General features: G+C 28.0%; 3 protein-coding genes across 8 annotated transcripts; 2 read left to right on the top strand and 1 right to left on the bottom strand.

Annotated features, from left to right (window-relative positions):
* The first annotated feature begins 7,556 nt into the window (after window positions 1–7,556).
* On the top strand, window positions 7,557–27,521 carry LOC107436166 (bestrophin-4). Of its 4 annotated transcripts, none has more exons than XM_043040315.3 (11): window positions 7,557–7,779; window positions 8,517–8,652; window positions 13,436–13,570; window positions 15,711–15,877; window positions 17,245–17,402; window positions 21,715–21,792; window positions 21,877–22,026; window positions 22,758–22,838; window positions 22,979–23,130; window positions 24,366–24,641; window positions 26,454–27,521. In XM_043040315.3, exons 1-11 carry the CDS (start codon window positions 7,752–7,754, stop codon window positions 27,139–27,141), a joined length of 2,049 nt encoding a protein of 682 aa, XP_042896249.2. In that variant the 5' UTR covers window positions 7,557–7,751; the 3' UTR covers window positions 27,142–27,521. The 4 variants fall into 4 exon arrangements, with proteins under 4 accessions (XP_042896249.2, XP_071037370.2, XP_021002080.2 ...); XM_071181269.2 differs by having other exon boundaries at window positions 7,656–7,792; XM_021146421.4 differs by lacking the exon at window positions 7,557–7,779 and having other exon boundaries at window positions 8,345–8,652.
* Window positions 27,522–34,697: 7,176 nt separating this feature from the next.
* Window positions 34,698–62,413, bottom strand: LOC107436165 (integrin beta-PS). Of its 2 annotated transcripts, none has more exons than XM_087169003.1 (22): window positions 62,092–62,413; window positions 61,585–61,638; window positions 60,657–60,748; window positions 58,318–58,425; window positions 57,164–57,248; window positions 56,935–57,066; window positions 54,215–54,311; window positions 54,013–54,103; window positions 52,591–52,677; window positions 52,280–52,363; window positions 50,036–50,113; window positions 49,770–49,955; window positions 48,505–48,581; window positions 46,990–47,041; window positions 45,917–46,072; window positions 44,882–45,021; window positions 43,323–43,395; window positions 40,962–41,267; window positions 39,714–39,846; window positions 37,557–37,673; window positions 36,748–36,914; window positions 34,698–35,210 (listed from the first exon to the last, which is right to left on the bottom strand). In XM_087169003.1, the coding sequence occupies exons 2-22, from the start codon at window positions 61,622–61,624 to the stop codon at window positions 35,139–35,141; spliced, it is 2,373 nt and encodes a 790-aa protein (XP_087025129.1). In that variant the 5' UTR covers window positions 61,625–61,638; window positions 62,092–62,413; the 3' UTR covers window positions 34,698–35,138. The 2 variants fall into 2 exon arrangements, with proteins under 2 accessions (XP_087025129.1, XP_087025130.1); XM_087169004.1 differs by lacking the exon at window positions 62,092–62,413 and adding an exon at window positions 61,722–62,017.
* LOC107436164 (uncharacterized) lies at window positions 62,379–96,626 on the top strand. Of its 2 annotated transcripts, none has more exons than XM_016047756.4 (7): window positions 62,379–62,572; window positions 69,608–70,914; window positions 71,901–71,961; window positions 73,702–73,764; window positions 75,120–75,277; window positions 88,338–90,144; window positions 92,021–96,626. In XM_016047756.4, the coding sequence occupies exons 2-7, from the start codon at window positions 69,640–69,642 to the stop codon at window positions 94,234–94,236; spliced, it is 5,580 nt and encodes a 1,859-aa protein (XP_015903242.3). In that variant the 5' UTR covers window positions 62,379–62,572; window positions 69,608–69,639; the 3' UTR covers window positions 94,237–96,626. The 2 variants fall into 2 exon arrangements, with proteins under 2 accessions (XP_015903242.3, XP_015903243.3); XM_016047757.4 differs by lacking the exon at window positions 62,379–62,572 and adding an exon at window positions 62,677–62,787.
* The last annotated feature ends 18,403 nt before the right edge of the window (window positions 96,627–115,029 follow it).

Here is a 115,029-nt window from a genome sequence, read left to right as displayed (position 1 = left end):
TTAAGTATTAGCATTACTATTTTTAACGGGAAAATTACTATCAATTCTGAGTCATTTTATTTTTGCTTACTGAATTTGAGGGTTTCTCTAATGTTGAAGCACAATAAATCTTATTATTCACATTTTCTATAGGCCTTACAATTATTATTTTCTAACATGAAAATTTCTATTAATTCTAAATCATTCTGCGCACTTGATTATATTTTTGCTTACTAATATGAGGTTTAAGGCTGTTTTCCCTTACGTTAAAATATAAATAATCTTAAAATTTGCATTTACTATAAGTATTAGGGCTGTCATCTTCTAATGTTATAATATATATATATATATATATATATATATATATATATATATATATATATATATATATATATATATATATATATATATATATATACCGAAGAGCTATTACATTATGACCACCCTGCTAATAGCATGTAGTTTAACCTTCAGCCCTCAAAACAGCTAGCACCCGCCGTGGCATTGATTCCACAAGGTGCTGATAGGTAGTCTGCGGTATCTGGTACCAAGCGCTCACCAACTGGTCCTGCAATTCCCTCACATTGCGAGGGGGTAGCGTGGCAGCACGAATTTGGTTTTCCAAGTAGGACCACAAATGCTCTATTGGATTAAGGTCAGATGAATTTGGGGGCCAAGACATGACTTGAAAGTCACTGGAATGTTCCTCGAACCAATCCATGACGATTCGAACCTTATGACATGGTGCATTATCCTGTTGGTAAACACCATCCCCCGCTGGAAAAACTGTTGCCATGAATGAGCGAACTATGTTCAAGTAGCTTACAGACGTCAGGGATTGTTCTATGAGGATTATGGGTCCTAATGTGCCCCATGAAAACATTGTTCCTGGGCGAGAAACCATGAAAACCTGGGCGAGCCCTTGTTATAGATGGAGGGTGGTCATAATGTAATGGCTCTTTGGTGTCTTTGGTGTTCTTATATATATATATATATATATATATATATATATATATATATATATATATATATATATACATATATATATATATATATATATATATATATATATATATATATATATATATATATATATATATATATATATATATATATATATATATATATATATATATATATATATATATATATATATATATATATATATATATATATATATATATATATATTTATATAGATAGTAAATTGGTCTTTATATGTTTCTGATTTCGTAAAAAACTTATGAATAAATTGAATAATTTCTTACGAAAATTTGTTTTAATTCATTTCATTATGATAATGGTATTTTAAAAAAACAATTTCCATTAATTCTAAAACTATTAAGGCTGTATTACCAAAATGTCAAAGCATAAGCAAGTTAAGCATTGATATAAATTTCAAGGCTGCTTTTCCCCCAAATATATTAAAAAATGAAGAATAAGCTCCGTATTCCCGTTTTCTACAAGAAACATATGAAATTAGTCTTTAAATATTCCACGTCACGTAAAAAGAAATCATTATTGTGATGGGTGACCTACATCTGGAATAACAACTATTTTCTCAGTAATTTCTGCGGAAGTTATATTATACATTTGTTGAAAAAATTATATTGACATACAGTTCGTATTTTATTTGTAGCTTCATCTAGCCTATAAGCTGATAAATTTAATTTACCTTTCAAGCATGCTGAAATTCTAGTTAAAAGTGTGCAGGCTAGCTTCAATTATGAATGCCGCTCTTAAATTTCGAAATATAGGAAAATTATGCATTCACTTTTCTATGAAAAAGATGTATAAACTAGACGGATATATATATATATATATATATATATATATATATATATATATATATATATATATATATATATATATATATATATATATATATATATATATATATATATATATATATAAATATAATATTTATATGCGGCAATATGTCGAAACAAAATAAAAGTTTTTATTAAGTAATCTTTGTATGGAGAGTAAGAAAACAAATAGTCCAAAATCGACATGTTTCTCTCTCAAAAGCAAGAAAAGATCTTTCAAACAAGTTCCGATGAATTTTCAGGTCGCGTGCAAAACAGGGAAATGTTAGAAATTACAAATGGTTCATAAAATTGATCAAGGGTATAATATGATTCTCACAGTGTATAAAAGGGAAAAAATTAAAATGTTTATCCACTTTAAAAAGAATAAACATATTTTCTAGCCAAATTAACATTGTATGTTATAAAACAACTTTTTGTCTTAAGAGGTTAAAATAATTACTAATGTAAAGTAGAAAATAAACGAAAAATAACAAATTATAAAAAAAAAAGAAGACATCGACTAACGCTTTATCTTTCAAAAGTTTGAAAAAGATGTTTTTGATTGTTCGCTGGAAGCGGAGGCTTTCCTATTTCTACTGTAACATTTTTATTTAATCAAATCGTTTCTGAACCTATCATATTCATTTTGTGCTAAACCACTCTGAAAATATGTATGCCAACTTTCCCAAACCAAACAATTTTGATAAATCTGCCCTCTAATTCTTTTTATGAAGTATTCTTACATTTGAAATATTCTCACATTTTAAATATTCTTACATTTGAAGAATTCTTACATTATTCCATTGAATATTCTTACATTTTCTTACAAACCCGTCAACCCACCACAACGCCTAGACATTTTTCTTGGTTTTCCTGCCCAATAGATGTATAGGCCAACTTTCTATAACCGTGCATTTTTGACAATATTCAACTTTTTTTACAAAGTGTTTTTACGCTTAAATTCACTCCTTAATAACTAGTTTTCTTTAACGCCTCGACACCATTCTAGGTTTTCTCAGAACAACAAAATCTCTAGGTAAACAAAAGAAAAAATATCTGGCAGGAAATCAGGAAGCTAGCTATTTCTTCCCTGAGAAATCACATCACATTAAAACTACAATAGCTGGAGCAAAATCCTCAAGTGGTACGATCGTAATGCTTTCAGTGGCAACAGTGGCTCAAGGTTTATTGTGGTAAAGAAAAAAAAATGAAGTCAAATGCCAACTTGTTCCTTTTGCCCCGCCTTTTCCTACCACTGATTTTCTAATTAATGTAGTTCCACTCATATTTGAGAATTTATTTTTAGTTCCTTTCTTAATTTTCGACAGTGCTTACTTAAACTTTCAATTCTGCAAAATTGTTCTATCCGATCAGTAAAGAAGTACTTCAAGCAGACGACTAATTGTCAATATTAGCAGATGTTCATCGATAAGCTTTTGTAATCCCTATTTTTCTGCAAGTTTTTCTTGTGAATAATTTGCAGTAGATGCGTTTGTTTGTTTTACATATTTAAATATATTAAATGGTCTGTTACTTTATCAATAAAATTATTGTTGCTCGTTCTCGATGTTGGTATGATCGTTATAGATCCCTTGACCAGGCACCAATAAAGCAATGTTTCACAGTTCTTCGAATTAAGTTTGCGTTTTTTCTCATTCTATTTATTTTTTCATTTAGGTTGAAAACTTAAACTATGCTTTATTAGATAAAAATCTCGATTTCTCCCACTTTTGAAAAAAAGCAATCGTAAGGGTGAGGCAAACGAGGCATTTGCATAGAGCTCTTTTTTTGAAAGAAAAAAGTTTCAAAGAGTTTTTTAACTAAATACATTTTTTATATTAATATTTGAAAGAATTGTTTTCTATTTTAATTGTATAAATAGATGCAATAACCTAAGTATATCTTCAGATAAATATCTTAGAATTAAAATGTGAGATATGTTTAAAAATTTCACACCATTATTAGGCTAGGCTTCAAAGTCTAAAACTCTTTTTTTAAAACTTCCGCTTTTTGAAATCGAACGATAATTCATATTAAATAATATGGATGCATTATATATGAAAAGAAGATTAATAATAACAATAATAATAGTACGAAAATGTTTAAGCTGTTCATTCTTAAGCAAGAATTTCGAATAAAAAATCATCTTATCGATTTAGATTATGCAAAGATCTAACGCAAAGGTTCCCAACCATTTTTGAATCACCACTCACTTTACAAATTAAAAAAAACTTTCAGTGTCCTAATTAACGGGACCATAATTGATCAATTTTCCTAAAAGATAGAGCAAATTGTTTTGTTTAGTGCGTCACAAACTCTAGAGCAAAAACAATTTTGACATCGATTTTGAAATCATAAATCTCATTCTTTGTATTTAAGACTTACAAAACATTTTTTGTGTTGAAAATTGTCTGCGAAATTGAACTTCTCATAGAAATCATTTAATTTCTTAGGAGAAGTTAACTTTGGACTTACATAAATGATTTTATCTTTTTTTTAAATTTGATTTCCTCTTTAAATAGTATGATTATATATATAGAAGATTCAGTTAGAAAAAAGCTAAATTACCGATTTTGAAATAATCGCCCTTTTTTCGTAGAAAAGTGAAAGACTATACGAATAGCACTCAATTTTTCTTTAAAGCTATATTTTTCATATTTCAAATGCTAAGCCTAAAGATTTTTAAATTGTTAACTGAATGATAAAAAAATTGAAAGCAAGCGATATTTTTTATTACAAATTTGTTTGAAGAAATAATGTGTTTCATGTCTTGTTTTTAATATACTGCCCATTGTCTATATGCGAATATAGAATTTCGTGATTTAACAGTATAAAATAAACAGCTTTCGCTTCGCCAAGTCTTACATTTATTTAAGCTGCTTTTTTCATGTCATATAATTCAGTTGACGTTTGGCTTAAAATTCTGGCAAGAGATGACCCTATTTAATCAAAGTGACTACTATAGTAATAATTATTTTTTTTAACTCTTCCTTGCATGTTCCCATTTTAACAAAGCTTTCCATTTATTAAAATAGCTATTTGCTGTCATATTATACACTTAACTACGGAAAAGTCTCAAAACGTTTCTATTCTTATGCTAGAACATATAAAAAAAATAATGATTTTTTTCAAAGCGAAGGAAGTGGCAACGTTTTCACTTACTGCGTAGTACATTTAACTATAATTTCGAAGATGGATTTAAGTTTGTGTTTAATAATTCCATCCGAGATTATTTATAATTGTCTGATAATATATTTACGTTACTTATTTACTTACTTATATTACATAAAATGCTTGGATGCTTTTTTTCTTTGCGTTAAGGAAGTCAAGATATTATGAAAACAAAGTAAATTTTTCTTAGCACCTAAAGCAATAATTACACCTTGTTCAAATATTTTAACTTCTCTCAATAATTTCTTATTTTTAAAATTTATTTCTGAAACAAATATAATACATATTTATATGCTTTACATTGATCTCTAATTTTTTGAAATTAATTGAGAAGAAATGAATGAGTTTTTTTAGTTATTGTTGTTACATAAGTGTTTTCAGATAAATAATCGGTATAGACTTTTCCCTTCTTTATTTAATATAGATATTGTCACGTAACCCAACTATATGACATTAAGTAAACTGAAATAAATAAAAATGAAACGAGAATTCAAAATTGTAGCTTGATAACTCGGAAAACGGTTTCTTTTAAAAAAAATTATCTATTCCTTTTATGGCACTGGCAAAGTTCTTTTAAATTATTCTAATTGCAAAATAATCATTAAAAATATAAAAATCTTATTCTGCTAATATATCTAACCAACCACTATATATCAAACAAGTTTAATCTTACCCTTTTTAATTTTTATTAGTACTATTTCTTTCATTTTATTACTATATTTTAGCGACAGCCTATAATGAAATAAATAATATGTTTCATTTTTAAAAAAATAATATTTTAAGTTGAGAAATATAGCGTTTTGAAAAATCTTTTTTTATGCCTATATATTTTATTTACATTTTCGGTAATATATTATAAAAGCACAAGGCATTCGAAAACAATTAGTTTTCAGTTGAAATCTAATTGGTACGTAATTTCAACTTTTGTAATGTTAGATTCAAGCCTAACTGGATATCAAGCTTATAAAAAATGTCTAAATTACTAATCATTTTTCTGAAATTTTAAATAATATTCTATGTGCTAAAAGTAACTAACTCTACAAAAGAATTATTTTTTATTTAAATATGATTTGCTGCAGCGTTATTTCAACTTTGTGACTAATGACACAAAATTGCCTGGAATTTAAATTTTTGTTTTACGTTAGTTCTAGTTATTAAAATTTATGCTCTAGATTTTTTGCTTTGTTTCGCAATTTCTAAGCATTTTTTTCTCATTTACAAAGAAATTCCAAAACACTATTCCTCTCAAATTTTTTCAATATTAACTGTTCGATATCAATTTTAATAAAACTAATATTAATCAAATGCTGATGAAACATATACTTGCAAATTTGTTCGATTCTACGTTTTCATTCATTTTTTGTGTTGATTCTAAATTCTCCCGAGCTTTTATTCAATTTTCATATTTTAACTCCAGATATTTTCTGGTTTGATTTAGTTTTATTATTTCGTGAATTAATTATTTTAAATATTATTAAGATTATTTAAATATTATTATGATTTAAAATTAAAAATAAAATATCGTTTTTCTTTTCAAAAATTAAAAACTTTTAAGAGAGAGCAAAAATTCCAGTTTTTTGACTAATTATTCTAACAGTACGAATAAATAACAATGTTAGTTAAAAATTTATCACTTTAAACAACGATTTTTAAGCATAATAAATATGAAAAAATAAAATAAATTCTTAACAATTATTTAAGTGTCATAAATTATTTATTAATTCTAGTTCATATATAATAATGAAAAAAAATTCATAACTATTTTGCAATTTCTGCTTAAAAACTTTATACTCTTTTGAACATTGTGATATTAAACCCGATATTTAATCCAATACATTTTGAGCAAATACAAAATGAATTTTAGTACAAATCTCTCAAGAATAATCTTTTTTCAATTTTATTTTTAATTGTTTTTTAAACAAATTTTTAAAAAAACGCAGCTCAGAAAGTGTGAAAAATTAATCTTTAAATGAATTTTCGATTTATTTGTTAATCGATCTTTCCAATTTACATAAATTAATTTTTAGTAAAAGTAAAGATCTTTTCTGTCACAAGTTTCCCTGGCGAATACTTCTGCCGTTATTCTTTTAATATTTTCAGTTTGCCATTTGTTGCAAAATATTGTTGATTATCAACTGCTACAAAATTAGATTAAATATCTGTAAATATTAGAAATAATTTAGATTAATAAGTCATTGGATGTTACCAGTAAAAAAATCGAATATCGAATGAAAATAAAATTTTTATTAAGAACTTTACGGATGAAAACGCTTTAAAAAAAAATATTTAAAAAAAATAAAAAATTTACAAAAAATTCTTAAACTATCGTGGTAAAACAAATCATTCCCTTCTTCTCTTCACCCCATCTTCCTTCATTTATTGCACAATCATTCTGCAATAAATACTCGCCAATCTCAACATACATTTCAGAAATCTATTTCTCATTGTCTTGCATCGACATCAACTCTTACCGATAAACACTGCCTGGAAAACAATCTATTGTCTACACTCATACCATGACATTCTATTTCACCGCCACGATCCTCCCTTATTGCCAGGACATATTTAGACTACCTCTTCCGCATCTTCTTCATCTACAGCATTCACGAACCTGCATCTTCCAACATCTAAAAATCCCTCTTCGTCTTAAATACGCAGCTCTTGAAGGAAGGGGGAGGTCCGACAAGTGAACAATGACGTATGACAACACTTCACTCAGTGGTTATGAAGAAAAAAATACTCTTTTTCTAAGAAATTCTTTTGGATGCCTTACCAAGCTCGGTCCTAACTAATGACGAAGCAAAAAAAAGTTTTGGAAAGTAAGCTTTATCAGTAAGTTAATATTCTGTAGATGTAGAAAATTATTTTAAGATTTTTTTTGGGGTGTTTAGATATTACATTTGTTCAGAAAAGTTTAAACGTTCGCGCACGCCGATTTGGAAACGCCAAACGATTTTGATGAGCACAATGCTGTAGAGAAAAAGCTAATTGAAGTAAATATAATTAGTAATTTTGAGTTCTGGATTGTTCTAAATACTATATGGGATTAGCAAAATGGAACTTATTATTACTAGATTTAAGAGGTATCTATATGGATTCAATAAGAACAAGTGCTTCATTTGTGACTTTTTAGAAAAATAGCAATACTGCAAAGTTTACTTTATATATTATATAATTGTTTTAGCTGCAAACTTACTTCAAAAATTATAAAAAGGATGATATTGATTTAGCAGCAAAATTACTTTTTCAAATTATAAAGGATGATAAGGATTTAGCCGCAAGTATGCTTCATTAATTGAACGAAAGATTATAAAAAAGAAAAACTATGCTGTAAAAACTAATTTCATCGACATCTTCAGCTCTTAATTTATGACTAAGTTTTTAAAAAAAAATCTAATTTGGTCTTTAGCCAAAGCAGCTGAGAGAATAGCGTTTATTGCTAAGAATGACTATCGTCTGAATGTGACTATTTAATTTTGTGACTATTGTACTGACTAATGATCAATTGCAATAATGACTGTGAGTTATCAGTATGACGTTGCATCATCTACCTCAGGTGGTTTCATCAGGTTGTTGTTTCGATGGAGGGGGAGTATTTGGAAACTGGTCTATCTTGAAATGTTCTTCTTCACTGCAGCTTATTTTACTTTAACCATGATGTACAGATTCTTGTTCAACGAATGGCAAAGAGGGTAAGTGACATTTCACAATGCGCATTATAATTAAATTCTGAATATAATTTATAGTTAGACAATTATTTGTTTAATTTAGGCTATATTGTATTATCACTTATCAATAGAATCTAATTTCATGTAGCAAACAAAATCAATGGACGTTTTCCAAAAATAACCAATTAGAGCTTCAAAATTTTAAGTTGCATTTTTTTATTTAATTTTAAGTTAATATTAGTTGCTCTTGAATAATGATTACGTTTTACAGAGATCCTTTTTTCTAGCTAGTACTGTTTCTTATTGATACTGTCTTGACATAAGTATTTTTGTTTCAGAATTTATTATTTAAAAAATATATCTATTTTGTTTTTAATTTACACAATTGAAATTTTAAATGATTATTTCGGACCTTTTTCTTTGCATTTTTGTATGATCATAACTTATAGGCATGCTATAAAACAATAAATGATTCTGACAGTGCTATTCAAATGCATCATTGCGCATTATGTAAAGCAAGCTAAATAGAAAAAGGTCCAATTTTGAAGAATGTAGTTTTTAAATGGCAAAATACAAAATGCAAGCGGAATTAGTCAAGTAGTTCCAGCAAAATAGAATTTTTTTTAAAAAAAATATAGTTTTTTAAAAAATTAATATCTCAGGAATCATTCGAATGATTTTAGCTCAAATTTTCTGTTCTGTTATGTAAAATTGTATTATTTAAAATAATGTGAAAAATTATCTGCCTTACAATTAAAATTTTGTTTGACTATTATTAAATAAAACAATGAAAAATAATAATATAACTACTGAAAGTTTCTTTTTACTTAGAATTATCTTTTGATAAACAAATTTTATAATTGTGCAAAAAAATTTAATTTGTTTAATAAGTTCTCGTTCCATATATCTGAGATGACGGCCACCGTATATTTTTGGTATCAGAAATCCGAATCCGTCGAAAAAGAGGTACATTTATTCAGAGAAAGTACGGTTTTGTGTCTGATTTCATAACTTAAAATATCATTTGCGCTAATTAATTAGCGTATTTGAAGTCATTCTTTCGTACCATTAAGTTAGAGACCCACACCATGAACATCTGATCATTAAATAAAAAGTTATTCACGGCTGACCGTTTTCTTTCACACTGTACATAAATTAAAACAATAAAGTGTAAAATGAAAAGTAGGTGCGTAAAATTAAAATTATTTAATTTTACTATGCATGCCTTTAATATTACTATGAGTAAAATTAAAAGTATCTTTAAAACTTTTAATTTTTCATAAGTAATTTTTCATAGTTAATTTTTTCATAAATAATTATATCAGTATGAGCAAAATGCGTGGAGCCGTGGCACGCAGAAGAAAGGACTGGTGCACTCTTTTTGAGAAAGCCAGGGTCCACCGAGGACTGCCGAGCTACTGATGATGATGATGAGCAAAATATTTTTCTTCTAATTGAAGTTTCTACATCTTCTAATTCAATGGCACGCGAGCACAGGTTGGGCCATGGCCTGCCCCAGAATGAAGTTTCCAACTGCCCTCTTCTTGGAGAGACTCTTCCAGTTCATAACTCTGATAGCTTTTAATTCTGTTTCGAGCTGTCGATCCACCGGGTCCTTTTTTCGGGCCCCAGATGTTTTTAAGTCGGAGATTTTTTGGTGGTTCGGTCATTATTCATTCTAATCAGGTGGCCTGCCCATTTTAGTATTTGAACTGATATAAATTTTATTATGTCTGACTCCTTACAGTCCTTACACTTTACACCTCTCAAAATACTTCGCAGTATTTTCTTTCAAAAATCGCTAAAACTTCCTTATCACTTTCAGTTATTGCACACTTTTCAGCAGCGCATGAAACTAGGGGCTTGATCAAAGCTTTTTAGAGCAGTAATTTTGTTTTCCTGCTGATGAAACTAGATTTTAAATATTTGTGTGTTCAGTAAAAACATCTGTTTCCAATTGCTATTTTTTTACGTACTTCTGGCGTTTATCTGATTTTAATTTTATTTTTTATCTAACATTAACGTTCAATTTTTTTAGCAAATCAAGGAAAGGACTGCGTATAAAAATAAAATTTTAATGGTCTTATGATTCTTCTGAGCTCTTGATGGTCTTCTTTTAAATACTTATATGATAAAGGTTTAAGAAATTGTCGATTGTGACAATACTTCATTTCATAAGTTTAACGATCAAATATTACATGTTCTGTTATCACCACATTTAATGCATATTTTTTGAAGAAAAAAAAGAAGTCAGAATTATATACAAATTATTAAGGATTTAAAATTAATTTTTCAGAGAGAGAGATAAAAATAAAAACAGTATTAAAATCTGAGGAATTACTTATTAAAAAAGCTAAAAAGCTAAATTAAGTAAAATAAAAATCTGATTCTGGAGTTTTTTTTCTCAAAATAATCTTAACTTTATTCTTAATTTCCTTTGGTTCCTCCGCTGTCTTAATTTCCAATCAACAAACAAGTTTAAAAGAAAGGAGCTCAAAACCCGTGAAATAAAAGGAGTAACATACAATGGTCTAAGGGGCAGCATTGTACCTTGGATCGATTTTCCTCACTCAAAAATAATTCTTAAGGAAGTATATAGTAGAATTCCTTAAAAAATTATATTACGAGACAATCGTTAAGAAACATTTCCCAAATAATCTCTAATTTTTTTAACTATTACTTTCTGCATACAAAATTAAAAAAGTTAAACTAAGTCCAATGTACAACACTCTTCCCGTCAGTACAATTTATTAACCAATAAAAAATTCCCCATTTTTAATTAGATCACGTGTTTTCGATCAATATTGCTTTTTATTGAAATTCGGTATACCCTTTACTTGCATAAGAAATCTCTTAGAGTCTAAATTTCTTCAGAAAAACTCACATTAAAAATTTTATCGTTATAATTTTAAAATGCCCACTACTATTTATTTTGTTTTAGATAAAGAACTTTCGTGTTAGATGTAATATCTCTTACTCCTGTGGTAGTTCAGTAAAGTTTTCATCATACTGTTAAAGTAGAAAAATCCCTACGTTTATCCTGATTATTTTCTCATAAAAATATTAGTTGTATTTATGTTTAATAATATTCTACAATAATATGAGTAGGGTTTGAATATATGGTCCCAACATTAAGCTTAGCACATGTGGTTGTTTCAATTAGTTGTTTGTTTAGGTACCCTTATAACTAATAACGTACTGTAATCTTTGATCCGACATAGGAAAAAAAGGCTGTTAATATTTGTAGAGAACAAACAAAACGCATCGGATTTTTGTGCGTAAAAAATAGTTTATACCTTATTTGAGGGTATTTTAATAGCTTTGGAAATTTAAAAAAAAAAAGCCATTTGAAACGCTGGAGTTTTTGCAAATCTTTGCTGAAATCAGTAAATTGTTTATTGCCAAACTTTCCACTGAGGGCGAATAATCTAATAATACTTGATAAGAAAAATAAGCTAAGTGTCTTATTATTATTTTGAGTAACCTGCTATCTATGGGTGGTAATTGTTTCTCACAGATTTTGCGTAAGCATAGTTTCAAGCTAATTTTCGGGGCTACTTTGTATAAGACCTAGTTTGTGACTAAATAGCCTATCAATTTGCAAATACTATTATTGCCATCGCATCTTTAAAAAAAATAATTATTGCTAAAAAATTTTTGCTGAGCAATTTTTATATGTTACAGTCATAAAATATTTTTCTCGTTGTTTTTGTACCCGAACTACTAGCACAGGATAAAGAATCTCTCAAACGCAGATTGAAAGAAGGTGTTTTTGTCACTGTCATGTTTGAAGGAAAGCACAATCCGAGTTTGATAACAAAACTGTGCAATGGAGAAGAGTTAGGCCTTGCAGTAGAATGCATAAGAAAGACCAAAAAGTCCTGAAAGTGGTCCGATAAATGGGATATTCTTATTTATGAGTGGACTGACATCAAGAAAAAAATGAACATTCCCATGCTAATGATACGAGAACATTTCAATGTTCCTGATATGGCTAATTACAAGTTATAATAAAAAACTTAGCATTCAAAGTCACGCAAACAAAAATTATCTAATTTATAGTGTAATCTCTCATTAGCAGATATTTGTGCAGTGTGTTGCACACTATTCTAATAAATTTGAATTGTATTCCATATCGATAAAAATAAATGAATCGTCCAAAGAAGCCACGCGCAGGGTTTACTTTGGACCAAACTTATAAAAATACTTATAAAAATACTTAAAAATATATGTAGAAAAAGGGGAAATTTATTTAAACGTATTGTACAGTTAAGCTCTTTATATTTTGTTAATTCATTAAAAATGAATTTGGATGTTGTAAGTTGGTTTATTATATTTGTTTTTAAGGAACTTGAAAGCAAAACCACGAAAAAATGGCTCAAATTACAATTGACGATATTTTACCTGAAAATTAAATTTGATTTATCTATAAATACAATCAAGTACACTGTGAAAATCCATTTTTAACGGGAAATTTTACGAAACAAAAAAATTTGATATACCGTGCTTTTTACTATAAAATCACATAATTAAATAAATATTATTATAAAAAACTTCGGTGCAAATTCGGTGAGTTGAAAATGCATTTTAGGGTAAAATGGATTTTACGAATGATGAATGATGATTTCACCGTAATTTGATCCGGATTCTTTTACAGTGTAACATCAATCAGAAGTCTAATAACTTAAAATAGCATTACGACTCTAATTCCAGATTTTCTCACTGTTAATTACAACTCGTATACAACAGCAATTTGACCATTTCTTTGACTCTAATGTATGAATTCAAATTATTTTATTGATTGTAGCATCTTCGAGAAAATGGTATTCCTATGCTCAACATTCATGGATCTCATTCCCTTAAGTTTTGTCCTTGGGTTTTATGTGTCCTTCATTGCTACAAGGTGGTGGAATCAATATATCGCCATTCCTTGGCCAGATAAGTATGACTAATTTTTTTTTAATAATAATACACCGAAGAGCCATTACATTATGACCACCCTTCTAATAACATGCAGGACTACCTTTAGCCCTCAAAACTGCTAGCACCCGCAGTGGCATTGATTCCACAAGGTGCTGATAGCATGGTTGCACGAATTTGGTTTTCCAAGTAGGACCACAAATGCTCTATTGGATTAAGGTCAGGAGAATTTGGGGTCCAAGACATGACTTGAAAGTTACTGGAATGCTCCTCGAACGAATCCATGACGATTCGACCCTTATGACATGGTGCATTATCCTGTTGTTAAACACCATCCCCCGTAAGAAAAACTGTTGCCTTGAATGAGTGAACCTGGTCTGTAACTATGTTCAAGTAGCTTACAGACGTCAGGGATTGTTCTATGAGGATTATGGGTCCTAATTTGCCCAGGTTTTCATACCTGGGCGAGCCCATTGTTATAGATGGAGGGTGGTCATAATGTAATGGCTCTTCGGTGTATGTTAGACCATTCTAGAAACATAAAGAATAAACATCTTTTGGGATTTTTTTTCTGGGGAAGAATGAAATAAATCAAAGTTCTGAAAAAATCCCTTATCATAGATTCTAGTAAAATGTAAAAATTACTTTTTTCAAGGCAGTACAAAAAAAAGAAGAAGAAGAAAATTAAAAAAAGACCACTGTACAGTTTTCTTTTGATTAAGAATTTATTTCTAAAAGAATAATGGTTGAACCAACAGCATATGTCAGGATGAATAACGAAATTAGTTTTCTTATTATGTATGATGTTATGTTATTATTACGCTTGAAAATAACTACACAATCAACTTAGCATTTTCGAATTGTACCTATTCTTGCAAGAATGGAAAGTTGATTAAATTCAAAATTCTCTGACAAAAATTGTATATAACGATAAAACTATGAATTAAAATGAAATAGTACTGTGTAATTCTGTAAAAAATTAGCAATGTGAAAAATTAGCAATTAGTAAAAACTATGTAATTCTGTAAAGATTTCAAATTTATTCGTTCCTCATGTTCGTACAATTTTTGCAATATGATACCACATAAGAAACATTTTGCAATGAATTTACGAAAATACTGAAACTAGAACTATACATAAAATTTCCATCCCGTACTTTTTCCTAAAATGAAAGAATATAATGTTGTCATGAATGTTAAAATGAAAGAATATAATGTTTCCTAAAATGAAGGAATATAAGTTAGCATATTGCCACAATAGAAAAAAGTATAATCTTAAAATAATTATATAACAAAACTTTTAAGATTTTTAGTAGCTAAAGTTTGATCTTTTTTTCGAAAACAATAAGAATCTAATTCAATATACGTACTTAAAATTCATTTGTTTAAGCATATATTTCGATATAATTCAAATGGTTGTATGAAGAACAGTTAAAATATTTTTTAAAAATAAAATCAGTTATAAAAAGGTATGTTCATTTAGAAGAGAGCAATTTTAGAACCATAAATATGTGTTTACTACAAAGTAATTGAAAGCATACTATTGTTCAAATAAGAATTTTATCGCAAACAGATTCATTATAAAGTCTGAAATCAGAACATTGGATCAAAAAAGAATTATTAATTGTAATCGAGATTTTTTTTTTTAGCTGTGCATATATGCTACTAAGAAAAGAGGTAAATTTTTATACAAAAAAGTGGCAAGAGGCCTTTTGGAAACTGAAATGTAAAAAAAAAATCTTTACATTTTCCACATTTAAGAAAATCTTTACATTTTCCACTTTTTTACATTCCATGGAACTCATAAAGTCAACATGATCGCAATTTGACTCGAAATGTAATCAGCAACTTCCTGGCGTTGCTGATTACATTTAGCATTTGCCTGGTTTTAAATTAAGTAATCAAAGAAATTACTCATATAAGAACCTTTTTTTGAAGTTAATTTGCGAATTAACAAAAGCAAATCATGAGATCAAACGGATCTTCTGTTTGTCTTTTTCCTAAAAGCCTAACTTTTTGATACTCAATTGTTTACACAAATTCTACTGTTCCGTCCGTAAATCGAATTTACGTTCGATCATGAAATATATACTTTCCAGTTAATGATTTAAACTTTTACGCATAATCGGTTCGTGGTGCTCATGAATTTGTTGTTCTTTTTAGGTTGATGAACAGTATCGCATTGTATGTTCCAGGAGCTGATGAAACAAGTCGGGTACTGAGGAGGACGCTTATGAGATACTTGAATGTCGCTCTAATTCTGGTGCTCCGTTCCATCAGCATGGCCGTCAAGAGAAGGTTTCCCACAAGAGACCATTTAGTAGAGGCAGGTTTGTGCTTCACTTTAAAAACAAAGCAAAATGAATTGAAAATGAAACGCATAGTAAATTCCAAAATGTTAATAAATATTTATTTTTTTAAGAATGTAATTGTTTGATCCAGTGAAAAAACAATGCAGTGCCGAAATTTCAATTGAACTAAACTTTTAAAATTGCTTAAGTGGTTTAAAAATTTAGTTTTAGAAAACTTAATTTTTTAAACGTTTATTGTCATAGTTAATACCTAAATTTTTATGAATTAAATTTGTGTGTGATTACATCGACTTCGTAAAGTTTTATTTTTATTGCTTGTTCCCTATAAGTTTCGCCAAAGCTCCCATTTCGGGGCCGACAACAGGGAGGTCGTTATTAACTACTTGTAATAAATTTTTTGATTCAGCTTTTGATAGCTATTAAAGATGAATTACTTCTAAAGTTTTTCTACAATTATAGTAAAAATTACTTATTTTTACTGTGAAATTTTCCGAACTTATTTAATATTTTTTATTCTTATAAAAATTTGTATAAGATTATCATAGTTTGTACTTAACGATATATTAATAGAATTTAAATTAATCTACGAAAGGGAAGCAGGAAAAGGAAGGAATAGTTCTACTTAATTGCGAGAGTTATTGAGCCTTATTAGCTTACTTTTTCATTATTTCGCCATACTACTGGAGCTACCTAAACAAATAAAGCACTTTTTGAATAAAATTGTGAAACATATTTGTTCTCTGACTTTTGTTTATGAATTTTGATTTTTGAGTCTCAAATTTATGTCCCGTTTGTTTAATCAAAAAGAGATTGAAAGTTTGAGTCCCTACAATTTCATTTTACTCCTTGTTTATTTTGTCAGATCTCGGGATTCTTTTAGCAAATCAAAATTTTTTAACCTCACAGCAACAACAAAATTCGTCGAACACAACTGGTAGTTCCATGTAAAGAACAGTTTTTAATAATTTCTCACTACTTCTTATTATTTTTGTCAATAATGCTAAAAACATTTATTTTAATCGTAAATTAAGCAATTTTTTGTACTTTTTTTAAAATATGTAATACGAATTATAAGGACAGAAAAATTTTGATTGAGTAGTTCATGAGAAAATTTTTATAGTATGGCTTTTTTGAAATTTTATTCCAAAAAATATTAGAATACTCTTTTCGTAATAAATTCTCAATAAATCATTATTTTAAAGTTTTATTTCTAATGAACTGTTGGGCCGATTTTTTTTCTGGTTGTATGATTCGTATTACATACATTAAAAAGTAAAAAAATTGAGTATCATTCGATTAATTTTTTTACTGCAAATAATCGTATGTTTTAATACTCCATGCTTAATGTATTAAGATCTTCTCTTGATCAAATTTTTGAAATTTAGGTTTCCTGACTAAATTAGAACTAGAAATGTTGAACTCCGTTCCATCACATGAATTTAACACGTTTTGGATTCCTTGCACTTGGTTCATTAATTTGCTGCGAGAATCAAAACAAGAATGCAGAATTACAGATTCAAATGGTCTGAAGTTAATCATGGAGGTAATTATCATTCTTAAAATTATGCGTAACATACCAAACCAACTCATAAAATCGAAATTATTTTGTCTAAAATACTTATTTCCTTGGAAAATGCTAGTATAATTACATTTTCTTAAGCAATAACTATATACAGTACAACACAAAAAATTCCTGACCAAATTACGGAAAAAAATAGCAGCACTCAGAATGGCAGTACATTTTGCCGCAAAATCCATTTTTGCGGTAAAATTTTAAGAAACAAAATATCTGATACACCGAAATTTTTACAGTAATACTTACTGTAAATTTACTGAATCACTTCAATTAAATAAATATTACTGTAAAAATTATGGTATAAAATTTTACTGTAAAATGGATTTTACGGATTATGCACCCAGGGTGCCAGTAATTTGATGCAGAACTTCTGACATTGTATATCCCAAATAAAGCCCAACCCAGAAAAACGAAACATGGACAACTGAAAAATGGAATGTTTATTGAATATGAATTACAAGAAATTTTGAAAATGACGTCCATTAACGTTTTTACAGGCATTGGCAGACTTAAAAAGATTTTATTTTATTTTATAGCCGTCATTGAATAGCCAAACCAAATTTTGAGTTTACAACTACCAATGTTCCACTCCGTATCCTTGTATTTTTGAGTCCAAGTCAGAAGACAAGGAAACTCCTGGATCAATACCTCAGGAGGGATTGATTTGTTTTGGAAACTTGGAGGACTTTGCGAACCTGATGGTTTTAACGTGCACCAGTCACCATTTATTACACGGGGATTCTTCGGCTGACTGGAATCGAACTCCCGCTGTCACGAACAGAAGTCCAACGCTCTACTAACCAGGATATCCCGGCCTCCCTTAACAAGAGCATCAAAAACCAATATTTGAGGGAAAACTTTGTAGATCTCTTGTTCAATTTCAAATTTTATAAGAAGTTTGAAGTTCACGGCTCAATTTTTTTTTCTTTCATTAGGATAAAAAAATTTCTAAAAAAAAACTACTTTAGCTTTATTTTATAATGTTAGTACTTTACAGATTTGAATATGTTGCAATGCTCATTAAACATGCAAAAAAATTAATAAATAAATACATCCATGAATTTTTTTTCGGAAAAATCTCATTTATTTTATAAAAACATTAAACAAAATATTAGTTTTATTTCTTTATTATTATTTTTAAAAAATTTCTATTCATGGTAAGTTTTATTTTCTTCTGTAGTTGTTTTTATTAAGATTTTCTTTGGTATTCTTCATTTGAAAGTGACTTAAAATGAGTTTAATTATTAGTTTCTGCACCGCCTTGATTCGGGACTTGTTATTTTAAAATTAAAAAGCAAAATAAATATCAAACACATTCATGACTAAAATTTGTGAGACAAAAAAACTGATGTAGACAAATGAGAAAATATATTTAGAATTTAGAACATTGACATGAAATTAGAAAAAGGAAAGAACAAAAATCTTGGAGATGTTTTTGTCATGTGACTTTAACAAGGTAGGGGAGGGTCTGTTAATAAAACAATCATTAATATTATCTTTTCTATGGATATATGCCAGCTTTGTTCTAATTGTAATTTCTCCCTTGAGTTGAAGTAGTAGTTTTTTTTTCTCATTCAATTTCGTTACACGAAATGAAGAGGGAAGCTTAATTTCTTTTCTTGTGAAACTGATCCAACATAGATAACTTCCACAACAAATTGGTTGCGTTGTACAAAATTCTGGCTCTAATAATTCAGTGACTTTGTCTTACACTTGAAAGAACATTAGGCACTTCTTTGTCTCGAGTATTTGTTGTTAGCACACAATAAGTTTTTATTTTTATTAATGTTTTACCCTCAAGTAATTTACTGATTTTAAACACACAAAAAACTTTTTTTTTTACGTGAGTTCCCCTTCCAATGACGTGAACGCCAGCAATTGCAAATTGGTAGAATTCCACATCCGGCTCACACCGACCACAGTGCCGACATAAAATATCCGCAGTGGTGGACGTATCATGGGTTAGAGTCCCCTTGCCGTCAGGCTAACCGTGGGAGGTCTTCGCGGTTTTCCTCTCCATGTAACGCAAATGCGGATTAGTTCCAGTAAAAAGTCCTCCACAAAGGCAAATTTCTCCCAATACTTGATCCACGATGTCCCTTGTCTTCTGGATTGGGTTCAAAGTTACACGGCTACGGAGCTGAACTTTAGCAGTCGTAAACCCTAAATTAGGTCAGCTGTTAAACGATGGTTATTTATTCGTAAAATGCCTGTTAACAAAGTTTAAATATGATGGCAAACTATTCATGAAAATAAAAATAATAAAAAAAATCATGCAATTATAAAATAAAAAGCTATACCACTTTTGCTTTCCAATTGAAACAAAGAACATTTCTTTTATGTATGCAAAAACACTAAAAACTTCGAAATATTTTCAAATAAACAAAAAAAATATTATGTTTTCAGAAACACCTTAAGTAATAAGTTTTACACCTTAGTAATGAAACAAATTAATATTGTTAATGAGAATAATAATAATAATAATAGCCATAATATTGCATATTTTGGGTAGGGTAAACTAACCAGTGAAGGAACACTTAAGCTTCGCTTGCCTATTAAAAAATCACATTAATTTCAAAATTCGTAATTTTACTTAAATGACAGTGTCAGTATATTTGTTACTAATTGCAAATTATGTAAAAAAATTGTAGAGAACTTACATAATATTGTATTAAAGTTTTGGAGGTTCAAATAACAAGTAGTAAGAAGACCAAGTGAAGGAACAGCTCTTACCAGTGAATGAACACCCAGTAAAGGAACACTTAATTTTGGTTATTTTTTAATGCTCTTTATGAATTTATAAGCCACACAAATATTTACAAACAAGCCTATTCTTGAAATTATAACACATAAATACTTGGAAAATGTTAACTTTTTTTTGTAATCATGAATTGAAAATTAAAGTGTCAACATATTAACACATACTGTTCATTCACTGGGAAATCTATGCCCAGTAAAGAAACATGCCTGTTTCCTCACTGGTTAGAAGTTGTTTTTCGTATTTTTAACATACTTTTGATGCGGAACATCACTAAAGGTTCAAGAAAATTAAAGTTTATCTTTTATTTTCATTAACTTAGAAAAAAAAACAGTAAAGTAACACTTGTTCCTTCACTGGTTTTTCATCGTTTGGTGATCCAGTGAATAAACACCCCCTTATCTCAGTACTTTATTATGCTATGATGCTTAAAAAAAATAAAACGTAACTTCAATAACTATATTTTGAATTCTCCTTTTCACAGTGAGAAAAATAAAACTATTACATGCAATTAATTTCACTTCAAACATATAAATACAAACACCCACCTTATAATTTTTTGAAAGAAACAAGGTGTTGCAGAGATAATAACAAATTCAAACTTCTTTCCAGAGAAGTCTATTTGACCAGGTAATCCAAAACATTGCTAGATGACTTCCTATTGTTTGGCAGTAAGCTATTGTTACCAATCAATCTAAAGAAAAACTTTCAAATTCTTATTTTTAATCAATATATATGAAATGTTCCTTCACTGGGTAGTGTTCCTTTACTGGTTGGTTTACCCTATCAACTTAATTTTTTTTTCCATTGCAGAAAAACATGCTCCTGAATTATTAGAATCGAACTTTTACTAAGCGCAACGATTTTTTTATTTTTTAGTTGGATCGGTTTTATGAATAAAAAATCAGAAGTACAGTTTCATATAGTTTAGCCCTTTTTTATATAAATAAGGCAAAAATAGCGAAAACTTTTCATTTTCTTCATTCACTTGACAATTTCAAGACGAAGCAAAATTCATTGATATATTTTTGTTTTATGTGCCTGACAACTTCAATGTGTCATCATTAGTTTTTTTATGTTCTACATGGTTTCGCGCCTGCTTTTGTGTTAAATAAGAAATATGTAGAGAAAAAATTGAAATCTTTGTGAAATATTATTTAATGCGTCACTTAAGAGAATTGATACTTGACGGGCTTGGCTTACCCGAAATAGAATGGAAAGAATAGCTAACATAAACAAATGCCACGTTTCAACAACCAATCAAAATTGAGATACTCACATTAAGTCACTTGCAGCCCATTGCCACTGTAAGTGAGAAATGAAAAATGCAAAACTGTTTTTTAAATTTTCAACATCAATTTTTTGGTGTAAATGATAAATAATAATCTTTAACAAATATTTTAGAGTCTGTATGATTCAAATCATTTACCAAACAATGTCGACAGCACCAATTTTGATCTTTTAAGGTAAAATATATTTTGAAGAAATTGTTAATCTTGGAAATATATCAATTTGTTCTAGGAATTCAATGAATTTCGTTCGAAATGTGGACTCTTATGGAGTTATGATTGGATTAGTATTCCCTTGGTGTATACGCAAGTAAAAACCATTTATCCAACTTAATTTTAATTCATATCAGTTTCATTTCTATCATCAGTAATATTTCGAATTTTTTTTTTTTAGGTTGTCACCTTGGCAACTTATGCTTTTTTTGGAGCATGCATATTTGGTAGACAGTATGTAGAAGTGCCTGATAAGCCTGATCACAATTTCGAATTTTACATTCCAATTTTTACAATTTTTCAACTATTTTTTTATATGGGTCTTCTTAAAGTAAGCATAAATAATTCATGCTTTTTTTCTTGTACAATACATAAATATTTTAGTAATCTATTTTAAAACTATATTTGTTATAATACTAAATATTGCTTAGAATCGATCCTTTTTGTATGTAAATAAATATAAATTAATTTTTCAAAAGAAAAGGAGCTTATTTTTTTCAGATAATAATAGATAAACTATGTGTTAAATAAAAATCTTTGTTATTTGTTAACTAAGGAAAAAGTTTAATTGCCTAATGTTAAGGCAATATACAGATTTTAATAAAAGTTGAAAATGATATTTTCATGATACGTATTTCATACGAATTATTATTTTAATTTTCTAAAAAGAAATATTTTAAAATCTAGCGCGACGCAATGGAGACCAAATTTTTTTTTTGAAAATGGATCATGCGAAACTTTTTGAAAATCCTAACTATCAAATGCTGCTAATAAACTAATATGCTGTTAATTATAAGCTGATATAATACAGGATATGTTTATTATCGTTTCCTATTTATGTATACTTTTTTTTACGCTCGCAAATTTGGTTGTCAGCATGCATATTTGGTAGGCAGTAACTAAATTGGGAAACCAAGTTGATCGCCGTAAGCAGCTAATGTGGAATAATTTAAAGAACTTTATTATTCTGTATCTTACATCTCTGAAATTACAACTCCGAATAATTACATAGAGCATCATAGTGTATGAAAGTAATTTCAAAACCACTACCTTTTCTTTTAGGTTGCAGAACAGTTAATAAACCCTTTTGGTGACGATGATGAGGATTTTGAACTCAACTGGATAATTGACAGACACATGAAAGCAAGTTAACATTCAAGTACTTTTTTCTTAAGAAGCTTTTTTTTACAAAAAAATTTTTTGTAATATACAAATTTTTTTGTCAATGCTTTTGTCGAAAAAAACTTATTTAATTATAGATATTATTTTTTTTTCGCATATAGGTCTCATACTTGGGAGTCGATTTACTAAATACAAATCCTCCGCCTCTGATCAGAGATAATTATTTCTACCAGCAGGATATGAAACTGCCTTACACGGAGGCATCTCTAGGATACAAGAAGAAAACTTATAGAGGCTCTGTCGCAACAATGAAGTATTTCAAAAAATTTGCATTAATATTTTCTTTAAAATTGTAATTATAAAAAACATTCACAAATAGATTTCAAACAGTTAATATCAAAATAAACAACTTCATTAGTCAAATTTAAGATTTTTGTACTTTTTAAAACTGGTAGTTTTTATTTTATGGTGTCATCAACGAAAGCTATTATTTTATTTTATAACTGTCGTTAAATAGCCGACCCAATATTGGCTTCACGCAACTAATGTTCAACTCCATAGCTATGTAATTTTGAACCAATCCAGAAGACAAGGAAACTCCTGGATCAGTACTCCCAGAGGTATTGATTTGTTATGGGAACATGGAGGACTTTGAGACTCGACAGATTTAACGTGCATCAGTCACCAAACGAAAGCTATTAATAAATTTAGAAGTGGGCTGAGGCAGGGATAGCCTGGTTGGTAGGGCGCTGAGCCCATGTCCGAGAGTTCGTGGGTTCAAACCCCGCCGGCTGAAGACTCCCCGAGTAGTAAAGTGACTGATGCACGTTAAATCTGTCGAGTCGCAAAAGTCCTCCATGTTCCCATAACAAATCAATACTTCTGGGGGTACTGGATTGGAGATCGATCGTTCTCTGATTCAGGTCAAAATTATATCCACGATCTGTGGATGAATGAATGGGTCCGCCCTATAAACGGGTGCGACGTAGGGTGAGCAAAAGTCAAATTCTTGGCCATAGATGGCGCCACTGGAAAACAAGAATAATCGCACCCTTTCTACCTAAACAGGCATACGTCAATAACAAGAGGTGGGCAGATTGTGTCATTGTGACTAAATGGTGTGAAAATAATTTGACATTGACAGCTGCCATTGATGCTTGAATTCGGCGATCTACTGGGAACCGTGTCTGAACACTTATATGTACACTTATAAATGCATTTAATATTTTTCTTATATTTATTTAAAAATTAATTGTACTGAAAGATGGTGTTATAAAACCATAATTAATTGATATTAAAGTTAAAATAATATTTGTAAATATGGCATAAATTATGAAATAACTCCAGTTTCTTAAAACATGTTTTACATGCCGCTCGCGCACTGTTTCAATTATGATGGAACAGCAAACAGGCTTGTATGCATGCTCGAAAATCTTCGCAGTTAATGTGAATCTACGTCTTCTTCTAAAATTTTTAACTTTAATTGTTAAATTTTATTTATCCTCCAAATGTATAAACAATCTTTTTTTTCTTCTCAAATCTAACTAGAATACCACAAGAGAAACAGAACCTCTTAGTTCCAGAATTTGATGAAGATGACGACGAGGATAAAATAGCTGCTACCTATGGCATGGGCAATCGAGGAGCCTCTCTGTGGACATTGGTCGGTGGAAAACTAAACACTAGATTCAGTGTCTCCAACCAGAACCTAGACACAGTGACATTGGAAAGCGGTAGCAATAACTGGAAGGTTTCGAACCCATCACTGTTCGCTCCTTTGGATGGACTTATTTCAGAAAATAAACAGACAGGATCAATGCTAGAGTAAATATTTTTTCTTATTAGAACTGAATTAATATCCTTTATAATATGTGGTTGTTGCAAAGGAAAAAAATGGTAGAAATAGTATTTTATTTACGTCTCAGTAGAACTGTTAAAGAACTATTGGCGACGGTCAAGGAAACATAACTGATTATGATTATCGAAGACACGCGATCACAATTTTGATCTTCTGCAGAGGGGATAGCTTCCCTATTTTGGTATCCCGACGACTTGTGTGCAGAGTCAAGCCTTTTACGTTAAAATAATTTAACGAAAACCGATACCAAAAATTTCCTGTTCCTTCAAAGACTAATCAAAGTAGTCACCCAAGCGTTCATAGATCGCAAAGAGTGATGCTAACTTCGGTGATCTACTGAGAACCATGTCTTACGATTTGTGAAACGCAATAGGAAACAAAATAGGTAAATTGGGAAATTTATATTTACACATTTCAGCTCTGTTAAACCAGCTGAGGAGAGGTCAGTGGCTTGAGTGATTGAGATTGCTATAACCCCCGCCCCAAAATTTCTACGCAACTAATGGCCGATTGTTGTAGTTGTAGTTCATTTACGTCGTACTAGAGCTGCACAATGGGCTATTGGCGACGGTCTGGGAAACATCCCTGAGGATGATCCGAAGACACGCCATCACAATTTAAATCCTCTGCGGAGGGGATGGCACCCCCGCTTCAGTAGCCCGACGATCTGCACGCGAAGTCGAGCACTTTACGGTAGAACAGTTTAACGAGGACCAATACCGCACACCCTCGGTCCCTACGCAGACTAATACAAGTGGTCACCCACCCGCACACTGACCGCAGTTAGTGATGCTTGACCTCGGTGATCTGCTGGGAACCGTGTCTTAACGATCAATCCACTGCTGGACCAACTAATGGCCGAATAAAGTGAAAAAGCAAGAAAGTCATTACTCCAATGATTTCTTACAAACATAATTAGAGTCGCCTATGCTTTATATTTATGATTTAGATTTGATTTCAGTTGATAAGCAGACTTCTTGCCTTGTGGAAAATGAAGCCACATTTTACATTTGTTTAGAGAAGATTCTTTTTAACACTTTCTTTTTAATGTATGCCACCATTATTTTTACTTACATTAAATAGAAAAGCATAATAGTTTCTCCAGTTTCCTCTCTTTTTGACATGCAAAATGCCTATTTCAAAAACGCAAAATCCAAATCAGATAACAGTAAGAAGAGCAAAATATCTTGGAATTTTCAGTTATCAAGTTTTAAATTCAAAGGAAGGCCAGTCACACCCATATGACCAAAAAGAGTGAAGCAGTCTAAAAATGACTGAGGAATCAGTTCCTAGGGTTGGTGAGTGATAGAGAACAGGGTTGTAGCCCCTAATGTGTTTTAAAGGAAGAAGTATAAATGTGGGAATATTGAAGAACACTTAGACCGAAATGAACTCAGATCTCGAAGCAAACTCATAAGAACTGTGTAAGCAATTGAGGAGGTTGGCGAGTTTTAGCGATCAGTCCAACTCCATTTTCGACAAGAAATGAAGTTAAATGCGTAGATATAAATACCTTTCACGCAATAGTTAAAAGTAATGCCATGCAATAAATGTAGTCATTTGGCAATAATGTAAAACCAGTAGTCATTTGTAAAATGCACAAGCATTCCAAAAAGTAGGAAAACATCTATGCTTTACTTTAGTTATCTATTTAAAGAAAACGAATGCATGCATGCACAATACAGTCCTATGCATTTAAGATTTTTGTAAGAAATAAAATTAGCGTATAAAAAAAAATATTAATTTATTCAAAATTTTCTTCTCTTTTTTTTTTGCAGAAACCAGCTTTTGCAAATACCGGAAGACACCGTTCCTGAAGAAGAACAAATACAACCAGGACAGTCACAGCCAAATTTGGCCAAATTAAATCAGCGACGATCATCTGATATACCAAAAAGAGCCCTCAAAAATGTTGTGAAAAAAGTAGTCCCAAAAATGGGCCACAAACCTCAACTGCGCCGAAGAGCCTATGGTGCACACAACAGATGGGTATCCTTCCATTCCCCCAAAGGAAAAGAGGAGGGCAATGAAGTGCTTTCCCTATATCGTGGTGCAGGGGAACCGGAACCCCCTGAGCATTTACGAACTACTTCAGATATTAGACGATTGTCATTTGGTGACCTAAATGCATCAGAATTCGACAACACTTCAAGCCGATTTCAAAGCTTACCAGATGTGAAACAGTATGCAGTTGAAAGAGGGGTTGCTATTGATGATGATTTAGAGAATGATTATCTACCAGAAGATCAAGATAATCTGAGCACAGCGAATTTGCTTGTGCTACCCGATGGAGATTACGATGGCGAAAGTGATTTGGTAATAAGACCAAGATTGACTTTCACAAGAGCATCGATCTCAAGACAATCCAGTTTAGACTCCCTTACTGACCAAGTAGAAAGGAAATTAAGCACTCAGTCTGTATTTGAACAAGATGAAACAGAAGATAAAAGCAAAACAGAAAGATAGAATCTAATATAACCAACTAATTAAACTCATATTTGATCATCAGTCTAAACAAGGGAATTCGTTTCATGAAAATTTATTTTCATACAATTCCGTGGCTTGGCAACAATGGAGAAAATCATAGTATTTTACCAAACTTTTCTCAGTTGCCTAGAAACTTAGAAGAAAGTGATGAAATTTTCCCTGAATGTGATGTGTCTCCTCTGAATATCGCAGAAAGAGTTCCTTTGTAAGATGATCATGTTACATTTGTACAAAAACCATTAGCAATTCATATCCAGATTAAATGAAAGATCTGTTATGACTGAGACTATAATTAGTAATAAGTATGACTAAACTTTATATTGTATAAGAGTATTAAAGATAATATTTAAAAATAGTTATCTCAGGAATTTAATTTATCCAACAAACAAGCATTAAAACGAATTTGGAAAAATGTATGGTTCACCTCTTTTTTAGTCTAGCAGTGGGGAGAAGAAAAAATCAGGACAGTTTTGGAAGGAAAAAAATTCAGAAAAAAAATTAGAGCATTTTTGGTACAGTACACATAAACCAGATTACTTTTTAAAAGGGCGGATGACCAAACAGGAAAAAAATTTAATTTTCTAGAAAAAAAACAGGGCAACATTTTAAAAAAAATCACATTATTTGGTACAGTATAGATTCATAACTTTGCCTTGACAAAAATTTTAACAGTATCCAGAGCAATGAAGTACTGAACAACACATAGAAATTTGATATCATATAAAAAATTATTACAGTACTGATGAAAAAAAGAATAACCAATATCAGTTGATATTCCCTCATACCAATATTAAATTTAAATTTGTAATTGAATTCAAGATTTAAATAAAAAATTTGAACGTGGGGTTTCAATTAATTTCAAAATGAAAATACATTGAACATGCCACTAAACAATTGTAAACAAAAATATCTTAATAGATGATCCCTCAATTCGCCCTTTGAAAATTTCATGATTACTGTATTCATGATTATTGCGTTCAATTATAAAAATAAAATCAGATGAAAGATTCGAATCAATTATTGTCGAACTGCAAAACTTTAGCTTGAAAGATTTGGTACCGTGTTTGCTAAAAATAACAAGCACATGACCCCTAAATTCATCACCATAAAAATTTCACAAGTGAAATTGTAAAATGAGTTTTCTTTTTCAAATGATAATTTTAAAAAAAAAAAATATTTTTCAAAATTATTCTTAAAAAATTTGAAACAATAAATCTTGTGAATAGCACAGTGTCTGAACCATGTATATAATTTGTGGATGGTCCCTAGGTTCAAAGTATTAAATTTTACAAACATTATAAATTCAAATAAGATTCGTATACCAAATTCTTTCATAGATTACATCACAAGTTGAAAACCCAGAGTCCTTAGATTCTTTAAATCAGTTATTTTGAAATTCGCATTTGTATTCTGATCAAACACAAAAGCATCAGAACAAAAAGCTAATTTATTCTTCGATTTGCTTATTCACTCATTATTAATCAGAACAAAATATATTTTGTTAGAAAAATCAAGAATATGAAGAAAACTTCAACCCTGTCTTTTTAATAAGGAACAAAACAATGATGCTTTCAAACTAGTGCTTTACATAATGATTTGGATTTTACATAATTTGACAGTATGCAATATTTGAGAACTTAGTCCTAAAAGTTGAAACTCATATATAAAGATTTTTGCATGGATGACAAGGGTTTCTGCATGGATGCACTTTAGAATGAAATTAGCTTGCTTTTATCAAAATAATGTTTCTTATCTTTACACTCTAAATGTCTCCCATTTTTGACCCATTTGAATAAATGTTTAAATTAGATTATTTGGGATTAATTGTAGTTAATATAAAACACACTAAGTGTGTAAATACTGAAGCTAATCTGAAATATATGGAATAAACAGTTAATATATATAGTAATAAATTGAAGTGGGTACCTAATTTATAAAAAAATAATCATACCCTACCACATACATACACACACAATACAGACATGTTTAAAATATAAATTAAAAAGACATACATTAACTAAACAGCCGAATTCCGCTTTAAAAAAAGTTCCGTAACAAGGTAACTACATTCATCCCTTATCACGTGTTCTTACTACATTGATCAAGAAAAAACTGAATTAAAATTTTTTTCCAATTCTTTACAGTACTTTTAGTAAAAATACACTTCACATATAAGAGTAATTATTGCAAATTAAAATGATTTCCAGCAATAGAAATAAATTAATAAGTAAATCGAAATATAAATTGGCGTAATTTATTAATAATCATTAATTAATAAATCAATTAATTTCCAAACCAACAAATCACTGAATAAGCAAACAAACAAATGTGAAAATAAACGAATCTATAAATAGCACAGCAAGTCAACCAACAAAACAATAAACAAATTAATCAATAAAGTTAAGCATAGCCCTTTTGGCCTTAAAATAGCCCTTTTGGCATAGGGTTCAGAAGGGAAAAAGCTTCCCAATTAAGTGACCCACACCATGATTATATAGTGAAGCCTTTATTTTCCAGACAAGCTGGTACTCAGTGATTTGAAGCTGGGTAAATTATAAACCACCACTGAATATCAATTGCCTACTTTTCACAATGACAAATCGGCTTTTGACAACTAAGCCATTAAAGCTTTGGATCAAATAATAAATCAGGAAATCAGCAAGTTAATGTGTGAAAAAAATTTATAAATCGGCATATCAAGAAATCAATACATAAAAGAGTCAATGAATTAGCAAATGAATCAGTAAGCTAAAATATGATCTAATAAGCAAATTAAAAATCATCTAATTAATGTATAAACCGATTAAAAGGTCCACAAAATTAAATTAATAATGAAAAAACAAATTAATGAATCAGCAAAACATTGAGAAAATGAATGAACAAATCAAGGAATCGGCAGTTCAAGGAATCACAGATTTATTACAGTGATTCACTGTTCAATTGATTCATCAACCCGCTGATTTGCTGATTCTTCCATTTACTCATTCATAGGTTTGCCAACCTGTTAGTCTATTCCCTTTTAATAAATTCTCTTAATTATCTAATTTTCCACTTAGTGATTCACTCTTAGATATATTTGTGAAATTTTCTAACTTTCTGTTACGTACGTAGTAAGATCGAAAATTAACTGAAGGGTGGAGTAAATAGCAGAAAATATATTTTTTCAACTGTAATATTTATTTAAGCACACTTAGTCAAAATAGCAAATCAAAAACATTACATTTTTCTGAAATAAATTTGAGGATTAAAGCAAGATTAAAATATTTTTCCAACAGTTAATATTTTGGAATCGAAGAATGCATCAGCATTTGGTAACAACATATTTGGGAGAAGTTTGGTGAAAGTACTCATACCCCTAAGCCTACAACAGGCTATAGTGGAAAGGCTTTACTTTTAGTACTCCTTTTAAGCAAGTAAATGCAGCCAGAGTGTATTATAAAAAATAAAATCATAAAAAAATAAAATTAATCATAATGTATGTGTAGAATTATCACTATAAAGTAACAACTGATTTGATAAATATGCATTATATTTTATGTATAAAATACATTAAAAATAGTATGAATTTCAATTGGTACAATATTTTCGAAATTTTGTAAATAAAAGAGCTTCACAATCAACCAACAATATATCAAAGCAACTATACAAAGAATCATACTAAAAGCAAATAAAAAAAATACATATAACAAGTTTAACAAAACACTAGAACACAAAATGAACACGAAAATTCAGGAAAATGTAATATTCTGGATGGCATAATTGATTATATCACAATGGGCAAATATCATTAGGAACATTGCAGATATTTATTTAGTATTGAAAATTGCCATCATAGAAAATCATTCAATAGAACAATGACTTACATTTCAGAATGAAAACACACAGGGGAAATATTTTTTTTAAAAATAAAAAATATTTAATTTCATTATTAATAAAATTGAGAATATTTATTTGATTTGCTACATTTTTCCAACGAGAAAAATCACATTTTTTGCTGCCATGTTTTCATTAACTTTTGATTTAAAAAATATTTAGATATTTTTAAAACTCACAGAAAGTTAGTATTTAAAATAACACTGTAGTTACATCTTTGTGTCGTCTTTATAGCAAATTTGCTGATATTACAAAAAATAAGAGATTGTTTCAATTCAGCAAGGAAAGAAAACACTGTTATTCTTTGAATTCTAAGCAAGGATAATTTTGCAAGTAACTTGGTATCTCAGTAGTTTCTTGGAAGTTGTTCCCCTCAACCCAAGATCTTATTGTGTTTTTTGCTGATGAGGAACAATGTCCTAAAAATAGCTTTAATAAATATTGGAATGGCCCCTTATCTCAAATGTAATATCATTCTAATAGAAAAAATAGGGTTGGTTCATTTAATAATTTAAAAGTTATAAGTACATTTAACTTTGAACTTTGTTTCAAAATCAATATTTTTTTTAAATATTTTATATAATTTACACACAAATCATTATGCATTTTGCAGATGAAAATATGAATTGATGACATATTATTCAATAAATGACATATGTTATGACATATATTATCCAATAATTAGAAAAAATAAAAATTAAAAAAAGAAACAATAACATGGAACATATAGGCATATAGTATAGTAGATAAAATAATATACAAACCCTTAACCTAATTGTATAAGAGTATATAGACATTTTTTTACGAATTAATACTAAATAGTAAAACAGAGCAAAGTTTATTTAAATTTGTTTACTTACAAATTCAACAAATAATCAAATTTTTAAAAAAAGAAAATTTTCTGAGCAGATTTATAAACTGATTTAGCTTAATGAAATCAAAATAAGTAATGTTCTTAATTATAAAACTAACTCATTTTTCAAACAATCAAACTCAAAATTTAATGAGTTGAAGGAATAAACAATATAAAAATAGTAAAAAAATTTTAAATAAAAATTATAATTTCATTTATATTCACATATGACAATCCTCATAATATATAAGTTGAGTATTTGAAATCCTTCTTGAGTAATGTTTATAAATATTCAAATAAACTAAGAGAGTAGAAAAAAAATAACTACAAACACATAGACTTAAGTTCATCAAAAATATATTATTTTATTTAAAAAAGTAGCAATTAAAAAAATTAATCAATTTTCATATAAAATGCCAAGTTTGCATGTAAAATGCCAAGTTAAAATGCTAAGTTTGAAATGCAAATGGAGTTTGAGTGCTTAAAATACATAATAATGCCCCAAAACAAAGGCATTTAAATAAAATGCAATACCAGTTTTATGCTTTTTACTAAAAATTTTTCTTATTGTAATATATATTTCCAATCTAACTCAAACATTTGAATAAATTATTTCAGTAAGCTATTAAATCACTATTTTTTGGAGATTAACATTTTTTCAGTGAATTTTAAGAAGTATTTGTGCAACATGAGGCAGAAAACAGTTAAGTAGATTAATGAGCACTATCTAAATTAAATGCCAAAAACTTCCCTTCACCTGTATATATTTTTTATTTACTTTTTTTAACTCGGGAAAACAATCTTTGATTTTTAAACATGGAATTTCTCACGACTTACCACAGTTTATAAAATGGCCAATTAATTAAATTTCACTTTTAGAAGATATTTTTTTATTCCCATTTAAACAAAAAGAGGAATAACTCATAATCGGGAAAAATTAAGATTTTTTTATTTTTTATTAATAGATGCCTTTAATATAAATACTTATTACAGATAAATAAATACATTAAATAGTAACTAACTGGATAAACCCAAAATACCAATTACCAGCAAAATATTTAAAAACTAATTAACACAATAATAAAATATCTTAAATCCATGGATAAATTTTGAATACTAATAACCACAGTAATGAAATATTTTAAATCAATGACCAAAGTTAATCTAACATTTAAAACAGGTTAACAAATGTTAATACAGCTTTAAGATAATATAATTCAGTAATATTACTTTATTAAAATCAGTTCCATTGTATCGGGTAATTATTTTAAGTAAGCTTAAACTGTTAATGTATACCATTGATAACTTATGTATACCATTCTGTTGTATTTACAAAAAATAGCATATATAGAAGAAAAAAAGGTGGAGAAAGGAAATACTTGGTACAAAACCAACATACAAATCATGAAGTACTTTTAATGTATAAAAAATATGGAAGGAACAAAAACATTTGGAATGAATTCAAGAAATTCTAGAATTATAATTAAATAAATCCTCTCATTAATAATTAATAAATCGTCTCATAAATCCTCTCATTAGAAATTAAATAAATCCTCTCATTAACAGAAATTCAGAGATTTATATATGTTAAAGATAGGTATAATTTTAAACAAAAACTACAGAATTTTAATTTTATACTGTATATTTTTATCTTGGTATAAAATTAGAAAATGAAAGACAAATATAAAAACTAGTGGCAAGTTAGCTTATGACCATGAGTGAAAACTAACGGTCTAATTATTAGTTTGGCATAAAAACACTTTCCTTTTAATCTCAATAGTAACAAAGAGTAAATAATAAACATATAATCTCAGTTAAAAATTAATATACACTAAATCAGTTGAATATTTGAACATAATTATAAAATAAAAAGAGAGGTATTGGTAAGAATTTCAGATAAAACAACTTCAGACAAAGCAGTTGTGCTGACCCAAAAAAGTGATTTAAAAATAATTTTAATAATTAAATACAAAGGCTTTAATCAACTACTATTCTCTAAAAGAACAATGTAAATCAATTTCTTTGATTATAAAAACAAGTAAATAGTTGGGGCAAAAAACAATGAAACACAAATTTGATGAAACATAAACATTCTGTTATATGATGCAATTTTGATTCAAGAAAATTGAATATATCAATGATAAACTTTAAAATGCTAACAAGAATTACAATATAAGTTGCATTCTCTTTTAAATGTATTATGAATTATATGTTATAAATTGTTGCATTATCTTCCTTTGGATAAAATCAAAAAGCTTCTCATAAATTTAAGTTCAGATAAGAAAGAAAGACAAATTGATTATAGTATGATTGATTACAGTATTAGATTAAGGTTGTTCTTCAAAGGTTCTTTTATTAAACAGAATAACATATTTTTCACATAATATGCAATCTTTATAACTATTTTTTATCACTGATAGATCCAGTGTTTTCAATCTCTAGACAAGGTCCTTTATGCTGATTATAAAAATTGTGCAATATGTAATTAAGTAGAAAAGTCACAATTCTGTGAAAATGAAAAGTGTGATCTAATTTTTTTTTTAAACATTTGAAAAGTTACATTAATGCATAACTGTTTGAGTAAATCAAATTATGAAAGAAATTGAGAATTATTCAATAATTTTAATAATTATCATTCAACTAGGAAAATCTCACCAATGTAGGAGTTCTTTTTATTTATTTTTTTTAAAAATGGACCTTTCAAAATGTTGAAAACATTTTCCAATTTTAAAGTTCAAACAAGGCAGTATATATAGTTTTGAACAAAAGCTTAGCAATCTTAAGGTACAAATTTTTTTCTCCTCTTTCATTTTTCTAAGCAAAAGAGTTTAGACGAACACCCTTAAACAAATGAAAGGAATGCAACAAAGTTTTCAATGCATTGATATTTTTTAAACATAATTTGATTTAAAATCCATCACTAAATTTTAAGCAGATATTTCAAAAACTGATACGAAAGAAAAATATAATGAATCGAAAATATAACTTATTTTAATCTAATACACTTCAAAAGAAATATGAAAAATCACAAAAGAAATCACGAAAAATTTCTTGATTTCCATTAAATACTTAGATTAAATTTCTCCACAGCTGCCAATCAAGCATTTTACTCGTAATTTGCTAATTAGAATACAAAACATTTAAGCAAAAAAAATTTACTGATTAAAAAAAAAATTTTCCTTTTGTTTTGTATATGCAATTTTAAAAACTATAAGACTAGATAGAGTATTCACAGAATGAATGTTTCCGTTTAGTGACTCTGCTGCCCATAAATTGGATTAGGATATTCAGAAACAGCTTCTTTGTAGATGGGATTTGTATGCTAAATAATGAAAAAAAGAAAAGATATAATCACATATTTGAAAGAAAAAATGGAACAAAAATGATATTTTTAACATTATCTGACAACCACAACATAATCATAAATATGCTGTTATTTTGAATATTATAGAATATACTGTGAATATTACAAAAATATTAAAAACTAAATTATTAAAAAATAACAAAAAAAGTGAACTAAAAATATTCTTTTTTGATAAACAGTTTAAAAAGATTTTTTTCATAATTTATACTGTAAATGATTAGAAAATAAACATTTAAAAATGCTTCTTTTTTTTAAAAGAAAAAAGAAAAAGAAAAGGTATTTATTTAAAAAATTATTTTAAAATTTAAAATCACTTAAATATATTAATATACCCCCTTGAAAAAAGGGAAACTTTAAAAAATTTAACCAGTTGAGAAGAATCCTAACAAAGTAAATATTTGTAATAGTAATAGTCATCAGAATTAAACCCATAAACACAGATAATTTTCGTGTAATTATTTTAATAAATTTTTCTTAAAAAATGGGTCAGAATAAAAAGACACTGCTTTTAAGAGATGGCAGCTTTTCTTTTTCACAGAAAAGGGCATATTTATAGAGATCAAAGGGCAGGCAGGGCGGGCTACCCTTCAAAAAACACTTAGGAAGAACACAGCTACCCTGTCAAGTAAAATGATTAATTCTATGTATTAATGTAGCACAAATAGTTTTTTTATTTTAGAGCACCGTATTTAGCTGACTTAAAGCAGCATATCATTATAACTTAAAAAAAGAAAATAATAAATAAAAATTGCACATGCGCATACTTGCAGGACTTTGGATATTACAAGAGATATTGATACAAAAGAAATTTGAATAATTGGGGTACAACTGCACTACATTTGTATTTAATTTATATGTTTATTACAGAATACTTGACATAAAAATTAATTAGACTTAACTTCTTTTTTTAACCTAATATGGTTTTATTCAATAATAAGTAACTTCCTTTCCTAAATATTATGAGTCATTTGTTACAAATAATTAAGTTAAATTAATTTCATTATTTAAATTTATGCCAAATTAAATAATAAAATGCTAGATAAATTCAAGGATGAAAACATGTAAAAGCAATATGAATAATTTTTCAATAGTTTTAAATTCAAATCTATTGTAAAATTATTTTCAGAAACTTAAAATCAAAATTAGTACTAAATAAAAGCTGCTAAATATTATCAATAAAGATATTAAAATAGCTTCTTATGAACGTAGCAAAATTATGTTTATTGTCAAAATATATCAACATAAGAAATAAAACTACTTTAAAGCTCAAATTCAAGTAAAGGAATTCAAGTAAAGGTAAAGGAAACATTCAGTGCTCAATGGTAAGACTCCTAAAACTTGATAAGACAGTTTCTCAGCTTTGACTCAGAGAAAGATATATTATTCTACGGGTTGAACTATTTTTATTTGTGCTTTTATAAGACAGTAATTTATTCCATCTGATTTTGGTAATTTTGTAACAAAGTTTGAATTTTAAAAAAAAATGAATACTCACATTGCCCCACTGAGTTTTATCTACTTCTTCAACGAATCTTTCAAAATCTCTTTTGTCTTTAAGATAAATAAGAAATCTTCCAATTAACAGAGCTATCAGGCCTATTAAAAATACACCAGCTGTTACACCAAGAGCAATCCATAATACTGGTTCTTTCGAAGGACAATCTGCAAAATAAATTACAAGTTTATTACCATTAAGACAAGTAAATGACTATAAATATAGGATGTCCAAAAAATGACATACTATTTCAAAACATCAATGAAAGAGCAACAATCTGAGGTTAAAAAGTAGATTTTTCTGAATTCTGCCTTGACAGTCGTTTTCAAAAAGTTTCAAAATTCTACACAAAGTTATATTTACTCAAATAATTTTAATAAAATTTTACAATATATTGATGTAATAAATTACTTCGTAAGGCCAGAACAAGACTAAACATTACTAAAAATTGGTGTTGCGAATTGCCTTAATGGTATATAAAGTTATTAAAAAAATGAATTTAATAATTATGGTTCAGATGTAAGTTTAAAAATATGAATTCACAGCCAAATTATGCCAACATTAGTGAAGGAAAATTAATTTCAAGACTAAATATAGCTCCTTCGTGATTAGTGCTATTTTGTCATTTGTGGAGATTCCCATGATGTGTGCTTCATTACACAGGGAACCCCTCTATTATGTTATTAGTCTATAAATAATTCTGTTTTGTTGTGAATAGTAAAATAACCTTTTTTCTTATGCAGAAAACATTCTAGAAATGCACATACCATAAAAAATTAAAAAAACAATGACACTTAACATTTATTTACCTTTGGTATCTAAGACTCTAATCATAGGTTTATTATTATCATCATAACTATAAACAAATGAGAATGAACAGTCTTCTTCATCCTTAAAAATACATTTTCTCTCATTTTGAAGAATTTCTGAAAAATAAAGTACTTTTTTAAAAAAATGTTTAATTAAAAAGACAGTCATTTTCAATCATACATTCTAAAGACCCATAGCTTAGTATATGCTTCAAGTTTTAGTGGTCAATTTTTATTTTTTTAGTCTCATAATAAAAAACTAATTAAAATTCATTTGTAAAATATGATTTAGTTTGGACTTAGTCATATCAGAATATAATTATTATAGGCAAAAATAAATTTCAAAAATAGCAATATAATATTAGCTATTTTTTAATCTTTTTAATTAAATTTCTAACAAATTCGTTTTAATCACAGATTTTGACATTAAAACAATATAGGAATTTAAAAAAGCACACATTTTAATGGATTTTTTTGGACTTAGAGGATAGTAATTTCAATTTGTACTAATATTAGTTTCTGCAATAGTAGAAAAATTTAATTCAGCACTGCTATTTAACTTTCCCTTTATTTTTGTCAAAAATAGCTTAATCTTCATAATCACAAATATGAATGATTCAGAACATGTGGATTCAGTACAAAAAAAAAAACATGAAATTTTCACATTCAAGCTGCATCTAAGTATGCACAAACTTTAATAAATTTTTAGCTGTTAATTTTTAATTTTTTTAATGGCAAAATTACAATATTTAACTAAAATTACCCCAGCGCCAATACAATTTTTGATCTTATTGCTGTAATAAATAAATAAGAGCCAATAAAAGATAGACAATTCAGTACCTTTTCTGTATTAATAAAGTGTGTGCCAATTTCCATAATAAAACTTTTTACAATAACCTCCTATTTATCTGATTTAGAGCTTAAATTAAAACTCTTTTGAAGAGATGATGAGAAAAATTAAAATACAGTTTAATTTATGTTCCTCTTGATTGCATTAAAATTGAGTTATTAGTTATATTCATATTTTAATTTAAGCTACAGAAATGTAATGAAAAGAAACCATTAATTTTAAGCATGTTTAATTTTTTTAAGAGATATATATTATAACACTGCACATGCATTTTAACAAAGTTCAATTTTAATAAAGTTCAAGTTCATCTAAGTTCTTGTCGAAATACTGGTATTCAATTATCGATTATATGCTTACTTCTTCTTAATAAAAGTTTTTCGAACGATCTTTTTTAATACATTTTCAGTCGAGCCTTGATAATTTACACATGCATTTAATTAAAGTTATATTTCATTTAGGTTCTTGTTAAAATACTTGTATTCAATTATTGATAATAGGCTTAATTCTTTTTATGAAAAGTTTTAAGAAAGATCCTTTTGAAAACATTTACAGTCAAACCTTGATGGTTTAAAAATGTATAATTCATTTATTTATTAAATATTTTAAAAACTTGATGGAAAAAAAAATTCTTTTAAAACTTTCTACACTGCTCATGTTAAAAAAAATTGTTGATGAAATGTGTTATATTTTTTATACTTAGTTATTTTTTTGCTCTTCCCTTATTAACTTGAATTTGTTTCCCCAAACACAATTAAAATAAATCTTTTTAAAAAAAAACATACTTAAAAACAAAAATTTTTTAAAAATAGAAAAGCTTTTTAAAAATATGGTAGGAAAACTCAACTTTAACTTTAAATTATAGGGATGTAATGACAACAGACATAGAAATGAATATTAAACTTCTATTGACTCTTCTAGAAGAGAGATTAAAACTTTTATTATACAATGTTCATCCATCCTTCCTGTCTTTTTATTCTCAAAGGTTCGAGATGGGGTGATATGGCTTTAACAAAATAACAAATTAGCTGCAAAAGTATTCGTTTCCGACTATAAACTTCACCATTTGAGGTGGCTAATTTCTGTGATTTTTCTTGAACTTTACCTATTATTATTTCTCCCGTGTCACTCTATAGATCTTGACAACCAACTAAGAGCAGGACACAATACAGATTTTAGTTTAGTACTCTGGGTAATCAAAAAGTATCAATATATCCCATTAGAAACACCCATTTGTGACATAAAAGTTAATGAGTTCATAACATTTATTATTGTATGAATGAATTTAATGTCAATAAAGTTTATTTAACCTCCAAGATCTTCCACTGGTGTAGACAAAAATGTACAGTTAAAGCATTCCTCATCTGACAACAGTCCAGTTCCAAATGTTTGACACTGTACACAGTCACGAAATTCAGTGCATCTACCCTCACATGTCTGGAACTGAAATTTTACACATCATAAGCATGTTGTATAAAATTCAAGCAAAATACACAGCAGCATCGGAATGTGCTCAGAAAATATATACAGTTGAAAAGAGTAAAAATTAAATAACAAATATAGCATTTTTTTAAACAAAAAAAGCCAACTACATAGCTATCAACACAGAAAAAAATATACAGCAGATATTGCAAAGTAATAGAAATTTTATGCTGACTATTGTGTACATAAAATATTTCACAAAGAGAATTTTAGGGATTTTCTTAATAACGACCATGTATAACAATAAAAGGTAGTAAAATGCAAATACTCTATTATACTAATTTCTATAACTTTAAATTGAAAACATTATTTTTTGTTTCTGATAGACCACTAAACTCAATGAAAGGTGAATACTGTGTAGGGAGAAAATCTGAGATACAGTTTCCTACAGTTTGGTAACAAGGTAATACAGTTTTGAAAAGCTGTTTAATCGTGATTCACATCAAACGTGTTTATTGAAAAAATTACTAGCCTACAAAAATATATTTTTTAGTATTTTATTTAAAAAAATTATTTTTTTTTTACTTTGAAAAAATTATAAAATGTAGGCGTATTCCATAATTTTTTCATAATGTAGGAATATAGGCACACATTTCTAGAATTTTAAATTGGATGCAATTCACTCTGTTTTCGATAGACCATAGAACTCAATGAAAAGTGAAATGCTGTGTAGAGAGAAAATGTGAAATACAGTTTCCCATAGTTTGATGACAAGGTAATATAGTTTTGTAAAGCTGTTTAATCTTAACTAACATGAAACAGATGTGTTTCATGCCTTCAAACGTATGCACGCCAAATTAGGGGTAGACTGGTTCAGAATAGATGTGAATAAAACATGTACATATAAACATTCTATTTTAGTTATATAGATAATTACAATGCAAAGATATTTCGATAATTTTTTCTTCCATAAATGAAATAATTTCATTAAACGTATTAAAAAATTTCTACTTAAAAAAAAAGAGATTTATAGCCCTTTAAAATATATATTTTATACAAACAATATTAACCAAAACAACATTTTTACATTAAATTTATTTTCATAGCAAAAAAATGAAACTATATGAATAACTCACACTGCAGTCACCACAGAATGGTCCTCCAAAATGTCCTCTTTCATCATCTCTGTAACACTGACATTCACCACAAACGCAATCTCCTCTTCCACTACAAAATCTACCAGTTTCTATGTCAGCAGGTGCTATGCATGTATCATTTCTGGCTTTGCACTCACAGGCAGGACCGGTCCAGCCTTGATTACAAATGCACTCGCCACAACATCTTCCACGATCTTCTCCACCACACACAAGTCCATTGGAATCTCTTTCACACGAAAAAGTGTCACATTCACAAAATGCGCCATAGATTTTTGACTCACTACTCTGAAATAAAAACGAAAAATATTTATAACAAGTAATATTAAAAAAAAAAAGTTTAAAGTAAATAGATCAACAAAGAAAATTTTATTTTTGCTACTTTTTATTAAATAATTGAAAAAAATTTCTCCCACATAAAACTAAAATTAATGAATTTAATTTAATTAATTAAATTTAATGAATTTAATTTAATGAATTTAATTTAATGAATTTAATTTAATGAATTTAATTTAATTAATTTAATTTAATTAATAAATTTAATTTAATTAATGAATTAATATTTGAAAAAACTGTATTAATATCATCTATTACAAGTTTAAAAAAATGTATTTGAACTAGAATAAATGAATAAAAAATATTTTATTAATGATTGAAAATTTGAAAAGATATATAAATATATATTGTAAAAGTGTGAACTAATAGTAGGAATAGAAAAGTATCGGACAACTATAAAAGTATAAATCTGGTGACGTGGACCACACATGCTACCACATAATGTTCTTTATTGAATTTATCTAACAAATATAAAATAACTAAATATTTAAATGTGCGCAATAAACTATTTTTTTTTTGTTCAAACAGAGCTATAAGTTAGAAATTGTCACTGATGTTATCTTTAAAATACGTGAAAAACTTAATCACTTATAGTAAAATTTAAAACAATGAGTAATGCTTAACCAGTCAGACTATTCCATTTTGTTTTTCGCTCATCCCTATTTAATTAATGAATTAATATTTAAAAGAACTGTATTAACATCAAGTGTCATCCACTGCAATATTAAAAAAAAATATATTTGAACTTGAGTGGATAAATAAAAAGCAATTTATCAACAATTGAAAATTTGAACAAGATATAGGGAGAGTGCGAACTAGTAGGAATTGAATAGATAGATATACACAGCAGTACCAATTTTTAAAATACAAAAATTGAAAACAAAAATTAAAAACAAAAGTTGGAATAACATCAGAATTAATAGATAATTTAGACTAAACAATAGAATAAAAGAACAAGGATAAAAGTGAAAGGAGTAAAATAAAAATAAGGATATATTATGATACTTGAGATTTGAGACAAAACTAAATGCGGACTGAGATAGTTTTTGTGTAACAAAAATAAGACAAGTTGAGGCCCTTATTCGTAACAAGAAAAATAGAACTGCCTGGAACACTTTATGTAACAAGCAAATATACAGCAACTAATTTGTAATAAAATTAAAAGTCATACATTTTAGAGATTTTTTTTCCATTTTAAGATTAAGAGAAAAATTAATGAATTAATTACTTCATTAATCACTAGTGGAAGTTTATGGTCTGTAAATCTACTATACCTGTTTGGAGCAATACATGGAAGTAATAGCATATTGTGCACATGCTTATTTTATTTTCTTCATAGATTCAAACGAGAAATTCTATTCTGGTCAACAATAAAGTTCTTTTTACAGAGTGGTCATAAATACTTTTAAAAATTTCCAGACTAATTTTATAAAAATTCCATGTTTTTTTTTTTTTTTAATCAATGACATAAATTTTTCAGTTATACCTTCATCTTATAAAATATATTGTACTTAACTATTTATACTTGCTATTAGAATTTTATTTATTTAAAAAAAAATATTAGAAGACCAATTTTTAAGTACCACAGGCTAGTTTATTTTTTAATGTAGCTTGAATTTAATTTAATTCATTTTCCCAGATTTTTTGGTTATTCCAATTAAATTTCCTGATTTTCCAGATTAATAAAATTCCTTGACATTTTCTTGATTTTTACAGATTAGTAAAATTCTTTGATCTATCCATATTTTCCCTGTTCTGTGGGCACCCTGTTTTTTCGCGAGAAAAATGTTTGATTTGAAAATTTTTTGTGCTGTTAATCAGCACTTAAGAACAACAAGGAATTTTAACAGACGGTATAAAATATTTTAGTTCAACTTTCTTTTAGTCTCATCAGTAGAGTATTTCACAATCGATTACGCTAATGATTGGGAATTATTTTAGATAGCATTTATTAATATATTTTATTTACTTTTTCCATTTTTAATTATCAATTCGTAAAGTACTTACAGGCCCAGCATAGCAGTCACATACACCACAAACACAATCACCTCTTCCAGAACATACAAGACTTTCATCATTCCTACAATAGATATAAAAAAAACAGAATTTATTACTTTTCTCGACAACATTAACAGTAGTTTTACGAAAACAGAAAGTAGAGCGAAAATAAGAAATGACTAAGTAAATAAAAAATAGCAAATAGCAGAAAAATGGCTTTTAATATACATTATATCAGTTTACTTTAATACGCATTACAAGTCAAAACTTTTAAATGCATATTTCTTACAAATAAACCAGTATTGTTAAAAACTTTAATTGAACACACTAAGAAAATTAAATCTAGCACAGAAAAGCAGGCATGAAACATCAGATCCATTTGAAGTGTTTACAGTTTTTAACTCATCTTTAAAAAAAGAATAAATAAAAAATTAAATAGAAAACGAGAGAGAGAAGAGCTATGCTAAAGTTATATTGATTTCACAAGCTCTAATAACATTTTATTCATCAATTTTAAATATATAATTTCCTTTATATAATTCAATATTATTGAATTAAGTAACAAAACATAGTTTTACAATAGAACCCCTGTTCAAACCTTAATGATTCCTCCGTAATAATTGCTTCCTTGGCATTATACAGTTTTTTCAGCAAAAGTTGAAATTATTCTGTTAAAATTTATGTAATACACAGAATTTCAGTTGCTCACTCTTGTGCCCTCATCCCACGTCGAAAGATTTCCTTTATGATTCTTTACAACCTATTAAATTGCTTAATAATTTTGCTAAGCGATCGTTTTTTAAAATAACATTTAAAATTAAAGGTACATTGTTATAACAAAATTTAAAAAATGTTATTTTTGCTTACATTAAATATGATTTGCATGTATCCCATTGTGCATGAAACTGATCCTTAAGTTCTCAATCATATAATGAATCTCTTGAATTGTAATTTAATAATAATAAATAAATGAAATTTGCACCAAAAAACAATAATTGTAAAACGGTTAATAAGTTTTGATACTGATTTAAATAAGTTTATTTAAAAAAGTAGCATAAAAATTAAATTTTAATAAAGAAACAATTTCAGTTTCAAACTCTTAATTTAGAAGCACTAAAGATCAAAAACATAATTTCATGCTAATGACAACCAAAAGATATAAAAGTTGATGTCAGAAAACTTGATTTTGAGATGAAAATGCATCGACGACAATGGAAAATTATGTTAGACCATTATGTTTCGATGTTATAGAGAAAACAATTATAATATGTAGTGACCATAACTAAAAAATTTGAATTGAACATGTTTGTGGCAAAAAAGAAACCTTTTCACTCTAAGTGGTACTAATTGCTTAGTTGCAATTACATAAAAAGAGATGTTTGAAAATATGCATTAATTAACAACATTTGTATTCAAAGTTTAATGCTCAGAAAATAAGGCTAAGAGATGCTAGTTTACAATAAAATGGAGGGAAAAAAGTAAGTATGAAACAACTTGCTTATTCTATATTTATTTATCTATTTATATTAAAAAATGCGAGTTATTAATAAATGTAACAAAATACATACATCTTGCAAGATGAAAGTTTAGATTCCTTGTCTGCTTCATCACCTTGACATTCGCATTTGCGACCAAAAAAGTTGGTATCACAGTTACATATCCCACACTCATAAGTGCCGGAGAAGCTGCACTCAGGACTTATTTCTTGCTGTGTTAAAAAAATTTTTTTTTAATAAAATCAAAATTAATACTTACTAACCAATAGTTTATATTAAAAAAACTTAATATGAACTAAAGGGAACAATGGCTTCCTGTAATATTGGGACTAAATAAAGTGCCACTTGTTATTGTCCAATGAAACATATTTGGCCCAGGCAGGTTTGAGCAACTTTTTGAAGAAAAAAATTCAAAGTAAATCTCTTTGAATTTCATTCAATATGTACTTTAATTTAATAATATGAAAAGCTCAATAATATGTTAGAGCAACAATGAATCTTATATGATAGGAATCACTTTCCCCCTGTTTTGTACTATTATTAAATTTTGTTACATTTGCCCATTACAGGTTTGAATATCCTATTTTTATCCAGAAATAATCCAGATTAAATTTATATATCAACCTTGAGATAATGCAGTAAAAGATATAATATACTTAAAAATTGCACTAAGTTTACAAGCTGCAAAGGAGTTCCTTTATTGTGGAAAGTATTTTCAATAATTATAAACAAAAACAATCAAGTGTAATAGCACTTGCAAACACAGCAGTTAATCATAGTAACATAAGATCACAAAATAAAGGTATTTCCAAATAAGACCTTCTTAAAAAATATAGGCTATTCCATATAATTTAGGTTAAATGTGGGAAATTATGAGGAAAAAAATAAGGAGCCCACAAAAGTAAAAATCGTCACACATATATTTTACAATAGATAAATTATGAAATGTGATAAAAATTCAAATATAACAATCATAAAAAAGTTTAACAAAATAGCATTCATTATAACGACTTGCTGATTGAAACTAGTTGAATTCCAATTTTATGATTAGACCAGTTATAGGAAATAAAAGGCAGTTAATAAAAAATAAAAAGTCAATTGTCAAACCTCATTTTCAGGCTTTTCACAGTCACATTCACACTTCAAATCTACATCTAGCTGCACATATTCACTTAAACCAACTGGTGATATTTGAATTTTGTTAGTCCATAAACTTGAATTCTTTGGGCATTTTAAGAGCTCTACTTCAACATTGAATTCAACCTTTAAAATAAAAGCATTAAATTAGTGAAAACATTATTTCAATGTTCAATCAAGAAAAACATTTGTTTGTTAACTTATTAGACTAGAGAAATTTAACACAATAGGGTTTATAAAGCTGTATGCTGCATGCTAGTTAGTTAATTCAAACAAAGAAAATTAATAAAAGATGGAATAAAATTTTTAATATTTTTTTCTCTTAAACTTTCAAAAAAAAAATAATAATAGTAATGTAAAGTATGTAAAAAATTTAACCCTAACCCACTCCTAAGGTAACTGATAACCAGGTGAAACATATCAAAAATATTTTAATTTAAAAAAGAACAAAATAAAATTTTAAAACTACAAAAGTAAAATCTTAAGTTTAGCATGCCAATAAAGAAAGCTGAAAGAGACTACTCCCACAAACTAGTAAAAGAGACACTAATGGGAAAATTCTAGCAAAAATTATCTATAAAGATGGGAAAACAATGGGCAACGTTTTGTAATAACCAGCACAAGATATTCTTATAACACAATCAGCATCTGAACTAATTTTTTTCTTTATACTTTAAAGAGTTAATGATCATATCTTTTAAGTTTTTCTTTTTTGTCAAAAATGCTTTAAATAACTGACAACTTTCAGAAATGGGCTAACTTGGGTAAATACTTTTTCTTCATTACACTACTTTGCAATCAAAATAATAAGAATAAATGGTTTCCTATGCAGACCATATATTAAATGCAACTTTTTATGCTTTAGACCATAAAAGGTTTAAAATGTAGCATTTTTTAAAGTCTTTCTTGAAACAAAACTGGAATTTTCTCCTTAATTTTAAGATTTACTCAGACAGTTAACTCCTTTTCACTCAGGAATGAGAGAGCAATAAAATACACAATATATTTATTTATAAAAATTGAAAAAAAACTAAGAAACTTACAGTAGTTCCAACACGCAAGCCTTCACACAAGTTAGTATCTTTAACTTCATCACTAAAAGAGGAAGAAAAAAAAGTTATAAAATTATTTACCTAATTACAAAGAATAAATTTTAAAAAAGAAAATTTGGATAAACAGTACTAATGTATAAATATTTGTTCTAAACACTGAAAATTTTATAATTAAATTTAAAAATAAAAGCATGACTTAAAATTTTAAAACTATATTAGTAACATGTAAGTTTATTTTCTGAGACTCTTGAAACATTTTCATTTAATAAAGCTAATTATTTCATCACTATAATTATTTATAATATTAACCTTATTATAAATTAAGTAACCTATATTTTAATCCTTTATGTAACAATGAGAGCTTTAAGCCCCGCTAATATTATTTTCATATAGTATTAAAATAGAACAAAATATTGCAAATTTGGTTGGTAAGTAGGAATTTTATTTATGTCGCACTAGAGTTGCACAGCAGGCTATTGGCGATGGTCTGGGAAACATCCCAGTAGATGATCCGAAGGAATGCCATCACAATTTAGATCCTCTGTAAAGGGGAAGGGTCCTTCACTTGGGTAGCCTAACGATCTGCGTGTGAAGTCAAGCACTTAATGAGGACCAATACCGCGCACCCTCGGTCAATACGTATGCTTGACTTTGGTGTTCTACTGTTAACCGTTTCTTTACGATCAGTCCAATGCAAATTATGAACTTGGAACCAAATTAGAAATTGAATATCATCTAGAGAACTTTTCAATTTTTGATATTTTGTTTGACAACACCTTTTGTGATTCCAAAATTCTCCGTTTTTTATCTCGATGCAAGTAAGTCTTCCATATTTTTTTTTATTGATTCATTAACATTTTCAACCAGCTATAAAACAAAGTATTAAATATTTAATTAAAAAATTTTAATGTGTTTAGTCACTAACTTCAAAATTTTATGAAAAATTAAAGAATATATTTAATATTAAAAAAAAATATTTATCAGTATATATATCTATATATTTATCAGTATATAAAAATATTTATCAAATATAAAATCGAAAGACAAAAAAGTTCCTCGCATTTTTGATAATTTTTTAATTATTTGGTAAACAAAGAGATAGTAGAAAATGACCAAAAAAAATTTTTTTGATAAAAACTTAAGTAATACAATTTATGTATAATTTAAATTTTTTTAAAAAACTCAAAACCTTAAACAGAGAGCAAAACACATTAGACATATTACAATAAATTTAATAAAATCAAAATAAAATAAGACTTTTTATACTTTCAAATTTCAGTGCAATACAGAAAACTATTATCTGTTAGTTATCCCTAAAGCATACACAAAATAATTCTCACAATAATGAAGCAAATTATATTTATGTAAATAAAAATAAAAACAAAATTAAAGTTGGCATTGTTATACAATAACAATGCAAAAAGTCAATTTCATCACTAAAAAAATAAATCTGGTGTTGTAAATTTTACTTATTAATTTAAATTAACTATTTTTTATTTAGCTTACCCAAGACAGTTTGATGAGTAAGTTATCTTCAAATAATCAGGAGCATTATCTTTCAATTCAATTTTAGATTGAATTTTCTGCAAAAATAAATTAAACAAAATATAAATATTAAAAAAATTAATTCCAAGGACAAAAAAAATAATAAAATCTTACTATAAAAAAATTATTGAGGTAATAACATTTTCAATCATTCTTATTAGACTTGGTAATTTCAGTCATTAGCATCAAATTGATAAAAGTTAAAATTCCTCTAACTTTTTCCTATTCAGATTTATAATTTTTAACAGCTGTTATATTTATTACTTTTTGCAATTTTTAATTATTTAATTAATAGAAATCTATTAATAAATAAGATTAACAGATTATGAATTATGATTATGAAAATATTTATTGTATTTTTATATTTTTAAGTATTTAAGTAATATAAGTAATATTCAAAAATAAAAAATTTTGTAACATGACATTTCATATTAAACATTTTCAGAACACAAAAGTTTTAAAATGCAATACAACTGCAAAAGTTTAGCATGCTTCTTTTTACTTATCAATAAAACTATATATGACTTTTAATACATTTTGTTCTGAAAAAGAATGAATTTCATAACAATATATATAAAATTAGCTGTTAAGATAGGAAAAAACTGAAGCAAAAATCATAAAACAAATTTTCAGAAAAATAAAAAAAAATGATCAAATTATTAACAAACAGTACCATATTATAAAAACTGCATTTCACATTTTGACAAAATTATTAAGCAAAATGAACAGCATTGTTTTCATAATTCATAATTAACAGTCGTTTGTGTTCACAATGCATTTTAATTAAAAACAATTATTAGAATCAGAACATAAATCCTTAAGATTGGTGAGTTCATAATTGAAAGAATGAATATTTTTTTTACATATATACATCTTAAATAAATAATTTCAACCTTTGAAAAAATAGAGATGATTAAAAATTATTCTAAAGAGTGAACAAGACATCTGTTCCCTATAACATAAACAATAATAAAAAAAGAAAGAAAAAGAAACATCAACGTCATTTTAAGTTCCACTTACAAAATTCTACATACATACAGAATTATTTAATAACTCGAAAAACTTTCAAAAACACCATAATTGACTTGGAATAGCATAGCAACTAATAAAAGAAATGAGCTATGAACAAAAATTATGTGAAAAAAAAATACAATTAATTTTATAAACTAAGTGATAATATATTAATAACACAAGCCCCAACGAAAAGCAATTATAAAGATACTTACATCATACTGTTTGTGTATTAAATTAACTATATTGGAAGCATCACTTTCTAGTTTCTCTGCATAAGTACCTTCAACAACATTACACAAACGCTGATACAAGGGTAATTTTGTATCAGGAACAGCAAATATAATCAAAACCTTGTTCTCAATTATTTTGGTATTTATTTGACTTAGAGATGGGTAATCCTGAAAAAGAAAATCATAAATAAAGGAATCGATAACTACTCTAAAATGAATATTAATATGAGAATAATATTATTTATTACTTGATAAATGCTCTCAGTATAGTACCCATCTTCATCTAAATGGCAATGCCCATCATTTGGTTTTACAATTCCACCAAGCTGAAATACAATATAATATTGAAATTTATTTTTTTCTATACAATTTATTTAAATTTTAAAAAAAAACACTGAATATTAAATCAAACTCACACGCTGAAATTAACAGTTGCTAAACTGTCACATTACGAAAATTTAAGATCAAAATGCAAATTTAAAGAAACAAAAACAGTTGAAGCGATAAAATTAAATATAGAAAATTAAAGTCTTAATTTCAAAGATTAAAAATATCTAAACCTTACTATTAACACTATTAAGAAGGAGAAGAAAAATGATCTATCTATCTATCTGGATTACTCCAAAATAAATGTGAGCAAGGTAATAATATTTCACTGGATAATTTAAAGTTTGTAATTAATAAGGATGATATTTAATTATAAAATTTTAATGATTTTAGAAAATTACTAGCATTTATTTTAAGAAAAAAAATAAAAACATTTTGCTGGTTTGAACATGGTAAAAATATAAATTTAGTTAACAAAGAACTTTATATATATATATATATATATATATATATATATATATATATATATATATATATATATATATATATATATATAAAATGAAAGAAAGGAGAGAGATAAAGAAAATATAATAAGAATCCAGATATTTTTTGTTTTAAAGAAGATTGAAAAGTGACTGCCTTTCAAGATTAATAAAATTAAAGATTTCACGTAATTTAAAAATTTCACGATTTATTTTACTTAACTACTAAACTTTAACAATTCATACAATCCAAATATATTGCAAATTCATACAATCGAAATCAATTTATTATCATATTCCTATAAATCAAAATACATAAATAATATAATTTCTACAATATGTTAATGTGCATTTTGATAAATGTACTTTAAAATAAAACAATACCAAAATAATAAATGTTAATTAGAAAAACTAACGATTTCAAATATTTGGTTATATAATTGAATAAAAAAAATTACATTATAAAATTTGTTTTAATCAGAAAACATTTAACTAGCAAAAATAGGCAACTATTTATTATTAGTTATTCTAAATATTTTTTTAAAATCAATTTATACCTATTTTTAATATCAAACTTAGGTCATAAAGAACACAGCAATTTTAGAATTACGAAAAGATATAACATATGTGAAATACAATATAATCAATTAACAGAATATTAACAATAAGATGCTCAATAAAATATAGAAAGATGCGTTTATAGCAGTTTTAAAAAGAAAATATATAAATGATAGAATTTCATAACTCAAAATAATTTACATACATCAAATAAATAAGCTTATAAGCAGAGAAATAAAAGAATATTTTACTTGTTATAATAAGACAATAAGATTATGTGAATGATTTTTGATTGATTTTTCTTTCTTTTTAGGGCATTTTTGCCTTTTTCAATGACCAGAATAAAAATTGGAAATAAAATTTAGCTTTTTGTATTCTTAATAAATTAATTAAACATTCATATTACAAATGTTTAGCACTTAAAATTTCTTCATTAAATTACTCACTTACGTACAATATTTATATTATATAGTTACACATTAAATAAATATTATAAAGCTTTTATTTCAATAAACTTTTACATCAATTATCTTTTAGCAAATGCTAACAATTCTGATATATATTAACTAATTTTTCATATTTAATAAATGAAAAGTATATTGAAACGAATATAAAAATCCATTAAATATCAGCTAACATAAATAATCATTTTAATTGAGTTTCTTTTTCTATTTTAATTATATTTCTCCTATATTTAGATAAATAATTACTAAGGGGAAAAAATTATACAAAGCATTTGCGTTTTTTAAATCACTCTCAAATATAAAAATTAACCAATCCAAAATGTAAAAAAAATTACTCACCCTCTAATATTTATGCAGAAGATAGAAAGCTCATGAAGAAAAAAAAGACAGCTATAGAAACATATATAAAGAGAGAAAACTCACATAAGTTTTGCACATGAAGATCACACACAAAGATCATAAAATAATTAAAAGAAATGCAAAGAATATCTAAAGCAAAAGTAACAAGAGCAAACCACCATGCAGTAGTATAAGAAAAAATTTAAAGAAACGAGCACTACTAGTACAAGTAAAATTTAATAAAATGATTTATTCAACATAAATTTTCTTTTTTTTTAATAGAAGTAATGACTACATGAAAAATAATTAAAACTATACTAACTTTACCATCACCAGCATAATGGAAAATTCCATTAGTAGCAAATAATATTATTTTTCTAGAACGATCATTCCACCTAATCTTCTCCTGGAAAGGTAAAATGATAAAATTAGGTAAAAATTATATTCATTAACAATTTATTATTTTTTAAAAAAAATTATTTTTTTCAATTAGTGTAAAAAATCACTTTTTATCTTTTAAACAAAAATTTTTTTTTGGAAAACAATAAACTAACTTTATATTTTTCTAAATATTCATTAACAATATGCACACTAATAAAAAAATTATACTGAACTGAAATAAACTGAACTAACCTTACAGGCAATGACTTGCATTACAGCATCAAAACCTCCCTCTGCATTATCCAAATTACCAGACAAATTTGCAGCAGAAACTTCTTGCTAAAATTGTAAGATTTATCAAAGTTGGTTGAATAATACTGATATATGAGAGCCAAAAAAGGCTATATTACACCAAATAAAAATGCTATCATGCCATAATTTAAAGAAAAATAAAGCATTATAAAATAAGCCGGGTGGAAAATAAATGTAACAAAATCAAAAAATCTGAAGAAAATAGATATTCTGAGAGAAGATTTAAGAAATATATATTTTTAAAAAAAAAGGATTTTAAATAATAAATAAGCTGTAACATAAAAAAAAAATTAGAAAGAAAGTATTTATCTTTTAATAAAAATTAATTTATTCATATGCTAGGACAGAATTCTCTAGAAGGATTGTAGATAGTTGGTACTAATATTATGCAGTGAAACCTCCAGGAAAGACCACCTCCGTGTAGCTTTCTCTATTTGACTTCCTCTAGCAACCTCTATTTGCAACCACTTTTGAGAGGCACGGAAATTTTTGCATTGACTTAGTGTTGAAGAAAACCTTTGGGAGAGACCATCAAAACCAACTTGAGCAACACACCTCCTCTCAATTTTTAAAGCCAACTAATTTTTATGATATAAAATTAAATGCAAACTTAAACAAAAAACACAATTGTTTATTTATTTCAAATAGTTTAATCATTCATAATTGGTTAATTTATTTTCACACACTGTTATAGTCATTTTCATTGATGATAAATTTTATTCATCAATCCCATTTTCATGGCGCCAACAAAAGCGGTATTTATGCACCAAGAAAACGACACTGACTAAAATGAAAATGTCTTGAGAAAAATCATGTACCTTCGATATCATTTTGAAGTCAGTGAAGATAACGCGAAGGAGCATCCAACCTCCATTAACGTGCATTTTACTGTGGAACAGAGAGTTGTCAATCTCAGGAGGTTTCACAGTACTAATATTGGCTAATGATAAACTTAAAAACAAGTTGGAAAACATGATCCGAAATATGAATTGTCTCATTAGTTTAAAAAAAAAAGAAAACCAAGGTTTATTAATTTACCATAATGTTAATAAATCTCAGTAGAAAAATTAGTTTTTTTTAAGCATTAATAAACATTTATTTAAATAGAAATTTGATACCATATTAAAACATTAGTAATTATTTGTCAATAAAAATTAATTGAAAGTTTATAACAGGTATCATTATGGAACATTGTTCAACAACTCATATATCATTTTAAAATATTGTAAATCACAACACATTAAAAGTGCTAATGAACTTAGTAAATGCTTAAAAATACTTAGTCCTTATAATAATGTAAAGTGCTTTGATATAAAGTATTTATAAGCACTTAGTAAAGTCTATTAATAAAATAAAACTTACAGTAAAAAGTGTTACATTGTCATTCAAAGACAAATGATTTCGAAAACCATAAGGAGAATTACAATATTCTTCTCTGCATGGATTAACAAGCCTGAAAAAAAAAATAAGATCTTATCTTAAAAAAAATAAGATAAATATCTCAAGACAGAAGAGAATAATAATTAAATTATTTACTAATTTTTCAAATAGAAAAACTAATTACCTTTCAGGTACCATGTCAACATATGGCATCACAACTTTATCAATAAAAGAACCAAATCCAAGCCTAAAGTTCCTAGTTACAGTCTTCATATTATCAGCTGTAAACAATAAATTCAAATAAAATGCCAAAAAAAAGTTAAAAATCTAAAATTTGGTAATTAAACTTTGGTAAAAAAAATACAAAATAATTAAGTATATAAATTTATTACTATAAATAAATATAATAAAAAATATTAATTAATTATAGAGAATAATGGCTTAAATAACAGAGCAAAATGCAGAACATTAAAAAATTCAAATGGTGCTAAAAATTAAGTCTGATTTTAAAAAAAAGTAATAAAATAATAGATAGAAACAAAATAAAAGGATGAAAAATCAGTGAGATACCTAGGTTTATATAACTCGAAGAGAGCAAATAGATATAATTCATAGGTATTTTTAGGCATATTTCAATAGCAATTACGAATATATTTTATATATAGGTATATTTCAAAGGCAATTTTTATAATTATAAATCATTAAAGCAATATTTATAATTATAAGACTAAATTTCCATTATTATGTGCTAATTTAAAAATTAACACATAACTATAAAAATTGAAATGGAAAACAATTTCAAACTAGCAATGTTTCAAAAACTAAATAAATGCAGTTACACAATGTATATAGAATTGATGAAAAGATAAGAAAATAATTTATGCCTAATCATCATAACTTTTAAAATCCAATCAATTCTTCCAAATCAATGAAATCTAAATAGCAATAAGACTAACTGAAATATAAAAATTTATTACTGAACAAAAAAAAAAAAAAAAAAAAAAAAAAAAAAACTGCAATATACATATTTATAACTTAAAAAACAAAAAATACATACAATAGAAAATTATATTAACCATTGCTTTGGTTAACTCAAATGTTACTAGATATTGTAATTACATTGCCAAAAACATAAATTTGCAATAAACTAGTTTGTTTCAGCAGGTTACAAAAAATACATTCAAATATTTAAAAAATATTAGCAGGTAAATTTCTGAAAGAGAAAAAAAAAATGTGTTCTAACCATCACTTCATAAATCTAAGCTGAATCTCTATGCATGTGCGACTAATATTTTCAATTAACATTCAACATTTTTACTAGATAATTAATATATATATTTTCAAAATTATTTAATATCAAAACAAAGCTAAAGTTAATAAAAATAATTCTTGTCTTCTAAGAATTAAAACTTATTTTTCGAATAATAATAATTTTTAAATACAATTACTTCTTTTTTTAAAAAAAAGAAAGAAAAAAAAGAGAGAAAGGAATGAAGGAAAGAAATGGAGGAGGAAAGTACTGCCTTACTAAGACAAAATGATGAAGTGAAATAGGGAATGATTGATTGATCTGATGAAGTAACAAGTTCAAACAACAATTCATCATAAGAAATGTTAACCTTATACCAATGTTAGGAAACTAAGCATCTTTCCTTGTTACAACTTTAATGCAATACATTCTTTTTTAACACTGATAAAAGTTAGAATTAAAAATAATTATAATAGCCAATCTCAAAAAGACTATATGATTATTTTTGAAAATTCATTTTTGATACTGGATTACACAAAAAAAACCTTTAAAGATGCATCTTATTTTTACATTTAATGTGATATACTAATACAATGGAAACTAATTCAGCATTTCCTCACTGTTGTAGGTGAAGTGAATTATGTTTTTTTCATAGAAAGCTAATTTGTCGAACAGGACAGAGAGCTATAGAGAGAAATATTTTATTACCATGCATAGATTATTACCAACATGGATTTTACGAAATAATATGACTTTCATGATAACTGTTGCATAATTAATTAAGTATTTTACATATAATGAATTTTAAGGATTTTTACTGTCATCAAAATACAAAAAATTTATTACAATAATAACTGAAAATGATCTGCTATATTTTCCAGTTAAAATTAATATTAAATGAACTTGAAATGATTTTTATAATGTTAATTTGTTTTGAATAGTAATAGACAAGTAATTTATTATTAGTAGTTAAAAGATTTTTTAATTAATTTACAAAGGGTGATCTGAATAAACTATATACTATAAAAGAGGTTCGCCTCATTATATATTAGTAATACTTATTTAAATATTCAAGCAAGCTATAAATTGAGTAAAAATTTTATTTTAATATGAAATTAAGGAAACTTACTCATTTTTGGAGAATTTCCCTAAATGTACAAAAAGCAGAAGAATTTTTACTAAACCAGTTAACCAGGAGAAACTGGCAAAATCCAGAAGTTTACTAGTAAATCTGGTAGAGTTGGCAACTATGTTTTATTTACATGACAGAAAAATAGTTTGTTTTTTACAAGAAATCAAAAAAAATTTAAAAAATTACAAAAGAAACATTTAATAAAAAGGCATAAATGAATGAGGATATTCTTATTAAAACTACATTGTGTCCCAAATAGTTTCCAAGCTTTTGTTATAACTTTCTTAATCAAGATATATGGCATACATCTTGAGTGTGACAATCTTCTGCATTAAAAAGCTATGGGAGTAGTTTTACTGACGGCAGCACACGGCAAAGTGCATTGTGCAATGCATATTTATAGGACAAGGGCAATTAACTACGCAGTATATATGCCCACGTCAGGCAAGGGCTTAGAATATGGTATACACAGTTGCACAAAATTTAACACAGATAACAATTAAAAATTATAATAATAATATACCAATGGTGTATGAAAGCTTAGCTAACATCTCCTTGTGCTTTTTCATGGAAAAAGTGAGATCCATCAAATAGTACAAGTCCACTGGATAATCTTCAGCCTGCCTGAACTTAACAGTTAACTTTGCAGGATCCCCTAAATGAAAACAGGAAAGGTTATAACAGGAAAGGAAAGGTTATAAATAAAATTGAGGTATTTATATGTTCAAAATATTTTTTATAATGTTGCCTACCAGGTCGCAAAGAAAGCTTTAATTTTTGTGGTTTTAATTGAATAGCAGAACCTGCAGCTGCTCCTGCATCACTTAGAGGTTCATTCTTAAAAAGTAATAACAAAAATGAGAAAATATAATACAAAATAATATAATATAATATAAAGGAAAATATAATATAAACATCTGATTTTTTCTTATAACCAAATTTTTTTCACACTATTTTGTTGAACTTGCTCAAGTAGCATTTATTCATAACTACTCATTGTCAAAATCCAATTGCAAAGCTTTCTGACAATTACTATGCACTTTACAGCTAAATTTAGAAAATTGATATTAAATTTATTTTAAACACTAGGAGTATTTACAGTTGAAGTGCATAGCAAATTTTACCTTAATCCTCTTTACAAAAAAAAAAATAGAAATAAATAAATGAACTAATTTTAAGCAGAGATCTTCCCTAAAAATAAAACAGGGCATGGTGATTTTTCAAAAACATAAGCACCTGGAGGACACTAATTATGCTCATCATATCAACTACATCTAGCTAGATTAGTGTGCTTTAAAACAAATTAAAAATGATCTAAACATGAGAAATAATATTCTATATTAACTTAGCCTAAAAATAATTTGCCGTTGATATGGTATCCCGAATTTCCGAATTTCTGCTATTGCAATCTCTTTTCTTCAAATAAAAAAGGACCATTTTTTTTCTAATTAAAACTACTCCATAACATAGCCAACAAAATCATATGATTTCACACAACATTCTCAAGAATAAACTTTTTGGTTTGAACAAATATGAAGCGAGGGGTACAGAATATGCCTGATCTTATGATGAAAGTTTGAGGGAATTTCAAGTAAACTAAAGTAAATTATAGATCAAATTTTTTTTTAAAAAAAAATAATAATAATTGTTAAAAAAAATGTGTTGCTTTAAAAAAATTTTAGTTATCAGCTTGAATTCCTTAAATTTATGAGTGATACTATAAATTTAATTGCATAAACTGTTACTATTTCAATACATTTTGATTTCTACTATTTTTAACACATACATTAGATTATACAAAAATAATGTAAAATAAAATTAATTTCTCTATAAAGGAAAAAAATATCAAAAATTTTAATAAATTAACATTTTAAGTTTTCAACAAAAAATAAACAAGTAATTTTACCTCTAAAACTTCAGATTCTGTGATTGGGTTTACAATATTTTCTTTTGAGCATCCTTGCTCTATTAGATTATCCATTTGAGCGCATCTTGGTGCTCCTCTTGGGTACACCTAAATAAAGCATTAATATTTTTTAATAAAAAACAGATCACATTCAGTATAAATAGTTCTATACTGAATGCTTAACAACACTAAATAATAGTATAATTGAAGAAGAAAAAACTGCATACTTTAAAAAAACAAGTTTATAAACCTATTAATTTATAAAGTAGATGAACGATTTGCAAAACAAATTATGTTTTAGTTAAACATGCACAAATACAGTGCAGTAAAAAAGTTACATTTGAAATATTTTTTGACTTGAAATAATAAAATTTTTACCTACTAAGATACAATTTTCATGGTTTGAGAAAATTTGAGATATTCTAAACAATTAATATTTACAATAATGAAAGTTATGAATTCAAACACAAAAACCTATTTTCTCTGAATTATGAAAATTTGATCAAAATATCCAGAAATAACCATCAAATTTTAGAAAATATGGTCCCACTAATTTAGAGAAAAAGAAACAAATTAAAAAGTTAAGGTAGAAAAAGTTCAATTATTTAGACATCAAAAATGAACTTTTTTGATGTATCTCTAGAATCTTAAAAAAAATTTAATATGTGAGAATTATTTTAAAGTAAATAAAAAATAATATAGAATTATTTTGTGGATAAAAACTTTTTGTCTGCGAGAACATCCATCAAAAGTAGACAAAGTATTAAACTGAATCTGGAGTTTTACTGTGCAAAATTTAAACAAATTCATGTAATTGAAATCAAACAATTGTTAAATAAAATATATCTGAAAGATGGAACTAAACACAAAGAGAGAGAGAGAAAAAAAAAACAGAAATTTTCAGAGAAGAATGTAAGTAGGAAAAATATTTATTAAAATATTACAGAAATTGTGTTTTGATATCCTTAAGAGTACTTTTACTGAAAAAATATTTTTTATGTAAGCAGATTTACAGGTAAGAAAGTTTGTCAAAATTTTTTACAAACTTTTGTGAATTTGTTTACTTGAGGCTACTAAAATTAGCATTTTAAGAACAAAATTTTAATTTTAAAAATAGCATTTTAAGCACAAAATTTATTTTTTAAGAAATAAAATAAAAAATATAATATAATCTATGAGTTTCAATGATTTTTCTTTAAATATCGCTTTTTTTTATGCGTGAAAAACATCAGGTAAACATGCTCATTATATTAAAGTAAAAAAGTTTTATGCCTAATCCAAATTGGTGGATTCAATTTGACTCTGTATTTACAGGAAATAAAAAATGTATTTAGCGAAAATGAAATATTATTAACACTTAAGAACCAAATATAATTTTTAATTTATCAGATTTTCAAAGAGTGACCTGTTTATGGAAGCCCTTAAGAGAGGGTATCTTGAGTCTAAAAGTTAGCCATTAAGGAAACAAAGTTAACAACAATAAAAAGAAATTTTATAAAATGCAGTTATGTAATAATGTAAATAGTTCAGCTAAAAAAAATTTATTAAGTGCCAGTGTTTCCATCATAGAAAAAAAATGGGTGAGAGTTTCTCACCCTTTCTCAAAAACAGGGTGAGATTTCAAAAAGTTAAGTGAGATTTCTAAAAACTAAAAAAACACAAAAACTCTTGAAAAAAAAATCATTTCTTTAATTATAATACATTATAACGTCTTCTATTTTTAAAAGTATTGAATATTTTTGGTGCATCATAGAAGATTTTGCCTTTACAAGGTATTTGTCCATCTTACATAAGTGCATAAAAAATTTGAACGTCTTACATGAAGAAACCTTACCTACGGTAACCACGTGGTTGCAGAGAAATGTGTTCTGAAAGGGGTTCCGTGGTTGTGTTCTGTTGTTCGAAAAGTTTTTGAACAATACTGGTAAATAGGGAAGCTAAATAATGGGGCAGATGTTGAAAATAATGTAAGATCCAGGAAGAAAAGTGAAACGGATTTTATTCTAAATGGCGTAATTCGAAGCTTTTTCCAAAATGCGAGAAATTGGCGAATTTTGAAATTGATTAATAGAATGCGCGAATTTCTCGCGGCAATCATTTTTTATTGCAAGAAAAGAAAAAAATATGCGAGATTCTCGCGTTCTCGCGCTGCAGTGAAAACACTGAGTGCTGAACTAAAGAGAATAAGCAAAAGTAATATGAATCTACAAACAATCTTCATGTTCTATACCAATGAATTTAAAGTGTCACTTATAAGAAAAAAAATTATTACAAGTTACTATTTGCAGAAAAATCATAATATAGCAAACATACAATGTTAATAAAAGTAAAGTTTTTACTTTTTCAGAGCACCAAGCACAGTTATGAGAAGCTAAGCAAGCACCACAGGTCAGACGAGATGAACAAGGAGTAGCATCTTCACAGACTACAACTAAAATATTCATAAAATCAGATTAACATGTTTTCATTGCATAAATCTATAACTTAATGCGAAAACAATCAATATGAAAGTTTCTTGAAATGTTACGGTTAAAAAAAAAAAGAGCCAAAAATAATTTTATTCAATCAGCAAGTAAAAGTTAGGAAAGATTTCTGTATCATGATCTGCGGCAAAATAATTACCAAGTCTCATGTCCCCTGATGAAGTGCTGCTCTGTAAACACACAACTTTATTTAAATTTTGTTTAAATTATATTTAAATTATTTTTAAGTAAATTTATATTATTACTAGTTTATATGATTTGAATTTGGTTTTAGCTGCCTTGTGCGCTGTTCCAATTTGAATTTGAATTAATGTAGTTATGGTTATTTTTATTTTTCTACCTCCTGTTTAATTAATTTCACTTAAGAATTTGAATTTACGTTTGCAAGTCTCATCTACTTCTGACAGGGGCCCCGTGAAAAAGTTTTAAAAAAAAACACACATGGAGAGCAACTTGAAAGGTATAACTTGTAGCTACCCACAGGCAAACTACTACATGATTTTATTTTTCAAAAATTAGACATTGAAATTGGTGAGACAGATCACAATATGGAAAAATCCCACAATATTAAACTTTAAAGTAATGAATTGAAAATCAATTTCATTAACTCTATATTAAAAATATTACAATGAAATTATCTGGTAAAATATAGTTTCTTAAAAATTTTGAATCACATTTAACATTTTAAAATCTTCTGGTTATCCTTGCATTAAACCATTTATATCAACAATGTATAAAAAGTGCAATGTAATAATGAATTATAATTTAAAAAATAAATAATTACCAGTAATGAGCACATGTAGAATTAATAGAGCCAAATTCATGATGAACAAACAATCTGCAAATAAAAATATTTCTAATATCATAACAAGAAAGATTTGAGACGACAAAAAGGATTTTTTTTTTAAACAAAGACATTACAGTTCTACCTATCCATACAATTTTTTTATAATGCGTCTTTAACAAAAAATTTAATTCCCCTCACTAGGTACAATATTCAATATATTAAACATAAAAACAGTAGTACTCTAAGCAAGGTAAGAATTAAATTCAGAGAGCTACACCCATAAATTTTGTATGATAAATTATTATTCATCAAACTAAGATGTCAAGTATTACGCGCGCTGTCGAAAAACTCAAATACTACATATTTTTTGAGATAAGTGTTTGCGGTTTAGCTTCCTTCCTTCAAAGTCCTTTCTCAATGAAACAAAGACAGATAATCATTGTATTTTGGAAAGGAGTTGGAAAAAACACTTAAGATCGAATTTCAAGGAGTAAATATTCATACCTCAAAAAAATAGGAGGTTTCTTTTACAAGTGCAGCAAAGATTAGCAGAAATAAAACTCAAAAGATTCATAAATTTAGTAGTTTTCCGGCAAAGCTATTTATTGGTTTTTGTTTGTTGTTTTCAAAGATAAAGAATACAAGACTTTAATCCGTTGTAGTTCGTAAAAGCTGAATTAGTTTGCGTACAACATAAGCGAAAAAGAACTTGAAAATTGCAAATATTTCTGAGTTTATTTCATTAGAAGTCCCTATCTTCCAATGCAAATAATCCCTAAAAAAACTTTGTTCTTCCTTTTTCCCTTTTCTTTTTATCTATATCGTTAAAGCTTTCATTAATCGATGATATCGATATCTTATTTAGTTTCGATTTATATTTTTCTTATCGATAGACCTAGCTTTCCTCCATGTTATGTTTGATAGTAAAGTTGCAATTTATAAAAAAGTAATAAGTCATGTCATGCGAAGAATAGAAATTGATGTAGTAAGAGTTATTAATATTTTTTTTTTATTTCTGTTTTGATTGGTAGTCAATTAAGTTATTATATGTCTATGTACTATCATATCATCTCTTATCTTAAAAGCATTGTAGTCGCATGTGTGGAATATTAGAAATTAAAAGTGCATCACGATTCTCATTTAATATTTGTGCCATTTCAAATTAATTCAGATCAATTAAGTGTTGGCTTTACTTTTTATGTACGTGGAATGCACAATGTTGAATATATTTAATTTGAAACTATCATGTCTTATAATACTCATTGCATGTGTTATTTACTTGAAGTAAAAGTAAATAGTATTACAATATAATGTGTATATTATCGGAAAAATTCATGCAATTATGTAAAAGAAAGTTAAAAATTGACTTTTGAAACTTAGTTTTTTAGTATGAATAAATTTCAAATTGTAGTTTTATTTTTATAGAAAAAAATAGTACTGCCAGAACTTAATATAGTATATTAAAACTGCGCACAAATAATCTATGTTCATTAGCACATTAAATGTTTCAATGAGCTCAAGGATTTTGTTTAAAAGTTACTCTTTTTGGAGAGAAAAAAATTTCCTATCAGGAATATTTCCTGCCACACCATCTATAATCACCATATTGCCAAATTGATTTTAATTGGGAAAAAAATTTAAAAAAAAAACTCGTAGTGGTTGGCCAGGGAATGACCACGAGTTGGTCCCTTTCTATGATGTTTTTTTGTTGTTGTTGTTGTTGTTTAATTGAATGCCCGGAAATTGCCAAGACTTGGTGACTATTCTGACACCGATCACGATACAGAAGTCTTCCATGTCTATCATTGATACCAGTGATGGTTAATTGATTCTTAGAATGGTTTACAGGAACGAAGTGCTTTTTTTCGATTAACTTTAATATAAACCAAAAAGAAGTTTCCCAACGTATCTAAATAAGTAGGCTGTTTTAGTATCTAATTGTGATTAAAGCTTAAATTTTGATTACCTATAATTGCAAAAAAAATTCTTTTAGATACAAAAAATCCTTTATCATTTAAATTAAAATATCAAGTTTAAACTATGTTGAATTTTTAAATTTACTTTCATTCATGGCAAAATGTATGTTCTACGTTCATTAGTGTTTGAGATGAATACCAAAAAAAGGAACATATAATGACTCTTGAGCATTTTGTGTAATGAAAATGACCGGAAGCTAATAACATGAATTCAAAGCCTTAATTATTAAGGATGTAACAAAGATTGGTCGATTATTCTATATGAGTCCCTTTTGCCTAATATTTGGCAAAATATTAATTGGAAACTTAGTTTTTGATGGTTGCGAAGAATAATCTAAAGCTGTAATTTTTACAATACACTATTAGAAATAGTTTTTACTCGTGTATGTTAAGTTCTGAGACTTGTTAAGAACTTTTTTAGTTTAGTATTTGCTTGTTTTTTGGTTTTAACTAAAGCGAAGCATTTTAACAGAATGTTTCTAATAGACTTTATTCTTTAATTGTCACTTTTTTCTTGTAGGGTAAGACAGATAACTAGTAACTTAGGAAATTCTGATTCTCACCATTAAAGTTATATTTTAGAACTAAGAACAGTTTTTTTTTCTTTTAACTTTTTTATTAATTTTTCTTTTTATCACCATTTTTATTATGACAGCATTTCTAATGAACATCATTCTTTTATAGTCACTTTTGTCTAAGATTCTGAAGAAGTTAAATTTAGATTTTTAGCTTTAAATCTTTCCTTTAAAATTTAAGAACAATTTTTGTTTTGATTTTTATTTAGCTTTTACTTTTTAAAAAAACTTAGTGTTTTCATTACAGAAAAAAAAATAAGAGAGAATTTTTCACCCTTTCTCAAAAACAAGGGGAGATCTCAAAAAGTTGAGTGAGATTTCTAAAAATTAAAAAAACTCGAATAGACTTGGAAAAAAAATATTTCTTTAATTATAATACATTTTTAACATCTTCTAATTTTTAAAGCATTGAATATTTTTGCTGCATCATCATATCGAAAACGTTCTATATCAACTTTTTCATCAGCTTTTCTCATTAGGTTGCTCCCCTGTGGCAGAATCGCGGTGACATTGTCGCAGAACTTTACAGAGTTCTTGCATAAAGATTTTTCTTTTGAGAAGTAAAAATATTTGGTTTGTTTTTCATCAGAAATTTCCACTCAAAATTCGAATCGCGCATTTAAATAATCACTTTTTGTAGCCCTCAATTAATGCTGTTATCGTTAATCCATTTTGATTGTATTTTCATCAGTTATTGACATTGATTTTCACGTGGCGTTTAGATGTCCGGATGTATTTCAGGTAGGTGATATGGGAAATTCGAATTGCGCATTTGATCATTTACTTTTTAAGGCAATCATTTTATTAATTTTTTGGGCATTTATTGCTTTTGATTTCTACATTGTTCTTAAAACCCGATATTTTTCATACGGTGTTATTTTCTACAACAATCAAATCTGAAAATGAAACATTGCATTTGATTAACACCATTCTGAAGAGTCCGATTCGCGTGATTTCATTATGTTGAATTATTTTTTTAATGTGATGATGATTTGCAAAATGCGATAAAGGAAATAATTAGTGCGCCCCCTCCAACAATATGCGAGAATATTGCCCATAGATTGTTTTGTTTTTGTAAACACAGCGTTTTAATTACCTTTAATTAGTAACATTCATCTTTGGTATTATTGAATGTACATTGCAGAAAGATATTAGTGCTAGAGAGTTTTGTCGCAGAAAGCCCGAAAAAATTCTGCCACTGGGGGTTGCTCAAATGTTTATCAGTCATTTGTATACGCTATTTTGTCTTAGTTCGGTTTTGAGTGATAAATGACCTTGCAGTAGATGCTGAACAATTCCGAATCACTTAGTAAATTTGTAGCATTGAAAGAAATTTAAACGTCTTACATGAAGAAATCTTACCTTCCGTGAACACGTGGTTGCAGAAAAAGGTGTTCCGTTATTCGGGGGAGGGGCATTGTGTTCTGCTGTTCGCACCGGTGCTGACCAATACTGGTAAATAGGGAAGGATAAGATAACAGGGATCCATGTTGAAGTAATGAAAGATCAAGGAAGAAAAGTGAAATGGATTTTATTCAAAATGGCAGAAGACGCATTTTTTTCCAAAATTCGTTCATTTTGCAATTGATTAATAGAGTGCGCGATCTTCTTGCGTTAATAATTTTTTTATGCGAGAAAAGAAAAAAATTTGCGAGGTAACTGGAAAAAAGAAATGTTTAGCTGTAAAATTTTATTTCAGAAATCAAATAGATTTTTATTTTATATTTTTGTTGTGCTTTTGTATTTTTGTTTTTAAATGTCTTATTACTTTCTTTATCTTAAAAATTTCAAACAAGTTTTAAAAAAAAAAATTTTTTGCTGTTACACTAGAATAATAATGCAGCTAATTTTTGAATGACAAAAAAAAATATTTCTGAATGTGTTTTTTTTTTTTTTTTTTAATCTTGCTAGTAAACCGCTAAATATTCGTTATTTGGCCAAATCACTATTTATCCCATCCCTATAAATTATGATATTCACGCTTAAAAATTATGCTAGCTTATTAATAGTATCTAACTCAAAGAGCTAATTGCAAATTTAGCCAATTTTTGATAGCTCACTATTTTCTATTGATAGTTGCATGAATCTTAATCAAACTCAGGGATGAGATTTTTCCGCTTTTTAGCGGATTTCGGCTTTTTTCACTTTTATCTCTTGAACTTCAGCTTTTTTTTTAATCAAAAATTCAGATTTTTCTAAAAATTTCACTTTTTTTAATAAGTATTCCGCTTTTTCAGAAAATTCACCGATTTTCAAAGAGAAACAGAAATTTTAAACTACATAGCTACCAATCCTTTCTCATTTTTACTTTGTTAAGCTATTTTCTCCCCTTTTACTCCCAGCAGATAAGATTTTCTGAATTTTTTACCCGCCCTCCAGATGGATCCGATTTTTGTAGTTCAAACGACACTGCTTCTGACAACCCTTTTAGAGGTCCCAAGCCTGGAATCTGCTAATATCTCGATTCTTATTCATTTGATTTTAATATCAAACATAGCTTTCCATATTTGCGTCTTGCGATTTTTATTCACGCGATTTGAATATTGTACGTTGCGATTCTTATTTACGAGATTTAAAAATCCGATATTGTGATTCGCATTTACGCCTTTTTAAAAACCTATGTAGCGATTCGTATTCACGCATGTTTAAAATTCAATGTCTTGATTTGCTCATGCGGTTTATAATATCAAGCATTGATTTTCGTATTTATACGTGATTTTAAAATAAGGCATTGGGATTCGCATTCACGTATTCTAAAAATTATGCATCATAATTCTTATTTATGCAATCTAAAAATTACGCATCATGATTCGTATTTACGCGATCTGAAAATTATGAATCGTGATTTGTATTTAAGCGTTTTAAAAATTCTATACCCCAGTTTTTATTTCCTCATTTTCAAAATCGTATATCTAGTTTCATATTCATGTGATTTCAAAATTCATATTCACGCAATTTTAAGATCAACTCTCGCAATTCTTGTAAGAAGTAATTTTTTTTAAAAAATTTGTTACTATAAAGGTGACTGTTTTTCTAACAACGATTATTAGTATATGTAAGTGTTACAACATCAGAGAAACTGGAAGGGAATATATTCAAAACTTACATTCTGTGCTTGCAAAGAAGAAAAAATAGGATTTGTCACAAGATGTTTGAAGATGGACTAATGACTGAATATAGCAAACAAAAGCAATCACTTAAAAAGGGATTTAATTAAAAAAAAAATTTGGAAAAAGAGTTAACTAACTCATCATCAAAATTTTATTTATAATTGCTGTTATTTATGCTATAAAAGGCAAAATTCTTATCAAATAAAAAATAATTAGGGTGACCCGGGGTAATTCACGATCGCTCTGTTTCTGGGGTAAATAATGATCACCTAAATTTTATTTAAAAAAAATTTTTTTTTTTTAAATTTCAGACATGGACAAGAATACTTGTACACTTTACTAAAGTATAACTACATTTACTTAATAATAATTTTTTGTTTAATCTAACAAAATAAGTATGTTTTAAACTGCTTTCTGTATTTTCCATTTCAAAGATGAGTTTCAAAATGTGCACATTTCTGCAAAGATCCCCCTCCTTCTCTTAATAATAAATATTTCGAGTTTTTTTCTTTGATATAAAAGTAGTGTAAGCTTTTGTTTAATTGTTTCACATCTACTGTAAACATTATAATTAATTATAGGAAACTATATCAAATGTTGCCCCCCTACAGATGGGGTAATTATTGATCACTGGGATAATTCCTGATCATTGTCATTTCTTCTTATAAATAGTATAAAAAATAGCTAATAAATAGTCAATTGTTTTTTTTTTTAAATAACAGTTCATATTTATTAAGTAGAACAACTATAAAATATATTTTAACTATAATCACAAAATTTGTTTTTAACTGTATACAAGAAAAATGTGTTCTGATATGCACCATTTCTAGCTTGTCTTACCTTGCTTCTATCTTAATTTTATGTGTGTACATCGTTAGAATAATTTTTAAGTTTATAAATTAGTCTGGTATAACTGTTAGAATAATTTTTAAGTTTATAAATTAGCCTAGTATAAATATGCTGAGAAATTATAAGCCTAAAAAGGATACTAAGCTTCTAGAAAACAAAATTAGTGAATTTCTTTTAATGATTGAAAATGAAAATTTCAGTGTGAGAGCTGCTGCCAGAGCTGTTGGCATACCTTACTTAACTTTACACTTTCCCTTAATGAAGTTCAAAATCCAGCAAAAGTAACCCACATGAGAACTCTCTTATATTTCAGAAGAACATGAGAATGAGTTGGCTGATTGCTTAAAATGTATGGCACGATGCCAAGATTTTTGAAAATTTAAAGTGTTAATCGTTCTTCTTGCTTTTAAATAAATTGTTTTATTAGCTGCTTAAACATATCTTTTTGGTTTATTTGTTTGATCTTGATATCTTATTTGTTAACTACAAGCATATAATTATTTTTAAATAGACCCCTTTACCATAAAAACTGGTGATCAGTAATTACCCCAGAAGTGTTCAGGAATTACTACAGAAATGATCAAGACCAGGGGTAATTCCTGATCACTAAAAATTTAAAATCTTTTAAATTCTAATTAGTTTTTCAAACAAAAGAAGGTGGCATAGGACTCATATCATATAGCCTCAAACTTTCAGTAAATATTAAAATTCTATTTTGAATAGTTTTTTCCCAAAATAGATGTTTGCGTTTTTTGATCAGGAATTACCCCAGGTCACCCTATCTAAGCAGTTGCTGATTGTCATGTAATTTTTCGAACTAAAATAGCAATTTTTTTATGTTAAGGAGTTACTATATATTTCTACTTCACTGTTATTGATATGTTTCAAAGGGCTCTAGTTAGATTAGACTATAATATGAACATAATGATTCGGTCCATTGTTAAAGTTTTTTTTCCAATATAATTTAAAAAAATAATTACTGATATATTTGCTATAAATCACATAACAGTATTTATTAAAAGAAATGAAATATTAATGTATATTCTCAGTAGTTTTAATTTGCTAAACCAGGTAGTTTTTCCAGTAATAATTGTCTCTTATGTGAACTGAGGAAAAATATAATTTCCAGCTTTATTTTTTCAATTGGTAATTTTTTTTTCACTAAATGTTAAGTATCAATGTAATCATTTATATAATAATAGATTAGCACACAATTGTATGTCAACACATTATTTATTACCTTAAATTGTCTGGAATTTATTATTAAAGGGTTACGCTTGCTTAAAATTTACTATCGTGGAAATTCAGCTTTTTTACCTTTTGGCTAATCTCATCCCTGCAAACTGTAATATATGCTTTTTAATTATAGTAAATAGTATTACCATTTGTTAAAATAATATAAAAGATGCAAGTGATTTGTCATTTAATTTAGCAAAGGGTTAGGTCATAAACTTAAAAATTTGTAATTAATTTAATGTATATTTGTTTAATCTTTATGTATTTATTGCAGTTTTTGCATCCTTGACTTGAAGTGTTCTTAAAATGGAAAATTTTTATCCTGGGCATCCATTTGCAAGATTGCCACAACCAGACATGTATAATTTTAGAAGAAATGATACAGCAGATTATTACAACAATCTTCATGTTATACCGACTAATGTACCACCACCTGTACACATACCATATTTTCCACCACCTGTGCTACCAGACATACCTCTTTACCAACAGCAAACTTCACCTACCGATAGCAGAATTGTAAAATTTAAAAGCAAAAATAAGTCAAATTATCCTAATCGTTCCAGACCTAGAAGTAATTTAATAGAAGTAAGATCAACACCACAACCACCTGTTAAAGTTAGAACTGCTGAGGTAAGGCCACCTCCTCAACAGCCTGTCAAAATTAGATCTATTGAACCAAAACCGACTGCTCAAGCATTTGTCAATGTCCCAATTATTGAATCTAGCTCCTCACACAATGTTACGGAAACTAAAGTTTCAAGATCATCGGAAGTAGAATCTAAATCTCCTTATAAATCACATTCCTATGCAAATGAAAGATATTCAAGTTTAAGATCTGCCTCAAAACCTGTAAGTTCCTCTAGCACTTATTTAGACTTTTCCAGAAAATCATTTAAGTCATCAAGAGATTTTAAACCCAGAGATCATGTTAGAGAGCATTATGATAAGTATTATCATGATAAACATAGAAAGAATGACAATGATAAATATAAAAAGAGAATCTGGGAACGTGAAAAGTACACACAATCTAAGAAATATTTGAATGATAAGAATAAACCTGTTGCTAAGAAACAGCCCCAACCTGATGAAGCTTTCGAAGATGTCTCAGACTCGGCATTAGATGATGATTTTGAGGAGGTTGAGGTTGTATCTGGGGTTGAAATGAAAGAGAAAGTACTGCCGATTGGTTTTCGTAAGTGCAAGGTCAGTTATTTAAGTACTAAAAGAAACTTATTTTACAAACCTAGAATTTACTCTATTTGTCCAGAAAGAACTGTCATTGACTATTGGAATTACGATGAAGAAGAAATTATAGATAAAGAAGATGATGTTATAGTTACTGAGGAGGTTTATGAAATGGAAAGTGAAGAGCTCACAGAAGAGAAAACAAATTATGAAATGGATTTGGAATCTGTTGAAATTAAAAAAGAGGTGAAAATAGAGGAAGATCAAAAAGCAATGTTAGAATCTGTAGAAACTGGAAAAGACAAGAAAAAAGAGAAAAATCAAAAAACAATAATTATTTCATCTAAAACAGATCCACCAAGAAATACATCGAACACAGACCTGAAAAAACTGGTATGTTGTTCTAAGATGCTTTATAGACAGTAAAATTTTAAATTTCAACAAAAAGTTGCAAAATTTGCACTAGCAAAATCAACTGTTAACCGACCTTATTGCCAAGCAGTAAATATTTTTATCACTCTTCGTCAAAGTTAAACAAAGCTACCTTTCACACTTACAGAATGACAGATATTTTTTCCTCACTTTTCCTAAATTGAATCAATTTATTTAGTAAGAACAGAAGTATTTTCAAAAAATTTAATTTTCATGAGAAAAAAATTTACACTAAATTTTGTTTCATATATTGAATGAATAGTTCTGTTTAAACCTTTTAATGACATTTCAACAGCAATTCTCTGTAGAAAAACAAATCTATGGAATAGTAAACCATATTTATTATAACTTTTATAATGGAAGACTCACAATTATAGTAGTTTTATGAAGTTTAGACCCATAGAACACATTAAACTTATTTTCCAATTAAAAAAATTAAGTCAAATGTTCACATTGAGAATAAAACTGTTATAAAATTCAATATGCCATATGTTGCCCATTGCTTGAGAAAATTGAAGTAAAAAAATTTTTTAATTATTTAAAAAGTTTGACCGTCTTGTTAAGTGTTGAACTCTAGAAATAGGCATATTTTCATTGAGGATATTTATAAATTTTTGTTTTGTTATTTGAGGTATTTATTGCATTTTAATGCTATGTTGTGTTTCATATTTTTTTAAACCTACTTCAGGTTTTTTGAAATGTGACAACCCTATAAAGTATAGCTAATAATAATAAAATAAAAAGCCTCATAGTTTTAAATTATCTTATCTTCTCCTATTGTACTTCTCCCATTAATCAAATCACATAATTCAAGTAAACCCTTTCTTTGTTTAGTTTTGAACATTTTTAACTGTTTCATTTTATGACTTAATTTTTCCAACTCAATATATATATATTTATTGCAATAAATAATTATTACATGAAATTTAAGCTGTTCTTTTATACAGGACTTGGATGATGACTCAGCTATGTCTAGGTCTTATCGTATCTGTCTACCAGATATTTCTGGTAAGTGAATATTATTCAATTTATTGGGAACTTTTAATGCTATTGAAATAATTATCATTTATTTCTCCAATGTAATTTAAATTTTATAAGCTATTAGTTTCCCTAATGGAAAAACAAGTAAATAATGATTAAGCTAGGAATATAATAAATATTCGCCAAAGTATTTTTTGGAAAATTATTTTTCAACAAAGATTTTTGGGGGGAAATTCCAATAGATTTAATACAGAATAATCTAAAAATTTTATTTTTACTATATGTTATTCCAAATAGTTTTTAAACATATTTTGTGATGATCATGTGATGAGAAATCGAGTGATGAAATCGAGTGATGAGATTAATATATGTAATTACAATTTGGAATATAAACTTCTTTTTTTATAGCCTTTTTTATCATAGCACTGAATTTTTAAAAGCATTTCTGTTAAACTTTCTTTCGAATTTTAATGGATAAATGTTTTTTCCTGAAAATGTTATTTTTAGCATTAAAGTGTTTTTTTAAGAATTAAGAGAATTTTTTTTTCAATTAACTACAGTTTTTTTAAATAGCTATTAGTCAGATTTTTTTTTACTCTTAAATGTTTCTAAGTAATCTTATTATTGTCATTATTCTAAACATTTCTATTAAAGTTTTTTTGGTTTTTTTTCCTTTACCCCATACTAATAATGCAGCTGAGTTTTGATTATTTTTTAATAATAACTGTATTTATTTCTACATAAAAAAATGACATTTATTTATTTATTTATTTGTCCAAATATTCCTCTATTCGTCAAAACCACTATTCGGTACATCCCTAGACTAAACGTTAATTGCTATTTAAATTTTTAAGTTAAACTCCTGAATAGCATTGAATTTAAAAATATTATGATTAAAATGTTGTAATTTGAATGTTTTATCAAAATTTCATGAAAAGCTTTGAAAAAAATTATTATTTTAAAAGTTTTGTAGTCAGAGGCAGAGGGCTGTGTTAAAACCTTTTTGGGACAACAATCTGTCCCTAGACTGTGAAATATCTTATAAAATAAAAATTAAGTTACAAATACAAGAAAAATTGTGTAATAGGGCCTCAATAGTATTTCTAGACAGTAAATGGAATAGTCTTGGTCAAATAGAAAACAAAATATTTGGTATTTTTATTTGTCTTATCCCCTTTTTTCAATTTGTTTATTTTTTTAAAAAATAAAATAAGCCCTTCCATAACAACCAGTTGCTGGTCAAGATGTTCATAGGGATAAAGGCTTAAACCAACTACAAGATAGTACACAATTATAGCTCAATGCCTTAATAATTGTTTCTCATTTATATACTTAGTTTCATTATTAAGGTCAAAATAAAGATAATTTTAATGTAAACTTACTAGCTCAACGAGTTATTGTTTGTCAAAAATTATTATGTTGCTAAAAAAAGGTATACATTTTTTTAATCTAAAAAAAAAGCTATTTTCATAATTGAAAAACAGTATTCAACATAATGAGCTCATACTCTACATGTTTTATTCCAATCTTATGTGCTCTGTTATGTTATACGTGATGCAATTTCTGTTAGCATTTTAAAAAAATTTATATAAAGATATATTTTAGGTTTATAAATGTGCAAATAATTCTGTAATATGTGTTGATAATTAAGGAATGTGTCTTCAAGACTTAAATAGTTTAATCCCTAAATGTAATATAATTTATGTTTCATATTTAAAAATATTTTTATGTATCTGTAAATTCATAATTTTTTTCTTAATTATATAGAATTTTTTCAAGGAGAGGCCATTATTCAACCTGATTTAGATGCCTGGAAATCTCATCTCATCGGTAAATTAATAGATGTTTTAGTTTTTAGAATTAGTTTTGAAATTTTAATCCTAAACTGTTGGATACACAGCTTCATTTGTTTTCAATATATCCAGTTATGTTTTTATTTCCCTTTATTAATTAATCAGTATTAGAATTTTTCATTCTTGTTAAATTTATTTTATCTAAATGATTTGCATTAGCTTAAATGATTTTTAAAAAAAACGTATGGACTATGAGTGTTTCAAAAAACTAATACCGATACAGACTGCTACTAACAAAATCATAAAGGCCGGGATAGCCTGGTCGGTAGGGCGCCGGGCCAATGTTCGTGGGTTTGAACCCTGCCGGTCGAAGGCTCCCCGTGTAGTAAAGTGAGTGGTGCACATTAAATCTGTCGAGTCCACAAAGTCACAAAAATCGAGTCGCAAAAGTCCCATAACAAATCAATACCATTGGGGGCACTGGATTAAAGAGCAATCGTTCTCTGATTCAGATCAAAATTACGATCTGTGGATGAATGAATGGGTCCGCCCTATAAACAGGTGCGACGTATGATGTGGCAGAAGTCGAATTCTTCGCATAGATGACGCCACTGAAAAAAAAAACAATAAACCCACACTCTGCCTTAAATTTGCTCGATTTCACCAAGTAGGCTTGCCAGTGTGGCAAGTGGCATTAGAACCAGCCAACCAACTAACAAAATCATAGGATTATAATTTTTTTTTTTTTTATTAAAATTTGAAGGACCAGAATCATTACAATATCAAAACACATTGAAGCAAACCTTCAATCTATTCATTATCACTGATTTTTAAAAGCAAAATTTTGCTAGACATATGTTTTAAGTTTCATAATATATGTAGCATGTAAATAACAAATTTAATTTTCCCCTTATGAACATGAACAAAGTTGCAGGTGTGAATTGTCCTTCCCACTATGTTTCCGCTTTTTTTTTATTTTACCTTTTTTTGTAAATTTGGAATATAGGTCCTGTTAGAAAACTTTTAAGACGCAAAATGTTTTTTCAGTTTTTTAAGTTATGAGAGCTGTTTTAAATATTAGATATTTTTTTTATCTTTATTGGTTTATCTACATTTTTTGTTGCCTTTTCCTATCTTTACAAAAGACACGTAATTAGAATTTACTTCAATATTCATATTTATTCAAAAATTAAGCATTGTAAAATAGGAAATAATTTACTTACCAGGCAACTAATTTGATCTTCTGCAAAATCATGCTGATTGCTAAGTAGACAAAGCACATGTATTCTGTAATTAAATTTGTAAAGCTTATATTTCAAACATATTGGTTTAGTTATTTTGAAATTAGATATAAATTTAAAAATTTTAAATTAAAATAAATTTTTCTTTCAGGTTTGAGTTATATAATTGAAATCAGAGATAAAACAGATGATACAAATATTCTTCGGCATCATTGTATACTCTGCTCTGACGATATCCATGCAGAAAATGACAGTGGAGAAATGGTGATCGATCATATTTCATCTTATAAACATATGTTCAAGTATTTGGTATGTTTTAGAACTTTTTATTTTGGCTATAATTTAATTCAAAAATTCTAATATAATATTTGTTAGTTTGCATATGCATTAAGACCAACCAATTATACAATTAAGAAAATAAAATAAACTTTTTCTTATTACTTTTAGCCATGGATAAATGTATAAAAAATATTTATAAGATCCGTTATTTTTTAAATTTTTATAAGATCAAGGATGAGAATCCTCTGCTTTTCTGCTAATTTCTGCTGTTTCCTTCTTTTTTTTTTACTAAAATACTGATTTTTGTTTAACTTTTATCCAATTTCCTGTATGATGTCATAAAAAAAACTTTGTATCACTGAAACCAAATCCAGAGTTTTGAGAATTTTACAGCTTTTCATCACAGCGTGGAAAAAAAGTTCCATATTTTTTTTCTCTCGTCTCCCACAAAAATATTACTTCTGTCAAAATAATCTTTCATGAGGTTTTAGAATACATTTTGATTGAATCGTGGATTTGCGATTAAATGGGCATGACTAGAGCATGTGCTGATAATTCAAAAGTGTGATTCGAAATTCATGGATCATAGCAGTGTTGTATCAAGAAAGAAATAGAAATCTTAAATCTGTAGAAGTTCCAAGCTGTAACTGTTGAAAATGCAATCGACAAAACCACAAGGACAATTAAATCATCACAAATTGGGTGCATCAAAAAAATTTTCATTATATTCACGGTTCAATAATTCGCATACAAACAATATAAATTTAAAAATAAAGATTTTGAAAGCCATGGAAATATCTGACAGAAATGTGATCGTAAAACCATGTTTGTTCACAGGTGAATCGTCACTAATCGAGGGCATAATAATGTAATTCTTCAAATGCAAAATTCTAAGTTCACTGAACAAACTATTGCATTAAAACATTTAGATTTAAAAAAATTTGTGATTATCCGTTTTGATAACTCCGAAGAAAAACAATGTGAAATTTTCAAGTGAATTAAGAAATGATTACTCAAATGCACGGTTCGGAATTTATTTACATTATAATGGTGTATCAAAACATCAGTATATTAAAAGCCATGTGGAAATCTTCCAATGGTTGTCGAAATAGCTGTTTCAAATGGTAGACCACGTGGATTTATGGTGCAATCGTTACTAATAGATTGGATCAAAATAAAAGGTGATTACTCAAATGTATGCCCCGAAATTCCTGATACACCATCAGGGGGTGAATGACTTCCTCGAAGGCGAAGCGGAAATCCTCTTTTTTCTCCTAATTTTTAAAATTTCTGACTATGTTCCAAAAACGTAATTTTTATGGGAATTGCAATTATTACAGAACCCCCTCCCCCCCCCCCCATCCTTAACTGCCGAAACCCTACCCGTCTGAACAATAGAGGAAACTTTTTCCCGGACAGTAGCCTCCTGAGAAAGAATGATCCTCGGGAGAAAATGGGTAGAGCTTCAACAGTTGTGCCGTTGCCTTGACTACCGTTGTAAAGTGGAAAGGATAAGGTTCTTCGTTGTAGAGTTCTAAGCAGTTTCATTTCGACCGCCTATGTTTGACGGGTATTGACCGCATTGGTGCTACGTGTATTGAATTTTTCGCATCCGTTCCTTATAGTTCTCTCGACTCTGCTAGTTATTATTTTTAACTGTTCCTGCATTTGTCCGTGCACATATTTGTTTTCTGTTTACTTGTGTCCTTTTCATGTGTGCATCGTAAGATGAATGTATTTTAAAGATGTAAGTCAATTTGATAGACGAACACCAAAGTGCGTATGATCTATGCTGCTGGAAAAAAATTTCAATTTTGATTAATTAAATAAGACAGTCAAACTGTTAGTAACAATCTATCAGAAGATATTGAGATGAATGTTAGCGACTGTTTTAATTTAAAAACATTGACTGGCTATTATTTTAAAATGATGATTATTCAGCCTGATATATTGCTTAATTTTCTTTAATATAGTAGTGGTCAAAGAGGTTTAAAATTATATTTAAGAAAAATTTAAATTTCACTGTCTAAATGCTTCTACCACTTTTAATATAAAATAAAAATCTCATGGCAGAGTTATAAGTTATATTTTTATATATCTTATTGATGTCACAGTATTACATAGAACACTCTCCCAACCTCCCAGTGTCTGTTGTAAAAGTTCAGCTTTTATTTTTGTCCACTTTCATGCCTGCACTATGCACTATCATTGAGATTTTAAAAACTATATGACAATGTGTAGCAATAACTCAAAAATACTATTCCTATTTTAAAAAAATTGGTAAAATGTGGAACTAATCAGAAAATAATGAAAATTGACTTACAGTATGTTAAGTAAAGAAAAATAATGATGGAATTTATTTCAAAACAGTTAAAATTTTGTAATTAGTTTTTGTTTCCTGCATCAATAATACTCAAAGGGGTGTATAACATAAGAATCATAAGCTTATGATTCCAAATTTTTTCTGCTTTGTTTTTTTTTTAAAATTGTATATTCTGGGATATCGAGTAGAAATATAATCTCATAGCGAGACAATGCAAAGTTTCAAAAACTGCCCTGCCAAATTATCCCATTTTAGGCTAAGCATGAAGTTTTAGAAAATGTATAATTTTTATTTAAATATGCTTAAAATACATTCATTTACACACAAAAAAAGTTTCGTGCATGAAAATTTTTATTTTATTTAAGAAATAAAATGGTTCATTTATGAACCATAGGCTAAATCAATGGGCAAATCATTTAGTTGAACACTAGTTTATTTATGACATTTGATTTATTTACAAAACTTGCATTTTTTATCCATCATGCAAAACATATCATTAATCTCAAATGGAATAATTGCATATTTTCAAAATGTTGAATTTATCAATAACCGTTTATCAAAAAACTAGCATAGTTTGAAAATTTCTTAAACGAAAGTGTTTACTCCAATTTAATTATTTATATTTTATAGAGGTTTTCAGAATCCTTAAAAATAATAGAAAAATAAAATTCGTGAAAAATATTTATCACTGTGTTAATTAAAAAATATTTATTGAAGTGGTGCGTTTTTGCACCCTTGGCTGAAAATGGGTTAAACATTAATTCTCAAGGGATAGTAACTAATTTATATTCTTTATTTGTTTCTATTATTTTATTTTAAGTCTAATATTATGATTAAATATGTGAAACTTCAAAATATTTTATAGAAATATTGCATTAAAACCTAAATCCTAGAATGTGACTTTCTACAAACTTTTTCCCACTTTGTATCATAAACTCATCATTAAGAAGGGTATATGGCAGCAGTTTTCTAAGGCTCGTTTCGATTTTAAAAAGCTTGTTATTTTCTCTTGGTTGACCGTCCATTCATAGTTTTGTTTGCCCTACCTTTAAATAGTAAACTCTGATGCTTCACCTAAACAATAATAGATAATTTCTGTTAAAACCACTTTCACCATTTTTTAATTTTTATTTAATAGTTTAGAAATCTAAATTGCAATTAACACTTTTATTTGAACTCTTCTTATACAATCCCAATGAGTGTAATTGAAATTTACTTTTTAGAAATTAGATATTATAACTTTTTTCTATTAAAAATTCTTACAAAGATAAGAGTTTCAAGAGGAAGGGAAAAAAATTATATTGCAGATCAAGATTTTTTTCATAGTCCTTTAAATCATTAAATAAAATATATCTTGTCTGAAAGTATTAAAATAGAAATAAAATCACATTTTATTGTGCGTAAAAGTTGAATTATAGAGAGTATTGAATTCAAAGGGATATGTTTTTAGGTTGCTTTAGTGCATTACTACTTTTCATCACAATTTGTTCTATATCACTCACATAATTAAGCTCTCAAGGTATTGATATGGTTGAATTATCAAACTTCAATTTTTGAAAGATAAAAGAAATTTAGTTCCATTAAAGATTTATGGCACAATATATTTAATCCTAAAATTGAATGCTATGTGTAACATAAGTGATGTTATACAAATAAAGCTAGTTTTCAAAAAAAAAAAAAAAAAATGAAAAGATTGCCAATATTTTTAACTTCAACTTCTGAAAGCTGCTGAAATTCTATGAAAATGCTGAATGTTTTATAAACATTATCAGAAATGTATATGAAAATTACAATATAAAAGTTATTCAAGCTGGCCAACAATCAGAATCCTTCAAGTAGATTTGGATGTTAGACGACTTCATTCTTTCTAAAACAGTCTTAATTGATATTAACTCAATTATAAAGAGAGTATCAGTGAATAGAAGGAGTATAAGGTGGTACATTTTTTAATATCTTTCTGACCTTGATTTTGCTGACTATTTATGTTTACTGACCAACACCCTTCAAGACTTAAAACAAACATTTTAAATGAAGAGGCAAGAAAAATGAGACTTATTATCAACCAAAGTTTGAAAATAATCCTAAACAGTTAAAGGGCATATTCATAAAAAATAACAAACTAAAGGAGTTAAACAGTTTAACTTATAAAACAAACTTATCTTGGAAATATAATTAACAACAAAAGAGAAACTGAAAAAGATATATTAAATAGAATAAACAAAACCCAAAGCAGTTACGCTATTCTTAATAAATTTTGGAAAAACATAATGTTTTCCAATAAAATTAGAATCTCCAATACTAATGTTAAATCTGTCCTACTCTATAGATTTGATACATGGCACTGAAATAAAAATAACATGAAAAAACTTCAAGTCTTTATTAACAGCAATTTAAGAAGAAGAATCTTATGTATCAAGTGCTTACATAAAATTTTTAGCTCAGAAATTCTTAGAAAAACATAAATGGAAATGAATTGGTCATGCTCTACGTAAACCTGAGACATTTAAAGTAAAACAAGTTTTTGATAGGAATCCTCAGGACAATAGAAAAAGAGGATGACCTAAAAAATACTTGGCCCACGACAATTATACTAGAATTTATAACAACAGGAAGACATGGAAAGAGGCAAAATATCTGACCACAAATAGTTTGAATTGAAGAGAAATATGTATGTATATATCTTCAACTTTTAAATGAATGGAAAACAAAATACTTAGTGAAATTAATTAATTTCACTAAAAAAAAAGGCATCAGTATCATAGAAATAAAATGTTGGCAAATTGAAATCGGCTGGAGGATGACTTTGAAAAAAGCTAAAATATCAGTAAAAACCAACTATTGGTGGTTATGATTATATTCTGTCATATATCTGCTCATGTAGAAATGATGGAAATGACAATATTGATAAAGAAATTGAAAGAAGTTCAATGTATAAATGTAATTTAAGTCGTTATTGCCATGAAAACTCTGAAATAATAAAATAATGTCAAGATTCAAATGTAATACTAAATATGTCATTATTCTCAAAGAAACTGGTGATTTTGTTATCCTTTGTTCTTATATTTTTCAAATGATATTTCAAACTTTTGTCATATTATCATCAGATTGGATAGTGTGATATATTAATTCCTTTTTTTTTTTAACAATACAAACTTTTCAGAATTGGCTCTGTTATTATTCATTACCTTTTGAGTGTATTGTGATATTAAAAAAACACAGGCCAGTCTATCTATAGATAAAATAACAAAAACTGAGAAATATTAAATCACTACATTGTTTTACAAATTTTTTTATGAACTTCATTTCATGACAAAATAAAGAATGTTGTATTATTTTGAAAGAAACTGATGGCTTATTTTAAGCTTTTGTATTGTTGACTAACATTTTAAAATTGTGTCACCTTTTATTTCTAAAAATATTTACTTGAATGATGTCATATTTGTATTTATAGCTAAATGCCTGAAATTTTGAAGGTGTTATTTTTTCGATGCATAAATTTTCATTGTGGCTTTTCATAAATTCTCGGATAGTGTTTTTGGTTCCCAAAGTAATTGAACAGGGTTCCTACACGGTCAGAAAAACCTGCAAAAGTCAGGATATTCTAAAATTAAGCTAAAAAGTCAGGATTTTTCTCACATTTTCATAAAGTCAAGAAAAAGTCAGGATTTTTCTTACATACTCATCAAGTTAGGAAAATAAAAAAAAACTATAGTTCATTCAAAGACTGACAGGCAAAAATAAAGTTTCAAGGAAAAATTCTGTAATTCAAAATATGTAATTTTCTCATAATAACATTCCTCTTTCCCTGGTAGAACCTGTCCTGTTAGCAATTTTCCTCCTGTTTATCCAATGATAAGGAATTTTTGATAGGGTTGCTAGGTTTATTGCTCTTTGTGTGAATAACTGGTTTACGGACAGCAGTGGCTGAAACAGCAGCAGAAAAAGCAAAAGAGAAATTTTTACTGTTTTGTGATGCTGCCAAAAAGAAAAAAGAAGAGCAAAAGAGTTTCTTAGAGTTTAATCCACAGCAAAAGAGATTAGATAATTTTTTTTGAAATATTTGCACAGAAAAAAAAATTTGAAAATTTGTGGGAGGTTATAAAAATTGTTCTTCTCTCTCATGGTAACGCAACAGTTGAAGGGGTTTTTTCAATCAATAAAAGCTTATTGGTTGAAAACCTCAATGAAGACTCGATTATTTCACAAAGGCTTGTGTATGATTATGTTTCATTTATAAATGGAATAAAAAACATAGACATTAATGAAAAAATGCTAGATGCTGTAAAAGGATCTAGAACAAGATGGAGACATGCATTAGAAGCAAAAAAAAGAAAAGAAGAGAAAGGAAAAACGAAGAGAATGAAAAAGCTGAAATTTCTAGAAAACGAATAAAAGAAAAGAAATTGAAATTAAGAAAATCTAAATTGACGAAAACTGCTGAAACAGAACTGGATGTTCTTGATTCAGAAATTGTCAGTATTACAGAAATAAATTTAAAAATACTGAAAAAAAGATATATTTTTGATTTTATTTTTCTCACAATTTGCATAATTTTTCTATCTGAATTTTTATTTGTATATAATTAACTTTTCTTGACTTTTTTCCCTTTTATATTTCAATATTATCTTTTAAAAGAAAAGTCAGTTTGAAGCGAATTGGTGATTTTTAAAAATTAATAACTTAATGTAACAAATGTTCTCGTATGTTTCAAGAGTAACTATTATTTGAGGATACTGATACATATCTCGCAGATTTGATTAACCCTTTATATCCTGACGACGCTCATGCATTTGGTTCCACTTAACATTAAATAAAATATTTCCATAATCCAACAGATTTTCTTGATCTTTTTATTTAAATAGTTTCCGTATCTAACTACAAAAACACACTAGAAGTTTAATCTAATCATGATAATTAAAAATATGTTTCACAAGTTTTCTGAAAATATAATTTGGGATATAGAGTGCTATTACACAATTCCACTTTAATATATAAGTGTTTATCCTATTCAATATATGATACTTATGACTAAGTAGCATATTATTACTAATTGAAACTGCAATGCTAAAAGTTTTGTTGGAGTGGAAAACGGCGAGTCAGGAAAAACCTGGAAAAGTCAGGATATTGTTTTCTCAAAATAGTGTAGGAATCCTGTTGAAATCTTTCTAATGTACTGTGAAGATTGATTGGCATTATAATAGATTTGCACGATTTTATGGTACTAGAATGATAATTTTGGAATAAAATGTTCGTTCATATCTAAATTTAAGCAATCCTAAATGTACAAAATTAAAATACTTGTGTCACTTAGTATTACAAAAATGATTTATTATTTTTACACTAAAGCTACAATAATGATGTCTTGAAAGCAGTTTAGGATTTTTCCTTAGTGGTGGTCTGAAGACAATACTGGTGCACACTGCATTACCACAATTTAGTTTATTGAAGCAAATATAGATATTAATATACTTTGTATTGTTGAACTATTTGTTGGCTTTTTATGGATCTGGAACCATCAGTGGCTTTACATTAGACTGGATTCTTGACCATTAAAACATAATCGGAAAAAAAGACAATTTGATCATTTTATCAGCCATCCAACCACTGAAAATTGAACCAGCTCTACATAATACCAATAATTTCTTATAATACGATGAAATATAAAATAAATGCAAGAGCAAGAAATCTTTAGGGTATTTAGAAACTCTAAGAAACCTTTCTTGTCAAATTGAAGTATTTTGGCTGTGCTAATAAAATGCAAATTTAGTTGCTATTGAATATGTATGATGAACTAGGAGCATTACCTCCTTGTATAGCAAAATAGAATTGAGAAATTGAATTTTTATTATCATAGGTAGTTTTAATTTTCCTCATTATAAAAGTTTGATCTTATTTTCAATAATGTGAAGAAATTTTAAATTTACTGCCCCAATTTTTTACAAATTCTAAATTGTTTCAATTCAAAAATAAATATAGAAGACCTGTATTTCATTCAATTTTAAAGAAGTGGTATACGAAGATGAGAAGCTTGAAAAATGATTGCCTGTTGAAAATTGATTTTTCACCTTTAAAACTAATTACTTGTATTAACTCTGAACTAAAATTTAAGGCAAATAAGCATTCTCTAATTACTAAAAGGGTTTGTTTTTTAAAAATCGTAAAATAATACTGTACAGACAAAGAAATAGCAGTTAATAATTCAATAATGCTTGAAAATAAATAGGCTAAATATGTGTTTCAGAAAAATTTGCTCGATGAAAAAAAAAGAGAAATAATGGTGAAAAATGACATTTTTAATGACATATTTCAAGTAAGCTTGATATCTGGTGCGGCTTATCTGAGCTCTGAGCTAAAATTTGAAAAGATGAAGCATTTCCTAAATACTAGAAGTGTTTGTTTATCGAAAATTATAAATTGATGTTGCACAGAATAAAGATTTGTAAAACATTTCTAATATGTTTGTTACATCTGTGGGGGGGGAAATTGAACCTTGATATAAAATGATTTTTAGGCAAAATGGACTTAGGTTTCAAGCATTCAAATGGCTGATTATAATTATGGTTGATTGTGTTGCACTATTTTATTATACAGTATACTGTTTTATTGAATATATATATATATATTCATCTTTTAATTTTAAAAAAAAACTTTTGATGATTAACAACAGTTAGATTGAGTACTAAACCAATAATTCTCTTCACAACCGTCTGTGAAATAAGTTTTATAAGATTTTCTATTGTCCAATAACATTTTTAATATTTAGTCCCATAACATAATGATGTAGCCATACTTAAGTAGCAGTTCTATTCTTTAATTTATAATGAACTGCATATAAATTTGTATAATTGTTAAAAATATTTCTAGGCAGCTTTTCAAGCAATGTGTGTATAAAACTTATATCAGCTGCCTTGAAATGGTCAAAATAATAAAATGAATTTTGCATGTGAATGTTAAGAGCATAAGTTTTTGTTACAGAAATAATTTTCGACTAAGTTTCCTATATAATTTTTTTTTAAGCTAGTGATCCAGCTGCTGTTTATTAAACCATCAGATATGTCACCAAATAAGTTGATTTGATTAAACTAAAGAAAATATGTATTAGACCTGGATTTTAAATTAAATTGTAGCATGTTATATCAGATTTTAATATAAATATGGTTTCTCAAGTTTTTTGCTTACAATGTAAATAACATTCTTTTCAACAAAAAAAATGAAAATTAGCTTTTTGCAAAAAATATTTTTAAGATTATTTTTAATAGTAAAATAACAAAGTTTCTTAATCTTATTTTTTTCTTCACATTTTATTAACAGTTATCGACTAACCGTTATTCATCATAAAAATATTTAGTTAGCATATAAATGAATATTGAATAATGACTTTTTCTGCCAACAGATATTTAGAACAAATTATTATATTTTTTTCAACATTTTTTTTAATTTGAAATCTGACAATTTCTGTCTTTATCTTAAATTAATTTTGACAACTTGATTTAGCTAAATTGGAATTTGCTAGGATTTCCAAGTGCTTTCTCCATGAAACGTCTTTGCATTTTTCGAGAGAAAGCCCTTGGAATGTACTCTTCTCTAAACCACAGTTTAGAGAAGCATCCTCTACCTGCCTCACCTTGTGCGGCTGCAGTTACAACTTTCAGATTCCTAAGAGGACATAATTGTCTTAGTGCCCATCTTTTTCCTTTAAAACATTGTCGTCTCTTCTACATCATTTGGACGAGCCCTATACTATCTTTCTCTAATCAGATATAAAAGTATTGGAGAGCACGTACTCTAGTGGCCAAAAGTCTACTATTTCATAATTATCTTATCAAATTCATGTGAGTGTTAAGCTTCAATAAAAATAACTATGATTTTCTTTTATTCAGTAATTAGTTTTTAATAATTTTTACCATTTTAGTTTGAAACAATTCATATTTTGGTCATAATATTATTTTCAAATAATATTGTTTTTAAATTATATTGAATATTACTATTGCATTTTATCAGAGCTTTGATTGGTAATTGTAGAAATAAAAAAATGCAGGTTCTTTTTAAATGTATTTGAGTTGAGATATCACTAACAAATTCAAATTTTGGTGAATTATTGTTTTGTTTTTAAAAATATCTTTAATAGCTTTACCTTAACAAATAGTTTACACCTTCTTTATTTTCAGTGTGTCACATTATTTGAACTATATTTTGTGTTATATAAGTATTTTATACCAAGTTTATTTATTGGCGTATTTTTGAATTTAATAGTTAAGACTTAATTTTTATACCCTTAACAACAGCAAGCCTTTCCATTATCTGGCTGGAATAAATGAACGTATATATGAATGGAATGCACCTGAATATACAATCAAACCTTCTTTAACAATCACCTCTAAACAGTAACCTCTGTTGAGTGTCTTTCGAATGTCTTCCATAAGATTTACGTTAAGAATAACCTTCGAACAATGATTTCCATACAACGACCACGCATTGATATCACAAATTATGTTCCAGGTATATCTTAGTAAATGTTTTTCATTATTTAACATTTATTACCTCAACTCTCATCACATTGCAATCCAGTGCTTTTTTTTTTTTTTTAAAGAATTTTAAACTATTCATATGGAAATCTTATAAACTTATAATAACGGTTGTTCAAAAGTCGACCCAATTTAGGGCTTACGGCTACTGATGATTAACTCTATAACCTTGTAATTTTGAACCCAATTCAAAAAACAAAGGTACTCATAAATCAAGTATTGTGAGAAATTTGCCTTTAATAAGGACTTTTTGATAGAACTAGTCTGTATTTGCACTACTACATAGAAGGAAAAACCTCCCACGTTTAACCTGACCGCAAAGGGACTCGAACCCGCAATCCGTCTACCACTGGGGATATTTTACGTCAAGACTGCATTGACAGCGATCGCTGGGATTCGAACCCGGCTCAACTCATTGGAGGGCGAACGTTGTATAGAAGTCAATCATAGAAATGATTTGACTGTTCACTTTGGCCTATTACCGAAAGCATGAATACTAATAATCAACTCTATAACCTTGTAATTTTGAACCCAATCCAGAAAACAAAGGTACTCATGGATCAAGTATTGGGAGAAATTTGCCTTCAATAAGGACTTTTTGATATAACTAGTCTGTATTTGTGTTATATAGAAGGGAAAACCTCCCACGTTTAGCCTGACCGCAAAGGGACTCCAACCTGCAATCCGTCTACCACTGGGGATATTTTACATCAAGACTGTGCATCGACGGCGATCGCTGGGATTCGAATACCCCAAACGAACGTTGTATAGAAGTCAATCATAGAAATGATTTGACTTTTCACTTTGGCCTATTACCGAAAGCATGAATCAGCATTAATAAAGGGTAACAATCCTCAACGCGCCATCTATCAGCTTTTATTTTATGCTGGAAAAGTTATCCCAGCAAGAAGTAGCCTTTGCATGCATTATACAAAAATAACCACTTTTTCTTTCTTCTTTTTTTCTAAGTTAGCCAGTAAATTAGCCTGTGTTCAAAATTCTTAGTGAAAGGTGAAACTTAATAATTTTTTATGATTAATTTTTTATTTCCCCATAAAAATCTTAGAATCAAAATACAAAATTTACTATAAATTAAATTATTTAACAAAAGGTAAATTCAAATCAAGTGTCAGTTTGCTGTTGGAGAGGAGTAAATGAACAATGAATGGGAAAGAAATTGAATAGTTTAGGGTTAATTCTTGATAACTTCTTAGAATAGAGCAGCAATATAAAGATAAACTTAAGGCAACATTATGTTATAAAGTTATTGTCACAAAAAAGAATTATTTTCTGAAAAAATAGATGATAATGTGCCATCTTGCAACCAGTTAATCTGTTTTAACTGTACGAAAGAATTTCATAATATGATTTCGGGCTACTAACTTATTAATCTGTATTTTAAGGTAATTTATCTCATGCTTGCATTTTCTGAACTTAATCTAATTCTAATTGGAAATGCGATGTTTCTAACAGAAATTACTGTAATCAAATGAAAAATATAGGATTTATTCAAAAAAAATTCCTTTTGACCTTGTTTTATGATACAGAAGAATATATGTATTTGAAGGAAAAATCATTTTCCAATACATATGACAAAGCACATTTTTTCATTGAATATTGGCATCATGGCGAATGCATACCGCCATACCTGGTTAAGTAACGTTGAGTGAAAGAACATATAAAAATATTGCCATTAAATACTGACAGCATGGGCGACAAAATTACATGAATTTATAGTTAAATTGAATTGTCATATAAGCCATAGTTGTGTTAATGCATATTGTAATGTATTAACGAAATGAGTGTTGGTTCCATATAAATGTTAAATATCTTCTCAAAAAGTAATAATTCTTTTTATTTCTCGTAAATTTATATTTCTACCAGATGTTGAAAATTCAATCAACAGATAAAAAAAGGGGGGTTGGGTGAATTTAGTTAGCATAAAATTAAAGGTTACAGTTCTTAAAAAATTAGAAATGTGCAATTCATTAAAAAAAAAAAAGAAGAAACTGTACTCAGCGATAAGAAGTAGAATAGAGATAAGAAGTTCCGTTTAACAGTCCTGTCCATAAAGCATTCTGTTTTTATAAATTCACATCTTTCAAAGTTAGAAAGCTTTGGAATAATTAAGAAATCTTTAAGGATATTGCTTAGCCCAACTAGATTCCTATAAAACCGGCTGTCTTGGTAGTCAGCAATTTTTTTCTATATGTTGTATTAATGAAATATCTTATTTTTTTAGGAGAAACATTTTCAGTCTTGTGGTTTTAAGTTTACCGAAAGAATAGAAGAAAGTTATAATTATCGAACCGTACTTCATAAGTGCTGTGAAGATATATGCAATAAACTTGGATATGATTATATGTGCATTACAGACGATGGTTATTTTGAAGAAAATATAAAGGCTGTTTTGAAAATGGTTAACAATATACCTCACAGGTGTGAAAAAGATATTGAAATTGATGCATCAAGTTATGAAAAGGATGTTGAGTGTGATACATCAACAGTGACCTCTCAGCTTACCGATGTGTTAAAAGATGTTACAAGAATAAAAGTTGAATCAATATCAGACCAAAAAACAAATAAAGAAAGTGATGATTTGAAAAAAATGGACTCATTGAAAAAAGAAATTGATTCATCATCAAAACAAAAAACTGGTGATAAAAGTGATGATAAATGTAATTTAAAAAAGATTCCAGGAAAGGAAGCTAAATCACCAACTAAGCAAAAATCAAATGATAAAAGTAATGTCAGCCTAGAAATAAAAAATGAACCAAAAATAAAAGTGGAATCACCAACAAATTTGAAAATAAATGACAAAAAAAAGGATACTTTAAAAATGAATATGTCTGAAACGCGAGTTGAATCTTTGTCAAAAGAGGAAGCAAATAGAAGTAATGACCTGAAAAAGAAATGTGTTAGTTCTGACAGTAATGAAAATAAAAAGTCAAATGATGAAAAAAAAGCTTTGGATAAAACCAAAAAGCAAGGTGTAACAGCTTTCTCGGCTAGCAAAATAGCACCATTTTCACTTTTTAGTTTTGGGGCTAACAAAAAAGGAAAGAATTCTAGTCAAAAAAAGAACAAATCAAAACCTAAAGCTAAAGTGCCCAAATCTGGAGATCATCAGGACGATGATGATGGCATTGAGATCATTTTTGAAAGTAATCCCAAACCAGCAAGTGGGCAAGGTTCTGCCACTGGGGGGAAAAAGAGTTCATTGGATAAAATTCCTCCAAAAGCTTCAAATTCAAATGTGAAAACACAAGAGAATCAGCCTGCTGCTAAAAAGATAGAAAGTAAAGATCTTGGAAAAAAAATAAAGATTGAAGATGTGTCTAGTAGTAAAGAAAATTCTGTTGCGCTTCCCAAAAATCAAAGTGATACACAGTTAAGAGACAAAATATGTGATAGCGAAAAACAAAAGAATGACTTGGCTCTGAATGAATCTAAAAAACTTGATACTAAAATAAAGGCAGAGGTTTCTCCCATAAAACAGAAATCTACTCTTTTTACAGAAGGGCAAAAAATTCCAGTTCTTGAAGAACCAGTACTTACACCATTCAAAAGAAAAAATGCACAAAATAAAAATGTTAGGTCTCAGACAAATATATCCAATCTTAAAGTTTTGAAGGAAGCAGAGGCAGTTGCTGTCACTATACAAACTTCACCTAGAGTAGCAGAAAATGTAAGTAATAATTTTAGTGTAACAGAATTTGGTGAGTCCAATAAAATGTCTGAAAGTGTGCTGATTAATGAATCAAAAAGCAGCTTAACATCTAGTGAAATAAAAGAAAATGCAATTCAAACTTCCATCTTTGCAACTGAGAATGAAGATACCAATATAAGTGAAGCAGCGTATGATGAGCTAACAGATCAAGATGTTAGTCAACAGTCTGACTGTAATGTTGCTCTTGATGATTCCCAATCTTCAAAAAACGATAATGATAAATCTGCGGCTGAACAAAAATCTCCAGCTAAAAAAAAGTGTTGTCAGCATAAACATCAACATCATCATAAAACTGTGCACTCTAAATATTGTATAAAACGTATGTATCTTAACTTTCTATGTATTTTTTGTTTTAATTCTGTTTATTTGGGTATTTATTATAATGTGATATATATTAAAAGTTATTGCAAACTTAATTTTCTTAATTTTAATAAAACTATTACAATTTTGAATCAATATTTAATATAATTGGCCTTGTTTTAATTACCGTTTTTGACCTTTACATTTTATTTAAGATGTAGCATTGCTGTTAATTAAATTTTTACGAAATAACCATAAAACTGTTATGTGCACCAATTTTTAATTTTCTGTTCTATGTTTTACAATTTCACTAAAAAAATTCACATTACTTTAACTTTCTCAAATGATAAAGTTTTATGCAAAGATTTATGTTGCTTGAGCTGTTATCTTAATATTTTTTTTAATATAAATTTTATGTACAAATTTTTAAAAAAGTTATGACAATTTCCATTTCTCTGCATTATAAGTTAGTAGATGTGCTCAAGAATAATTTCCAAGAGGATTAGATTGAAATATTGAAGTTTGAAGAATCTTGAGAAGTACTTAACTTTCTAGAATCCAAAATATATATGGGTGTGAGAACTTGAGCTTGTTGATTTGACCAATATAAATTCTTTGATGGACTTTGGAAAATATAACCAAATTATTTCAATGATAACTTCTAGAATAAATAAACTAGAGTTAAATAGGATATTCTAAAAAAAATGAATTTCAACCTAAAACGGGAGTACACTGCACATCAGTTAGAGCCCCTACAAAACAACTTATGTTTTATGTCGCCTATGCCTTCTCTGAGCAATTTTTGTAGAAGTCCATATGAAAATCTTTTATTAAAAAGATGTAATTTTTTATGAAGAGTTATGGAAAATGAATTAGAACTAGAACAAAATTGAATTAGAACAAAAATATGAAGAGTTATGGAAAAGGAAGCACTATACTGAGCCGTCACTGTTATTGAAAAATTGTCTAGATAATGTAAATTGTAAAAGAACAAAAATTAATTAGTTTTTTTTTTTTTTAATTTATAAAAATCTTAACCCTAGCAACTAAATAAATATCCTGCATGGACTAAATATTTTGTAGTAATACCTTGTTTGCATTACTTATGAAAAAAAAAATATAAAAAACTTAGAGGACTAACTGGGCAGCAATGGAATTTATACTGAGGTTTTTCATGCAATCTAGAAAATTTTGAATAAAAGATTTTTGAATTTTAGATTTCTATATCATACCCACTTTGTGACAAAATTACAAAAGCAAGACCTTGTTAGCTACTAAATGTATAAAAATTATTGGCTAGGACAATGAGATTTTCTGTGTTATTAAAAGGATAATGTTGAATACACAAGCTTAAAAAAGAAATTTGTAAAGTTTTGAGTGCGATTGATTAAGATAAAAAATAACTATTGTTTAATCAGTGACCATTATAAATCATAATTCAAATCTGTTGCATAATCGCAATATTAGTTTTAAAAAATAATAGCAATACTAGTTCTGAAAGTAATTTACAGATTGCATGCATTTATTAAAATTTATATTATAGTAGCATGTTTACTTTAAATTTAAGATTAGTTTTTTTCTTTTTCTACTTACTGCCAACTGTTATTTATGTATAAAATTTATTGTAACCCCAAGAGTAAGGATTTTATACTCAACTAAAAGAATCAATGTCCGAACAAATTAGAGAACTCTTAAAAGGTTTTGAAATTTCTGTAAAACTTTAATTTGTGTGTAAGTTGGTGCCTGTTATAATCAAGTATGCTTTTGAGACAAATTTTATATTTTTCTCTTGTGTTCATTAAATGTAAATCTGTACTAATATGTCTATTTGAGTTTTATATTAATTACTTTCTAAATCTATCATATTTTAAGTAACATTTTGTAATATTTTTCAGGAATTATTAGTCGCTCAAAAATATCTAAAGAAGCGTCTGAAAGTAGTATAGATAAGGAGCTTATTTCTTCAAAAGATTTAGCTGAAATATCAACTAGTGATGACTCAAAACAAATGGTAACTCAGAAATCTGCTGATGTTGCTGATTCTAAAAGTAAAATCCGTACATCAAAATCTCCAGAAAGGAAATTTACTCGAATTTCTTCTGAAAGAAGGTCACGTAGTCCAACAAACCGCTACAAAAGTCCTCTCAGAATATATTCTCCTATTTCAGTTTCTCGCTATGCGAAAAGTCACGGTAGGAGCCGTTCAATATCCCCTCGAAAGCGTTCTCGAAGTCCAATTAGAAGACGTTCAAAGAGTCCTTTAAGGAGATATTCCAGAAGCCCTATAAGAAGATATTCCAGAAGTCCAATAAGGAGACAGTCGAGGAGCCCAATAAGACGGCAAAACAGAAGTCCCATAAGGAGAAGATCTAGAAGTCCTTTCAGAAAACAATCAAGGAGCCCAATTAGAAGACGTTCTCGTAGTCCTTTTAGAAGGCAAGTGAGAAGTCCCATTCGAAAACGGTCCATAAGTCCATTTAGAAAACGTTCAAGAAGTCCTTTTAGTAAATTTTCTAGAAGTCCTTTAAGAAAACATTCAAGAAGCCCTTTACGTCTGAGCTCCAGAAGGCAATCAAGAAGTCCTATTCGTAGATTCAGCCCTGTAAGACGATCTGTATATTCTCCTAAAAGGGCTCGCTCGAGAAGCATGGACAGGATCCAAGCAATTCATAACCCTCAAGATCGTAACCTTCCAAGAAAGCGATCTAGAAGTTCAAGTCCATCACGTAAATTACCTCGCCGATATGACCTCACTAAGAATGTTTCTCCTGATCCATATACAAGAACTTCTTCAAAACATCATGGTCACAAAAATTCTGAAACTAGTAGATCAGCTGATTTAGATCCAGTTAGTGATGAAGATGAATCTATTTATTTTAATACTTCTGAAAAGCCACAACATATTGAAGAAATTATGAAATTACCTGAACCTACTCGCTCAGTTATATCAGAAATGTTTAAAAAGTTTTTATCTACATCGAATGTCAATCCAAAAGATTCGTCATTATTAAAATTCATGCAATTTATGAATGCACATAGTGGTCAGGTGCAAGAAATCATGAGTTCTCCTGGTACTTCAACTTTCAACAATCCAATTTCTCAGAAAAAAAATATTATACCTCATTTAGGATCAGCTCTTCGACCTCAGTTACCACCAAATTTATCAGGCAATCAACAGTATAATGCCATCATTTCAAATCCTCAAAACCCTTTGATTGCACAAAATATACTTTCTCAATCTGTTTCACCTTTTATCCAACCCCAGATATTTCCTGGTGCTGTACCAAATACACATCCTATGCTCAACCAATTCCAACAAGGTAACTTAAATGTTTTTCCTCCAAGTTCTAACCCCGTACCAAATCAGAATCCATTTCAGCAACAGAATCCTACTCTATCCTCGCAATATGTTGCTCCTGGACTTATGATTCAAAATTTGAAAAATACTGTCCATAAACTATTTGGTAGCAATGAAAACAAATTTGTAGGAGAATCCCAAACAAAAAATATTTTACCCAGAAATAATCTTCCCAGCCAATTAAATAGTGGTATTTCATCAATGTCAGCTATTTCAAAACCTCAACCTGGAAGTGGTAATTGGAATTTACTTCATAATAGTTCAAAATCAAATGTTGTCCCACATGCAAATACTTTTGCTGAGCCTGTTAAAAGTGCTTCATTTCAAGATAAGTTTGATAACAATTCCACTATGGGTAGAGATAGATCCTTTCAGAGGAATGAGCCATTTGGCACAAATAATGTAATAAATCCTGGTAATCAGCCAGGCATACCAGTACCACCTCCTGATGCTAGGGTATCATTTTGCAATGTGCCCTCATCCTCTTCTAATAAAAATTTGTTTCCTGTGGTGAGTAATGCTAATACAATGCCTAATTTTAATTCTAAAACCACTCAAGCAAATGTATCTGACGTTAAAAAGTCCTTAGCCCAGCGTCTGGCTGCAGTTCTAGTGAAAGTGGGAATGGTCGATGTTCCTGCTCCTTTGTTGCAGGAAATGTTGATGAAGATTGGAGCATTCAGCTCATGTCCCCCTCAAGATATCACAGAGGGAGAAATATTGAACATTTTAAGAAGATTAGGATATGTATGAACAATTGAAAATAATTTGGAACATTTAACTTGGTGACTTTTTTACTGTATTAGCAGTCCTTCATGCATCAAACAAGATACTTGTACTTTAATTTTATCCACTATTATTTATTGTTGTAAAAGTAACAATTAGCATTTTAATTGTGTACAATATATCTTTTGTAATTTACTGATGTCACAATGGATAATTTTATAGATAAATGCTTCAGTACATCATTATCTATCCACTACATAAAAAGTGAGTTCATGTGTTTTTATTTTATTGTTGACTTTTGAGCCAACATATGTTATGGAAAAGCAAACGTACTATTTTCAAATAATTTTGTTTGTGGGACATTCAATTTAGCGACTAACTTTTAAGATGTATGAAATTTTTCTTGTATCATCTAAGCTAAACATGGATGTTTATATTTAATTTTAACTACTATTATTTATTGTAAAAATATCTTATATTCTAATTCTGTACAATAGTACCTTTGTAATTCGCTACTGTCAAAGTAGAATGTTGCCACTACTTAAAACTTAATTCATTCATTTTATTATTAATTTTTTTTCTCCCTTTTTTTAGTGAGTATTAAGCAAATGCTATAATAATAGTTTAAAACTATTTAGTAAGTCCTTAAAGGAAAAAACTTGGATTTGTTCACATTATTACATTTAATTTAATGTTATTAATAATTGTGATTATTGTAGCAATTTATTTTATTGATTTAGATTTTATCCTGTTACATTTTTCTATTGAATGCTTCAATTTTGCACAACCTTACTTTCTATACAGAGTGACATATTTAGTTGCTTGTTAACAATAATAATGTATTTGTTGTACATAATATTTCACCCAAAGAAAATTTTTCTTGTTTTTGTCTACAAATAGTGTATATTTTTTATTTTACATTTTAATCCTTACTTTTTTATTATTTGACAAACTTAATAAACTAAATGTGCCAGTGTTGCCAACTAAAATAAAGGAGAGAGGGGCTAAGATGTAAATTGCAAATCAACTTGTAATTTATGCTAGTGTAAACCTTGAGGGCTAATACAGTTTCAGTAGTAGCATTTCCCTGAGAGAAATGGCAGTAGATTTTACAATTTCTCACCAGGAAATTCTTTCAATCATCTAAAAGTTTGGTTCTATGAAGCATTAAAATGTGCTAAAGCACTTTCAACCATTGAGTAAAATGGGTACTAAATATTACATTTATGTGCTTAAATATTTTTTTAAATAATTTGTATGACAGTTCAGACAAAGCTAAACCATTTGTCTCTTACAGTTAAACACTTTTAGATTTTTTTTTCTCAAGAAATTAAGAGTTAAAATTTTAATTTTTCCCTCACAAAATGTCACAAAACATTTTAGAAAATAAAAACTCATGTACTAATATATACACTCAAAGTGAATTAACAAGATATACTTAATATAAGATAAAAGACTTTGTTTATTCTGTTGATTCATTTAAATCTCAATACGATGCCAACTTACCCCCGATACAAATAATATATGTTGGCATATCTGTAATAGTTTGTTTTAATAAGAAGTTATAAATTTTCAAATCATTACAGTTATATGTATGTTTTACTTTTTCCCCCATCATTTATTATACTTGATGTACATATTGTATAAAAATCAAGGGCTAAAAGCATTGCCTGCTAGCCCCTTTTTCAATTATAGTAATCTAAGAGCTAGACTAAGCGTACTTTAATGATGATTATATTATATTTCATCAACTCAAAAGAGTTATTGAAGTGTCGTTTTTGTTGTCTAATGGTATACTTTGAACAATAGCATTATGACTATCCTTTAGGTTTTTTTTTTTCACTTGTAGCTTTGAAATGCTTCATTTTATTTATTTTTATAAAATTATTTCTTTGTTTTCTTTAAACTGTCAATAACATAGTTAGAATAGTTTTTGAAAACTCTTATACTTAGTTCTCAAAAGATTTCTGCTCTGTGTTATATGTTTTAGTTAAGAGATTGTTGCTTTTTGCAGAAAAAAGAAGAAAGTATTTCTGAGATTTAGCAATACCTTTTTACCTTTACTCATGCATGTTATGGAAAAATTGTGTACGCACTCTGTACAAACACCTCAGAAATGAGCATGCACATTTATTTCAAAATGCATCTACTTGGCTATCGCAAAATAAGTTCTCTGTACATTCGCTGTCAGTAACGATAGAGGCGTATCTTGTGATTGCCAGACAATACATAAATGTGAGGAAATGAAAAATGATATTGCTTTATCTCTATTTATTATCCCTATATTTTCCATGTTTATTCATTTCTTTGTTTCGAGATACTGTGACTTTTTGTAACTTTTTTCCCGCTTGACATGTATTTTTGAATTTATTATGTTTCACTATGTAATTGAAATAAAGTTAATAATTTTTTTTTTCTTTTCTTTTATATCTTTATTTAATAAAGCAAAGCATACCTGCATTATAAGCTCACAATTGCCCATTTTGGATAAGTGCGTTCTTTGAGGTTATGTCTTTGCAATTTCGTGACCAGACATGGTTGGTTATAAGTCAACACTGCGCACAAACCGACTTTACTTCACTGGCAAGCAAGTACCCACCGAATTGGAGCTAGGTGGGCTTCAAGCTACCACTAAAGATCATACCCCAGTCTTTTTCCTGTCCCAGTCCAGTGTCTTCAATAAAAAAATTATTTGTGGGTGTTTTTATAAGATTTTCTAAAGATTTTTATTGCATGTAACGCTTTTTTTTCCGACTCTGAAATGAATGGAATTTAAATCGTACGACTTATGTTTATTTTAAGGCGCTGGTAATTCCCTTTTTAAATGTATTTTTCTTTTAGTTGGTGTATTTATTCTCAAAAATATGGCGCTACTTCTAACATGATGAATATTTGTTATTAATGTTGCAGTAAGTTTTCAACATGATTACATTAAAGGGTCACTGATCCTGATCGCCATGGCTAAACAAAATTGCAGCTAGCACCTAATATTTTAGTATGTTTTAACCTGTTTCTTATACCCGAATCGAACTTCTCGTGCCGGCCGTCCTGCTACCAAAGCAGGGGAGTCATATCCTCTGCATGGGATCAAAATTGTGATGTCATATCTTCTGATCATCCTCAAGGATGTTTCCTCCTTATTCTAAAAACTCATTTTGTAGCTCGCGTGCGTGACATTAACTACTACTACTAAATCCGAAAATCATAATATTTTCATTAGAAAAAATGAATAGTGATTACTCAGATGGCGGAATTGTTTACATTGGATTCCGTCTTTTTTTTTTTTTTTTTTTAAGATTAAAATTTTTTATATGCATTCGAAAAAATAGTGGATACAGAAGAAAAGCTTTGTTACACGTCTAAATATAAGTTCCAAATCGTGAGCTGATTTCATGCAATGGTTGAGCTACAAAGAAAGAATAGAAAGTCACGTAATGTTATGCGCAAAAAAAAAAAAAACGGACCACCCTGATTGACCCTTTTGATTTAATATCCGGAGCTTTTCGTTCTACGGCTCAATCTTAATGATTTGAGGGAGTGACTTAAATAGGCTAATAAGTGCAGACGTATTTTAAATTACACAATCAGATACAAAAACGTACTTTTTCTGAATAAACATACTTTTTTTGCAGCCGTAATCTGGGAAATATGGTTCCAATAGTTTGAGCGGTTTAAGGTTTGGACCCCTTAATGTTAGTTTTGCCCTATCTCGCAAACTTTTTAAGTGAACTGAAAAATTTTGCACACAATTATAAAATTCGAAGATAATTCCATGCGAAAAATTAATTTTAGTAAATATTTATTATTTTATTTAATAATAGTCGAAAAAATTTTTGAATTGTCGGATATGCAAAATTTAATATTTTAAAGAGTGGAATTTTACATAGCAAAATAAAAAATTTGAACAAAATCGGTCGAATAGTTCCTGAGAAATCAAATTTGGAAAAAAAGATCCTTGTTTAGAATTCAATTTTTCAAGACTTATTCGACTGATTTCGTTTGAATTTTGCCATGTAAAAATGATATAAAAATTTGTGTACCTTACAATTCAAAAATTTTTCGACTATTATTAAACAAAATAGTAAATATTTACTAAAAAGTTTTTTAGTATCGAATTACCTTCGGTTAAACGAATTTTATAATTCTGTACAAAAATGTTTCAATTTGCTTAAAAAGTTTGCGATATATGATGAAATACACAAAAAGTCAGCTTAGAAAACCTTATCCATAGAAATCAGAATTGCGCACGTTTTTGAATTCATTCTGAATAATATCTTGTGTCTCTATGCTGAATATGCAAGTTAAGTTTTAGAAACAATGTCGTTTAACAAACATAAAATGATGCTAAGGACATTGAGACCAAGTGCTGATTTTTCAAATTTCAAAGTGCGAGTTTCACTTCTTAACTTGTTTCCAATTTAGAAGATCTGCAAGAAGAAGAAAAAATAGACCTAATATATTCCTTAACCTTTTGGTGACAACTGTTGTACCCTAAATCTTTTTTTATATAAAAGTATTTTATATAGGAAGGACAAATGTTAATTTTTTACGATACCATATTTGTTTTGTCTTCAACGTAACATTTGCCTTTGATATCAAATACTTCAATAACAAAAAAGAAAAACTGGTAACAACTGTTGTACCAGCCATTTCTGAAAGGTTAACTAAAAATTTTCTGTATTCAACGTTACAAACATGAAAGTCTGTGATAATTAGTGAGCTTTGTAGTTTCACTCTTAATTTTTAAAACTAATGTAATATTTATAGATCTTATGAAAAAGACTTAATTTTTTGTTTTCTTATTAGTGTCTATTACATTTTCTAATGTTAAATTTGTATTTAATAAATTATGAATTGCGTGTATCCTATTTTAAACATAGTATCCTACTGAAATTTATATTTTGGAGAAAAAGTAAATACTTGATCAACTTTTGAACATTGCTGTATCGGTGTATATTCATTCTAGTAGCATGTCTACTTGAGACCATAGTTTAAAAGGGAGATTTTTAAAATCAAACCTCTGAGATATGTATTTGCTTATTTCTATTTCTAAAAATGAAGTTTTAATTTATTTTTGTAAAAAGCAACAGTATGAATTTCAGCTTATAGATTTTTTTTTAATAGCAATCAATACTAATCAAAATACCTTACACATGTTGTGAAGTATTTGAACTTGCACATGTATGTAATTTTTGAGCATTTTAAAGCATTTTGAGTTTAAAGAGCAATTTTACCTCATAATTTAAAGGAAAAAAAACTATTTTAAGCCTGAGAAAATTTTGTTAGCAACAATATTGTGATTAACCACTTTTTCAACTGGACAAGCATAATTTATCGCCTGTCGAAATTTCGACTTTCTGACATTAACTAATACAACACTAAAATAAAATTTTAAAAATAAAAAATATTTTTTTTTTTTTTTACCTGAATTTTTTTGGCCTAACCTGCCAGTTTTAAATAACTTAGATCAAGATGAAGTATTTATCTACACATTATAATTATTCTTTTCGGTATAGCGTGCAGACTTTTTATATTTTACACCAGTGTAATATGATCAATTATCATTTCTATTTACAGTTTTGAAGATTTGTTTGATATTTGCTCAGTTGAAATAGAGTTTATGACGAAGTTTTAATGTAAGTATAATTGAGTAAGTATCTTGTTAAAAAGCATGATAATTTAGCGACGAAATATTTATATACAATACCATTATTCTTCTAAGTTGCTGATCAAATTTTTAGTTGAGACAACGGGTGTTTTTATTTTATTTTATGACGTTGCAAAGTTAACTGTTTAACAACCTAACTGTCAAAACGTAAATATGTATCTAACGTATATGTAATTCCTGTTCAACTTCAAAGGAAGTTGCTTTGCACATCTGTGTCAGGGAGTGAAATTTCAACTTCCTCGCACAGATAAACAAAATAGATATGGAATCTGTTGAATCTCTATCCTGGCTGCTAAAATTGAGGTGAATGTTTGCCTCGAAAACTAGACAATTAAGAAGAGAGATAATCATTTTCATCATTACTTCTTAAATTCTAGGAAACATTTTTTTTTCAATTTAGCAGGAAAGTGGCCTTTGCCAAATAACAATCTCGATATTCACCTGACAATGGCCTTTCCTTTCAAAATTTTAGCCCAGTTCTTATACTTTACGTTACCTTCATTTTGGTCAGTGGTGTAGCAGGAGTCGCGATGGCTCAGGGGATAGAGCGCTTGTCCCCAAAGGAAGTTACCCAGGTTCTTGCCAACCAGGGTGCTAACATTAAATATCCTCAGTGATAGATAAATTGTGAATTTGAATCTCCTTTTTGTCGTGTTAATCGTGGAAGGATTTTTACCATTTTCCCAAAAAATTGCGTTTAATTTAATTATAATGCACAACATGGATATTTCCAGTAACAAAAAATTTTTGGTACTTTTTAGTTAGCCGGGCGCAATGAAATTCAACTATTTTTTTTTTTCTTTGTTATATTTTATTTAACACTAAACATACCAACACTTAATCTATACCTATTTCTACCATAGCCGGTCAAATAACCGAGCTTTATGTTTCTTGATTGAATGTCTGAAATACGGATGTTAGGAAGGAAATAAACTAAAAAAAGACTTTATTATAATTAAGCAAAATTGTATGTTGCCAATTTTTATGTATTACAAACACAACGAATAAGAATTTTTAATTCATTGCTAAACGCATTTTTTACATATACAGGATGTTTCCATTGTACATTTTCCGCAAACATATTTCTTCTTAATTATTATTATTTTTGTAATTATAAGAATTATAATTATACTTATATTTAATATTTTTTCTTCTAAGAACTTGTGCTGTCTTGATTGTTTTGACATTTTTCTGGGTAAAAACTAAAAGTTTGTTAGAAAGCTATCAAAATAAAATATAAACTACTTAACAAAACATTTAGTCTTTGTCACTTTTTCTTACACAAAAATGCCGATCTAAAATTTCAGGTACTTTCTTGAAATTTGAATTCACAGTTATTCTGATTGAACTAACTACGCAACAGTCTTTGCAGAAATGTGCAACTAATCGAATGCAATATGTTGAGCATTCATTACATTGTAATATCTGATTCGATAACCTTATAACGCAATAAATTGTTCTCCCGGTCAAATGACCGGTTGTGGTAGAAATAGGGATACGACAAGCATTATTCGAAACAAACAAATGCACAAAAAAAAAGAATATTAACTGTATATAATTGTTAGAAAAAGTCGTGAAGTCAAATGTGCTAAAAAGATACGATGATAAGCGCAATTTCGATGCAAAAGTTCTTAAACGGTCATTTGACCGGTCATGGTATGACCGGTCAAATGATCCCAGAGCACCATTAAAAGAAAAAGTCTACATTTTTTGACCCGGCCAACCGAAAAGTACCGACTTTTTTCCTATTAGATCTAGTTAGTAATGTGAAAGCATACTTATGGCATTAAGTGGACTATCGGGCGTTAATATAAATTATTCCGTTTTTTATTATTTTTTTCATTCATAATATAGTTAAAATAAACCACGGGAAAAAATTATAAATTACGTATAAGGTATTTTGTTTTCTAACCGTGGTTGAACAGCCGACTCAATTTTTTGGGGTTATGACTATCATTGTTCAACTCCGTAGCCTTGTAATTTTGAACCCAATGCAGAAGAAAAGGGTGCTCGGGGATCAAGTATTGGTAGAAATTTACCTTCGTGAAAGACTTTTGATGAAACTAACCCGCATTTGCGTTACATGGAGAGAAAAACCACCCATGGTTAGCCTGACGGCAAGGGGACTCAAATCCATCATTCGTCTACCACTGAGGATATTTTACGTCAGCACTGTAGTCGGTGCGAGCCGGTGGCGGAGCTCGACCAGCAATCGCTGGGATTTGAATCCGGTTCATCTCATTGCAAGACGAATGCTCTATCCCCTGCGCCACCACGGCTCTACGTATAATGTATATCATCGTGAATATATAATTAGATAATATAGGCAAAATTTAAAAAAAAAATTGCTTCTGCCCAGTTGTAGCTTTTTTTAACGGTGACCATAAAAGATGAGGCCAGTTCTTCAAAATTTAAAAGTTTTAAACGATAAGAAAAAAGAACTTAATGTTAGGGCATTTATTTTGAAACATTTCTCAACATGTGGAAAACATCACAAGATTTTTTTTTTTAAAAATAATAAAACGCACATGGGGTGCATTTTTGACAAAGAAGTGGCGATTGTCTGACAATTTTGTAACCGCCACTTGTTGTATTTAGTCACCCTTTTGCCGGTGGCGACCATTAATTTTGCCCCATACTGTATATTTTTCTGATTACGTATGCATTTATAATGGTTCGATTATCTATTTAAGTTACAGCTTTGAAATATAACTGGGTATCCTTACAACTAAACCTATGGTAGACGTTAGAATTAAACAACTCTTAAACTAAGACGAAACATTCTTCTACAACTCGAGTTTTGAGCTATAGTTCTATAATCACGATACGTTTTTCTATTATTATACTGTTGTGCACTATTTAGTGTTTTGTAGTATGTATTACTTTTACTCGTTCACTGCTATTTGCTATACCAATAATCTGTACAAATAAATTTAAGAAAGTTATATGCAAATAAAAATGTTGAACCTATCAAGTGTGTTTTATTTAACGTTTATTGATTTCCTTTAGCTCAATGTTAGCCATACTAATCTTACTTTCCCTATATAATATTTCGATCTCACAGAATAATCGCAATTGAAATAGTTCTTTCATACATACTCAACTCCTAATAAAAATGCTAACAGTTAATTTAAAATGACATCGATTAAAATAAAAAATACTAACAAACCGGGTACACAGAGTCTTTTTCTCAAAACTCAAGATTGACCTGCAAGATTCTAACCCTTGATGCAGTGGCGGAGGTGGGGTGGGCCAAAAAAAGACATCTGTTCAGGAGAGCAACCTTAGAGGGACGCAAAATTTGGGTAAAAGGATTGAAAATAAATTCCAGAATTAACTGTTTTTCTTTTTTGAATATCACCAGTTTCATTAGCAAGTTAAGGTCATTATAACTTGTTCACATTTTTTTTCCGAATTACCGATAAATTTAAATCGTTACTAAAGTAATTTTTGGGTGGGTTTTTTTTATTCACATAATATTAAATATTGTAATTTTCCACATAAAAGAAATCAAGATGTGTTTTTTTGTCATTAAATAATTAATAATTGGTATTCAGCGAAAAAAAAATCGAAATTTTTATTACAACACAAAAGCAATCTTTTTTTATTTAAATTTCTTTCTCATATTGTTCAATAGTTTTCAGTTTAAAAAAATTACGAGGGTGTTTTTAGAATCTAAAATTTGAAAAGTGGTTTTTATCCAAGATAATTCAAGGTATTTTATGATGCAAGTTCCTTGATTTTAATTTTGTTTTCCTCACAATGCTAAATATCAAATTTTTCAAGAAAAAGAAACAGATCAAAGTTTTTTTGTCATTAAAAAATATCAAATCTTTTTTAACCAAACTAATTACAGATTTTTTTTTTGTAGCACAAAAACTAAGTTTTCTAAGCTCAATTTTTTCAAATGATGTTAAATAGAATACTTTTCAGTATTACTTTTTAAAAAAAATTGTTTTTGGTCATAAGAAATAAAAAGTGGTTTCTGGTCAAAATATTTCACAATATTTTTTTTTTTTTTATAGTGAAGGAGCAAAGTTCACCGATCTCAAACAAAACAAAAATCGCCTTATTGATTTTTTATTATTAAATATGACATTTAGCTATCTGAGAAAAATTGAGGTATAATTTTGACCAATATTTTATTGGGATTATTTTAAACTTGCGGTTTATTTAACCAAACAGTTGCGGTTTTGAGTGAAAATGTGATCGAAATTTTGCAGTATTAGAAAATTTCCAGAAATTCATTTCGAAAATTTGCACAGAGAAACTGACACTTTTTCGAGCTGTTTTCCGAAAGAGTTATTTTTAGAAAAGTAACATATACTTTCGAATTGAACTGTAAAATTTTATCAAAATCGCAATATAAATGTTACGTTTTGATTTTCGTTATAATGGACTACTTAGCTACATATGCAACGCAAATATATATATATATATGTGTGTGTGTGTATATATATATAAATATATATATATATATATATATATATATATATATATATATGTATATATACTTTTATATGTACGCAAATATGCAGCGCGAAACGGACACTTAGACGTATTCCAGGAGAGTCATTCCTTAAAACAGAAAAATTATCACGTTTAAAAAGCAGCTGTACAAATTTGTGAAATTGTCCCTGATAAGATGTAATTCCAGTCATATTTTCAATCACCCATCTTGCAATTAAACCATAAAATTTAGACAATGTTTCAACTCAACTTAAAAGCAAATTTTGAATGACTGTTCTTAAAAAAATTTGAAGTTTAAAAGGTTAGTTTCATGTTCAGAATTTTCGACTTGAATATCTGAAGTGTCCCACAAAACGAAAAGTTAAGAGTCACATTTTCTCTCGAAATAACATTTTTTTCTGTAATTTTCATGCAACATTACAGTTCACACTTCAAAACGTATGCTATTGTTTTAACTAATGACTCTAACTGTTTATAACTATTGACGACTAAAAAGTTTTAGTTCCATGATGAAAGTTCTCGAAATTATAATCTCTGAAATGTCCTCCTAAATGTAAATTTCAATGGCATTTTTAATCAAAACCTTTACAGAAAATTACAGCTCAAAGAGTCCTTTTTCAAAACAGCAGCATACGCAGTAGTAACTTTGTCTAAAACTTGTCGTAAAATATGAGAAATTGAGTGAAAATGTGGCTGAACTTATTCGTTTTGCAGAGCACTTTAGCGATTCATTCTGCAAATGTGGATCTGACATTTTTTGTGGCCAATATTTTCCAGAGAAGTCTTAAGCAATAGCTGTAACTTAGAAATGTGTGGTCAAAATGTCAGGTTTTTAGATAATTTGACAGCTAAAATTTTTAACAGCGTAAAAAAATTAAATTAATTAATATTTTTAAATAACAATTTTTAAAAAGTCAAAAAATTTCGAGTGAGTGCATTTTTTAGTTCATTTATTTATTTAAGAATTTAATGAAGATAGTTGCATGATCCAGAGTAATAAGAATAATTTTTTAAGGGAAAGAACTTATTTTTGTTATGAACTTTAATTCTGATATTAGTTGCATAATTAAATATTTTTTTTATAATTTCAAGTTATAAATTCAGTACTTTTATCTTAAGAAATTCTTTAGGCTTTTTTTTCGATCTGGGTAAAAATTAACCAGACTTGACTGTTGGCGATTTTTTAGTTAAAACTTTTTTGTTATGTTAATAACATTGATTCTAAGGTTTTTATTAAAAAAATTCGAAATTAAAAGATGTTGTTTTCTAAAATTAAATTTACGTGCATTTTCTTTTACCGTAATTGTTTTTATTTTGAACTCTGTTGTGGGAAAAGTAAAAGACAATGATACAAAACTACACATATAATTAATTTTATTTTCCAAAGTACAAAAATACCATAAATTCTTAAATCCATTCATTTTATAAAATAAATTTTAAATAGAGATTCAAGCTGTCGTAAATCATAATTGTAAACAAAATATTGTTAACCAGGAAAAATCCATCTATATAAAAGTATACTTATAAAGTTTAACATATAGCTGCTATCGACAAAGATTTTTTTTTTGTTATACACAAGTACACTTACACAACAATAGATGAATATGTTCAGAGCCAATGATTATGCCTATTGTTTACATTTTTTTAAGTATGCTTAGCTATTAAACTAATTGTAAATATCACTTCGTACATCTAACTCTCCATAAAACAGTTTTAAGTCCTTTCTCGCTTTTGCAAAAGAAGTAATCGATAATACTACGCATTAGAAAGTTAATTGCAGTAGATGCTTTAATGTTGTTGTTGTTTTTTAGTTTGTTGTTTTTTTTTAGTTAAAAACTGTGCAACAATGCAACTTTAAACCACCCAATGCACCATGGTTTGACCATCCCAGCTTTGACACACTACCAGTTTTGCCCGAGCTGGATTTGGGCAACAAGTTCAGAAAATGAAGTTAAAAGTTAGTTTTTGAGAGTAACAGATATGCTCTAACGAATTTGAATTATTTCAGTATCTAAAAAGACACATTTCTCTAAATGAAAACTCTTGGAGCAGACTTTTTAAACGGAGAAACGAAATTATTTATAAAAATTTTAAGAACCTTTATATCAGGTTTCAATCATTGCTAGATCATTTTTACTACATTGATTCGTTTAGTAATCTGAATTATTTATTTTAAAGAAATTAGTATATGTAATAATATACGCTAAATTATTTTAAAAATTTGAAGAAAAAAAATTTGACATTTAAAAAGGTTAGTTATGGACATGATTGGGTACTTGCAACTAGAGAAGAATACCGTGATTGGGCCCAAATCATGTAATCAGACCATTTAAAATTTTATCAGATATTCAGAAATTTAAACCAGATTTAATTGGATGCCAGAAAGCAGCGTCACTCGTGTATTTCGTACCTGATTGGCTTTTGAATTAACGAATGCCACAATTTATCCATGGTGACGTCGCTCGCAGGTGTCCAATTTCAACTCAAAGTATATGCTTGGTTATTGTTCGATCTTAAACAATTGAGTGCCTAAAAGTCACTTGATCGTAGGTAAATTGTGACATTTGTTGATTTAGAAGTCAATCAAGTTCAATACACACGCGTGACGTCGTTTACAGGTATCTAATTAAATCTGATTTAAATCACATGGTTAGGCATAATCACTTCACTTCTTCTCGAGATGCGATACCCAATTGCACTGAAAGAAAAAATTATTTCCAATTTTAAAGCATGTATAATTTTTCTAATGTTTAGAAATTTTTTTCGTTCCTTTTTCTCTGTCTTTTGTTCTAATTCCTTAATTTTGCTTTGATAATATTTTTAAAAAATTACTGGTTTACTAACTTTTTCAAGTGTTCATTATGTGCCAGTGATATAATTGTATTTATAAATTTTAAAAATTGTACTGCTTGAAAAGATATTTTATGCTTTGATAACATTTGAATTTTATCTTTTGAATGGTTTGGGACTATAGTAATTAACTACACTTTTTTAAATTGACATTTAACAATTACATTAAACAATCTCTTTGTATTGTTTTCAGTTAGGTACCTTATACGTTTCCGGAATTTCCTATTGATAACAGGGTAATACTCAGAAACATCATATTACGAACAGGAAAACCGTATTGTTTATCGCTAACTAAACTATCCTAAACAATTTGAAAATACATCTTATTATAATGTCTTAAGCCCATCAATTGAGTACTTGTAACTCTGGAAGAAGTGAAGTGATTATGTCTAACCATGTGCTTTAATCCAGATTTAATTGGATACCTATAAGCGAAGTCACACGTGTGAGTCGAACCTAATTGGCTTCTGAATCGACAGGTGCACGATTTATCTACAATGACATTAGTTGCAGGTTTCCAATTGTATTTTTATTTTAAAAAAACAAGATTTAATGTTAGCTTCTAATGAAATTTTCAAGAAATATATTCATTTATTTTTTATATTTATGTATTGATAAAGTCATTTTTTTAAACGTATTATTTATTTTAAATTTTATTTTAAGTTTAAGAGTTAAGTTAAGAGCGAAGTTTTATGATACTTCTTTTAAAATAAATTTAAATTCAGGAGAGAACGATAAGTCGATTTCAAATTTCACGCAAAGATATCTTTGTACTTCCAGGTAATAAATTATCACAGGAATAACGGCTCTGAAGATGCCAGCCTATACCGAAAATCTTTCCATAACCTTTTCCATGGCGAAGATAACTTTTACTTGCTATTTTGAAATGCAACAGAAGCGATCAAAATTTTTAGAAAACAATTTTTAGAAAAACACAATACATACATTTAAGTTGGTGTCCAAAAAAATCCTACTTTGATATTTATTTTCTAATTAAACATAAGCATTCAAACCTAAACAGTTAAGAGGCTCCACTCGTTCACGTTGTGAATTACGGCAAATGGGGGTACAAAACACCAAAACCTGTTTGATAGCAACTTGAACCTTAACCCTTCCCCGCCAAATGTTAGAAATACGTGCTAGTAGGAAACGTTATCAATTATGATAAAAAAGACAAAACTGGTAACCAAACTAATTTTTAGTGGTTTGCTTGTGGGTGGGGTTAGTTTGAAAAATTTGGCTTATTAATTCCCACTTCTTAATTAAAAATAAAATTTATATAGTTACACTTTGAAGTAACATTGATTAGATATGTAATTAGACAAACATTCATTAAAGTGAAAGCAAAATAAGTCTCTCAAATAAGCCATGCTCGCATTTAAGCTTTTTTTTTTTTTTCTTCGTTCCTGAATCAGATGTTGTACGAATGCTTTTATGAATCGCCTGAACGGGTTAAAGGTGTTTGTAATAATCATCTTTTAACTCCTCTGCGTTTTCTCCTAAAATCAAGTTTTGGTGTTTTGTACACCCACCCTCAATTTGTGATTTTGGTAGAATTGGTTTGCTCTTTTCTCGTTTAAATATTAATTTGCGATCGCTAATATGTCTGCTTTTTGCTTTCATATTTGATAAGAATTCGAAAAGTACACAATAAGGATTAAATTTTTTTTTCGAAATATCCTGCTTGTAGAAATCAAGTGTTAGAAAGGTTATTTCGACTTCAACTACCGAAAAAATAATTTTATTTGGTCCGATATACAAAAAAATATACTTTTAAAGAATTGTTTACAAATTTAAAAAAAAAGAATATATGGGGCATTATCGTAAAATAAAACTTTTCCGTAGTTTTTTCTACTATCTCGAATAATTGGCATCATTTCATCTTCGAACACAATGCGAAAGTTAAAAATATACGCATTGTACAGAGAAAACATTGGAATGGAGTTGATTTTTGAGCGAAATTAAAGCTTTTGTTTTGTGTTTAGATATTCCTAATTTTTGAACTGAATTAAAAATCTGTCTTCTTTACAGCCTTTGAACTAAATAGTTAGAACATGTTTCTAGCAGTAAAGGAACACTTTACTTTTTATCATCAAGTGATCAAATATAAATATTAAATCATCATTTGACGAGTTTAAAGAATTCTGTTTTCCATCCTCTGGTTAAAATTCCGTTTCATTTGAATTCCTTTATTATTTTAAATATTTTATTATATGCTATTAATTTAACAATTTTAATTTTAGAAATGAAATGTTTTTAATAGAATAAATATAATAAATTGTAACTCAGTTAACGTAAAATGTGTCAAATCCCAAGTTTAATTTAATGTGACACAATTTCAGAAATCTCGAAAAATCTCTTAATATGCATTAAGAACTTTTTTAAAGAATATGGTTTCATTAACATGGACCATAACATTTCCACTATGTTTAGTTTTTGGTGATTAAATGGTAACATACTTTTTTGGAAACGGGCACAATAAACTGTAAAGAGGACAATACTTGAATACATAAGCAACTCCCTAAATGATTACATATATATTTGCTTTTTGTATTCGGTAACAATGAACAGTAAAGATAATAATCCTTGAATATGAAAATAAAAGCTCAAATTTTAACATACAATAGCTTATTTGAGGCAGTGACAATAAGCAGATGCTAAGCTTTAAATATGTAAGGAACTGCTTTAAAGCTAAGAGGTATATGCTTTTTGAAGATAGGGATAAAAAGAAAAAATGGCAATAAACGGTCGTCCATATAAAATTATGGGGCAGAGCTTATATACACCGAAGAGCCATTACATTATGACCACCCTCCATCTATAACAATGGGCTCGCCCAGGTTTTTATGGTTTCTCGCCCAGGAACAATGTTTTCAAGGGGCACATTAGGACCCATAATCCTCATAGAACAATCCCTGACGTCTGTAAGCTACTTGAACATAGTTGCAGACCAGGTTCACCCATTCATGGCAACAGTTTTTCCTGCGGGGGATGATGTTTACAAACAGGATAATGCACCATGTCATAAGGGTCGAATCGTCATGGATTGGTTCGAGGAACATTCCAGTAAATTTCAAGTCATGTCTTGGCCCCCAAATTCACCTGACCTTAATCCAATGGAGCATTTGTGGTCCTACTTGGAAAACCAAATTCATGCAGCCACGCTACCCCCTCGCAATGCGAGAGAATTGCTGGACCAGTTGGAGAGCGCTTGATAGCAGATACCTCAGACTACCTATCAGCACCTTGTAGAATCAATGCCACGGCGGGTGCTAGCAGTTTTGAGGGCTAAAGGTGGTCCTACATGTTATTAGCAGGGTGGTCATAATGCAATGGCTCTTCGGTGTATATACACCCCAAATAAAAATAAAGATTTTAAATGTTAATAAGAACAGGGAAGGTTTTTTTTCCCCTTACAATATTATACCTGCTGATGATTCGGGTTCGATTAAATAAACTAATTGAACTTCCAAACTACAAGTTTCTGTAAATTTAGGACCATTGATCAAATTTTTATAAATAAATGATAAATGTATTATTAGCAGATATATTTCCTTATAATAGAATTATAATTTTTTGTAAATAAAATTATACATTAAGTAAATCTAAACCAATTCTGTATGTAATACATAACACATCATTACTACGCTGTCAATGATTGAAGAACCTATGATGCTTTAGTTCAAATTTTTTTTCTTTTTAACTTCAGGATAAATTCTGAAATTGGCTTTAAAAGCCGTACAAATATCATTTTTTTAAGTTTCATTATCATTTTATAGTCATAGTTCGCGGCCTTAAATGGGTTTTAATTAACTGAAGACTTTTTTTAAAAAAAAAAGGATTTCTAGTTTTATGCCTAATTTTGACAGTCGGAATATACTCCTTCAAATTTGTTTCTTTTTTGCTTAAAGTTTTTTCTAGTTTTTCGAATTTTTTTTTCTTTAAATTATTTTTCTATTCTCTTACTATGGATATTACGGGCAGAAAAGCCAAATAACTGGCAATAACCAATTATGAATTTAAGAGTTGATTACTGAAAATTTGGTTAAAAAAAGGAAATATAGTTTGAGTCAGGGGATAATTTATTCATCTCTGTCACTAATAATTATCATTAAGTCACTAATAAGTGATTATATTGTTCACTGGATGACTTTTACATTAGCACATAACATGAACTAAATATTGAACACAGAAAATTTGGATTAAATCTGGCCAGAACTTAGTCCATTTCTGTCACTTATAAGTCATGGATGGATAATTTGAACCATTGAATGTAACAGATTTATACATTATATCTTGCGTTTACCTGTATGTTGATCACTGAAAATTTGACTTAATTTTGTCATAACTTAATGCGTCTCTGTCACTAATAAGTCATGGATTGATAATATTAACCACTGAATAAAACAGATTTATACATTATATCTTACGCTTATTTATGTGTTGATCAATGAAAACTTGACTTAATTTTTATTCCGTCTCTGTCACTAATAAGCTATGGATATATGAAATTTATCACTGAATGAAACAGTTTTATAAATTATCCCTTACATTATCTATATGTTGATCACGAAATTTTGGTTTAAATCTGACATAACTCTGTCACTAATATACCATGGATTATAAGTATTAATAACTGAATACCTTTTACATGAGCGCTTAACTTTGCTTAAGCAATGATCATTCAAATTTGATCTAAAAAATTATTTTTTAAATGCATTACAAATTGTTTTTATTGACATTTTGAATTATTAATAATAACAATATAGAGTTTTAGAATTTTTTGTGTTATTTCTAATGTTTTGTTAAAATGCCTGAAAACGTCTACGTGATCTATTGTTGCATGCACTTTCCCTCTATAAATTACTTTGTGCTCATGCAATTAATATGAAATATACATTTTGAATTGGCATGTAGTAATTTAGAAAATAAATTTTTAATTGCAATTACGTGCTTTGAAAATTGTGTTTCACTCTTTCACTAATTATTTAGCTCAAGAACACTTTACAACAAGAAACAGTTTTTATACATTTGCTATGCATTTTGAAATCAGCCATGTTTTAGCAATATTTATAACATCAATGAGTACATGGACATTTCTTGACGCAATTTAAATATTTTTTTTCTCTTTTAAAACACATTTAGTAACAACAATATATCAACTATGTAAAAAATTTGAATTGTTTAACCTTCTGCTTACGGCTGGTACAACATGTGGACCACATGTGATGGTACAGCATGGAACACCTTAAGCAAAGGGTTAATGATAAATTGGAAGAATGTTGAAACAGCTGATAAATAATGGCACATGCAGTGCAATGCTTATGCGAAAATTGCGAAGAAATAACACGAACTTGATCTATTGCTTGAAACTGCACAGTTTGTCAAGAGGTTGAGAAATCATTGCCAAATTGCTCTTATCATTTTAATTGTACTCTTTCACAAATGTGATTGTCCGATTTGGAATTTTTGTTGGCACCGAAATGATTGGCCAATTCATTGTCGCAGTCAATTTATAAAACAAACATAAATATTATATTAACAATGTAAACCAGGAGTTACGCAAGGACAGCCCATAATGTATATTTTTAGAATACTTGTCAAGATTAAAGTCAAATAAGTACACAAAATATGGGTCTCAAATCAGTATTTAAGCCAGAATAATAACATCGACAGCTAATGAATTCTTTCCAAGATAAGCGGAATTTTTTTTCTTTTAAATAATCGTCATTGAACAGCCAACCCAATTTTGAGTTTACGACCACCAATGTTCAATTCCGTAGCCTTGTAATTTCGAACGAATCCAGAAGACAATGAAACTCCTGGATCAGTACCCCCAGAGGTATTATTTGTTATGGGAACATGGAGGACTTCGTGACTCGACAGATTTAACGTGCATCAGTCACCATTTACTACATGGGGAGTCTTCGGCAAGGGGAATCGAACCCACGACCTCTTGAACATGGGTCCAGTGGCTATCAACCAGGCTATCCCGGCCCGGATGAGCGGAATTGAAAACACCAAAGCCTATTCAATTTCCCAATTGAACACAGAATAGTTGAAAGGCGAATGCTGCAATTATTTCTAAGTTTGGTTAGGCAATTAAATTTGTATTGATGTTTTTCAACCTCTTTCCTTACTAATGATTCGTCAAATTTAGATAACTTTTTCTCTGCTTAAATTATTTAGGGCTCCTAAAGTCTACCTACATTAGGTAGGGTTTTAATCAATATACGATACTATATTACTATTTGGCTGAATTTACATTTAAATATTAATTATTAATAAATTATGATTATTTTAATGCTAATAGCAAAAACTCATCTTTTTCTTCCGTTTTCAAATTTTTTTCTACAAATGCAGCGCTTAACTCTCTGTGATAGGTGGAAAATTGCCTTAAAAAAGACAAATTTAAAAACAGTCGGAAATTAATTTTTTTACATTTTATGATTAATTTCTGAGTCGTATAAAGTGAAAAAAATGCTCAGCAGTATAATTCGCAATGGTTTTAAGATCATATTTGTGTGACACTATTAATTGGACTTGTTTATAAAATTTTATAATTTAAAACAAATATTTCGTTTGGACAATCATTCCTTGCAGCGAAATTTATGTTGAAAATTTTAAATACTTTACTTTAATTTGTATAATAATCAGCGATGATTGAATTTTTTTCTTTTAAATAGAAACAAATATCTATGATTATAAAAGATGTTCAACTATATTCTTTTGAATTTTTCAGCTAAAACTTAAAAACTTAAGTTAAAAACTCATTACCTTTGCCTTTTTTATCAAAAAGTTCTCAAACTCAAAATTAATAATAAAATTTTTAGTCTGTCTTCTTCCAATTAGTTATTTAAAAAAATAAAATTAGGAATAAATGATATGGTATATGCAACGTATAAATAAAAACTTCTATGCTAATAATTTTGGTTTTAAAAAAATTCTTATACAAATTTTGAATAAAAAAATGATCCATACAATTTGAGGGATATTTTTATGTTAAATTCTTCAAATTTTATTAAATTTAATGTAATAAAAATATACCTTAAAGCGCAGTGTTTAAAAAAAAACTTACTTTTTATATTTTTAAAACCCTTACCAAATATGAAGCCATAAACGTTTAAATATTTTGGGTCGCAAAATTAATTTTTAAGCAAGGAAGAAAAGCTATCAAAATAGAACAAATCACGATAGAGGAAAGCAGTTGAAAGAAACATGTGCGGGTGAGAGGGTGAAAGACGATTATTAGAAACACTTTCGAGTTTCAACCAGCAATGAAATGGGTTGTGATGTTCTGTACACCCACTTTCGTCATTTGTGATTTGTCAGATTTTGAATTTTTGTTTTCCTTCCAGCTGTATATATTAATTTGTGACCCTAATTGTGAATACTTTTTGTCATCATTTTAGCCTAGAATGTGGAATTATATATTAAGAACTGTCTTTACGCCCTCTACCTTCCCCTCTAAATCAATTTCAATTGACGACCATTGGGGAAAATGCACTGAAGCTTTCAGCAAGTTTAAAATTTAGCTTAACTTATGATCGAAGATTTTACAAAAAAAGTTCTAATTCTGCAAATAAAGTAAACGATAATTTTTAAAAATCGGTTGACCATACTTAGAGTTTGTTTTCATACAGATTTAAACGGCGAGTTGATTATATTAGCTTAAAAATTCGATTGAACATAATCTTTACGTAATTCCAAATCGTGATTCGAATATTGTAAAAAATGGTTCTTTTATTCAAGTGATCGAATGACCATGACGATTCTTTTTCCTTATGTATTTGGGAATATAGTTTACAAAATAGTATCATTCTAACTATATT

The sequence above is a fragment of the Parasteatoda tepidariorum genome, chromosome 8 (genome assembly GCF_982258835.1).
Source record: "Parasteatoda tepidariorum strain Cologne lab strain chromosome 8, Ptep-v5.0, whole genome shotgun sequence".
NCBI classification, from domain to species: domain Eukaryota; kingdom Metazoa; phylum Arthropoda; class Arachnida; order Araneae; family Theridiidae; genus Parasteatoda; species Parasteatoda tepidariorum.
Note: the sequence above shows the minus strand (reverse complement) of the source record. Positions and strands in the feature narration are given on the sequence as shown.

Bases quoted from the DNA above. Each gene is read 5' to 3' on its own strand.
- LOC107436166 (XM_021146421.4), top strand. From the start codon at position 8,474: ATGACTGTGAGTTATCAGTATGACGTTGCATCATCTACCTCAGGTGGT. The intron at 21,793-21,876 runs GTAAAAACCATT...TTTTTTTTTTAG, and splicing joins TTCCCTTGGTGTATACGCAA to GTTGTCACCTTGGCAACTTA. The intron at 22,839-22,978 runs GCAAGTTAACAT...TTTCGCATATAG, and splicing joins TAATTGACAGACACATGAAA to GTCTCATACTTGGGAGTCGA.
- LOC107436165 (XM_087169003.1), bottom strand. From the start codon at position 61,624: ATGAATTTGGCTCTATTAATTCTACATGTGCTCATTACTG. The intron at 39,847-40,961 runs GTGAGTTATTCA...GTAAAATTTCAG, and splicing joins CATTCTGTGGTGACTGCAGT to TTCCAGACATGTGAGGGTAG. The intron at 36,915-37,556 runs GTAAATAAATGT...TTTATTTTGCAG, and splicing joins TAGAGTCTTAGATACCAAAG to ATTGTCCTTCGAAAGAACCA.
- LOC107436164 (XM_016047756.4), top strand. From the start codon at position 69,640: ATGGAAAATTTTTATCCTGGGCATCCATTTGCAAGATTGCCACAACCA. The intron at 71,962-73,701 runs GTAAGTGAATAT...TTAATTATATAG, and splicing joins CTGTCTACCAGATATTTCTG to AATTTTTTCAAGGAGAGGCC. The intron at 90,145-92,020 runs GTATGTATCTTA...AATATTTTTCAG, and splicing joins CTCTAAATATTGTATAAAAC to GAATTATTAGTCGCTCAAAA.